Below are 144,179 nucleotides of genomic sequence, written 5' to 3'. Positions count from 1 at the left end.
TTGTAAACTAGTTCAAGTTGCACAGGTGGTGAATGCATTAAGAGGATTTCCCTATGGAAATTTCACAATTCCTTGGTGTGAAATTCCTAAATAATAGGGGAAATTTCCCAAGGGAACAGTGCAAGGAAATAGGAGCTTGGAGGCTCGAAATTTTGGCTAAGTATTGGCCAAGGTCAGTCAGTCAGGCAGAGGATAGAAGATACAGGTGCAGGTTGAGCTCAAGCTTGAGCAGAGCATATTGTATTCATCCAGATTCTTTGATTAATGCAATACAGATAGTAAGGGGTTTTGAGAAGTTTCTTTCCCCTAGATAAATATTTGTGTATATGTGTTGAATCTTGATGCATGTTAATGATTTGTGTTCTTGATCATGAATTTACTTCCACAGATCAGTAGAGTAGCTTCTAGTCTTGTGATTTAGAAAATTTCATGAGCAGTTTAGAATCTACACATTAATTTCTACAGTTATAGTGATTTGGACCTTATATTTGATATGGATTAGAAGTTATAATGGTTTTAAATGTATGTGTATGGGTGTGGGTGTGTGTGCACGCATGTGTTAAGTGTTATATGGGTCCATTGTTAAGTTTAATAGTTGGGGTTTGACAAGGATATTAGCAAGCCATGTTAATGATTATAGAATTATTTGCAAAAGTGTTATTAGTTAAGGGTTATAGTGGTATTGGGTTATTATAATTAATGGTTATAGTGGTTATGGGTTATATGATATAGGTAATGGGTGATAGAGGTAAGTACTTATGGATTCTAAGGATTAATAATTGTAGGGTTTCATGTTTAATGGTTAGTGGTTAGGGTTTAAGGTTAAAGGGAGTTAGGAATGACACAAGTTATTAGGATTTAAAGGCTATGAATACTAATGATTAGGAGGGTTGAAAGTTGGGGGTTATGAAGTAGGGTTTTAGGGTAGAGGAGTTTAAAGGTTATATGAATTTAAGTGGTTAAGGGTGATAGGGGTTGGAATTTTATATAAATTATTTGTTATGGTATATAATGGTTGTTTGGGTTATTGTTTACTGTTTATAATAGCTAGGCAAAGTGAATTATGGATTATATGGTTTAGGGTTTATATTGGTTAGGGGTCATATTTGGCAAGGTTTAGAAGGGTTATGAGTCGTGGGTGATATGGGTTAGGAACTAAGTGTGATATGAGTTTAACATTATATGGATTAAGGGTTATAATTGTTGATACTTATGAATTTCTTATAATGGTGAAGAAGTAGGTCAAAGTAATTAAGTTGTGTAAAAAAACATACTTCAAAGCAAAATGCACCTAAATTGAAGGTATGTGCTCAAGTGGTGCAATGAAAGTTTTATAGGTTTGCTTGAATAATGCGCAACAATGTAAATCTATGATGTGAAACCTCTTGTTTTATAGTTTTCAAAAAAAAAAGTAATACCGAGGCTCTAAATAATGAACTTCCTCTCAAATCGTGTATGGTAATTGGGCCTTCCAATCACTCCAAGAAATGGGGATGAAATCCACTAAAGGAATGAATGTAGGTATGATATAGATAATCATAGTGAGGGGAATTAGGGGTAACTCTTGATGAACAATATATATATATATATATATATATATATATATATATATATATATATATATGAGATTCCTCCTCGATCCTATAAAATCCATCTCATAGGAACCTATGGCTAGCCACTAAGACACCTCATCGTAGATGTGTGCAAGGAGTTTTGCCTCTAACAATCAAGGGGTTGAACCATAGGTTAAAAGAGTTTGGTTGGCTCTATTAGATTGTTACTCTTGACCTCAACATTGAATCTCATGAATGTGCTCCATTACTGAACTAGACTTGATCACAAAATCCCCTTAAAGGACAACAACTATGTTATAGTGTATGTAATTATGGTGAATTATTTGGATGTCTATCTCCTAATGCTAACCTAAATACAATATTGTTTTCTCCTCAAGTGAGGAATTTCGTTAATTTTTAGTTAAGTTGTTGATTTTAGAAGCATGAAATCGGGGTCAATGATCCAAAGATATATAACCATGATGTGAAGTATGTGCACATGGTGTGAATAATTGATCCAGGTGGATATTGGTGGCCACCTGCCAAGTCCACCTGGACCCCCACCATTGTCTTTCTCTGCATTTTCAGTTTCCTTAATTGTAGCACAACTTACTATTTTTAGCAGTTTTTCGGGTCCTGAACTTCCGGAGCCGTTTTGAGGCCCTAAACGACGTTTTTTGGGGAATCCGAGGGCAACATGGGTCCATGGAATGGACCGATGTTGCCCGTTCCAACAATGATAGTGCTCGGATAGATATTTCTAATGAGCTATTGTACACGTCAAACGGAGATCATATGCCAAAGTTACGACCCCGGGAAGTTGATGTACCAATTTACCCCAAACGGGGCCCACAGTTTGGCGTTTCATCTCCTAGGGTTAGGTTTTGGAATGTTAAGGGTTTTTCCATTATTTCTCAACAATAAATAGGCCTTCGAGCCTCATTGTAATATAGTTCAGAGGCATGTAGCCATCACATCTCTTCTCAGAGATAAGCTACCATCACCCTAGCTAGTTTATTTCCATTTCTGGTTGTAAGCATATTTCAGGATTTTCCATTAATGAAATGAAGTATTATTTCCGCTGCCTCTTTGTGTATATGGTTATCTCTGTAATTTGTTGCGTTCCTGTTTAAATCCGGATCAGTGGTATCAGAGCGGTCTGCTTTTTCTCTGTTTTTCTTTGCATGTCCCCAACAAGGTCGGGATATAAGGAGTTAGGGCTTGAACTGGTTGAACCTTTGCAAGACCAGCCTCGCAAATCCCGACGGCCTCCCATGGCGGACGAGAAGAAAGACGAGGGGGCAGGAGATCCCATCAAAATCTTGCTCGAAGAAGCCCTCGGGCGACAACGGAACGCGATGATGGACATCTTTGCCCAGATCCTTCAGCGGCTACCCAGAAGCGGCGCATCGGCTTCCAGCAGCTCCTCTGGAAACGCCACACCCTTTAAGGTACAAGTTAATTTTGAAATCCCCATATTCGAGGGTCAGATAGACGCTGATGCCGTAGATAAATGGTTAAATCTGCTAGAGGGTTATTTTTCTGTTCATGAATTTTCGAGTCGGGAAAAGATTGTTTTTGCTCTTCTCAAAGCAGCCCCTCACGTCAAGGACTGGTGGGAAACCTACTGCGAACAGAAGGATGAAAGTACTGGCTCACTATTTTCAGCCGCACCCACCTGGGATTCATTCCGGGATGCCATCAAGGAGCAGTACTACCCTGTCGGAAGCTATGAGGATGAATACATAAAGTGGACCACGTTGCGGCAGGGAAGGGACCAAGACGTGCCGGAGTTCACCAATATTTTCCATACCCTTCGCACAAAGTTGGGTATCAAGGATTCGGAGCAACATTTGATACTCAAATACCGTGGTTGCCTGCACAAGTACATCCATGAAGAAATACAATTCCTAAACATCCCCTCGCTCGACGCGGCATACCGATATGCCGTCAAGGTCGAGCAGAAGTTTAAACAAAAGAAGCGAGACTTTGGATCTGCGAATTCAAAGCAGGGGAAAGGTGCCCCTAAACCACAGAACAAAGGACAGAGCCAAGGCGGGACAGCCCAAGACAACCAGCCGAAGCTGCAAGCAAAGAACAGCGCCGCGAAGCCGAGAAAGGACACTGGAAAATGGTGCGAGTTCCATAAGAGCTCCACTCACAACACAAGTGAGTGTCGGGCCAAGCAGTCACTGGTGGCTGAGCTAAAGGTTTCAGAATCAGATGCATGTTCCGACTCTGAGTCAGAACCCGATAAGGGGTATGAAAAAGGGAAGAAGATCAACGATGTGGATCCCAGCGCCACTGTTGCTACCGCAAAGATCCAGAAAAATGAACCCGAAGATCCAGAGGAGGAGGAGCGTCTCTTCCACTCCCAGATGTGGGTAAAGGGCTCCCCGATACAGTTCATTGTTGATAGCGGGAGTCAAAAGAACCTCATTTCGGCAGAGGTCGTGAAGCGGTTGGGCTTACCGACCACAGCACATCCACAACCATACACCATTGGGTGGCTTCACCAAGGGCGAGATCTTCGCGTGAGCCAGCAGTGTCGCCTTCCATACAACATCAAGCCCTTCACGGATGAGGTATTGTGTGACATTGCTCCCCTTGAAGTTTGTGATGTATTACTAGGACAACCATACTTGTGGAAGCGACATGCTGTGTATGAATCAAGGCCCCGTGTTGTTATTATTACATTGGGAAAAAAGTTGTTCAGGATACCAGAGGTAGCACCACCTGCCGCCATCTCTTTGATTACTACAAAACAATGCAGTAAGATCATTTCCAAAACCAGGAAATTTGTTTTCCTGATGATACGCCCTCAAGGAAAGAAGAAGACAGTGGCCGCGGCCTCCAAACGGGGTCCCTCTGCACGACAGCTACAAATGGACAAGATTGTGGAGGAGTACGAAGACATCTTCACCTCCCCGGCAGGGGTTCCTCTGCACTGTCAAGTCAAGCACTCCATCAATCTGACCCCAGGTGCGCCGCTACCCAATGGACCAATTTATCAGCGCTCCGTTCTAGAGAACAATGAAATCAAGAGGCAGATTCAGGAGCTCCTGCAGAAAGGTCACATCCGTCCGAGTTCATCACCCTGTGGGAGTCCGATCGTGCTGGTACAGAAGAAGGACGGGACGTGGAGACTCTGTATTGACTATCGGGTGCTGAACAAGATCACTGTCCGTAATAGGTACCCGATCCCGCGGATTGATGACCTCCTAGACCAACTAAAGGGGGTGAAATATTTCAGCAAGATCGATCTGAAGTCAGGATATCACCAGGTACCAATCGAACCCTCAGATGTGTGGAAGACTGCCTTCAAATCCAAGGAGGGCCTCTTCGAATGGTTGGTCATGCCTTTCGGATTGACGAATGCTCCTGCAACCTTTATGAGGCTAATGGATGACATCTTGCGGCCATTCACCAACTCTTTTGTAGTAGTATACTTGGATGACATTCTGATCTTCAGCCAGAGTTGGGAAGAGCACCTCCACCACATCCGACAGGTTCTCCAAACACTGCGGCAACACAAGCTATGTGCCAATTTGGAGAAATGCACTTTTGGCATGACCGAGGTTCAGTATCTGGGATACATCATTGATGAACAGGGGGTGCATGTCGATCCAGCCAAGGTCCAAGTCATTCGGGATTGGCCCTCTCCAACCACTCTAACAGAGCTCCGCAGCTTTCTAGGTCTTGCCAACTTCTACCGCAAGTTTGTGCTGGGGTTTTCTCATATTTCTTGGCCCTTGAGTCAAGTCACCAAGGGAGGGGCGAAAGCCAAATTCTTTTGGTCTGAATCTCAACAGAAGGAATTCAGGGAGTTGAAGGATCGCCTCTGCACGGCACCAGTTCTCGCGTTACCAGATTTACAACAACCATTTGAGGTCGAGACAGATGCCTCTGACTATGCTATTGGGGCAGTCCTTACTCAACATGGACATCCAGTGGCATATCACAGTGAAACACTTTCAGACACAGTCCGGAAGTACCCCACTTATGATAAATAGATGTATTCCATTGTACAGGCCTACCGACAATGGAAGCATTACATTTTGGGGAAGGAAACGGTCATCCACACAGACCACCGACCCCTGCAGTTCATACAGACCCAAGGGAAATTCCAGAATGATCGCCATCAGAAGTGGTCTACATACCTGCAACAGTTTCACTTGAATATCAAGTATAAAAAGGGCAGCACCAATAATGTTGCAGATTGCCTCAGTCGACCACCGATCGTGGTGCTGACCACCGTGCTCAACTCTTGTGGGCACGAGACTTCTGATTGGCCACTTCTCTACAAAAGCGACCCAGAATTCGGCCACACATACCAGACACTCTTGGAGGGTCGACATGTTGCAGATTTTCACCTCCAGGGTGCCCTATTATGCCACCTCAGTCACCTTTGTGTTCCTTCAAGCGAGCGTGCCAAGATGATTTGGGAAGCACACTACAGTTGCGCTGCTGGGCATTTCGGGGTCGAGAAAACAGTGGCAGTACTGCAAAATTATTTCTATTGGCCGAATCTTCGACAGGATGTTGGGAAGTACATCCGATCATGTACTGCCTGTGCCATTGCCAAACCGACCATTAAGAAGCAAGGCCTCTATACCCCGTTGCCTACCCCTAGTCGACCTTGGGAATCCATCTCCATGGATTACATGTCAGGCCTTCCTTCCACTAAGCATGGAAATGACTGTGTTTTTGTGGTCGTCGACAGGTTCTCGAAGATGGCCATTATGGTGGCCTGCAAGAAGAATATCACAGCAGAAGCCACTGCTAAACTCTTCTTTGAACGAGTGTGGGTGCACTTTGGGATCCCACAGTCTATCATCTCAGATCGGGATAGTCGGTTTCTCAGCACATTTTGGTCCAGTCTCTGGTCAATGCTGGACACCAAACTCACGAAGTCCACAGCCTTCCATCCTCAAACTGATGGCCAAACAGAGGTTGTCAATAGGATGATTGTGCACATCCTGCGCATGTATAACTCAAAGCATCCACGCACATGGGACGAGAGCCTCCCCTATGTTCAGCACAGCTACAACCGAGCTCTTCACAGCTCCACTGGCCATAGCCCTTTTCAGGTGGGTTTGGGATTACAGCCACTATGCCCCATTGATGTGGCCATGCCACTTGCAGCTACTCACATGAATTCAGCTCATGTCCAGTCCGAAACAGATAAGGCCACCAGCTTCATTGAGCGCATCCAACATATTCGCCAGCAGGTCCATGACATTCTTGAGAAATCAAATGCCAAGTACAAGCAGCGACATGATCAACATCGGGTGCCACACAAGTTTCAGGTGGGCGACAAAGTCTGGTTGCATTTGCAAAAGAAATGCCTTACTGGAGCCTATCGGAAATTGAGACCACTCCGATATGGTCCTTACACCATTACTAAGGCCATGGGAGACAATGCATTTGAGCTCAGCATTCCCCCATTCCTTGGCCTGCACCCAGTGTTCAATGTGGACCGCCTTCAGCCATACTTTCCACCATTGCTAGACACATCCGACATTGCAGAACAGCTCAAACCCACAGAATTAAACCCAGATTGCATGGAACAAGCTGCAACTGATCAAATCATGGACACACATATCAAGAACACTCGCCAACAGAATATCCAACTGTATCGAGTTGTCAAAGCAGGCCAACTCCTTCAGCAGGGCAAGTGGCTCACCAGGGAACAAGTTCAGCAGAAGTTCCCTCATCTCATGGAGGAGCTCAACGCAATGGGGACCATTGCTTCCTAAGGGGGGAGGAATGATCCAGGTGGATATTGGTGGCCACCTGCCAAGTCCACCTGGACCCCCACCATTGTCTTTCTCTGCATTTTTAGTTTCCTTAATTGTAGCACAACTTACTATTTTTAGCAGTTTTTCGGGTCCTGAACTTCCAGAGCCGTTTTGAGGCCCTAAACGACGTTTTTTGGGGAATCCGGGGGCAACATGGGTCCATGGAATGGACCGATGTTGCCCATTCCAATAATGATAGTGCTCGGATAGATCTTTCTAATGAGCTATTGTACGCGTCAAACGGAGATCATATGCCAAAGTTACGACCCCGGGAAGTTGATGTACCAATTTACCCCAAACGGGGCCCACAGTTTGGTGTTTCATCTCCTAGGGTTAGGTTTTGGAATGTTAAGGGTTTTTCCATTGTTTCTCAACAATAAATAGGCCTTCGAGCCTCATTGTAATACAGTTCAGAGGCATGTAGCCATCACATCTCTTCTCAGAGATAAGCTACCATCGCCCTAGCTGGTTTATTTCCATTTCTGGTTGTAAGCATATTTCAGGATTTTCCATTAATGAAATGAAGTATTATTTCCGCTGCCTCTTTGTGTATATGGTTATCTCTTTAATTTGTTGCGTTCCTGTTTAAATCCGAATCAATAATGTGAAATGTAATCCTTGAAATTTAAGAAATACAATTGGAAAAAAATGTCAATTGAAATTTTCAAAAATGAAATAAATGAATTTAACAAATATTGACTCAATTTTAATTGCAATTATTATATAATTATAATTATTTAAAAAATAATTGAATTTAATTATAATAATTATTATAGCAACAATAATATTTTTTAATGATTATGGTAAATTATAAAATTTTAAATGTAGTTTATCATAAATAATTATGATAATAATAGTCCATAATTAATATTAATAATTGATTGTGTCATATTATATGATGCTAAGATGACACTAATACAATGCTAAACAATGCTTTAGTGATGCAGATTGCATTACTATCATTACAATCAATACAGGTCCAAAGCAATCATGATGCTACATGTAAAACAAGGGGTCCTTCGTTTCATTCACTTTAAGATATTGGGAAAAGCTTCTGGGAGGTGAAAGGGATTTATAGGGGTACTTAAAAAGAGAAGTGAAGGAAGATATGTGAGGCATCATTGAATCGATGGGTTTTTGAGCAAGTTTCTTTCGTATGGTCCTTTTTTTAAATTTGTCAATTTTTTATCAATATAGGATTTGAGTTTTGAGGATGAGATTTAAGTCAAAAGGGATAATGGGTTATGGATATGGGTTTTTTAAATAAGATTTATAAAAAAAAAAAATTAGTTTAAAATGTATTTTTTTTCTTTTATTTAATCTTTTCCTTATTCTTCCCCTCCCATGTCTCTTTCCTTTTCTCCTTATGTTTTTCTATTTCCATTTTTTTTTAAATTAGAAAATTACAATTTATAAATAATCAATTTTTCCTTTTCTCTTTATGTTTTTCTATTTCCATTTTTTCTTTAAATTAGAAAATTACAATTGGTAAATAATCAATTTTTCATCTTTTTGAACTTTATAGGAATAAAAATAAAAAAAATAAATTATTTTCATTCATAGAAAAGGAAATGAATATTAACCATTTCCAAACCCAGTATATGTCGAGTATAATTAAAATTGGGTGAAGGCCCAAAATACCTTGGGATATTTCGGAACATATTCATCTTAAGATCATAATTTTAAATCATCACTTGGTTTGGAATACACTTCGTGGTTTAGAAGTAATGTTCTATGATGTCAATTATTTTATTTGTACACCCCAAATTGATTAATAATTCTTGTTCCATGAAGTCCATTCTCTTCTACATGGACACCTTTAATATATCCTTCATTTTTCAAATAAATATTAATATTTTGTTTTATTTTTCTAATTTTAGTATTACTTAGAATTTGTAAAATTGTTGGAGTAAGAAGTTTAAATATTTCCCATTTATCAAAATATTAATTAAGAAATGTTGTATATTTATGCATTTACTTTGGTAGAATTTATTGAACAAAAGTAATCGTACTAGATTCAATACAATTTTGTCAATTGGGGTTATCATAGGTGGTGGGGTGGAATGGCTTTTATCTTCCCCACCCAAGTTCAAATCCCTAATAGTGACATGATGAGATTATAATGTCTTGATAAATATTATTGTAATGCCTCCATGCCTATGAATATTATTGTATTAGCTTCGAGCCTTGTGAACTCTTAAGTGAGTATACTTGTGAGTTGGCCCGGTACTAACAACCTCGCTCTAGCCCTTGGGCTGAGAGGGAGGTTGATTTCTTTCCTTGGGAAAAAAAGGTTCACTATAATTTTCTCTCAGATATGCTAAATGGAAAGTAGAGCATTAAAATAACGCATGATGCATTTGAACATTCATTTTTTATAGAACATGTATTTATCTATACCTACTCCCTAATTTCAATTATTGAATCACTTATTGTTATAGCCAAATCAATTTTAAGATATGTTTTTCTGATGACTTTCTCAATAAGTAAAAGAATCATGTTAGGGATGTAATAATTGAATATTTGCAACATTATGTTTAAATATTTTTTCTTTTCTTTTTATGTGATAGCATATTAGACATTTTCTCAAGTTAAAACAAAATGTTTAAGAGGGGCATCACATCATCACAACTATGTCATCTCATATTTCAGGTTGAAATTGAAGACAAGTGAGAATGTAGTAATTTCATATTTCTAATCCACTCCCAATAACAGAATATGTAATGAATGAATTGATATCTCTCTATTTGAACCTTCTGCTTTATCCCTTTATGCATCTCAATTTTCTCCTACTCTTAAAAGTGTATGTTGACAATGATTTGTTTTCCTTTTTCTTCTTTTTTAACAGTGAATTATATGTCTTCCCAAAAACTCTATATCTTATTCAAAATCATATCAAAATCGAAGGAACACAAGGACTTGTTAGAGTTGATTATTAGAGGGCTTGTGAATTCCATTAATCATGTGTGAATGATTCTAGATGCAAGGTGGCCATGCATTGGCTATCTTTTTGTTGGTCAAAACCATTCATTAGGTCTCTCATAGCGCCACAAATTATGTTGGTTATGCCATGTTTTTAACATGTATCGCATCATAAACATTACAAAAGGATGTCATCCAGGCTACCTATCTTTCATATCACTTATTTATTGTCTAGAATAACTCTACTAAGAGAGATAAGAGAAAAGAGTTCTTGATCTCAAACCTATAGAATTTCTTTAATTGAGCTTTATGGGATCCCAGTGGGAAACTAATTCCTAAAAGAATGCCTTAAATTGACTTGGGCACCACTTCATACATAAACAAAACATCGTCATCAACACCATCATGGTCTGCTCTCATGCCATCATATCTAACAGATGTGTTTACTTGGATATTACATAAGTTGTGTTACTTGTATAACTCAAAATAACTTATTAGTTTTTGAAGGGCTTCTTTGCAAGGTGCTAGCAAGTCCTCTCTGAGAAGCTTGAATTATGTATCAAGATAAAAATGTGCATCTAAATAAGGTTCACCCACCTCGTTGATAAGAATGTAATCATTATTGCCTACTATCTCTTTGGGTTTCTCTAAATCATTTTCTTTACAACAAAATGATACTTAAACTTACACTCATGTCATCATATCTTTTTATATCCTTAAGATGACCATCTAATCTTACATGCTCTATAACCACACACATGTTAGGACTTGTTGCCCCCTATAAATTCCACTTTATCTTGTATTTAAAGCATCCTCTTCCAACCATTGGCCTCATGTATCCTCTCCCTATCCTTCCGTGGATGCACAATCTATACCACTTATCAACTCAGATAAAGGATCAATCATTCCAATGCATCTTAAGTTGTGTTCATCAAATATAGATGAGTGGCACACTAACACAACCTAAAATGTATTATAATACATAGAATTTTTAGCTTTTTGTTGTGTTTATTCCAAAATTGTCATCTTATTCTTCTTCCATCATTATGTAATATGAAATGTTTATAAAGAGATTAACATAATTTATTATTTTAACCTAGTTAACCACTCATCTATATTACTCATTGCCAATAATTCTATGCCAATAATTCTACTAAAGACATTCCACACCCCAAAAAAAATAGATACCACATTATGAATTAGTCATAATAAAATACAATTCACACAAATTAAGCTAACAAAAAGAAGGATCCAATGTTTATCTCTCCATATTTGTACGTGTTCACATTATAAATGTGTATTTTCATTATTCACGCACGTACTTTATTCCATGCATTTTACATTCTTAACTTAATTATATTTTAATTATGTTATTTTAACTTATTGTTTTATTTGATGTAATCTTTTAGTATTTTATTTGATGTAATCTTTTAGTACCATATTCCTACCTTCAAAGTCCATTAATGTTAGACATTGATAAGCATCATTGATATTAATTTATGTGCATCACAATTAGGTGTAAAGTAAATAATTACACATGGTTTTAGTCAAAGTGGGAGGTCCTTGATTATCGAATATTTTGTAAGTTTATCAAAACTCATTGATTATACTCATTTACTAACTTAATATATATCACTATTAAATATGGTTTTCTTTTTAGTGTATATAGTTAAATAATTATGATCACGAGTCCACTAATGAATAATTAAAGTATACGAGAGTGATTACAAGATAATGTTGGCAAATTGGCAGTCATGCCCTCAATAATTAATTATTACTTATTTGTTTTTTACCTATAAATAATTGAAATTATTCATTCATTGATTGAAATATATTATATTGTTCTATAATGATGATGATGAGGGTGACTCAAAGTGGTTAGAGGGTATTGACGACTATTTAATATATATGTTTTTTATTATATCTTTAAATTCACTAATGGTTTTTTTATTAAATTTGTGTTCATTTATTATCTTTAATACATAGTGGAGTGGAGAAGATGAGGGAACTGGTCACAATAATTTAATTAATTTTCAATGTCATTTCATTCCCTTATACGTGTATATTTTTCCATGCAATATTGTATGGAAAGTTGACAATTAATTTTTAGGGTGGTAGTGTACCATTTGTTTATGTGTGCATGTTTTTCTAATTCTATGTTTCTATAGAATGGAGAGATGAAGGGAGGACAAATCATAATATTTTAATTAATTTTTTATTTCATTTTTTGGTATGTGTTTATGTTTTTTTTAATGTAATGTTGTATAGAAAGTTGACATTTAATCCATAGGGCGGTAGTGTATCTTGTTTACAAGTACAAAAATTTACATGGTTATATTATGATTTAATTTAAAATCTCATTATTAATGTAAAAACATATACTTAATTTTTTATTTATATGAGGGTGAACTCATTAAATTAATGTGTTAAAATTTCATGATTGTATTTATGGATATGTGGTTTTTCTCATGGTGTGAAATTAATTAAAGGTAAATAAGGTATTATACATACATGTATACATATAGTTTCTTCTCTCATGATTGACACGTCATAAAATAGGCTTATATTAATCACTATACTTGTCAATATTTACATCTTATTAAAATAAAGATAAAATTTAGTAAGATTAGAATAATAATAGTAATACTAATAACGTGTAGTTTAGCTAATAGATGAAATAGAATTTTCACAATATTTTTTCTAGTTAATTTTAACCAAAATCCGATAGATATTTTTAAAAACTTGAGTTTAAGTTGTTTAATTTGTAGAATTCGAGTGCCCTAGGGGTTTTTCAAAAAGTGTTGAATCGATTTGTACATTCAAAAATGTACTTTAAAAAACAAAAAATCACAATCTTGCATGAAATTGTATTGTCGGATTCGGGTGAAAATGGGTCATTTCTTTTATAAGTTAGATTGTGCCATAGTTATATTTAAGAAGTTTTTTTTAACTTGGAATGAAAGCACGAGAAACCCCGAAGTACTTCCCCGCATTTCTTGGATGGTAAACTGAGTAAATAGTTGGCCCTGATTCTAGGGCCTCACCCCAAGATAATCAAAGAGAGTCAAACTTGTGACCAGCAACATCTAGCAACAATATCAAAGAACTTCACGTTTCGATCTAGACCACTGAAGCTAACCCTTGGGGCTATAATAATAATAAAGTTATTAACAAGAGTAATGATAATTATAAGTTTATTTAATCAAAAATATTAAATAGACAATAATAATTAAATTAATAAAAACTAATTAAATCAATACTAATAATAGCTTTCCAACTATGTCATTAAAATGATTAAACAAGATGTTATTACGATGCAAAATGAAAAGAAATGATGCAAAAATGACTCTAAAATGAGGCTAAACATGGTAAAAGATGACTTAAAAAATTTCAATATCAATGCACGTGTTGTAACTTAATTGTACCTGTGCATTTGAGTCTTTTTAAATGAATAGTTCTTTCAAAAATTTAGTTAAAATTTATTTTCTGCACTTTGTAATAAACAAGAAAGTCCAAATGTCGCTTTTAAATTTTGAATCGGCGTGAAAAAATGATTTAAATGGTTATTCTATGTAAATAATAAATTGTCGCCGAAGGAGTTAAATGGTGAGCACTTTTCAACGGTCAAGATTTTGCCCACCCGGATCAACGGCTATCAGGCAATTGCGGGACCCCCCGCACTCCCGACAGATAATGAAGGGGCGGGGGGTGGTGGTTTACAAAGTTATTTTCCCTTTACCACTCCTTTTGATGTGGTGCGCTCCCATTCATTTCAAGATCGCCCCCCATCCTAAACCACTTACCGCTTACCTACCCCCTCCCCACAAACCACTTCTGCTCGTTGTCAACACCTATGCCAATGCTCCCACTAATATAGCATGCCTCCATTTCCCCCACTAAAATAACCATCACCAAACCTTATGATAACTTAGCAGATTTATCCGTTAATCTATTTAATGCTCCTGCGAACTTTGCGATTAATAAATGTCGATGCACCAATAACGGTAATTTGAATTAAACCATTCAAAACTCATTCAAAATTTAAATCTTGGCTATCGCTCCATTTTTCATTCTTTCGCTCTTCTTGCCCAAAGAGCTCTAGTAGACCAAACAACGACTAGTTGCAGCAATCTTCTGTGTTATCATCCATCAATTTAATCGAGTAATTTCTTAAGTTATCCTTTGTTCTATTAATTTCTTGAAATGGCTAGTCAAAAGGGAAAATCCAAAATAGTTGTAGAGAGTCCAACCCTACCCCTTGTGATTAACCTGGATGAACTCCCTTTGATCGATACATAGTACAAAATTACTGAAACCCAATGTGAATTCGATCTCTACGAACTCCATAATTGGGCATATCAAAATTTGAGGATGCCAGTGATGAATTTTTCTTCTGGGAGTCAATGTTGCCCCAATTTTGTTTTCCCCAAACCTATCATTTTCCTAAATTCATCACCTGGTGCGAGAGTCGTTACTTACCAAGCCAAAGAGCCATAGTGGCCAGAAATAATGAAATTTTGTTCTCAATAACCCCTGAATCCATTTGTCAAGCATTGCAGATCAATCCCCAAGGCCCCCTTCATCCTTTTTCAATTGATTCCCTCATGGAAATTTACCAGAAGCTTACCTTTCAGCAGTGAGCCCACATTTTTTAGTCTTTTCTGCCTGAAAATTCAGAATTACCCAAAACCAATCCACCATATTCTTTTGCAATTTTCCCAAAGATGTCTAGGCAAGTAATTTCTATGGTTTCTTGTCTTTTAGGTATCAAACTAATCAGTGGATAGATGAATTCATCCTTATATTTATGTCAGTTTTTTCATCTGGAAATAAACCCTTGGTTCTTTTTTATTTTAGCCAATTTTATCAGGAATTATCCATGACCAATTCCTAAAATTTAGTGCTAAAGGATATTTCAAACATCAGTTTGTTCTAGTCTATCTATTTTTATATCATCAGTCAGAGAGGTTTAAATTTTTGTTGCAAAAGCTAGATTCATAGGACAAACCTCAATCACTCATCCACTAGACCTCTTTGGTTAGGAAAAACACGAAAGAATACTCTTTCAGTGATTTTGTTAATCAATTTTTTCATATGGCATTATGTCTTTTGAGCAGTGATGTAGTTCCTAGAGTCTCCACAGAAATCAAAAGAATTTTACATCTCAATGAACAATATAACCTTAGAGATTGGTATCTCTATCAAAATTTTACAGAAATCAGAGTTTATGGCTATGAACTTTCGCCGTATAAATTGCCAATTTTCCTACCTATGAGGATTTTTGCTTTAGAATTCTTTAGGCGAAGGATGAATATGGATGAAATCCATTTTGTGTCAAGGAAGCAGAAAGCTTAGTTAAAGTTAAAAGCACAGATTGGTCCATTTGTTGTTAACACTAGAGCAACAGAGAAGGAAGTGGACAGTCTACTCAAACAAATGAAATTCAAATTCAACTTCAGTTGGCCTTATGACCCACTGGGAATAATTTCAAAGATAATATCTGAGAAAAATTCAGCACCTTATGTTCATATAGAAAATCCAAAGATTGAGAAGTTTGCAAATCGAGAGGAATGGGAAGAAAACACATTGCAAGAAACTGAAGAATAGACTTCCACTCAGACAACACTGGAAACTCCAAGATTAAAGGAAAAGGAATTGAAAAGACCAAGAGAAAGTGTGTCACCTACAAGTTCAAGACTTAAAGCAGTTGGTTTCAAAGTTTTCAAAAGGAGGAAGTCAATGAATATAAAAGAGGAGTCATCAGAAGGAATAAATTCATAAGAACATACTACAGTAGTATTATCAGGCGAGCTTGTATTCTCATTTCAACAAACTGAAGAAACAACTCTTGATTCTCCTACTTCTCATGTTTCTCCATCTGCAGGACAACAAAATATATTTTCCATATTTAGAGAGATGAAGAAAAAGAATGAGGCATTGAAAACTTCCACCTATACTAAGTTTTGGAAACAATAATCTACCACTCAACATAGGCTCTTATCTGCACTAGACCCTGATAAAGGGAAATTTTAGTTGGCATTCCTTGAGCCAAAAGTACTAGTTCCTAAAAGTGCAGATGACTATAAGGATTCTGTGTTTTCTTTTGATACCAAGAAGATACACCCAATAGATCAGATCGATCTCCACAAACAGGCAAGTGAGATGATTTATTCCTCACTAACAAGTTCAGCTATGGCAGCTTCTAAATTACAAGCATCTTTAAATAATATTCATTCACAGCTCAAGTTAGAAAGAATGTCTTCCTTAGCCAAGGATACTAGAATAAAAGGGTTGGAAGATCTGGTGATAAAGCTAGGATTGGATCCTAATGATGTCAATGTTGCTGAAGAAATAATCAAGAGGATAAATTTAGATATACAAGCACTCAAAAAGCAGTTGAAATTACCTACAACAGAGCATCCACAAACTAAAGAAGTAGGGAAGCTTGAGAAAGAGAAAGAAAACATGTTGAAGATGATTATGGAGCAGAACATCCAAATACAGAAAATGGAGGCTAATATGGAAAGCATGTTAAAATAAAAAGAACAACAGACAAGTGCAGGGACCTCTACAGTACAAACAGAGACATCCAGTGAGGAAGCCACATAAAGATTATCAAAGGCCATGGGATATTTATCCCTCAGAAATGTGGAAATAGAAAAGTTGAAAGCAGCACTGCAGAGGATGGAAGAAAATAAAATCAAATCAGATAATGCATATATATATATGAAATACAACAACAACAACAACAAAATCAAGCTAACCAAGCATCTTGAAAAGTATGCAGATGAATCACTCATAGCACAGACATTATCTGAAGCAAAGGAAAAGATCTGGGTTGATATCAATTCAACCATTTCAGAGCTCTAGACATCTATTGAGATTATCTTTGAAAAAGAATAATTTGAAAGAAAAGAAAAGGCAGCCATATAAAAAATGAAAGAATACTTGGATCATAAGCCAGGGGAGGCAACAAAGATCATCAAAGTGTTGAATTCAAAGACCAAGGATGAATTGGGAGACTTAGGAATTGAAGATAGTGTTGGGTGTGTGCTATATTATTTCCACAAATATCCCCATGCACGAAGCTGGGTGGTTAGAGGGGGGGCAGCTAGAGTCCCCCCATGCACGAAGCCGGGGGGTTAGAGGGGGGGCAGTTAGAGTCCCCTTCGTTGCGTCGGGTGCACCGAAGGGGTCACAAGGGGGAGCGACAATCCCCCAATCGAGGGGTTTGAGGGGGGCAATAGCCCCTCTCTACGGGGTCCAAGGCAGTGCCTCGGAAAATCTTTTTTGGACCCTATATTAGGTGGGCGGACCTATCTATAGTTTTGTGCATGGGTTTTGCACATGGTTTTGGGCATGATGGTTTTATACCCATGGTATCTTGTAGATCCGGTCAAGGGAACTATGATTATGTTCTAATCTAGGGTTAAATGGATTGGGGTTTATGGATGATTCGGCATGTATATATATGTATTGTACATTGAAAGGAATATAATGAAAAATCAATTTGATAGTCCCGGTTTTGGGATCCAGGGGAAAATATCCGTGTATATATGTTTTATGTTTTATGATCTCGCCATTGTTTATTTTTTGATTTTAAGAATTCATTTGCAGGTGATTCTTGTACAGGGTTAAAACCTACAGATAGGACTAACACAGTCCTAGAAGTCAGAAAAGTTTTGACTAAAAGGAATTTAATGTTACAATCAGAAAATAAATGTCAAAACTTAGAAATCAAGATAAAGAAATTTCACAGAAAATTTTCCATCCTATAGCAAAAAGGACTTCCATCTCTAAGATATTCTAGTGGCCAATTGACTCCACTAGAAAATTACCAGCATAAATTGCATGACATAGCAGCAGACAGGTCAAAATTTGCTAAAGTAAAGGGAGTCATAAGTGGTAAGGATTTTCTAGAAGGTCTAGAATATGACTTATTTATCCAGCATGAAATTCAACATTTATTTATTACTAGGCCAACTTTTGAAAAGTACACAAAGGTGGATGAAGCATACAAAAGAGTGGTTAAATTCTCAATTCCAGATGATGAAATATGGGACAAGTTACTCGATCTTATTGAGTAAACTAAATGCAGCATTTCAAGGCAGAAGCATGGGAAAACAAGAGTTGAATACATATTTTCAGCTGCCAGTACAACAACAAAAGGAGCATGGAGAGTATAAACAGGTTTTTAGAGAGAATTAACAAACAACACCCTCGAATAGAGTGTTGATTATGCAAATCAGTTTCAGAAAGTCTATTTTTATATTGTATTAGTTTGATATATCCAAATCATTTTGGATAAGATTTTATTTTGTAAAGGATTGTATTAGATTAGATATTTTTGAATTACACTCTATAAATATTTTGTAATTCGAAGTAAGAAGGGTTGAACCCTTGTGATAATCTAAATACATTATTGTACTCTTTTGAAAGTTTTTGAAGATAATCAAAGGATTTTGACTTCAGTCTTAACAACATTTGTGTTCATGTGAGTTTTTCTGGTATATTCATCTTTGTTTTTCATCATATATTCAAGGTAACATAGGAGTTAGGGTAAGGCTAAGTTAAGTATTAACTTCCCTGACAGCCCACTGCAAAGTTATCATCATTATGGAGATTAGCTAATTGAACAATCTGTTTGAATTAGTTCCTCTACACCTTTAAATTGTTGCCTTTTGTCATCTCTTGAATATATATGTATATATATGTTTGGTTGTTTAATTATTTTGCACGCATCTACTATATCTAGTGAATTAAGTATTCAGTATGAATGTTTAATTGTCATATATCTTCTCCCTTTTCCACTTTCAAAATCAATTCAAATATTTTATGCTATTATGAATGAAAATCAGCCCTTTGAAATTCTCAGGAGTTTTTGGATTATACAAGTGTTAATGGTTTAATGCATTATTCATCCAATTCAATTAAAACCCTTATGTAGATGCTTTGGCATAGTTGCCAAGCATAGAACTGTAATCACATTGGTGTCGTTGTCGGGGAATGAAGTTTAAAGTTCATTTCCCTGGTACAATGATAAGACTTCCCTCTTAACGATGAATAAGAGGCTAGCAGGCTAAAATCTTTCGCCTGGAAACTCCACTAGTTAAATATGGCTTCACGCGGGCATATTAGATCTCATTCAGATCCTCAACTCTTATCTCCATTACCGGATCCAGAGACATGTGATAATTGCATCTCTTAGACGTAGACTAGAAGCTTCTACTTCTACTTTTGCCTCTCTTCCACATGAAGTAGTATCACAACTTGAGTCATTTCAACCAATACCTATTCCTGTTGAATTATCAGATTTACCACCTAAAGTTTTAGAACTCCTCTCTAAAGGAGTAGATCTTCAATCTACTTTATTAGTTCATCAGCTTGAATCCTTTGAGCTTCTTGCCTCCCTTTCAAAAGCATCTGATACAGAAGCAAATCTTGAAATTGAATTGCCTGAATTTAAACCTGTTGATTTTATTTCCTCTATTATACATACTTATCCTTCTACTTCTACCAAGCTTGAAGAAGGATTTAGTATTTATACTAATCCTTTAGCCTTTGAATATCAAGAAAAAATCATCCTTGAAGTCCAAAAGCTAGTTGTTCATCCTCAGTTTCTCAAAAAGCCTACAATTCCAAATCAGTCATCTTCTAGCAAAGTTGTATCTCCTAAACAAACAATTTTACCACAACATCAGATGGTTGGATTTAGGCCAATTGTGACAAATAGGGGTGATTTTAGGGGCGAATGTTCGCCCTTTGGCGAAATGAAGGGGTTTTAAATTTTTAGTGGGTGAATATTTTGTATCATAGTACATTTTTACAAATCACCTCAAATAGCCCACCTTATTTTAAGGGAGAGGGTAAAAAAGGTAAATTTAGCCCTTGAAATTAGGAGTTACAACCTTCCATTCACCCATTTTCAAGAATAGGTTTTATTTAAGTGAATCCTATGGGCCAAAGGCCCAAATACCATATTTATAAAAGAGGTATGTTAAATTAATAAAAATATAAATAAATGAGAGGTATGGTAAATAAATAAAGCATTTTTTATATTTACTCCATAAGTCACCTTATATACATGCAAGGGTGTAAACAAATAAAAATATAAGTAAAGTGGAGGTATGGTAAATAAATAAAACGTCTTTTTATACTTATTCAAAAGGTATGGTAAATAAATAAAAATATAAATAAACTAGACGCATGGTAAATAAATAAAACCTCTTTTTATATTTATTCCATAACCCTCATTCTATTTATGAAGGCTCAAGAAAGAGGTTTTATTTAAGTGAATCCTATGGGCCAAATACCATATTTGTAAAAGAGATATGGTAAATTAATAAAAATATAAATAAGTGAGAGGTATGGTAAACAAATAAAACATTTTTTTATATTTACTCCATAAGTCACCTTGTATTTATGAATGGTATGGTAAATTAATAAAGATATAAATAAACGAGAGGTATGGTAAACAAATAAAACATTTTTTTATATTTACTCCATAAGTCACCTTATATTTATACTATGGGACAAATACCATGGACTAGATTGTTATTAATACCATGCAAAAAAACGTTATTAACCCTAATATTAGTATTAATAAAAATAAAAATGGCACATGGTATTGACCCATGGTATTCACCAAAATGGCACATGGTATTGACCCATAGTATTCACCAAAATGGCACATGGTATTGACCCATGGTATTCACTTGGAATGTAGCCTATTTAAATGGGGGAATTAAACCAGCATAGATCCATCTTTACTCTGGATCTACTAACCCCCGACAGGTATCAAATATCGTGATATGCAAACTAGCATAGAGTGAAAAAATATTTGATCCGATCAAGAGTAAAAATGGATGTTGTAATTTAATGTATCTTAAACATTTTAGCTTGGTTAAAATAAAAAATAAAATAAAAATCAACTATTAATTTTATTAATTTTTATAAATTACTAATAGTAATTTTTAAGCTCTAGGTTTATGATAACCCATGGTTTTGACCCATGGTATTCATGTGAGCATAGACTATTTAAAGGGGAAATTTTATCTTAGATCCATCTTAATTCTGGGTCTACCAAGTGCTCAGAGGGATAAATAGATTTCATCCCCCTAAGAGTGGTAGATGTGGAGTTAAGATGGATATAGGTTGGTTTTTATGATAATGAAGATATTAAATAGACTTAGGAAATTATATTGTAAAAACATCTTAAGGTGAATGGTTAAAGCATAGACATTGGACAAGTATATTTGTATACTTCTGTTTTAAACTGAAACAAATCCAGGGCTAAAAGGAATGGATTGATTGCACTAGTCATCCTTCTATAACTTTCCAACATATGTTGGAGTAAACAGATTGTAATTTGGGTAATTTTTCTAATTGCAAATGGGAACATACATGTGTATTGGCAAGGTGGTTACGAGGTCCCTAGAAGTGGAGTAAACAGATTGCAATTTGGGTAATTTTTCTAATTGCAAACAGGAACATACTTGTGTATTGGCAGGGTGGTTACGAGGTCCCTAGAAGTGATGAATTTGAATTTTTCTTGGTTTTATATATATTATTAGGTGTTTTCTCATGCTTTCTGTGAATGGCACGGGTGAATTTTATCCAACACCCACTAGGTTATCGATATGTAATTTCAGTAATTTTGATTTCAAAAGATATTTTAAAGAAATGCAATGATTTCATTTGTGTATTCAATAAACACAAGATTTTATAATTGAGTAAAATATTCGTCATGCCTCGTGAGAGATTCACCAAAAAATTATGTATACATATCATATTATTGATAAAATCGCCTTCCATTTTTCCTATATACCATGGAGATTCACCCATTTATTATACATGTAAATTTGGGGGGGTTCTTAAAATTTTCCCTGGTGACAAATTGGTATGTAGCATTAGTACTTCCACCAGAAAATCAACTTCATGATTTTCCTGAAGGATATTTGAAACATTTGCCCAGTTTTAATGAAGAAACAGGACCATCTGCAGAATATCATTTGGCTGCATTTCTATATTTTGCAGACAATATGAACATTGAACATGAATATGTCTATACGAGCCTATTTATCCAATCATTAGAGGGAAATGTCAAAGTATGGTTCAGGCAGTTACAAGAAAATTCTATAAATATTGTAGAAATTCTCACTGAAAAGATCACCTGATAATGCAATATACTAAAGAAAAATACTTGATCTACTTCTACAAACAAACTTGCAGAAGCTTAATTGATTTTGAGCAAGATCAAATAGAACACATATAACAGATGAAGAAGAAATCAATCACACATGAACACAGAAGAATACTGTTAGACCAGGAGGTAACTCCTCAAATCAGAACTCTATATTATTCATTCAGGTTGTTCATTATTATATACAAGAGGGAGCGATTGTTCGGTTCATCTCCCGATGACTCTCTATCTTCTCTATTATTTATTTACATTAATTACAGTTGTTCACCCAATCCCTATGATTAGGTTTCAACATTCCCCCCCTTAATCCGAAGGGATGTTGGTGAGCCCAAGCATCGTTCTGAATCTTTCAAGATTTTCTCTTCCAAGTGCTTTGGTGAAGATGTCTGCAATTTGCTCATTAGTGGAACAATGGTGGAGATGGATTGTTTTGTCTGCAACATGATGTCGAATCAAATGATATTTAGTATTGATGTGCTTTGTTCGATCATGGAACTTTGGGTTCTTGGCCAACTTTATTGCAGAGGTATTATCAATCATGAGTGGAGTCGATTGCATTTGTTTTACCTGCAAATCTTCAAGAATTTTCCTGAGCCACACAATTTCTTTTGTTGCCTCAGTTGCTACCACATATTCTGCCTCTATTGTGGAATCTATTGGAATTGATTGTTTGTGTGATCTCCAGGAGACAGCTCCTGATCCAAGACTCATGGCATAACCTGAAGTAGATACCCTAGTTTCTTTGTCTCCATCGAAGTCTAAATAAGAGTATCCAATCAAGCTGAAGTCACCCACCTGTGTAAACTTGATTCCAAAGTCTTGAGCTCCCTTCAAGTACTTTAGAACTCTTTTTGCAGCAGACCCATGTCCCTCACAAGGCTTTTGCATAAATCTGGAGAGGAATCTAACAGCAAACGAAATGTCTGGTCTGGTAGTAGTTAGGTAGTTGATACTTCCCACAAGCTGTCTATACTTTGTTGCATCCTCAAATTTTTTTCCTTCAATGGATGTGAGCTTTAAGTTTTATTCCATTGGAGTAGTCATAGGATCGCATTCAGTCATGCCAAACCTATTCAACAGATCTCCAATGTAATTCTTTTGAGAAAGGAATATGGACTTCGAATGTTGAGTTACTTCAATACCAAGATAGTAATGAACATACCCAAATCAATCATTTCAAAACCTTTCTTCATTTCCTTCTTTATGGATGCAATGTAGTTTTCATTGTTCCCTGTTATCAAAAGATCATCTACATATAAAACAAGATATACAACTGTTTTTCCAACCTTCTTGACAAACAAAGTTGCATCATCAAGATCATAATGTCTGAAATTGAGTTTCAGAAGATGCTCAGTTAGTTTTTCATACTAGGCTCATGGTGCTTGTTTGAGGCCATACAAGGATTTCACAAGTTTGCATACTTTATGTTCATGTCCTTTCACAGCAAATCCTTCAGGCTGGGACATAAAAACATTTTCTTTTAGATCTCCATTCAAGAAAGCAGTTTTTACATCCATTTGATGGACTTTCCAACTGTTCTGAACTGCTAGGGCAAAGAGTGTCTGGATGGTAGCCCATTTTGCTGTGGGGGAAAAAGCCTCCTCATAATCGACCCCTTCCTTCTGTGCAAAACCTTTTGCCACAAGCCTGGCTTTGTGCTTGTCAAGTGCGCCGTCAGCTTTATACTTGTTCTTGTAGACCCACTTGCAGCCAATTGGTTTGGTTCCCAATGGAGGATCAACTAGCTTCCAAGTGCCATTCTTTATCAGGGCATCATACTCCTTTTGCATTGCTTCTTTCCATTCATCATGAGAAGCAGCTTCTTTGAAGGAATTTGGTTCAAAATCTGTAGACAAATTGAATTCACAATCATAAGAAACATCCATATCAACAGGTGAATCAAAGTCATCTACATCACCTCCATTTTTCTGGTTTGAATTTCTAGTTCCTGTCTTTCCAACCTCATCAAGATGAACACTTTCAAGTGTCTTTGTCAGCCACTTTGGGGGACCTTTCTCAGATGGTCCAATTTGCTCCATTGATTAAGTTGGGACTGAATCAAGATTGAGTCTCCCAATTCTGTCAATCACATCACTCAAAGTATCATCCGTTGTTGGAGTTTCATGTAGGGGAGAGAGTGCTTCAGAAGAAGATTCCACAGGTTGATCTAGTATAGGAATCCCCCCTTCAAGATGTGGAATCTGATTATCAAATTCTTGAAATGATTTTTCATTTGTGAATCTATCCAAGCGATCAAGTTGCCACTCAACAACATTGTCAGTTTTGGATGATTCAATAAAGATTACATCTCTAGATACAACAAACTTTTTGTTAACTTCATCATAGAGACGGTATGCTTTAGAGGTGTTTGAATACCCCAGGAAGATACACTTACGACTTCTTGCACCAAGTTTGTTTCTATGTACCTTTGGTATCAAGGCATAACAGGTGGAACCAAAGACCCTGAGATGCTTTACCAAAGGAATGTGCCCATACCACATTTCATAAGGAGTCTTGTTTCTAATAGCATTAGATGGACATCTATTCTTTATCTATACAACACATAGAACTGCATCAGCCCAAAACGTCATTTTTACATTTTTGAAGAACAGCATGAAGCGGAACATATTTAAGATTGTCCTATTCATTCTTTCGGCTACTCTGTTCTATTGGGGATTATAAGGCACAGTTGTTTGATGTTTGATCCCATGTAGGCGAAAATATTTTTCAAATTCATTTGAAGTGTATTCTTTTCCATTATCAGTGCGAATAGAGCCAATATGAGATTGTGCATCATTTTCAACCCATGTATGAAAGTTCTTGAATGTTTGAAAAGCATCATATTTGTTCTTCAATAAATAAACCCAACACATTCTAGTGTAGTCATCAATAAATGTCATCAGATATTTATTTCTATTTGCAGAAGAGACAGGCATTGGACCACATAAATCTGAATGAATGAGTTCAAGTTTTCTATGTGCTTTGGAGTGTGAATCATGAAAGGACTGTTTGCTATGCTTTCCTAGAATGCAAGCATCACATTGCTTAAGTTTCCTAGGAATTGTAGGAAAACCAGTAACACCATTTTTCTTCAACAAGCAGAGGCTGTCATAGTTCAAATGTCCAAATCTAGCATGCCATATTAAACTTGATGGAAGTGTACCTTCTTTATAATGAGAATTGTATGAGAAATTTTGTGCACGAGCAGAGGTACCCCTCAGCTTGAGAATCCTTTCTTCTTCTATCCCTATCATGACAAGTGAGTGGTCAAATGCTTTTCTCACCTCAAGCTTGCCATCAAACATATGAATGGAGTGACCTTGCTGGCAGATGTGTACCGAGGACAGCAAGTTTCTCCTCAGCTGTGGGAGATATAGAAAATGATGCAGAAGAAAGTCTGAAAGACCAAGCAATTTAAGCTTGATTGTGCCAAGCCCTGATGGCTTGAATTTTTATTGGTCTGCAAAGTACACTGCTCCATCAAAATTGTCAGTAAATTCTTCAAAAAAATCATTTCTATGAGTCATGTGGCAAGTTGCTCCTGAATCAAGCAACCAATCATTTTTCGAAGAAGCAAGTGAAGCATTAAATAAGTCTTCATTTACTCCAATATTACATTGTGCCACAACATAGTGAGTGGATTCAGGTGCTTTACCTTTGTCTTTGTCATTAGTTTTACCTTTGGGTTCGTTTCTTTGCCACTCAATTTTGTCCCAAGGTAACTTGCATGTGGAGGCATCATGTGATCCATCTCTTTTGCAGCGTATGCAATGAAAATCTGACTTTTCTCCTTGAGAGTGTCTGCCCCCCCTGCCTCTAAAATATCTTCCTCTACCTCTTTGACCACCTCTTCCTCTAGAAGAATCTTGGGCAAGATTCTTTTCTTTATGAGCAAGGCACACAGCCTCTTTAGAAGATTCAGGGGCTGTCTTTTTCCCAAAAGCTTTCTCTCTTTCAGCAAATTTTTTCACAAGGGAGTCAAAGGTAATATCTTTGAGATTTCCAGTTGCTTGCAATGACTCAAGATAATTGGAGTAAGTATGATAAAGTGCCTTGAGAAAAGCGATCAGAGGAATATCCAATTCAACATTAGCGACTTTGATATCATGCATTATGGATTTTACTTCGGATGCAGGAGCAAGAGGATCATTATCTTGTAATTCAAGGGTGAAGAGTTTAATCATGAGTTGAACAACTTCAAGTGCAGAGTGTGAGTCATAGAGTTCCTTCAGCTTTTGTAAGGCTTCGAAAGCATTTGAAAATGGCGAAATATGTCGACTCACCTCTTCACTTATGGATGTTGCAATCAATGCATAGGCCTTGTTGTTCTTATTTTCCCAAATTGCGAGCTCCTTGTCTGAGGTAGGTTGTTCTGGCGCTTTGTCTCCTTCTCCAACACACACTCCTTTCCACAGCTCATTAAAAATGAGAGTGTGTTTTATCTTCCGAGACCACTCAGGATAGTTCTCCTTGCCAGTGAGAACTATTCCCACAACAGATATGATTGAATGCATATCATTATACCAACAGTGTTCAACCTGGTATCGCCTTCTTTCACCTGAATACTAGAGTTTGACGTTAAGAGATGAACGGCGGAGAGATGAACGGCATTAAGAGATGAACAGCAGAGATGAGCTTTTGTTCAAGAGGAAAGGAATCAGGAGGAGAGTCGTGGAGCCGTCGATGGTAGAAGATCAACGGTCATCGAAAGCGAATCAAGTCGGGGCGTTAACCAAGACGAAGGGCAGTTTTAAAGCGATAAGCGGGATTTCAGGCGGATGCAAAATGGTAAGTGGTATTTAGAGGAGAGCACCCGATTCCATTGAATGGATGACACATAGCAACTAGCGGAGAGAGAAAAACTGCTCATTTTAGGTGGGTAACTCTCGTGCATGTAGGCCACCCGAAATAGTTGTAGACTGTGGGATTGTGGGAGTGTTGATCAACGGTGGAGAGAGAAAACACTTTTCGGGCAGGTAACCCCCGTGCATGTAGGCCACCCGAAATCAATGTCAGCCATCGGATCCTGGGATGGAAATCAATGGTTGAGAGTGAACCCAATAAAGTTAAACCTTGGGAACTGTGTCCGAGCGGGTTACGACATCACCATGTGAATACAAAAAAAGATATACGATGAAGAAGAAGAAAAAGGGTATGCGATTCTTTAATGTGAAAAAGTCTCGATGTGAAAATTTTAATGAAGGGTATGATCACATCGCAAACATGCAACGGTATTGATCGGGGCAAAGAGACTTGCGATATGCAATTAAAAGCAGACCTGACAATATTTATATATGCGGGTTTATAACATTTGAGATCCAGCCCAAGGGAGGAAATCCAAGTCACTACAGCACCTTCGACTTCAATGCACCATTCGACGCAACAACAATGAATGAGATTTTGCAAGGTTTTGATAGAGATGTTACCCTGCAAAAGATGCAAAACAAATGCAAAATAGAATAGGAGTTACAAATTAAAAGGGAAGCCAAAAAATGGCGCCTGCTCTGATACCATGTCAAACCAGGAGGTAACTCCTCAAATCAGAACTCTATATTAGTCATTCAGGTTGTTCATTATTATATACAAGAGGGAGTGGCTATTCAGTTCATCTCCCGATGACTCTCTATCTTCTCTATTATTTATTTACATTAATTTTAGTTGTTCACCCAATCCCTATGATTAGGTGTCAACAAATACTCTAGGGAAAGCCTCAGCTAAAAACCTCGATCTTTGTATTATCATACAAGTGGAAATATCTCAGGATTACACAAAGCTTTAGTTCACAAGCTATCCAGCTCTCAGTACAATCCCTCACTGCTACTCATAGACAGAATATAAAACACATATGCCTTCCTTCGGTCCTCCAAGCCTCCTATTTCCTTACGCAGTTTCTCCTAGGTCCTCAAGCTGCCACCCGTGTGTAATGATTCCTCACACACTGTTTAGACCTCTGAAATAATTGTGCAATCCTCAAGGAATGAATTCCTTCTGCATGCAAGAGATATCATCATGGGAATATTCCTGCAACTGATAGTACATTGTCCCATCCTTTGATCTCAACTGGGTCTTTGTCTAAACTGACATGCATGAGTTATTTATGAGAGAATATTCAGTTATCTGAAGTAGACTAGTTGCATGCATGCATGCATTAACTAACTAAACTCACAATCAATTCCACAAACTTGTTGGAACTAATCTAACTGGACTTAACTTAGTTAACTGAGCTAACTAATTACAACTCAAAGTACAACTCATCTTGATCTCCTTAATTAAAGGATGACTTCCTCAATCAAAGGGATAACTGTTACATGTCTTCACATAGACTTCATGTTTGATTTTCTCCAACTAATTAACTCAAGAAGAATTAATTAATTATTTTACAAACAACTGCTGAGATCAAATTCGAATTTTAATTCCCAATTTTTATTTAGGGACTAATTAAAATTGGAATGTATCCTGAAATGCTATCTATAACAATGCTATTTTTAGCATTTCTATTTTTAGCATTTCTTGTTGCTATTTTCAACACATACATGGACTGAATTAACAAATATCTTCAAAAATCAACAGGGAATTAAAAAATATCATGTATATTACTTAACAAAATTTGAAGATTTGAAGAGGAATCCTCGTAAACCTATTGTTGAATTTATCAAAAAGTCTAATAAGATTTACAATAAGATGCCACCAAAATGTAAACCACCAGTCACTGCAACTAAAGTTAGATTTTCTAAATATTTTGATGATCACTTTGCTTTGATGCTCATAGAAATAAAATCTAAAACCTTAGCAGATATGCAGACCAATGCAATTGAGGTAGAAGCTAATAGGTCAACATCTGGTAAATTGAAAGCCAAGGCAAAAAAAGTTGAAAGGAAAATGAAAGCTAAAGAAGAAAGTAGTTCATCATCAAAGAATAAAGAAGGGGAACACAAAATTGATGAGATAACTTCATTACTAAGAAATTTGTCTAATCGAATTTCAAGAATGGAAACTCAACCGAGAATGGCTCAACAGAATGTAAATAGACCTCAAACACAATACAAGAGACCTTTTCAGCCACAAATTTTGCAAAGAGAAAGACCAAATAATGACTAGAAAATTCAACCTCCATTAATGATTGATGATCAAGACCCTGAAGAAATTATACCAGTTGTGACCAATGATATCAATTATTTTGATGACCAACCTTCTAAAAATGTTATTGTTCCTCTCAATCAAATTCCTCATCCTGCTCAAAATAAACCATCTACTAAAATGTCCAAATACCAAGCTTTTTCCGAATTTCTGATTGTTGAGTTAAATAAAAGATATGATTTGAGACCTAGACAAGGCCCTGGTAGACCTACAAAAAATGTTACTTTTGATACCCCACCAGATAAAACTTCATCTGTTCCACTCCAAATTCATCCACGGGATCAATCTACTACAGAAAAGGTTGTCCCTACTGTTTTCAATGTAGAAAGAGAATTAGAAAGGGTAAAAAATCCAATTCCCTTATCTGAACTTTCAAGGAATCTAGGTTATAAGCATCAAGTTTCTAAATGGATACAGTCTTCAAGTGTAGATGTTGAAGGAGATGTGATTAGCCTACAGGATGAGAAGCCTTCAGTAGTTTTTGGGCCTAGTTCAGACATGATAGATGAAAGTGTGCCACCTTTCTATGTTACATTAAAAGTTCATGATTTTTTGTTGTACAATTGTATGCTATATTCTAGTGCTTCCCATAATGTGATGCCTACAGTTATTACGCATCAACTTCAGTTGCAAATTACTAGGCATTATCATGACATATACATTTGATTCAAATAAAGTACCATGCTTAGGGTCCATCAAAGACCTATTGTTACCCTTGCTCGAATTCATGTCAAAAGCATAGCAATGGATACAATAGTCACAAACATCCCTCCTATGTTTGGTATGTTACTATCAAGATCTTGTTGTGCTAAGCTTGGAGGAAGATTACAAATGGATATGTCCTATGCTACCATTCTTGTGTATGGAGGTGAACATTTCAGGTTGTATAGTGTTGGCAATTTGGCACAGGTATGGCGCTATGGTACAGGTGTTGTCCTTGTTGGCAAGTCACTTTGGTGACAGATGGTACAGGTGTTGTCCTTGATGGCAACTCACTTTGGTGACAGATCTCAGTTCAGGTGCTCAGATTGAAGGAAATCTTGTATATGCAGGTACACCTTGCCGAAGAGGCCTATACACGCGGTTTATACGTTTCGAAGTCGCGTATGCGTATACACGCACTTTTATGCACATAAAAGCGCATACATGATGGGAAACTTATTTTTGGTCCTTGGTTGTTAGTCCTTGGAATTTGAACCTATGGTTGTGGACCATGGTGTCTCATCAGAAGAGTTGACCCCAGGTTTTTGGCCCTTGGTATTGGTTTATTATGGTTTTGGACCGTGGTATTGAGGAAGGCCTAAAACTATAAAAGAGGAAGGAGATCATGTGGCAAGGAATCATCTGAATTATTGAATATCTGATATGGTGATAGATCTAGAATACTGGTGATTGGGTTATGGTGTAGATCTAGATCTGAATAAAGGAGGAACCTGAGCGCAAGAAGGATAAGGACTATTGATGGATCTAAATCTCAAGGCTTGAACATTGGTATCTCTGTATGATTTTGATCTGTTATATGTGGCGCACTCTTGATCTATAAATCTGGGCTAACTAATGTCTGAATACTTAAAAGAATAAATTATCCTTTATAGATCTGTACGCAGGTTCAGTGAATTGAAGGTGCGTATACACGCGTTTTCTGTGAATGAAATACGCGTATACGCAGGTTTGTTGTGATACAGAAGCGTATACTCGCAGGTTGATGAACAGTGAAGTAGCGTATATATCTTGACTTATGTTCTAGCTGCTTCTGTTTTATTGCTGCAGTGCTCTGGGTTCAGAATTGGTGTTTGATTACAGTTATTGTGTTATGGGTTCAATGGTCAGAGAAGTGCTTATTTGTTTCAGCTTTTGATTGGTGAAAAGGAGTTTGGGTTATGCAAAAATTCTTGATGTTTGATTGATGTTACTTGTGGATCCAGTCTGAAAATTAATGAAACGAGGTCCCTGAAAGCAAAGAGAAGGTTGCAGCCTTCTGCAGGTAGGAGCCTGCGTACTAGTATCTCAAGCTAGTACAAGAACTAAGGGGGTTGGAGCTCCCTTCCAGGAAAGCTGGAAAACGAGAGAGAGCTATAGCTCTCTGCAGGTTGCAGCCTGCGTACTGGTAAAGTCTGCTCCAGTACAAGACATTGTAAGAGAAGTTTCTAATTAAAAAGAAGATAGAGACGAATTGCAGCAGGGGGTTTTCACCCACATTGGGTTTCCTCCTTATATCTTGTGTTCTTGTGTGTGACTGTCTTCTGCTCTGTTTCACTGTTTCTGATACTGTTTATGTGCATCTGAATCACAGATTAATAACTGACATCTGAAAGATAATTCAAATTATAAGTCTATTTGATATACGCGGGTTTCTTTATCTGTAGTTGCGTATATACGCGGTTTTTATTAACTGAAGTAGCATATATCTTCTGGAATTTAAAAAGGAAATATTTGGCTTGATAATACTGATTCACCCCCCCTCTCAGTATTATTTCCAACAATTGGTATCAGAGCAGGTCCTTCTGAAACAGCTTGATCGCTTGAAGGAAGATCATTCATCATGAGCAACTACGAGAGGGAAGCATCAATCAGGCCACCAATTTTTGATGGGACAAACTTCAATTATTGGAAGGTAAGAGTTACAACCTATCTTCAATCTCTTGGTACAGAAGTTTGGGATATCATAGATACAGGCTACGCTTTTCCTTCAGCTACTCCTCCAGATCCGGCCGAGAAGAAGAAATATGAAACAAATGCTAAAGCAGTCAATACTCTGCTGGGATGCTTATCTCAAACAGAATTCGTGAAGGTTATGCAATATAAATACGCAAAAGAAATATGGGACAAGATTGTCTTGAGCTACGAAGGAGATGAACAAGTAAAGCGTGCTAAACTTCAAACCCTCAGGATTCAGTATGAGAATCTCAGAATGTATAATGATGAAAGTGTGGCTAACTATTTCCTTCGGGTAGATGAGATTGTTAATTGCATGAAAAACTTGGGTGAAGAAATAAAAGAGGCTATTGTGGTTGAAAAAGTTCTAAGATCATTGTCCCCAAGTTTGAATCTAAAGTGTCTGTAATAGAAGAAAAGGAAAATCTACGAACTCTTACTATGTCTCAGCTACACAAAATTCTAACTACTTATGAAATGAGAAAAGGAGGTCCATCAGACAGGAGAGAAGCTGCTTTCAAGGCTTCAGGCAAAGGAGACTACTATGAAGCAAGTCACATGCCAGAAGAAGAAGAAGAATCAAATTTTGTCAGAAATCTTCAACGGGGTACCGGAAGGTTCAGAGGTAAGTTACCTTTTAAATGTTTTGCTTGTGGAAGAGTAGGTCATTATGCTGCAAAATGTCCTCATAAGGATAAGATTGACAAAGGAAAGGAACCTGCTAGATGGAACAAGAAACAAAATAAGAAAAGCTACTACACTCATGAAGACAGTGATGGTCTATCAAATAGTGATGAAGATGAACGAGGTAATGACTATAAACTTTTAATGGCATTTGAAGATGATGATTACATGGATGCTATAGATGTGGATAGCTTTTATGAAGAGATTTCTAGACTCAAGACATGTATAGAAGAAAAGAATGTGATCATTGATACTCTACAATTTCAAATTGATGAAAAAGAAAAATTTCTTGAAAAGTTAGAATGTGAAATTGTTGGCCTTAGAAAAGAAATTGAGAAAACAAAGGCTATTAATCTTAAGTTTGTCAAAGGATCTGAAACTCTGGATGAGATCATCAATATACAGCGTTCTCCACTAAACAAGACAGGTCTGGGGTATAATGGAGAAACATCTCAAGCATCCACCTCAAAGAATTATCTTGATGCAACAAGAAGGAATGAGCAAAAGCACAATGGAGATCTCCATGTAAAGCAGGGATGAATTATATCAAGAACAAACGAGGACTATCAGGTAAACCAGGGGCAATCCGTCTTAAGGAACAAAAGCTACAACCAGCCACAGGTAAAATCTTCTCAATTTGCTTCAAGAATGGATGACAATAGAAATTACAATCATTTGGCCGGTAGATTTGATAATCGCAGAAGTTTCTTCAATGGACAATGTTTCCCTTGCCATAACTTTGGTCACAAAGCAGCTCAATGTGTTGCATATAAAACAATCATGACTAGAGAAGCTCACAAACAAAGCAGTATGACCGGGATTACAGAAAGGACCTATAACAAATTTTCAGCTCTTGAAAATGAAGTTGAATGTTCTATTTGCAATAAATTTGGTCATGAAGATTCTGAATGCAGGAGCAGGTTTCAGCAGGCAAAGGAACAAGCCTCAAGCACCAGAACATGGAGAATAAAGGAACCACAAATAGAAAGATGTGGGATAGCATTTTATGCAGAGGGACAGGAAAATCTATGGTACATCGACAGTGGATGTTCTAAGCATATGACAGGTGATAAAGAAAAACTTGAATCATATTCTGCTTTAGAAAAGGGAAAGAAAGTTTCTTTTGGAAATGATACTCCTGCAGCTATAAAAGGAAAAGGCACTGCTCAGTTAAAGGAAAAGGTCAAAGCTGGAAATGTTTTGTATGTTGATGGATTGAAGCACAATCTTCTGAGTGTCAGCCAGATGTGTGATCAAGGAACCGAGGTAATATTTAGATCAAATGGATGTTGTGTTCGTGATCTTAATACAGGTGAAACAGTAATCAAAGGTAGAAGAACTCCAAATAATCTATACATATTTGAAGAAGGACAACAACAATGCTATTTGAGCAAGGATGATGAACACTGGTTATGGCACCGGAGGTTGGGGCATCTAAGCTTTTCACAAATAAGGAAAGCATGCAAATATCGGGCAATTCGTGGTCTTCCAGATATCAAAATTCCAGACAACACCATATGCAAATCATGTCAGTTTGGAAAGCAAACCAGAACTAACTTCCCAGAGAAGGAAGGATCAGCTAGCATGCCTCTTGAGCTAGTCCATACAGATGTATGTGGTCCATTTAGGAAAAGGACACCTCGAGGAGAAGAATACTTGATATTATTCATTGACGATTTCTCCAGGTTTGTTTGGTTAGGACTTATGAAGCACAAAGACGAAGCATTCGAAAAATTCAAATCCTTCAAAGCCTTGGTTGAAAATGAATCAGGTTACAAAATTAAGTGCCTCAGGTCCGACAGAGGTGGGGAGTTTACCTCAAATGAATTTTTCGATTTCTATGAAGAACATGGAATAAGAAGGGAATTCTCTACAGCTAGGACTCCTCAACAAAATGGAGTGGTGGAGAACAGTCCAACAAATGGCTCGTGCTATGCTTGATGAGTCTAGAACTCCCGCAACTTTCTGGGGTGAAGCTGCATATGCTGCGGTTGTTATTCTTAACAAAACAAATGTCCAAGTGAACAGCACTCAAACTCCTCATGAGCTCTGGTGTGGTGAGACTCCTTCGGTAAAGCATTTCAAAATTTTTGAGAGCAAATACTATATTAAGAATACTGATGAGCAGCTTGGAAAACTTGAACCTAGAGCAGATGAAGGCATTCTTCTTGGTTATTCTCCTTTCAGCAAAGCATATAAGTGTTATAATAAAAGACTTGGAAGAATTGTTGACAGTATTGATGTAGTGGTTGATGAAAAAGGATACATCCCCAGGCAAGTAAATCATGAAAATATCAATGAGGATGAAGACTACTCTCCAAATCAGGCAGATGATGAAGAAGAACCCCAAGAGGCACCAGAGGAACAGATAAGGATAGAAGAGAAGACTCCATCCAGATATGTTCAAAAGAATCATCCAGAATCTCAAATTTTGGGGCAGAAAGAGGCAGGTATACAAACAAGAAGAACAATAGCAGAAGCTTCAAGCTATTTGGCATTGCTCTCTTCCACTGAGCCGCAAAATGTAAAAGAAGCATGCAAAGATGAGTGTTGGGTTAAGGCAATGGATGAAGAGATTGAGCAGATCGAAAAGAACAACACTTGGGAGTTGGTTCCTAGACCAAAAGACAAGAATGTCATAGGAACAAAATGGACTTTCAAGAACAAGTTGAATGAAAATGGGGAAGTTATTAGAAACAAGGCCAGGCTTGTTTGCAAAGGGTATGCTCAACAGGAAGGAATAGACTATCAAGAAACTTTTGCTCCCGTTGCTAGACTTGAGGCCATCACAATGTTCCTAGCCCTCTCTAGCTTTCAAAAATTCAAAGTATTTCAAATGGACGTGAAGTTAGCCTTTTTGAATGGAGACTTAGAAGAAGAAGTGTACATTGAGCAACCATATGGATTTATCCTTGGAAATGATCCAAATCTTGTATGCAGACTTAAAAAGGCTCTCTATGGGCTTAAACAAGCTCCAAGGGCTTGGTACTATCGGTTGGACAAATACCTTCATCAACAAGGTTTTTCAAAAGGATCAGCAGATAGCAATCTATATATAAAAATTGAAAATAACAAATTGCTAATACTTTTTGTGTATGTAGATGATATTATCTTTGGGAGCAATGAAGAAGCTATGAGTCAAATCTTTGCCTTGGTGATGCAGAAAGAATTCGAAATGTCATTACTTGGAGAATTGACATATTTTCTTGGATTGCAAATCCAACAAAATGAAGGCAGTATTTTCTTGTCTCAAACCAAGTACCTCAAGCAGATCTTGAAGAAGTATGGCATGGAAGATTCGAAACCAGTATGTACCCCCATGGTTACAGGATGCAGCCTTAGTGCAAATGATGAATCAGCAACTATGCATCAACCAACCTATAGATCCATGATTGGGAGTTTGCTTTATTTAACAGGTACCCGACCAGATATTATGCATGCAGTGGGAATAGTTGGAAGGTTTCAGGAAAATCCAAAAGAAACTCATCTTCAGGCAGTGAAGAGAATCTTCAAGTACCTTCAGGGAACTCAAAACTATGGCTTATGGTATCCTAGAGAGACAGATCTCACTCTTCATGCTTACACAGATGCAGATTGGGTCGGAAGCGTGGATGACAGGAAGAGCACAAGTGGCGGTGCATTCTTTATGGGTTCCAGATTAGTAACTTGGTTCAGCAAGAAACAGAGTTCGATTGCTTTATCTACAGATGAAGCGGAATATGTGGCTGCTGCATCTTGTTGCACACAACTCCTTTGGATGATGCAAACCTTGTAGGATTTTCAAATCACTTGTACTCCACCTGTCTCTATCTTATGTGATAATACAAGTGCAATAAGCATTTCAAAGAACCCAGTCATGCATTCAAATACCAAACACATATCGATCAAGTATCACTTTCTCCGGGAACAAGTGTTGGAACAAAAGGTAAAATTGGCGTATGTTCCTTCTAAGGAACAAGTTGCTGATATTCTCACCAAACCACTGCCTAGGGAAACTTTTGAATATCTCAGACAGAAGCTGGGAGTAGTTGATGCTTCATCCTGCTGTTGAAGCTTGTCTGTTTCAAAGAAAAGTTTGTGTACGCGTGTTGGTTGAGGGGAATCCGCGTACATACGCCGATTTATGCAGGTGCAGTCGCGTATATTGAGTTCTGAAGAAAATCAGCAAGGACAGACTCTGGTTGCAGTAAATCTGATATGGGTCTGTCAGAGACCATCAGGCACAGGTTCAGGGGGAGCAAATAATCTTCTAATAATGCATTGTTGGCACTACCTTAGAAGTTCTTGGTTCGAGTACTCAAGCTGTTTTTGGTTCAGATGGATCAGCTGCAGAAAGAAGATCAGAAGGAGAACATGATTGCTGATAAATACAGTGATTATCAGATGCTGCTGATAGTAGTTATTGGTGATTTGCATAGTCTTGACATTTCGTCTCTATATCAAGGTCATGTAACGATGATTGATGTGATTGGTTGTCATATGTAATTTTCTGATGTATCCCCACTTGGTTGGGTGGATGATCCCCACTTGGTTGGGTGATGGTTGTATGTATTAAGTCTTTTGGTGATAGGAAGGTCTTTTATGATATGGTTCTTCTTGAAGAACATCTTTTTGTAGATCTTGGAGGAGCATGTTCAGCACAGCAGAGCAGAGAGATCAGCATGTACTCAGGGGGAGCACAGCCCTTTGCCCTTGATGACAAAGGGGGAGAATGACTTTGAGGATCTTGGGGTTGCCATCAAGTCCAAAGGGGGAGATTGTTGGCAATTTGGCACAGGTATGGCGCTATGGTACAGGTGTTGTCCTTGTTGGCAACTCACTTTGGTGACAGATGGTACAGGTGTTGTCCTTGATGGCAACTCACTTTGGTGACAGATCTCAATTCAGGTGCTCAAATTGAAGGAAATCTTGTATACGCAGGTACACCTTGCCGAAGACACGTATACACGCGGTTTATACATTCCGAAGTCGCGTATGCGTCTACACGCACTTTTATGCACATAAAAGCGCGTACATGATGGGAAACTTATTTTTGGTCCTTGGTTGTTAGTCCTTGGAATTTGAACCTATGGTTGTGGACCATGGTGTCTCGTCAGAAGAGTTGACCCTAGGTTTTTGGCCCTTTCTATTGGTTTATTATGGTTTTGGACCGTGGTATTGAGGAAGGCCTAAAACTATAAAAGAGGAAGGAGATCATGTGGCAAGGAATCATCTGAATTATTGAATATCTGATATGGTGATAGATCTGGAATACTGGTGATTGGGTTATGGTGCAGATCTAGATCTGAATAAAGGAGGAACCTGAGCGCAAGAAGGATAAGGACTATTGATGGATCTAAATCTCAAGGCTTGAACATTGGTATCTCTGTATGATTTTGATCTGTTATATGTGGCGCACTCTTGATCTATAAATCTGGGCTAACTAATGTCTGAATACTTAAAAGAATAAATTATCCTTTATAGATCTGTACGCAGGTTCAGTGAATTGAAGGTGCGTATACACGCGTTTTCTGTGAATGAAATACGCGTATACGCAGGTTTGTTGTGATACAGAAGCGTATACTCGCAGGTTGATGAACAGTGAAGTAGCGTATATATCTTGACTTATGTTCTAGCTGCTTCTGTTTTATTGCTGCAGTGCTCTGGGTTCAGAATTGGTGTTTGATTACAGTTACTGTGTTCTGGGTTCAGTGGTCAGAGAAGTGCTTATTTGTTTCAGCTTTTGATTGGTGAAAAGGAGTTTGGGTTATGCAGAAATTCTTGATGTTTGATTGATGCTACTTGTGGATCCAGTCTAAAAATTAATGAAACGAGGTCCCTGAAAGCAAAGAGAAGGTTGCAGCATTCTGCAGGTAGGAGCCTGCGTACTAGTATCTCAAGCTAGTACAAGAACTAAGGGGGTTGGAGCTCCCTTCCAGGAAATCTGGAAAACGAGAGAGAGCTATAGCTCTCTGCAGGTTGCAGCCTGCGTACTGGTAAAGTCTGCTCCAGTACAAGACATTGTAAGAGAAGTTTCTAATTAAAAAGAAGATAGAGACGAATTGCAGCAGGGGGTTTTCACCCACATTGGGTTTCCTCCTTATATCTTGTGTTCTTGTGTGTGACTGTCTTCTGCTCTGTTTCACTGTTTCTGATACTGTTTATGTGCATCTGAATCACAGATTAATAACTGACATCTGAAAGATAATTCAAATTATAAGTCTGTTTGATATACGCGGGTTTCTTTATCTGTAGTTGCGTATACACGTGGTTTTTATTAACTGAAGTAGCGTATATCTTCTGGAATTTAAAAAGGAAATATTTGGCTTGATAATACCGATTCACCCCCCCTCTCAGTATTATTTCCAACATATAGGGAAGTCATATTTATAAACATTGTCTGCAAAGCTAATCAAGCAATAAATCATCCTATATATGTTATTGATCAAGATCTAGGGTGTTTTATTTTGGCTACAAATGATCAGTGTAATCCACAAAACAGAATTGAAGACACCATAAATGTTCCTCAAGCCTCAGACAGTGATGTTTGGAAAATGTATTTTGATGGAGATTTTTCTAAAGATGGAGTTGGGGCAAGAATTGTTTTGATTTCACCAGAAAAGAAAAACATTACTCAATCCTTTAAGTTAGATTTTGAAGTCACTAATAATGTGGCAGAATATGAGGCTTTAATTTTGGGATTAGAGTTGGCTAAAAATTTGAAAGTGAAAAATCTAGCAGTATTTGGTGATTCAGAATTGATAGTGAAACAGGTCATAAATATCTATCAAACAAAACATCCTAGACTCAAAGATTACATAAATGAAGTATGGGATTGTATGGAAAATTATTTTCAAGCTTTTAATATTTCAGCTATCCCAAGAGAAGATAATATTCATGCAGATTCCTTGGCAGTTTCTGCAAGTACTTTCAAAATTCTAGATTCTTTACAGTTACAGTATCAGATTGAAGTGAAGTATAGGCCTTCTATTCCAGATAATTTAAGACACTAGAAAGTCTTTGAATATGATGAACAATTGAAGAATTTTTTGCAGGCCATTGATGAATTTTCTGCCTTACATGTTGAAGAAGAAAACAGTGATGAAGTAAAAGAAAATGTTGATGAGTTAGATATGAATTTTAAACAGAAAATAGTTGATCATGATATCATCCAGTTACCTAAAAATCATATTCCAAAGGGATTAGTCCCTCTTGAAAAATTGTTTGATCAAAATGAAGTACCAAAATCTACATTGTTAAATTCACAACAAGAATATATATAGGATTGCAATATTGGCGCTGCAGAAGAAATAAAGAATGTTAAAATCTCATTGATTTTGCCTCATGATATTAAAGGAAAATGTGTCAACTTGTTCAAAGAATACAAAAAAGTATTTGCATGGTCTTATGAAGATCATAAACTTATGATACAGTCATCATTGAACACAAAATTCCTTTGAGACCAAGAGCTAAGCCATTTCAGCAAAAATTAAACCAAGAGTTAAGCCATTTCAGCGAAAATTGAGAAGGATTGATCTAGTTTTGTTGCCCATTATTGAGAAAGAAGTAAGGAAGTTTTTAGATGCAAAAATTATTGTTCCTTTAAGATATTTTGAATGGATAGCTAACATGGTGCCTGTTAGAAAAAAGAATGGAGAAATAAGACTGTGTGTTGATTTTAGAAACTTGAATAAATTGTCATTGAAAGATAATTATCCACTACCAAAGATGGATAAATTGCTTCAAAGAGTAAGAGGTTTCGACAAGATTGAAATGTTGGATGGTTTTTTTGCATACAATCAGATTTTGGTCAGCCAAGAAGACAGAAAAGATAGCTTTCACAACCCCATGGGGGACTTTCATGTATGCCAAAATGCCTTTTGGTTTGATTAATGATGGTGCAAAATTTCAGAGAGCCATGGATTTAGCATTTGTAGGTAAGGTAAACAAATTCATAGCTATTTACCTTGACGATTTGATAGTATTTTCAAAGTCTGATGTAAAACATATCAAACATTTAATGAAATTCTTTCAAAGATGTAGAAAATTTGGGATTTCTCTTAAGCCAAAAATACTATTGTTTGCCATGAGGGAAGGGAAATTGTTAGGACATGTCATTTCAAAAGGAGTTACAATTTACCCTAAAAGAGTTTTAGCAATTCAAGTAATTATTCTTCCCAGAAATAAGAAAGAAATTCAGTCAAAATTCCAGATTCTTTACAGTTACAGTATCCTATTGGAGTCAATTATACACCTTCTATTCCAAATAATTTAAGACAGTGGAAAGTATTTGAAGATGATGAAAAATTGAATAATTTTTTGCATACCATTAATGAATTATTCTCCTTACATGTTGAAGAAGAAAACAGTGATGAAGCAAAAGAAAATGTTAATGAGTTAGATATGAATTTTAAACAGTAAATAGTTGATCATGATATCATCCAGTTACCTAACACTTATATTCCAAAGGGATTAGTCCCTCTTGAAAAATTGTTTGATAAAAATGAAGTACCAAAATCTACAGTGTTAAATTCACAACAAGAAGATATATAGGATTGCAATATTGGCGTTGCAGAAGAAATAAAGAATGTTAAAATCTCAGAGATTTTGCGTCATGATATTAAAGAAAAATATGTCAACTTGTTCAAAGAAAAAAAAAATGTATTTGCATGGTCTTATGAAGATCAGAAACTTATGATACAGTCATCATTGAACACAAAATTCCTTTGAAACCAAGAGCTAAGCCATTTCAGCAAAAATTGAGAAGGATTAATCTAGTTTTGTTGCCTATTATTGAGAAAAAAGTAAGAAAGTTGTTAGATGCAAAAATTATTGTTCCTTTAATATATTTTGAATGGATAGATAACCTGGTTCCTGCTAGAAAAAATAATGGAGAAATAAGAGTGTGTGCTGATTTTAGAAACTTGAATAAATTGTCATTGAAAGATAATTATCCACAACGAAAGATGGATAAATTTCTTCAAATAGTAACATGTTCTGACAAGATTTAAATGTTGGATGGTTTTTCTGGACACAATCATATTTTGGTCAGCCAAGAAAACAGAGAAAGGACAACTTTCACAACACCATGGGGGACTTTCATGTATGCCAAAATGCCTTTTGGGTTGATTAATGATGGTCAAAAATTTCAGAGAGCCATGGATTTAGAATTTGTTGGTAAGGTAAACAAATTTATAGTTATTTTCCTTGACGATTTGACAGTATTTTAAAAGTTTGATGTAAAACATATCAAACTTTTAAGGAAAGTCTTTCAAAGATGTTGAAATTTTGGGATTTCTCTTAATTCAAAAAAACCATTGCTTTCCATTAGTGAAGGGAAATTTTTAGGACATTTCATTTCAAAAGAAGGAGTTACAATTGACCCTAAAAGAGTTTCAGCAATTCAGGTAATTAGTCTTCCCAAAAAGAAGAAAGAAAATCAGTCAAAATTCCAAATTCTTTACAGTTATAGTATCAGATTGGAGTGAAGTATAGGCCTTCTATTCTAGATAATCTAAGACACTAGAAAGTCTTTGAATATGATGAAAAATTGAAGAATTTTTTGCATACTATTGATGAATTTTTCTCCTTACATGGTGAAGAAGAAAACAATGATGAAGCAAAAGAAAATGTTAATGAGTTAGATATGAATTTTAAACAGTACATAGTGATCATGATATCATCCAGTTACCTAACACTCATATTCCAAAGGGAGTAGTCCCTCTTGAAAAATTGTTTGATCAAAATGAAGTACCAAAATCTACATTGTTAAAATCACACCAAGAAGATATATAGGATTGCAATATTGGCGCTGCAGAAGAAATAAAGAATGTTAAAATCTCAATGATTTTGCCTCATCATATTAAAGAAAAATATGTCAACTTGTTCAAAGAATAAAAAAAATGTATTTGCATGGTCTTATGAAGATCAGAAACTTATGATACAGTCATCATTGAACGCAAAATTCCTTTTAAACTAAGAGCTAAGCCATTTCAGCAAAAATTGAGAAGGATTAATCTAGTTTTGTTGCCTGTTATTGAGAAAGAAGTAAGGAAGTTGTTAGATGCAAAAATTATTGTTCTTTTAAGATATTCTAAATGGATAGCTAACCTGGTGCCTGCTAGAAAAAGGAATGGAGAAATAAGACTGTGCATTGATTTTAGAAACTTGAATAAATTGACATTAAAAGATAACTATCCACTACCAAAGATGGATAAATTTCTTCAAAGAGTAAGAGGTTCTGACAAGATTTCAATGTTGGATGGTTTTTCTGGATACAATCAGATTTTGGTCAGCCAAGAAGACAGAGAAAAGACATCTTTCACAACCCCATGGGGGAATTTTATGTATGCCAAAATTCCTTTTGGTTTGATTAATGATGGTGAAAAATTTCAGAGAACCATGGATTTAGCATTTGTTGATGAGGTAAACAAATTCATAGTTATTTACCTTGACGATTTGACATTATTTTCAAAGTTTGATGCAGAACATATCAAACATTTAAGGAAAGTCTTTCAGAGATGTAGAAATTTTGGGATTTCTCTTAATCCAAAAAAACCATTGTTTTCCATGAGGGAAGGGAAATTATTAGGACATATCATTTCAAAAGGAGTTACAATTTTTATTTTATTTTTTCTGTGTAAAGACTAAACTATTGTATTAAAAAGTGGAAAAATATTTACAAAGAGGACTTAACCTCTGAGGATGCATGAGCCCACCCTCTATCAGAAAAGCAGAGCAGGTGCAAGTGGCCACCTGAATTACAAAAAGAGATCCCATCTAAATGAACATAAGCAGAGCAGGTGCAAGTTTCCCCCTGAATTACAAAAAGAGACCCCATCAAAATGAACAGCAGCAAGCAGAATTGTGAATCCAGAAACTCATAAGCTTGTGGCTTGTGGCTTTCTGCTTGATAGTAGTGTTACAGAGAAGAGTAAGGAGACCGTCAGATTCCAAAGTTCTGGAGACACCACGAGCTCTGAAAGATCCCAAACCCACTGACAAAACTAGGCGCCACGCATATAGTAGAACCACCACAAAAGGGTCCCAAAACATGAAAATCGATCAAAAGATGCAACAAATACTAAGCCTTCGGAGGCTCACCTTGTACGCTATCATTGGCCTCGTGCGGGAGAGGAAGCCAATCGAGCATAATTCCATCTCCCATATCTTCCAGACGAACTTCCAGTGGAGGAATCAGATGCGAATGAGTAGCCAATCTATCAGCAAGAGCAACTGGAATAATGTCATCCGGAGGAGGGGCTTCTTCATTACCGTCCTCGTCATTCATCTGGGCGTTCTGGGTTCGAACTTGCTCCCCATGGTCCGCCTCCGGGCTGTCTGTTTCCTCATCTTCCTCAAAAACTATCACCGTTACAATGAATGAAATAAGCGGTTGATTACGCCTGCACTTAAAGGTGAATCTGGAGGTGTGTACATGGTTGTTCTCAGAGGGGTCAGACTCCTCTGAGGGGGAAGAGGGTGGCGCAACTATAGCTAGCGGGGGAACCGCTCTGGCCCGAGCTTCCTGCCCTCTTCTTACACCCCAAACACCCCCCCTTCTCGGAACACCTCGCTGACGGGGGGCCATGAGCAGGGGAGACCACAAACGATTAACACAGAGAGACTTAATGCCAAAGCTGGCCACAGAAACAGTGATTCCTGAATTGAGAGACAATTCAGTGACCTTATCTCTCAGTAAATCCAAAAAAGAGCCCGAGACAGGATTTTTGCACCGCACCTTCCCTTGCACAACCAAGAGCGAAGAATTTCCCACCCTAAAAATGACAGAGGGTGCGCGCTGGTCGGAAGTGAGACCTCTGAGACTCCTCACAGAGCTAGAATTGGGCGACTTCCTACCATTGGCACTTGAACTCAAAACAACATATCCTGAATTGCAAACCTGGAGCCAATACTCCATTAAATAGACTTCCGCATGGAATAATCTGGAGCGAGACAGGGCATCGCCAGCCGGATCAGAGGACAGAGCGATTAAATTCACCATACTTGAAACCATTACGCATCTTCCTTTCAATCTCATCAGCATTTATGATCCTTAATGTGAAACCAGAGCCGTCCAGTCGTGACGTGATCCAATGCCCTCTGCCTTCTGTGCATGATTTACTCGCTCCTCAGGCTGACACCCGCATCCGGGTAAAAGGAGTTACAATTGACCCTAAAAGAGTTTCAGCAATTCAGGTAATCAATATTCCCATAAATAAGAAAGAAATTCAGTCATTCCTAGGGAAGATAATTTTTTTAAGAAGGTTCATACCTAATTATGTTGAAATTGTTAAAGACATTACTGATATGCTCAATAAAGATAATGAAGTCAAATGGACCTCACAAAATAAATTATCTTTTTCCCAGATCAAAAAAGAAATTTTTGAAGCACCAGTGCTTGCTAGTCCTAATTATTCAAAACTTTTTAGTATTTTTTCCTTTGCTTCAGATACCACAATAGCAACAGTTTTATTGCAGAGAAATGAATATCAACATGAGCAACCAATTGTGTTATTTCGCAAAGTCATGAGGGATGCATAGTTGAAATATGACATAATAGAAAAACAAGCGTATGCTTTAGTACAAGCTATGAAAGATTTTAATTTATGTCCTGTGTTCCCCCATAATTCCTTATGTGCCTAATAATGCAGTAAAGACAATGTTGACTCATCCTGATACAGATGGAAAGAGGGGGAGATGGATTGCTAAGATCCTAGAATTTGATTTAGATATCAAACCTACAAATCTGGTGAAAGGACAGGGTCTAGCTAAGTTGTTGGCAAAATCAAACTGCAAAATTTTGGGCATCAATTCAATAATGCAGGTTTCAGAGGAGAAGAATCCACAAGAACCTTCTTTTGTTTCAGAGGAGAAGAATCCACAAGAACCTTCTCCCAGTTTAGTGCCACTTCCTTTGCATATTGATGAAAATTTTTTATTGTCATATTGGTATAAAAATATTGTACATTTTCTATGTGATTTTGAATACCCTATTCAATTCACGAGGAACCAATGTAGATCTCTCAAACTTAGAGCCATGAAATATTGTATAGTCAATGCAAACCTATATTGGAAAGATCCATTAAATATTATCTTATTATGTTTAACTGAAAGTGAAATAGAAGGGGTGATTGAACAGTTTCATGAAGGAGTATGTGGAGGTCATTATGCTTGGAAAGAAATAACACATAAAATAATTAGAGCAGGATTCTACTGGCCAAAGTTGTTTGCATAGGTTGGATCAAAGGTGAGAATTTGTATTCCTTGTCATATTTTGGCAAGAAAATGGAGGTTAGCAACACTCCCTCTTGTTCCAGTTTTAGTGGAAGTTCCTTTCTTGCATTAGGGATTAGATTTCATCAGTGAAATAGTTCCTTCTTCAAGTAAGCAACACAAATGGCTACTTACGCCAACTGATTGCTTCACAAAGTGGGTAGAAGTTATTCATGTAAAGAATACAATAGATACAGTATTTAAGAAATTTATTGAAGAAAACATTTTGTCTAGTTTTGGTTGTCTAAGACAAATAGTTACAAATAGTGCTCAAGCTTTTAGTAGCATTAGGATGATTGAATTTTGTCAAAAATATCGTACTTCTTTACATCACTCTACACCTTATTATCCACAAGGGAATGGGCTCGCAAAATCATCAAACAAAAGTTTAATTAAAGTCGTCAAGAAGGCGTTAGCAGATTATAAAATAAATTGGGACAGTCATTTGAAATATGCAATATAGGCAAACAAAGTTTCACCTAAAATGTCTACTGGTAAATCTCTTTTTCAACTTGTTTATGGAATAGAAGTTATTTTCCCTACTCAATTAGCATTTCTAATCATGAAATTTTTGCAGGATTCTTACAAAAAGGCTGGTGATTTTTCAAGAAGGATAAATCAAATTATTGAGTTGAATCAACACAAGGAAGAAGTCCAACACAAACTCCTACAATATCAAGACAAGATAAAAAGTTTGTTTTACATAAAAGCTAGAGAGAGGGATTTCAGACAAGGTGTCTTAGTTCTCATATGGGATGCAAGAAGAGAAGAAAAAGGAAAGCATGGAAAATTAGACAACCTTTGGTTGGGACCTTTCAGCATTGCAGAAGTCAAAGTCAATAATACCTTCATTCTTGGGCATTTGAAAGGAGAATATTTATCATTGCCAGTGAATGGGAAATATTTAAAACATTACATCCAGTAATAAGTAAGTTTTCATCACCATATATCCGGTTTTGTTTAAATTTCCAGAGCAAGTGTGATTTTTTCCCAGGAAATACTCCATAGCCCAAGGAGAAAGCACATGGATCTGCATGTTCTCTGCATCCCGCAAGGGGAAGCAGTCCCCAAATTGAGCCGATGTTGTAACTTAATTTTACCTATTCATTTGATTCTTTTTAAATGCATAGTTCTTTCAAAATTTTAGTTAAAATTTATTTTCTGCACTTTGTAATAATTGAGCAAGTCCAAATGTCACTTTTAAAATTTGAATCGGCACGAAAAAAAAAGATTTAGATGGTTATTCTATGTAAATAATAAATTGTCACCAAATGATTTAAATGGTGAGCACTTTTCAATGGTCAAGATTCTGCTTGCTCGGATCAACGACTATTAGGCGATTGTGGGACCCCCCACAATCCTGACAGATAACGAAGCAGGGGGTCCACAAAGTTGTTTTCCATTTACCACTTCTTTTGATGTGGCACACTCCCATTCATTGCAAGAAAACCCCCATCCTAAATCACTTACCACTTACCTAACCCCTCCCCCCCCCCCCCCCCCCCCCGGAAACCGTTTACGCTCGCTACCAACACCTCCGCCAACGCTCCCATTAATCTAGCACGCCGCTATCCCCCCACTAAAATAACCATTGCCAAACCTTCCAATAACTTAGCAGATTTATCTGTTAAGCTATTTATTGCTCCCGCCAATGTTCAGATTAATAAATGTTGATGCACTAATAACAGTAATTTGAATTAAACCGTTGAAAACTCAATCCAAATTTAAATTTTGTTTATCATTCCATTTCTCATTCTTTCACTCTTCTTTCCCAAAGAGCTCTGACTGACCAAACAACGACCAGTTGCAGCAATCTTCTGAGTTATCAGCCATCAATTCCACTGTGTAATTTCTTAAGGTATTCTTTGTTCTATTAATTTCTTGAAATGGCTAGTCAAAAGGGAAAATCTAAAATAGTTGTAGAGAGTCCAACCCTACCCCCTGTGATTAACCTGGATGAACTCCCTTTGATCGATGCACAGTATAGAATTACATAAACCTAATGTAAATTCAATCTCTACGAACTCCCATATTCAAAATCCAAATTTCATCCCCCAACACCAAAATCCAAATCCCATATCCGAAAACTAAATCTCATCCCCCAAATTGAAAACCAAAATACGATATCCAAAATCCAAAATCCAAATCTCAACCCTCAACTCTAAAACCTAAATCCCATTTTGTTTTAATTTGCAAATTAAAAAAAAAAGGGTGATGTGGGAGGGGGTGCGGAGGAGAAGGTGTAGGAATGAGAAAAAAAACTACGTTTAATCTAATGATTCCCCATGAATCTCCTTACATTTCTCTTGTCAAGTGCCCCCACAAATCCATTTTGTAGAAAAAACTCGAAATTTGCAGTTGTTAATGAATTCAGAATGAAAACAATAGACACAAATTTCTTCTACATAATTCTTCGGAAGGGAAAACATACAATAGAAACACATGCAATAACATGCAACCATTAAAACATAATGAACACAATGATTTTACAAGGGAACCTAACTGGGAAAAACCCCTCCTCTGTTTGTATTATATCATATGAGAACAATGATCTATGTGGCAATGACATCTTCAACGCTTGAAGCTCAACCTACACTGTAATATTGATCCCCTCCTTTGCCTGCACTCGAAAATACTTAGCTTGAACTCACTCTACTTGCACTCGCTCTTCCTACATTTGCACTGCCTGCACTCACTATGCCTGCATTCGCTCTGCTTGCACTCGCTCTACCTACACCCATGCTGCCTACACTCACACTGCCTGCACTCGCTCTTATTTCCTTGTGAAATTCTAAGGATATTATCTCATCTTATACATCCAAAATTTTTACACTCAACAGTATACAATAATAAATACAATTGTGCCTTTTCCCTCCACTCAACTAAGCAATCCGAATTGCATGCATGACTAGGTTTTTTTTAGTAAATTGACTAGTTAATTGAGAGACCAGTGAGTTAACAACAATTACAACTACTCAAATGAACTCATGCAAACTCTATTCTAGACTAGAGCTCAAATAACTGAGTTTCACTAAATATAAATCCACTAGATTGTTGGATCTTAGCAATCAACCCATGCACAACTCTACTTCTTGCCCACACACTCAAATTGACTGACTTAACTAAGTGACTTGGCCATGCCACTCCTGCTAACTGCAACTCAAGTCATCCTGCTAAAGTGGAAATTTGAATTTCTCCATTTGACTAAGGCACAAGTCAAATGAAGCCTTTTCTTGCTACATTTTAACACTTTTAGTTCCAAGAATATTTGACCCAAATTCTTAGGTGAAATTGAATGAACCGTGGCCTATTTTTTTCACTTAATAGGCTTTTGTGAATTTCGAGGAGAAGAAAAAGGGCATGCATATAAAAATAATCATGTTGGCATTGTGAAGGGGAATATTTATCCATTCTTGTAGATAAGTGTGAATTCGGTCATCCATGGAAGCATGGAAACAGTTATGGAATGAGAGCTTGTAAGGTTACCTAGAAGACCCGTGAGGGCAATGGAACTCCTAAAAGTCGCAGGACTAGAACATACTTATTCACCCGAGTAAGGCGCCCTGGAAGGTGATGGCATAACCTAAGGGACTGCAATTGTAGAGAGGGGTGTGCATCATTTAGGTGTAGGTTGATGGGGAATGTGATCTTATTACTTAAATGCTCCTAGGTTTGGTACTTTGGTTGTTTAAGGTCCTGAAGGAGCACTTGGAAGTCTCGTGAGAGCATTGGAATTCTTGGAGTTGTAGGACTGTAGAACGTCCTTGGTCAGCCAAGATAGGGGTTGATGGGGGTTGTGAGCCTACTAGTTGGAAACAGTTGGGTTTGGTACCTTAGCTGATTGACGATATTGAGCATGTGCCAAGATTTGGGCGAGCTTATGCCTGTGGAGTCAAATCCCCATCTCAAGGATAACCCGTTGTTGAGAGAAAATGAATAGTGTGGTCTATGGTTCGGTGGAACATCGAAGGTCTGCAACAAGTCGACAAAAATATAAGTATTATAACATTCATGTGTATTTATTTTCCACTACAATAATTTATATATTGTTGTTTAATGCAATGAATCTTAATTTATATACATTTTTTCATATGCATTGCATATTAACATGCATTTAGGCATGTATGGAAACATGCCATAATTCCTAGAATAAGGGGGGATTTTTCAAACACAGGTTACCAGGGGTAACTGGCATAAGATTAGGCTTTAACGAGAGGCAAAAATGAACCCACGGTGGATCGGGAACGTTGCAGGTAGTATCAAAGCCATAGTTGCAACACTAAGCTTGTATGGATCAAGTGTAGATATGGTTGTATGAAGTTTGCAAGTGAAGTGTTTGAAAAAATGTTGGTATGAGGATTTTTGCTAAGTGTTTATCAAAACTCCCCAAGTGGAATTGGGGAAAATTCTTATAGATTTGAGGAAATTGATGACAAGGGTTAAAAAATTTCAATTTTAACCTTTGTTTAAATGACTTCAAGCTTGGAATTGGCTTAATTTATGAATTATAGAGCGTAGATGGAAGGAATTTAGGTTAGGAAATTGTATTTCATTGAATTAAGGAAGTTGTGGAGCTCAAAATACAACACTAGGAATACATAGGACAAAGATAGAGCACATGGTGAAACTATTAACAAGTTCAAGGAACATATTTCATACAGGGTATAGTGTATGGAATATGCACAACAATTATTTGACAAAATACGTAGCGAAAGTCAGACCAATTTTCCTATGGTAAATGGTAAAAAAAGGCAAATAATTGTTGATTCATAGTGACGCTAGATCTAACAGTGCCTACGGATTACAAGGCCCCTCTCGTGGTCAAAGTTTAACAGGTAGGGAGTGCAGTGAGAAGTAGTGCCCCCACTAACCATTCCAAACCAATGAACGATCGTTGCATATCAATGGTCAAGAGTGATAGCAAGGTCCCCCTCATGGTTGGTGTTTAATGAGAGGGAGGAGGGGGGCCCAATTGTGTTCTGTTAGTGTCATTCTTTGTAACCTTCCTCCAATGATCAAACATGCTCTTACAAAGTGATTTTAAGGTGTCAAGGTCAAATTTTGTCATTTCAGTGAATCTTCAAGCAAAATTTGGGCACTAGGTATTAGGTCTAGGGTTTGTTTTCACTCCTTTCAAATTTGTCCAAATTTCGGTCAATGTCACCATTCAGCTTAGTGTACCATCATTCAGAGGGCTCTCATTATCATGTCAGGTTCCAATGGGTCATTTTACACCTTGTTCATGCTTTAGTTGTGCCTAGGTAAGGTTCATTTACCTCTCCTAGGGTTTTGACGGTAATTTCTCTTGGATGGTCAAATCATCAGCAAAACTTATATTCTAATGTTCATACACCTCCCCCTATCCTTAATTTACTTTATTAAACACTTCCCATCACTGATATCCCTCAAATTCCTCATTTTCGCACAAACCCTAGTTTCTTGCTACAATTTGACAATTTTCTAGGCTAGGCCTGTGTTTTGCCCTTTTGGACCCCTTCCCCTCACTCAATATTTGAAATTCCACTTTCCCCTGCTTCCTAACATCCCTCCCTACTTTCCAAAATTTTCTCAAGAATTTAGAAGCCCCTTATCCCCTTCATTTCACTTCATTTCGACAAATCCCCTGTTCCACACATCGGGATAGGTTTTACTCCAATGATGTTCTGAGCAAGAAAAGATGAATTTCGAAAAAATGACAAAGGTTTTGTCCAAAATAGGCCAAGGAAGAAAAACCTCCTTCACTTTTTACACAGGTGTCATGGTTTTAGAGAAATGTCACAAATACAGTTGCCTCAGGAGAATTGATGCACCTCTGAAGTGACCTTGGGAAAATCAAGATTTTTCCTAGCTTGGTTGGCCAAATTGTAGAAATTTTGAATAATATGACACTTATTCAATAGAGATTATCCCGATTATACACTATTGCGGAAAACATGCATAATACATAACCCCCTCTACATTGATCATCAATTTACAGAAGCAGAAACAATAACATGCGCACATAGAAGCATCAATCGCACATATCAACATAGTATTTTCTCGGGGAAAGCATCTCGCTAAAAACCCCAACTATCTGTATATTATATTGATTGAGAACATGTAAAAAACATAGTACAATACTCCTCACAAGTATCCAGCACTATCTCCACCTGTTACACACAATACAGCTCGGATATGATCTCCAAATCTCCTCTGCTGCTTGCCTGCTTCCACTGCACAATACCTGTTGAGAATGAATGAGAATGGTTTACCAAACTCGTATTTAACCTCCAAATAATCACTCACACTGGGAAAGACGTGAGCAGAGGCTATAATACTTGGTATTGGCGATGGCATACTCAATCGCTTTGATTGTGCAAATCATCATGCACAACTATAGTCACAACTGATAGCAATCTGATCCTCTAACACCTGTCCCTCCTGAACTGAACATGCACTGACATGCAACTGAGTTAACTGATGTATTCTATAGTTGCATTATGAGTTAATAATTAGTTTAACAACTCATCATTAGTCTATTTTCAGCTAGACTAATTACAACTAGTTTAACCAAGTCAAACTGAACACAACTTCATTAACTCTACAATCAACTCCACCAAACTCAACTGATTGAGTTCTAACTGAAGTCATGCATGCAACAACTCAACTGACCCACAAAGAAAACATACTTCCTTCTGATAGCTGCATGTGCCACATCTGTAGCTCAAACTGAAGTACTCCAAGAGAATAAGATCAAGTTTATAGTCCAAATATTATTATGAGACAATAATATTTGACTTTTCTATTTTTGACAGCCAGTCTAAAAATAGACTTTGATCACTCCTATTGTGATCACTCCTACTATGATCACTCCTGTTGTGGTCACTCCTGCTGTGATCATCCCTGCTGTGGTCACTCCTGCTATGATCATCCCTGCTAAGATCCAAAAATAGAACTTGCGCCATAATTTGCCTGTGGACCCACTTAGTGAAGGCGACTCTTTTCACTAAGCTCCATCATCTTGTTGCATTCTCAACAAGAATTTCTTGTTGCACACTTTTCAACACAAATTACTTGCTTGATGAGTCAAATGATAACTAGAAACAAAGAGCTTTCCAATGAGCTATCATTAGCTCAATTTGGGGTTGAGAAAGACCTTCAAAAGTTGACTGCAACAACACTCTACCTTTAGGCAGCCTCATTTTGCACATTTTGATCAGTCTTAGGAGATTTGACTTTTGATAGGGCAAATGAACTCCAAATTGAAAAATTAAAGTTGTGTTTGAAACTAGACTCAATAAGCTTTCCAACAAGCTATCCCATACCCAATTTGGACACCAGGAATGCCTCCAAAAGTGTCTTTCAAAAAGTGCTACGCACCTATCAGCTGACGCGGTGCACCTATTGAGTGCGGCGCACCTGGTGCAGGTTTTACATTGCAATCTGAACAGGCGCGGCGCACCTGAGTAGTGGTGCAACGCACCTGCATTCTTAGCCCAAATTTCACTAAAATCATTTTTCCAAGCTTCAAATTTGTGCAATCTTCATTCAACAAGTAAGTGAAGCATTCCATAGTGCCATTGCAAAAATTTTGATCATCATTCATGGTGTGTAAATAGGTGAAAAGGAAAACCCTAGTTTGTTGCACATTCACATTCAAAAAATTGTCTAGGGTTTCAAAGTTTTCATTGTTGTTGTTTTCTCCCCTTGCATTAGTTACATTCCCCTCCACTACATTTCCCAAGTCTCATTTCCCTTTCCCTCTCTCATTTCCACTCATCCTACCCCCCTATCCCTAAAACCCTAATACCTAACAAATTTCCACTATTCCCAAACCCTAATTTGCATCTCTAAACCCTATCACTCCCTAAAAACCCTACATCTATCATCAAATCCTCCCCTCATCAGTCCCACTCATCCATGGAGCTGCAAAACATAAGAGAAAACTGGCAAGCATCCAAGAGGAGGAAAATCAAGTTGACACCACTAGAGAAAGAGATTGAAGCTGATCGAGAATCTTGGCTAGAGAGGGAAAACATGCACTTGGAGAAGATGCTGGAGAAATCCAACAAAGAGAAAAAGATGTTGAGGCACATGGCCTATCACTATTTGGCAAGAAACAAAGTTTGCAAAGCGAGAATAAGGACCTTGAATGCCAAGTTGAGGAAAGCTTTGAGGAAGAGAAAAGAGCAAGACAAGCTCAAGATTTTGGCTAAGGCTTCCTTAGCCCAACATAGCACTTGATGCAGGAGACTCAGCCCAAATTTCGAGAAATTTGGGATACTTTTTGTCAATTTTGAATTTTTGGAACCAAACACAGGTTTTTCTGCCTGGTGCGCTATGCCACCTGGCGCGCACTTTTTCTAGGGAAATCCTTTGGAGGAAAACTCAGAATTTTTGGATTCCTCAGGAAAAAATATGAATGCCCACAAATTACCAAAAAAAATTGTCAAGTTTTGAGCTTCCAAAAGGGTCAAAAACACCTCAAAAATGCCCTTTCTGCCCCTTTTTGGCCACACAGGAAGCAATGTTCGGAGAACTCACTTTTATAGGGGAAAATGGACACCAAATTCATAAATTCCACTTGTTCTGGAAAGTAGACAGATATACCTTTCCAAAAAGCCCACTTGGAGAAAATTTGGTGCACGGGAAGGCCTCCAAAATCAGCTGCAAAAAGGCGCGACGCACAGGATGGAAAATTGACCTTTTGTGCCCAAAAAACTCTATTTTTTCGCCTAGTTTTTTCTCAGTTTGACTTTTATCTCTCTCATGGTCAAACTCATGATGTAATTTGATGTAACTTGATGGAATTTGATGTAAATATGCTAAACTTTCACTCATGGAGGTAGATACATCATGAAAAGTAGTTTGAAACTGAATGAATCAGTTTCCTAGGTTTTAGAGGCAAGTTGTTCCACTGCCTAATTTTCAGTTCGTAGTTTAGATCTTGTTGAAACAGCTCCTAAATTCATGAATTCGGCCCCTAAAGCCTAGCATGATTTGTTTGTTGCCTATATCTAGTAGTTTTTCAATCATTTGTAAAGGTTGTACTCTTGTGAATGCTTTGAGCATTATTGTACATTCATATCTACAGTTTGGCAAAGGAATAGACCATGGTTTGCAGCACTTTATGGAATTCTTGTGGCAACTTGATTTGGTATTGTTTTTCCTTCTGTAATTTCAATTTTATATGTGTTTACGTATGCCATCATCTCTTTCTATTCATCTTAACTAAATGAATCAAGGATAAAGGTAGAGTTCATTGATGTTGCAATGCTCTACCTAGGGTTTGTTTAGTTTTCTATGTTTTCAGCAGTTTGAAGAAGATCCCTAAAACTTTCATGCCCTCTCCAACTCCTCACCGGTCTAAAAACTCTCCATATCACTCAATTTGAACTACTAAACCATTTGCCTACGTCTCCCCATAGAGATCTCTGCAAGACTGTGTCCATTCCCCGGACCCAAATCTGTCTTTCACATTTGAGCCAGCAAACCCATATTAAATTCATTCAAACTTCTCAGAGCACATACCTAGCCTAAAATTAGTCTTTACATTAGTCATCTCAAGTCTTATTGACCATATTATTCAGAAATTGACAAGGAGAGAGCCCTCTCCCGACCTGGTAGGGCTAGCTACCAGGTTAAGCGTGGTTTGATGTTACCCTAGATCCTACCTTTCTCAGCTTGAGGTAGATTTCGGCTCTAACATGTTCAACACCAAACCACCCACCCCAAATCAATGATGAATATTAGTTACGGGGCCCCCCTTGCCCGAATTTAAAAACCAGTATCGGGGGCTCCGCATTTAACGATGATTTTGGTTAAGGTGGTTTCCCAAGACCATGTGGTGCATAGTAGGATAGGTAGGTAGCCTATGTGGATAATTGATGTGGGATTCCATGTCATCATGACATCATGATAGCATCATCAGTGACATCACCAATAAAAGGACTCAGAGGGGATTTTTTTAAATTATTCCCAAAAAGAGACAAAGGGCCTTGACAAATGTAAAGTGGGCATCCACATGCATGTCAGGTGTCAAGGGAGGTGACACAGGTCAGTTCAAGCCTAATGAAAACTGAAAATTAAAAAATTACAAGAAATTAATTATTTTTTCAGAGAATCAAGAGGTGCACAAAGGGGTTATGTATGTTTGAAGAAAATCACAGAATACAGTTACAGGAAAATATGACTGGTTGAGGGGATTAAATCAACCAAATTTTAGCAAATCCTTGTGAAATTTTGCTAATTTTACAAGTCATACACTTGCAGGGTATTTTTTAGGTCCTAAATGACGTTTTCAGATAGCAAAAAACCATGAAAATTTCTTATATCAGTAGTACATGCAGTGTTTGTAGCTCAAATAAAAGACCTCAGGGACAACTTTCCAATGACATGCTATAATCGTGAAATAGAGTTAATATGAAGGAGTTATGACTCAAACAATACAAAGGAAAAATAGGGCATATAGTCACTTCACAAGGGTGTAAATTTGCAACCAGAGCTAAGATTGGGGTGTCGAAGTAGTAAATGGAAACCTAAGGGACTATAGAACCCAACCATGAACCTAGATTTGAAATTTCGAAAGCATAATTGTTTACAAATTTGGAAATAGTGTGTTGTGATAGAATAGGGAAATTGAGGTAAATAGCCTAAAAATTTCAAAGGGCATAAATTGCAGCGCAGGACTCGTATTTGGGAAAATAGATAGGCGATACAAATTTATCGAAAAGGAGAATATGCCTATCAACCCAAAATTTTGGATCAAGGTAGGAAATATTCTGAAAAAATCAAAAGAAGATAACAAGTAGGCTATAAGGTAGGACTAACATGAGTACCAGGAGCATGGGGGATACTCAGGAGTCCTACAATCATTAAGAAGAGGTTTGTCACATGAAAATTAGTATGGGTAATGTTAGAATAGATTCAAATGGTCATGGAAGGGATAGGCCAGAGGATAAAGGCCTGGAAGATAACATGAGGAGTCTCCAAATGGAGGTGCTCAGCTATAAAGTTGATAATGAGATATTGATAAGAGAATAGAAACAAATCAATACTCATGTTTTACAGAGCTTGAATAAATTACATATGATAATAGGCCTAGGTTTTGATTTTATAAAGGCAAAGGAACATGACTCAAGAGTTAAGGGGAGAGATACTGAAGGTTCAAGAAACCTAGGGAGTGTTGTTGGGGGCCTCATCATGCATTAAGGAAATCTACCAAGAGATTCCATGTTTTCGAACACTACAATGAAAATACCTTTTATAGGAGGTTATAACAGATGCTTTTAGTGTTATAAAATTGGAAAAAATTGTCAAAAAAACATCCACTAAAACATATGTTTGTGGGAATGAATGTTTTAGCAGATCATGTAATGGAACTTCATCACAACTAAAACAATATGGGCTGCCAAAGGCTTTAGTGAATGCTTTTTTTTCAGTGTGGTTTATGAAACGATCAGCCCCGGGGTGCTACTTATAAAAATGCACTAATCTTCATACATAATTAAAATCACCGAGGTGTTTAATTGAAAGAGCATCGGAATTTGAAATGTATACCACCCCCGTGCTTACAACAACAAAAAATCCCAGTGTGTTCAACTCAAAGAGCACCAAACCTTGAAATGTATACCGCGTCGGTGCTTATATAAAAAAATCTTTGTTCATTCTTTGATGAAGGAACGGTTCCAGGGCATGCAAAAATAATTGTAGTTCCAGTGCTTTCTCTTAAAATGCAGCACCGGCACGTCTTGCTTACATAAACGTGTATTTGTTATATACAAGGTCTAGTGTTTTTAATTTTAATAGTGCACCGATAATGGAAATAATATTTTTTAGAACTGGGGGGTGTTAGTCCTATGAAAGCACTGGTGCGTTAAGAGTTATAATGCACTAGGTGATTAATTAAAAACAATATCGATGCTTGCAACCCTGAAAGCCCTAGTGTTGTCATTTTCCGAAAAGGCACAAGTTATGCTAAAATATGATTTCGCGGTGCCTTTATTTAAAGTAAAGCACTAGTGTGTTTTTATGTTATGGACAAACCTATGTTTTTGTATGAGATTTTCTTTTTTTTTTTAGACATCGACCTGTGACAGTGCAATTATTGTAATTTTTTTAATTTGTTATTCATTGAGAAATCAACATATATCTTATAAAAGTATTCACATAAATTAATATTTGATTAGTGCATTTGTATATTATGTTTGGATTAATTTGTTATATTATAATATTTTGCATCTTTTCATTATAATATTTAATCAGTGGTGTGACATTTCACATTGACATTGGATAACACAATAGAATAAATAAAAATGTATTTTATAATATATCAATAAGAGGCTCTTTGTCATACAAAATGGGATTATTATTGGTAACCCCTTGTCTTTCAATTGGGACACTATGTCCATGATTACATTAAACAAAATGTCTAATTTTCACATACAATTATTTCCAAAAATACAATAGGTTGCATTGATCTGAAAAGAGATCATCATTCTTTGTTGGAACCACTATCAATGCTTGCACTACGTCCATGACTTGGGTTATTTGAAGGAATGTTTGGTTGATTGCATCTATTGTTTTCATCTTCTTGATCTTGTTCCATCTGCAAACATAAAAATAAAGTGTAGTGAGTTTATCTACATTTGTGAGAATAATTAAAATTGAAATAAATAACATGCATCAGTGTAAATTGAAAAGCAATGTACCATAGCAAGAAGTGACTCGTGAATTATACACATTCTTTCATAACCAAAGCACATGCCTTCTTTCAACAATTGTTATGTTGGCGTAGTTCCATACTTTGTTTCCTACAAGTTCTATACCCCATAATAAATCATATATTTAATATAAAGGATTTTTTTGTTCTATCAATTATAAACTCAGAGAAGTAAAACAACATAGACACTTACAAAGTCCACAATTAATTTTTGATATGCCAACATATACTCACAATCATTATTTAACCCAATGTCAATCAATTCTTTTGATGGCTCTTCTTTGTATGTTAGCACCTATTTGAAGGCATTCAAGGATGGTTGTTGTAAAACAACTTAAAATATACAAAAATGAAACCTTGAGTTGTTATAAGGAAATGTTAACAATTACTAACAAACTTTGAAATGAACCTGTTTCTTCCTTGTCATCATGTTTTATGTGTTGAATGAGTTCAATCTTGTTTTCTTTTCTGCAAGAAAATACTTGAAAATTAATATTTAAAGCTAAATTATTTTTTTATATGTACAAATTCAATCATGACTACAGCACGTTGTTATTTAAAAAGGCTCCTCTTGTGATGCAATTATGTCCATTTCTTTGACCACCTCCTTATACACTTTTTTGGACATTCCTAATGGCATGTTTCGTATATCAGCGCATTTATCATTTGGGAATTTCATAATCTTCCTGAAAAAAAAAAAAAAAAAAAAAAAAAAAAAAAAAAAAAAGACATAAAGAGAGTAATAAACATTTTTATAATGATATATGAAAACTAAATATAACAAAATCGATATTAATAAATTAATGGTTTGTAGTAATATATACATATAATTCTATAAAATCATTTTATTCAATTAGGAATATTACATTTTGAATGATTCTTTCTTGTTGTTGTATGTTTTTTCTATTGCAAGGCTAACATGTCTTATTGACCATTGCTCTGGAAACACTTCATATAGTTTAGATATAATTTCGTTCTTAAAATCATTGCATTTTTACGTTCATTCCACTAAATTCCTCATGGTTTTGTAAAAAAAAATCCCCCCTTTCATTAACCTCCAGCACCACTCCAGATGAGCTAAGGACCAATTCATCGTCATTTACATGTTCCATAATTTTTCTTTTCTTAGAACGACATTGATCTTTTCCTTCATTGTTGCTCTCTATAGAACATTAAACATATATGAATTAATATATTGTTTGAAACATGTTATCTAATATTCTTAATTATATTATTAGTGAAAACTCAAAAAAAAACCTCATATTGAATAGTATTTTTTCATTCACCTCATTCATCATTCTGCAATTTTTTTATCAGGATTTTACACTCTTTTGGACTTAGATTATAAATAATCTTATCAGCCTTCTTCATTTTGTGGCTCTACATGACACACACCAACTAATACATATTAGTTAAACTTACATATAGTTCAAAAATATTAATTTTGTAAAGAATTTACAAAAAAATTGCCTTCTTTGAATTTTTTGATGTTTTGTCATTGTGTCGATCAGTATTTTTGTTACTTGAGACTTTCTGAGACATATTTTAAAAATATACAACATGTACCATTCAATATAGTAGCCATTAGATATATTTTACAAATAAATCGAATAATTTTCAGCCAAAAAAAACTCTGGTAACCGGTGCGTTTATCTAAATAATGCACAGGTGCGTTTATAAAATTAAATGCACCAACCTTTTGATTGTTCAGCACCGTCATGGAAAATTAATTTTTTAAACAATTTTAAATTAGGACGGTGCGATTTGTAAGGCTAAATACACTGCACTGATTTAACGGTGCTATTAGTAACATATGCGTTGGTGCGTTATATTACACCGAGAGCAACGAGGAATAGACTTGACAAAATCAAAAGTGTTATAATATACCAGTGCGTTGAAGTACTCTGGTAGCCCTGATGCGTTATATTATAGAGGGCACACCGTGTAACATATAGTCATTTTTTTTTTTGAAGGAGAGGGTTGACGGTGTGATTTGTAAGGCTAAACGCAGTGGAACGATTTAGCGGTGCTATTAGGAACAGGCATGTCGATATGTTATATTACACCAGGAGCAACAATGAAAATACTGGACAAAATCCAAAGTGTTATAATATACCGATGTGTTATGTTACTCAGGTAGCCCTAATGTGTTATGTTACATAGGGCGCACCGCAAAACATATAGTCGTTTCTTAAAAATAGGAGAGGATTGATGGTGCAATTTATAAGGCTCAACGCACCGCAATGATTTAACCGTGCTATTAGGAATAGGCACATCGGTGTGTTATATTACACTGGGAGCAACGATGAAAAAACTAGATAGAATCAAAAGTGTTATAATTTATTGGTGCATTGTATTACTCAGGTAGCACCACTGTGTTATGTTACAGATGGTGCACAGCGCAACATATCATCGTTTTTTTTTAAATGGAGGGCCGAGAAGGTTTAGATCTAATTCAATAAGTGATTCTCCTACTTTATATGTCAAACACCCTATATGTTACAGATGGTGCACAGCACAACATATCATCGTTTTTTTTTAAATGGAGGGCCGAGAAGGTTTAGATCTAATTCAATAAGTGATTCCCCTACTTTATATGTCAAACGCCCTATATATAGTAATTACACAAACTCATTAAATCTAAAATGTCAAAATTGAAAAACCCTAATTGTGAAATGGTAGAGAAAGTTAAACCCTAATGTGAAATTTTGCAAGAAGGAGCAAGGGTTTAAGGTAAGTATTGATTTATTTTTTTTAATTAAATTTAATTAGGAACAGAGATCGTAAAAAAATTTACTAGTAAAATCTGTAGTAAATTTTTTATTATACAGGGTTTTTAACTTTTTTTCTGAATTATGAATATATCTAACAAAAATTGCAAAATATTTTAACAGTAAAATTTAAGATTCTTATTATCCAGGGTTTTAAGTAAATCACCATGCCTTTCAACTTCTAATCTTTCACCGGATTCAAAGTATTGTGTAGCTATGATATGATCATCTCTTGCAAATGATCTCTCTTTTAATTAAACCCTAACAGAAATTGTAATTTTTTTTATTAGTAAATTAAACAATAAAATTTAAAATTTACTATGCAGGTTTTTGAGTGAATCACCATACCTTTTAGCTTCTAATATTCTGAATAGTTCTACTACTCCAAAGTATTTTGTTGTTGTTGCATCGTGCTCCTAGTATATCTCTTTTGCAAATCACTCCCTTGAAATTTTTGGTAAAATGATGAAATGGTAAATAACTTTTTACTAGTTTAAAGACTTTATGAAAATACATTTCAAAAAATCAATTGTCGCTTGTTTTTTTTTAATCGCACATTTTTTTATTCAATTTCTCTGCACATCAATGTGTTCGATAGTCAAGCGCATCGGTGCGTTTATATAAAAAGGGCACCGACCTTTCTAGGGTGTCATATTCTTTCAACGCACCAACATGATTCAATTTTTTTTCATTTTCGAAATCTCGAAACAATGCGATTATTTTTTTAATGCAACAGTGTGGTTTAAATTTAAAAGAGCACCGAGACGGTTGAATTCATTTTTATTTTCCAAATTCGGGAAACAATTGTGCATCGGTGTTGTTTTTTATATAAATGTATCGGTGTATTTTTATGTGAAAGAGCACTGATATGATAACTTATTTTTTATTTGTTCGGAATGTCAGGAACAGGTGTAGGTATTATTTTAATAACTCGGTGCTCTTATTATTTAAACGGACCGGTGCGATTTATTCTAACTAGCACATCAGTTAGGTTTAAAATTTATCTAAAAAATTATTTTCACATAAAATGGCATATTAATCTCAAATTATCCTTTATGACACATCCACATGAATTACAGTAGTTCATATTATACATTTTCCGCTTAAAGTGGCCTTGTTCTTGAAAAATGGTTTCAATACTATATTGAAATCCAGATTGTGGTTATATGGTTCTCGAGATTAACTTTAGATATTCACACAAAATTTATTTCTGATTTTTCTCAAATACAGGTAAAAAATCTCAATAATATCAAATGGTCAATTCTTCAAATTCCAGCTCATTCCATATTGTTGATCAAAGTCCTTCACGGAGTTCTCCCTTTCCATCTCGAGTAAGTTCAGATTTTATTTATATTTTGATTATCTAATTGAATTTACTTTTTTTAATCCATGTCAATTTGAATAAAAATGTATGCAAATTATTTGTAGGATCCAGATTCAGAATCGAGTTCAAATGCAGAAAATATTACTCCATATTATTTTCAAAAATGTCAAAAGCTCTTATCAAGAGCAACATATCGCAAGCAATTGGTAGATGAAAATGGACAGCCTCTTCACCCTGCCAATTAGAACATGGCATCTTCTAGCCACAATCCTGGATCAACGATGGTAATAATTGTTTGGTATACTGAAATTTCAACAAACCAATTGCATTGTTGTGCTTACTAATATCATTGATATTGTACTAATAACATTCAATATTTTTTTAAATTAGGATTCTAGTGATGATGAGTGACCCACCTACCATATTTTGGTGCACCCCACTACAACGTCAAATTGAGAGAAGGTTGCATTAAAAGCAAGACTCGGAGAGGAAGAATACAAAGAATGGTTGAATCAACCACCTATTCAATTCCCACTATGTCTAGATTCACCAATTAGGAATGACTATAGCAATAGTAGTTCTTCATCATAAGTTTGAAATGGAGGCAATCAAATGGAGGTTGGCATGGATGATTACTTATGGGATACAACTGCCATGGATGCAATGTTGTTAGATGCATTTCAGAACGATGAGCTAGGGGATAATGCTCATATCACTGATACCTTATTTGAAATCCTGAAATCTACTTCCACCACCCCTCTCTTTGGACCTGGTGGCAAGTCAAAGTCTACCTAGTTGGGGACAATGATGTTATTGTACAACATGAAAGAAAAGATTGGCATGTTGAATGCATGTTTCTCGACAATATTGAGGTAATTAACTTGCATGATCAATCAAGTTCCTTATATTTTGTCTCACAATCAAATTTAAAAATGGTTAATTTCATGAATGCTAAATATTGACATTTTACAATTATATTCCCTACCAACTGCAGGATATTCAAAGATAAGGTTCTTCTAAGTGAAAATGTCTTACTAGGTAGTTGTGAAGAGGCAAAGTAGTTGTTGAAAATTTTGGGTGTTGAGTACATATCATATCATGCATGTATGAATGATTGTATTCTATATAGAGGAGAATATGAAGACAAAGAGATATGTCTGAAATGTGAGGATGACAGGTATTGTAATTCAAAAAAAAATGAGTATATCACATGGTCCTCCTCATAAGATATTGAGGAACATGCCTATAATCCCAAGGATTCAAAGACACTTTCGTTGCAAAGAATTAGCTATGTTGTAGGGATGGGATGCCTCACACAGAAGTGATTCAGGAGTTATGCAAATCCCAATAGATTCAATAGCCATGAAGCATATAGAGGATACATGGCCTAAAAAATTCAAGGATGAAGTACAAAGTCTACAACTCAGAATAGCCATGGATGGTGTCAACCCATATTCCCTCCAAAACACCAACTATTATGTTTGGCCTATAGTAGTGATCAATAACAATATCCCCCCATGGTTGTCCATGAAGAATGAACATCTTATGTTCACTCTCATAGTCCTTGGTAGAAGACAAGTGAAGAATATGGATGTCTACTTACAACCATTGGTAGATGAATTTAAGGAATTATGGGAAGGGATACATGTGTATGATGTATCAAGACCCATCACAATATAGAGGAGTCACTTGAATGATCTCTTGTATCTTTCCAACATAACCTAATGACCCCTACATTAGGTTTTGATCACAGTGGCTAGCACAATTAGATTGGTCAAAATGTACTTCCACTCCATAGTCTTGTGTCATGCATCCATCATCGACATCCTATGTGCAAAAATGATGTCCATATGTCCACATAAATGGGAAAAAATGCACCTATAAAATAGTGAAAAAATCACAGTGTTATGTGTCTGATAACTGAAACATAATTAAAAATATAAAATATATATACATGTTACAATTCAAACGTGTATTATGAAGTTCAAGATGTACAAAAAGAGATTATAGTTACTGAGTTGTTGCACCCAATCCCTATGTTTAGCGCATCCTCTTTAGCATGCAGGTAACAACCAAATGCATCATATTTATCTCTGACTTGATCAACAACCCAACTGTTAGGGCATGTCATTGGCATATTTTATTTTAAATGATTCAGATAAGACACACTTCTACCACTCAATCGTTTGAATTCTTGCCTGTCACTACCCCATTTCCTCCTCTTCTCTTCATACAATGTGACCCACAATTGTGTCACTTTCAAATTACTACACAATAACTATTCACACAGAACTTCATATTAATGCATATTATTGGTGCATCAAAAACAAAGTCATGCACCATCTTCCATGCTTTGTAAAACACAACCGCACCATAGATGATGCGCACATACCTATGATGCACCGTTGTAAACTAAAAAGAGGTCTTATGCATGTATAAAATGTTGATTACATATTTTTATGGACTATAAGATAAACAAATGGACTTACATGGATGCATGAGAATTTTTAATTTTTTCTTCATGGATAATGGAACAATTTTGACTTTTCTTTTCAATGGTAATTATAAATAAAAGTTGAATTAATAAATGTTTTATGCTACAAATTAAATGATAAATAATGTGATGGTGATTAAGAAGCATTTGTTTGAATTTCAAATAAACTTAGTGATGTGTTTTTATTTCCTATTTAGATTATGTAAATTAAATATCTATTTTTATCTATTTATAAGTAAATTATTTAAAGTAGACATGTCTTTATAAATTCGGTAATAATAAGTGATAAGGTTACATAATAAGGTGTTGCATGTGATATATTATTAAAATATATCTTGCCCAAAATGATCATTGAATGTCACGAGCCCAAGCCATATACATCATGTCATTGAAAGTCATGAGCCTAAGCCATATACATCACATCGTCAATTTGAAGGACATCAACTATACGATATGGCAATGGCGTGAAAGGAATACCTACAAGTTTTCAAGGTGTTTGGTGTGTGACTGATAGGACCCATGAAACCCTAATCTGATATCTTTTCTTTGCACCACTGCCTTCTAATTTCACTCTTATTTTACCATTTGAACCAGTGAAGTATAACAAAGTATAAACTTTTCATAGTTCTATTTTTGAAATCCATGGCGCCATGGTTGTTTTTAGCAGGGACCTCTGAGATCCAGGTAAGACACCTGGAGTGTGTGTTGTAGGACAACAATTAGGTGTTCTCCCTCTCTCTGGACTCCTATGGTTGAACCATATTGTATGGGTCCGCCTTTTCTCCTGCTCATGTTGATGCTCCCTCTACTGACATCTCTACTACATGATTGACATATAAAATACATCAGCCTCATACATAAAATGATTTTTTTTATTAAATGAAAAATGTATTTATTAATATGGAAACATAATTTTCAATTAAAAAAAAAATTCATCGGTGCACCAAAAACACAACCATGCACTGGATCTAGTGCACTGTCAAACACAACCGCACTGGAAACGGTGCACACATATGTATGATGCACATTGTCGGTTCACAAATTTAAATTTTCATTGCAATGCATCACACTTATGCACTAGTGTGCACATATAACATTTTCGCACCAAGACGGAAAGTTCACTTTATCAAAGGAGACGAGATATAGATATATCTTTAAATAGTGTTTAGGTGGTGAGTTGGGTAAATATGATAGCACCGCTGCGAGCAGAACATACCAAGCGTGCCACATTTGTGATGGTGATTAAGAGGCATTTGTTTGAGTTTCAATAGACTTGGTGATGCATTTTTGTTTCTTGTTTAGATTATGTAAAATAAATATCTATTTTTTATGTATTTGTAACTAAATTATTTAAAGTAGGCGTGCATTTATCTTTGTGGACATGATGTAATATTAGCTAGGAGAAATGTGAAAAACATGAATTTTAGTGAATATCTCATGATAATTTAAATTTTATTATTTAACTCATATTTATTATTAAAAAGAGTTAAATTTAAACCAGTACAATAGCAAATAAAGAACCAAAATAGCATCAAAATGTTATATCTTTATTACTAGAAAAAAAAGTTCACTTGCCTCTTTAAGGGAGAACTTCCAATAGAGCAAATCCCCAACTACAAGTAACTTGATCACAAGCCTTATTTTACATTTCTTTATCCTCATCTTTAGAGAGAGAAAATTTTAATTTAAATTGGTAAGAGTTGCTATAAAGATTAAATTTAAATTGCTTGAAAATCTCATAACTTTAGTAATAAAATAAATTTTATAAAAATAGAATTTCTTAAGTTGTATTAAATCTAAATCAATTTCCCAAGAGGCACTCTACAACTCAATATGGAAGACATGTTGCATTTAAAAATATAATAAAAAAAATTTAAATTAACAAATTAAAAATATTAATAAGAAGAAAAAAAGGCTCACTATAGGAGAGATGTTGCATTTAAAAATATAATAAAAAGGTTGAAATTAACAAATTAAAAATAGTAATAAGAAAAGAAATTAATGTCAACCATAATTACAATACTTCAATTCACACCTTAATCTTATATAACTTTATATAGAGATATAATGTAAAAAAAAAAAAACACTAAAAAACTTTTATTACGAGGAAGAAATGTAATGAGTAAAAACATAGAATTAATTTTTGCTAAAGGGAAAAATGTAATTTTTTCACATGACAAGAAATAGTATTATTGATACTACATTATGTGTAATTCATTTTATGTTCCATTTACATGTAATATTTAAAACAAAAATATATCTATAATAAAATATATTTTACTAACAACTATAAGTAAAATATTTCAATGTCCACATTAAATAACATAATTTTATAGATACTTTATATAAAGAAAAATAAAGTAATTTAAATTGAAAATTTTCTTATATTTTCACTTTAGTGAGAAAGATTAAGAGAATTCTTATTCCATTAATAGTTGCTTTCTAATTCAATGTACGAGGGATATTTGTAAAATTTTCAATGTTTAATATGGATTTGATAAGTAAAATTTTAGAAAATATTAATAATAAAAATAATTAAATGTATACATACACAATAAAAATATGAGGGGGCATATTTTAACATTTTAATACGGAGAAGTTGAATTATAAATAAAATATTTCATTGTCAACTACATACATATTAATATACCAGCTGCCTAAATCCACCAAGCACCTAGAGGGATCAAATCAATGATGTTTGCATCTGAAGAGATTGATCCCTCTCAACGCTTGGTAGATCCAGAGTTAAGATGGATCTAGACTGAGAGTTGTAAAAAAAAATTGGCTTAAGTTTCTTAAATTAACAATAGATTGAATTTTATAAACTAATATTGAGTTAGTTAAATTGTATTTTTAATAACTTATTATTAATAATATTTTATATTAAAAATTTAATGAGTTACACATTTTCGTCTTTTTAAGAACTAACTAAATTATTTTACCCTTAATTATTTTATCGTTTTGAGTATTGAAATATTTTACTAACTAAGTTAAATTGAACATCAATGAACTATATAAGCAATAGAAAAAAATTATTACAATCATAGTTTCAACCATACTAAACTTTGTAATTTATAAAATTATATTTGCTTTTTTTTTTTAAGTAAGTTGATTTTACATGCAATTTCATATATAAAAGTTTGATATAAATTCACCAATGTTTAATCTATAGTAAACATTATTTCATACAAATAAACATCATGACAATAATCATGTAACAAACATAAACATCATCTAAGATACACATTCAAATTCACTACCATCATATAATTATATACACCTTTAGTATAACATATAAATGTCATTAGCTAGCACACAAATTTAATAATCTAACAGGGTTCATCATCATGATCACATCCAACAAAACACAAAGATTGTAATCTAACATCATCACCACACACATCCTCAAATTAATATAAATCTCATGTCAAATAATTGTTATCACGTACACGTCTATCTCCAAGCACATTAAATGAACATACCTAACATGACCTAACAATATATACATCAACACCAGCATATAATTAAGTACATAAACATGAACAAAAAATTCACCATATATATAGAGAGAGAGATATACAAAGAAGTCAAATAACTACATCATGAAGATAGCCCCAAGGGTCAACTCAATTGGTCAAGTTCTTGTTGCTAAGTGCCTCGCCGATCGGGAGGTCACAGGGTCAATTCTCCTTGACTCCCATGGGGTTAAGCCCTGATAGTCTGGTCGGCGGGGTTTGGTTCCCTTCGGGGTTGATCTACCCAGATTTTCCTATGTGAAAAAGAAAACTACATCATGAAGTCAAATAAGTGTAATCAAATATTTGATACAACAAACGCAATTGCAACCTGGTTTGCAGCAGAAGAAGATGGATCGTCAACTACTTCCTGATCAAGTACGTTTGTCGAACTCAGTTGAGGTGGAGGACTAAGAGGTTTTTGGTCTGCAGTAGAAGGACGTGGTTGGTCTGTAGGAGAAGGTGGTCGGTCTGCTCTGTCAAGAGAAACATACGGCACATCCTCTAGCTCTAGCATCTCGACATCATCAGGTGATTGACGAGCAGGTGTACTACTAGAAGGATCACTAACACCCTGACGGCCATGACTCAATGGGGTGGCACCACTAGAAGCATCATCATCACCATCCTCATCATCATGATCATGATCATCACCATCACTGTCATCATCATCATGACCACCCTCATCTGATGGATGTGTTGTTGCATGATGCCCTGTAGCCCTCATCGTTGCCAATAAAGTACTAGCTTTGATGACATGCCACATAAGAGACATCAAATCCCAAGGACATGTCTTGTAGAGATCCATGAACATTAGATCTATGTTGATATCTCAAGGCCTCTCAAGGCAAACTCCCTGCCGAACCAAAACTCTCGCCAATCTATCACAATAGTCCATCTGAAATCGCTTAGCAGTCCTCTGCCCCCGAATGCCCACGACCCCCTAAGGATGTGCCTCGCCCTCACTCTATTAGGCATCACCCATCTCCTCATCTCATCCATCTAATGTTGGGGGAGGAGGCATGTCCCCATCATATGAGTCGATGTCTACAAAATATATAGTACACAAAAATAATTAGACAATTTCATTAAAAAAGTTCAAGAAATTGCTAGAATAAATTGCATTATAATTCATTGAAATAACCAAATGAAACTATATTAATTTAAAGAAAACACTAATATTACCTATATCATCTTGAGGCTCAATCGTTGTGAAGAAGATGTTGGGACACCCTCTCCAATCAATCCACACGTACCCCTCTTAGGAATCATCTGCCACCACATGCGCATCTGGGCCTCAATGATCAGCCTAGGAGGGTGATGATAAAATGTAAGCCTCATCTCCGGAAACCTCTCAAAAAATAAACAAAAAATCTCGAAAGCAAAAGGGAAGGTCTCCCTCCCCTATCTCGACAACGCACGACATCTATCTAAAGTCGTGCAAAACTGCCTCAAAAAAATGGCAAACAATCTTATGCAACGCGGCACCTGAATCAAAGAATCAACTTAATACAAAAGATGGAAACTAATGCGTTGCCCATCACCACAAGAATGTGTAATGATGCTGACTAATAATGAGAGGCACCTAACCTCCTTTGTAGCAAAAGAAGAAATATGTAGATGTCCACCAAGAATTTGAAAATAAGATGGATGGACCACATGAGGCCCAACATATCTCTAAGTGTATGCAAACTCTCTCAGCTACAACACCATGGGGGACATTAGGGAACTAGGGAAAATCGTCCTCTCTTCTAGATAGGTCAGTGATAAAGTATATGTCCTCCTCAGTGGGCCTATACCACAACTCGGAACTGACACAGAAAGCCTATTTCTCGACATTCCATCAGTGGGTTAGATGTGCCAATATGACTGAATGCGCCTTCAAGGATGTACCCTTCTCATAGTACTTGAAAAGGCCTACATTCCCCAAGAGCACTCGGGTCGCTATAGTAATAGAGCGAGGGTATAAATCCCTCTCCCTCTCTTTGCCCTGCCATGTCCAAACCATATTGTATGGATCCTCCTGCTGTTGCTCCCTCTATTGACACCTCTACTACATGATTGACATATAAAATACATCAGTCTCATACATAAATTACATTTTTTAATTAAATGAAACATGTATTTATAACTATGGAAACATACAGCCGATAATGGCTTAGACAATCGGCACCGGAAGTCTGAGGAAAACGGTAAAAGGTTTAATCATTACCGAAGTAACGGCATGACAGGACTCATAGGAAGGTGGTGCTATAGGCGGCGGCAGGCCAGCCCAACTAGCGATCATTACAGATCGAGACATAGATTTCAGGGCATCAGCAAAATTAAAAATAGGACACTTGGGAGAGAGCCGTATAGGAAGATATCAATAACATTTATGTGGACTGCAAAACAGGCAGGGAGGATCAAGGCCCAGCGTATGGAGAATCGGAATGAAAGCAAGCAGGGTATGTCCGACACCATTCTCATACACAGCAACCGTTTAAACGTACAGAACACCTGGCAAATTGATAAATGGATCATGAGCAGCCACACTCATTCCAATTCGACCTGCATCTGCTTCGAATGTGTGAACCTCAATCAAATTGATTACAGCAGTACTCCTACCTACAGCGGGTTTAAGACCGAATACAGAAGGCTCCACATTCGAAAACACTATAAAGCTGCGGGCATTCGCCTTGTTTCCCTCACAATTTCTTTTCACAGTGAAGAGCAAGCTCCCGTGAGTGATAGTTGCCTCTGCTGCAAGAAGCACAGAAAGTTAAGGATGGAGGAGGTAGGTTGTCGTTGTGCTGCTGCGAAGCAGGACCTGCTTGAGGCAGAGAGAGGATATGAAACCCGTGCTGCAGCTAGGAACAAACGTAAGGTGGAAGAGCTGGAGGCCAAGGTCAAGCTAGCAGAAGAAGGGCGCATGGAGGAGGAGATTGTAGAGAAGGTTGATTGGCTGAAGGACCCGGGCACCCCATCGAAAAGAGCTACTCAATAAGGCCGAAAGCTGGCGCACCAAGATGCTCTTAGCCAAAGCCCTGGAATCGATTGAGAATGAGAAGCAGCCCATTGTCACTGAAGTGAACCTCATGGAGGCTCAGATGGAGAAAATTATCAACTACAACAACTCTCTGGAAGGACGGATCAACACGGTGCATGAAGCAGTTCAAGTGGTCAATAGGAAGCTGACCCTACTCATCAGGATTCTGAGAGATACGGCCAACCCAGCTCCCGGCACTCCGCAGCCTACCACTACTGAGGTTCAGGATAATGAATCTATGGCGGCAGTGCAAGCCAGGATGGACACTCATATGAGGCAAATGGGTCTGGATACCATAAGTCAAATGGGCAAGTACATTTAGGGCTTTCCTCTGTTCTGTTTTCTCCGGCTTTATCTATGCTTCTGTCTATGTCTGGTTATGTAGATGTTATGATATGTAAGGTCTGGACTATGTCGGCTTATAGGAACAAGCTCAGGTCGAGCCACCCTGCGAGGTGTGCTTTTTGCAGTCTCTTTTTTAGGAACTCTCTGAGCAGGTGTTTAGATATGGTTCATTGTTATTCCCTGCTTTCCATCTGCCACGGCGGATTTTTTGTACTATATTTTGTTATATAATATAAAAACCTCTGACTTACACAAAAAAAAAACTATGGAAACATAATATTTAATATAAAAAAAAATTATTGGTGCTCTTTCAACTATAACCGCATCAGTAATGATGCGCACATAAGTATGACGCACCGTGGGTGTTTCAGAAATTTAACTTTTCACAGCAGTGTGGCATACTTGTGCACAGGGGCGCATGTATAACCTATTGGCACTGGTACGGTACGTTCAGGTTATCGAACACATCGAGCTATAAGAATATTTTTAAATATTTATTAGCGGTGCGTTTGGTAAATATAAACACACCGGGAGTGACGCACTGACGCATAATCTATTGCATCTTTCCCGATGCATTTATATTTACAAAATACACCGCCACAATGGCGGTGTGTTCTGTTCATGCACCAAAACGTGGTGCACCCTGTAAATGTGCGGGACACACCGCTCCCAATGTGACCTGAACGTATCAAGTGCACCACACGTTGAAAAAAAAATTGCAAAAAATAATGAGAAATTCAACCTAATTTGAAATTCTTATCCACTAAAAACTTAAATTATAAAGAAACATAGAGATTACCTCGACATTTGGTCGTCGAGGAGGCATTTTGGACATGAAATGGAGAAAAGCAAATTTTCACATCGTTTGAAAAAATTGGAAACTCAAATAGTGAGCACGGTACTGAAAGGTGGTGAGCAAGAGAAGCATCGACATTAGAGTTCTTGCACATGGCAAGAGTGGCACTGGTGCTTTAGATCTCTCCCGCATTGTAGATGGTAAAAATGAAAATTATAGTCAGGAGGTATTTTTTATGTAACCCTCCTTTGTTGCATTTCATGAAGCGCACCGAGGCGGGATATATCCAAAGGCATCATGTTTTTTTTTAAATTAAAATTATCACAGTGGTTTATCGAGATGCCTCGGGGCTTTACGTTATTGGTAACACACCAGTGCTATGGTTTTACAATAGCACCGATCTTTTTTTAGAAATTAGAAACAGTTTATTCATACGCTTTATTAGATGCATCGGGGCATTCTTATACGTTTACCGCACTAGGAAATCATTGTCGAATAGCACTGGTACATTTTACTATATGAAATAGTCCAGTGTTAGCGAATATTTAGGAACTATTGCGTTTTGGTATTTAGCGAACCGTGGTTTTTTATTTTATTTTTATTTTTTAAATCCACAACGCACCATGTTCTATACATCTCTAATGCATTTATATATGGTAAAGCACCGGTGCGCTTGAATAATTTAGATGCACCATCAAAGAAACATCTGCCCGCCCACCTCTGCTAGTGACCTCCACTACAAATGGATTTTTGGGCTATTTTTATAAGGGCCTCCGCAAAAACCTCCGCTAGAAGGTCTTTTCCTTGTAGTGGAAGGATCAAAAAGAAATTCAAGCATGTCATCAGTAAGGTGGCTAAGAAGGATACCAAACTTGGACAGTTTACAAGGGGAAATCATAAATATCAAGGTGTTTAAATTCAACGGTCAGCATAAGAAGAAAGACGAGAATAAAGCTTGGTTGTTAGAAGTGAGAAAGTACCTTCAGCTACATGATTATTCCTCCAATTTAGAGGCATGAATTTCCATCTATGACTTGAAGGGAAAAGAAAATCTATGGTGAGAGCAACTCAAAGAAGTAAAACATTTGGAAGAAAAGAATATTTCACGAAGGAATTTTGATGCAATAGCATCTAACCTCGGGTCTGGTCATTATATTGTAAATACAATTTGAAAAACCTCTTTCCACAATTGTAGATTGCAACAGTTGCAGGTGATTGGAAAATAAATTGTAGCAGCAACAAGATAGCAATAGAACCTTGTAGTTAAGAAAAGGACAAGAATAAGTTCTTAGTCAATGAATTAAGGAGGTGCAACAGCCAGAGGAGCAAGGAGTGCTCAGAAAAAAGGTTCAAGTGGAATGAACCATTGGCCAAGTTTAGAGGAAGTAACATGGCAAGGTGATAGTTCGATTGCAGTTTATAGTGAATGGGGTGAAGTTTGCAAAAGAAGAAGGAGGTGAAGGTGACTATGGATTGTCATTTGCAGAATTCAGAGAAAATCCATATTGATGCCATAGCAGTTGGCGTAAATGATGAAGAATTTGAGAAAGATATTGTTGAGTTGAAGGCACAACTTGACATATTGATGGAGCTACTACAAAATCATAAACATGGATGGATAATGAAGAGGATGGCTAGATGGTCAATCAAGCAATTGAATGCAAGAAGAAAGAAGCACAAGTTGAATTTTTGGTTAAGGGAAGCAGAAAAATTCCATATAATTGAGATGAATTTATGCTTTTGTGAACCAATTAAAGGACCAATGCTTGGAGAGGATGATGAGGAAGCAATTTGTATTTGTGAACCTGGACAAGGGTCGATATTTGAAGAATAAAATGACTTGGAAGATTAGCATAAATACTTGAGAACAGAATCATTTGTTGAGACTATAAAGCCTTATGTTTTTTAATCTAACAATAGGTATGTGGATACAAATGATGGACATGAAATTAATTTTTTTCATGCAAGGATGAAGACCAATCTATTGAAATGATTTCTGAAAATGACCATAAAATGCTAATGAAATGTGAAGAAGAATTAAAATTGCTAGAGAAGATGTTGATGGAGCCTGAATCTAATCAAGTTGCAGATAAGGAAGAGAAATATTCAAATAGTGAAAATGTGGAACCTGAGATAAAATGTAATTTTCAATTTAATGTTAAAGATGATTAATTGATTTTCCAAACTAGTAACAGTCAAATTCAATCAGAAACTAGGTTGGATGTTGAAATTGAAGAATTAAGGAAACTAATGGAAAAAGTACATAAACCAAAATATTGCATGATGAGGTAGAAGGACAACAACAGGGTACATTTGACTGCTAAAGTGTACATCATCAAAATCAATGGAAGACTACAAAACAAAATTTTGAAACCTTGGGAACTAAAAGTAACAACAATGGATGCAGAACAACAAAGAATGGATGATCAATTACAGACTGAAGTATGGGATCCAGGAGGAATTTTGATTAACTTATGAATGCATATGGTCGGGAGACCATGAATTTCTTTTACCTGGGAAGTCTGATGCAAGAGCATCTAACCTAGGGTTACATGTTTACCAAGGGAGTTGGTTCCCTAAGTTAAGATTTTATTATTTAATGTGTTTTCCTATAGTTTTAGGAGAGAATGAGAATTATTGTAAATAGAAGAGAGTTTGAGAATATTTGGAAGAGTTAGAGAGATTTGAGGATTAGTTAGATCTCATCTAGAGATAAGGGATTAGGTGAGATTTGTATGGATCATGGAAGGATCCAGAGAGAAATTGTAGGAGTTTTTTTAGGATCTAGAACCAACTTTATGTTCAGATCTATTTGTATAAATCAATGAAGCATGAGAGGAGTGAAGTGTGTAGGAATGAGAGTGAAGAGTGAGTGCCCAATTATTAGACCACTATTTCTCTTGTAAATATTTTATTTATTAATGAATTATTTCTCAGATTTTATATGCATACGTGTTGTGTGGATTTCAATTTTGTGTTGTGTGTTAATTTTTAATTTGCAGGCCCCCTAGCCTGCAACATCAAAATTTAAAAAGAATTTCCAAAGTAAATACCTATCTCAACATTATTATGAAAGGAAAATGCAATATTTCTTTTAATTCAAGTTGGAGAACATGACAATGGAAGAATATGGCAATAAATTCACTAAGTCACCAAGGTATGTATATTTTATCATAGATGAAAATCTGAAGATACAAAGATATGTGAGTGGATTCCCATCATTCCATGCTGACATAATTAAATTTAACAAACCAAATACTTTGGATGAAGCTATGAGGAAGTAGAATACCTCTATGAACATGGTAAAAACAAGCTATTTTTCCAATGGAATTGGGATGATAGGAAAAGAAGAAAGATGGAACAAAGGAAGATGGGGTTCAAACACTCATCTTACAAAAATGATTCTCAGGAAAAAAAGCAAACACAACCAACTCATAATGAACCAAAGGGGGTTGATTCATTGAGAAAGAAAGAAATATTTCAGCCCATTAAGTGTTCGGGTTATGGTGGAGGGCATAGGTATAGGGATTTCCCATAAAGAAGGAAAATGAGGATTGTACATAACATTCAAGGAGTTGATATAATGGAGAATGTGCATAGAAGCATGTCTAGGATCTATGCAACATTGCATAGTAGGAAAGCTTAGCATCAGGCACACATGATCAAAGTGGAAGTTAAGTTAAATAATCATCCCATTTCCATTTTAATTGATTTTGGAGCTAGTCAGAGTTATCTTGATCCTAAGTAAGTTGAAAATTTTAACTTGAATGAAACCAAGCATGGTAGATCTTGGTTAGCTCAATTAGCTACATGATCTAAAAGAAGAATAACCAAAATAATGAAGGAATGTTCCATAAATATGAATGGGTTAGATACAAATGCATATTTAAAAAAAATAACACTGAGATCATACGATTTCCTAATTGGCATGGATTGGTTGGAAAAGCATCATGCAATACTAGATATTTACAGCAAAAAATTTACTTGCCTTGATGAATAAGTGTAGCAAAGGAAACCACATGGAATACAAAGGCCAATTTTCGTTAGGAAAATATCAGCCATGTGACTAAAAAGTAATTTCAAAAAAGGGTGTTAAGATTATGTAGTCCGCATGGAGGAGATGGTTCAACACGAAGTCTGGAGGACCACCCAGTACTTAAGGAATATGAATATGAGTTTGCTAAAATTTCAGGGTTTTCGCCTAAAAGAGATGTTAACTTCTCTATAGACTTGGTACCTAGAGTTGAATCGGTGTCTAAAACACCATACAAGATGAGCACACCATAACTAAAATAATTATAAATGCAACTAGAAGAGATCTTAAGGAAATGGTACATATTCCCAAGTGTATCGCCCTGGAGTGCCACTGTCTTATTTATTAAAAATAAGGATGATACACTAAGATTGTGCATCAACTTTCGTTAGTTGAACAAGGTCATAGTGAAGAATAAGTACCCATAGCCCAAAATAGATGATTTGGTTGACCAACTCAAGGGAGCTAAGGTATTTTCTAAAATTGATTTAAGGTCAGGGTATCATCAAGTAAGGATTAAGGAAGAGGACATCAGTAAGATAAAATTTCAAACTCAATATGGGAACAAAGAATTTGTAGTGGTGCCATTCGAGTTATCTAATGCATTATGTGTTTTCATGTGCCTCATGAATGGTATCTTCCTGAATTATTTAGATAAGTTTGTTATTGTGCTTCTGGATGATATCCTTATATATTCCAAATCTAAGAAAGAGCATGAACAACATTTAAGGATGGTGTTATAGCTACTCAAAGGGCATCAGTTATAAGCCAAGTTGAGTAAGTGTTCATTCTATCATAGAAAAATTCAGTATTTGGGACACATTATTTTTAGAGAATAGCAGTAGACCTAAAAAAGATTAAAGCAATCAAAGAGTGGTCAAGACCCAAAAATGTGACAGAGGTAAGGTCTTTCATGGATTTATCAAGCTTTACAAAATATTTATTGGATTGTTCTCGAGGATAGCCCATCCTATTACTTCTTTGAAAAATAAACACATGAAGTTGGAATGGTCCCATCAATATGAAGATTCTTTTCAGCGTTTAAAGAGGTTGCTAACAAGTGCATATATATTGAGGATAGTGTATCCAAACGAAGACTTCCTTGTGTGCATAGATGCATGTAAAGAACTAGGAGGATTTTTCATGCAAAATGGGCATGTGATATTTTATGATTTCAGGAAACTAAAAGAGCATGAAAGGAACTATGCCACTCGTGATTTGGAGTTGTCATCCATTATACATGCCTTGAAGATGTGGAGGCATTACCTCATGGAAAAGAGGTTTTAATTGTGATCTAAACACAATGGCTTGAAGCATTTGTTTGGAAAGCCACATTTAAATGTCAGACAAATTAGGTAGCTGGAATTTTTGGTTGATTATTATTTGAAATTAAGCACATAAAGGGTAATGGGAATAAAGTGGTTGATGAACTTAGTAAAAGGATGCATGCTACAACCATAAGAACATGTAAATCTGATTTAAAAATTATAATTTTAGAGGCTAGAAATTCAAATCAAAATACATGGAAATAAAAAGCAGCGTACATCAAGGTAAAGTGCATTCTCAGTACAAGGATTACAAAATAGGAGAAGATGGAGTCATTTTGTATAAAGGTAGGATTTATATGCTAAATTCTCAAGGGCTGAAAAAATTAGTTCTAATTCAGATGCATATGATACCTTATGTTGGGCACCTAGGGTGCCAAAAGACAATCTTGATAGTCAAGAAATAATACTTTTCACCAAGTATGAAGAAAGAAGTGGTTGATTATATAGCGAGGTGTTTAGAATGCCAAAAAGTTAAAACCAAACATAGACACTCAGCATGGTTGCTACAACCAATACCCATTCTTGAGTGGAAATGGGAAATTGTTTCCATTGATTTCATTACCAATTTGCCCAGAACAATGAAGCAACATGATTCCATCATGGTTGTGGATAAACTCACCAAGGTTGCCCACTTTATTCCAATGAATAAGGCATTCAATTTTGCTAAGATTATATAAGGGAAATTTCCAAGCTACATGTTGTGCCCAAGGCAATTATTTCATATAGAGATCCCAAATTTAAGTCCAATTTTTGGACAGGTTTGTTTAAGAGATTTGGAATTGATTTAAATTTTAGAACAGCATACCCTCCATAGATAGATGGTCAAATGGAAAGATTCAATCAAACTATTGAAGACATGTTGAGGATGTATGTGATGTACAAACCATTGAAATGGGAGGAATATTTGCACTTGGTGGATTTTGCTTATAATAATGGGTACCAAGCATCTTTGAAGATGAGCTCATTTGAAGCCTTGTATGGTAGGAAATGAAACATATTAATGAGTTGGGACAGTCCAGTCGACAAAGCTATTATTGGTCAAGACATGCTCGGGGAAAAGGAAGAGCAATTAATTAAAAATTAAACAGAGCTTGAAGGTTGCCTAGACAGAAATGTTATGCAGATAAGAATAGGTTAAACATGCAATTCTAAATTGGTGACCATGTCTTCTTAATAGTGAAGGCAAGGAAAAGTTCCTTGAGGTTGGGAAATTGTGCGAAGTTGGAAGCTAGATATTGTGGACCATTTGAAATATTGGATAAGATTAGTTCCATGTCCTATAGGATTGCATTGCCAACAGTCATGCACATTCATAATGTTTTTCATGTTTCATTACTTAAAAAGTATGTTCCTAGTGCTAATCATGTAATAATTGGAATATGGTTCAAGTGGAGTCTGAGGGAGACTTTCAAATTTAGCTAGTTGAAATTTTGGATGAAAAATTTAAGGTACTCTAGAATAGATATGTCGCCTTGGTAAAGGTGCAATCATTTCAGTCTTGAAGATCATACATGTGAGCATGGGGATGTAATGAGGGAAGAATACCCTCATCTTTTTGGATAAACTTATTGTATACATGTATATATAATGCACTGAGGACAATGCCTAAATAAGGGGGAGGGGAATGTAACACCCCTACTCGACCCCTAGAATGTAAATAGCATGTATATGCAGTGACTAGGTTGGTGACCCTGAACATGCTAAATAGGTTGGTGCTTTGAGGGTTCTGTTGAGGGTCATTGTGTCCGTGTGTATGAGTGTTTTGTGTTTTAGGGTTGGTATTCCCATATTCCCATGTTTTATTGCGTCGAGAGGTGCTCTACATCCCAATACTGTAGATATGTTGTAATGTCATGTCCTATTTAACATTCTGACTAGGTCAAATTACATAAAAATTAAAATTAAAATTAGTTAAAGTAAAATAGTTTATTTATCGTTGGCAAATTTTGGATTCTAGAATTTGAATATAATATTTTTATTTTTTAAATAAAATTACTCATTTTTTATTGTGTCATCGCTCTCCATCCAAGTATGGAAGAGATGTAAATTGTCCTATAAACAATAAAAATAGTGATACGTTAAAATAAAATAAAAATAACTTTTTGAGTCTTTGTATTCACCCATGGTTTTTACTGTAGTATTCTTAACCCATCGTTTTCCCATGGCATTATTCTCTAATGTAGGCTATTTTAAAGCATGAACTTGTTTCTCCAAATAGAAGCTTTGAGTGGTCTATATGTTGTATCCCAACACATTATAATAGCCATTCTCAGTTGATGTTTCATGGTTAAATATTGAATCCGAACAATAATGAGGATGAGAGTCATAATTATAATGGTTTTCATTTGTTCACTTGATTTAGGCTCAATTTTGTGAAATTCATTAGTTTCAGCATTTCTAATGAAAAATTGGTATAATTTACTGTTTAAATTACTTGGTTGCAGAGGTTTTATTTAATAGGAAATGATAAGCATAAAAGACATTTCAAATTGGACATTTCAAATTGTTGAAGATCTATCGGTCAGAACCTTTGGAACTAAATATTAGCAAAGACCCCATTGTTTACACACTGCAAGAGGTCAATAATTTGTTGTTGAAAATAGTGTGCTTTTAAGATTTTCCCGTTATTTTCGTTCTCGTTATTGGGTCGAGAGGCACTCTACAACCCATTGTAGGACATATGTGTAGACGTTAGATGTTAGATGTTATATGTTAGATATAAATATTTTTAAATTCAATTATTATTATATTGTAATTTTGTTTTTATTAATAAATTTACCAACAATATTTTAAATAAAATACAGTCATAATATACATATCACATTAAAATATATAACATATAAACAGTACTTATAAATTAACATCAATTTTACCATATAAAAAAATAATGATTATGTAACATATTTAAATTCAATTACTAAGCTCATAAAAATTTAATATTTACAATATAACAAGATTCTTAACCATGAATATTCACCCCATTTTACCATGGATATTATTAACTTCTAAATAGGCTTTTTTACAATACCATGGCTTATCAATACCACATACCCAAAAACCATAACTCAATTTAAAAAAACAAAAACTATAAATATTTTATTTTAATTTAATTTTATAACATTTTTTTTAAATTAAAACTTAATACTTACAATAAACATACAATATAACAAGATTCTTAACCATGGATATTTACCCCATTTTACCATGGATATTATTAACTTGTAAATAGGCTTTGTTACAATACCATGGACCAATACTATGGCTTATCAATATCACTTGCCCAAAAACCATAACTCATTTCAAAATATAAATATTCTATTTTAATTTTATTGAATGGAGGCCCCATCCACCCCACTATGGTAGAGATGTTGTAACCCAATGTCATGTTTAACATTTTGACTAAGTCAAATTACATAAAAATAAAAATTAAATTAAATTAAATAAAAAATTGATTTGATCCAAATAAAATAAAATAATAAAATAAAAATAACCCTATAAAAATAAAAGAATAATAAAAAATAAAAATGGCCTATGGTAATGAGAACCCATGATACTCATGTATAATATAGCCTATTTAAAGGGGGGAATTAAACCAGCCTGGATCCATCTTAACTTTGGATCTACCAAGCTCTAAGAGGGATCAAATCTCTTTTCATTCTAAAAGAGATTTGATCCTGAAAAGAGATTTGATCCCTCTTGTAACACACCTTAATACATTTTTTTTTCTCTTTTCCATTTTAAACTTGACAACACCATGTCATATATCTACAGTTGGGATTTGGCACCTAAATCTATAAAAAAAATAATCATAAGTTTGAACCCCAATCATTGTATAGAATTGTTCCTTTATCATATCTTATTAATTAACTATTGAGAACAAATATGTATATATAAAGTTCGTAGTTTGTAAATATGGAAAAGTGCCACATTAATACATTATATTATTGATATTCATATTCCATTAATAAATCCCAAGCTCAGTGTATATATGTGAACCCCCTCTGTAACGATTATCATAATATTCGAACCTTCGCGATGCTTTCACCGAAGCTTGCCACCTGTCACTATTAATTGAAGTTCTTTGATCTATGGTTCTACTTGATTAGGTTTGCAATCAACTGTCAAGATTTGGGAAGTTGGTTAGGGTGTAACCACCCCCTTAGCACGTAGCACCACACCAAAATTAATTCGTCCAACTTGCTCAGCAAAAAATGGTTCTGCAACGACACTGGAACACTTGCCCTGTGGTGTAGACACTTAAAATCGAACAATAGTAAGGAACTCTCATTATTATATTGATACAGAGATCTTATTTAACTAGATAAAGGGTTTTTACTTTTTCGGTTGTATCATTTACTTACATTCCTTTTATGCTAACTCTACGGGGAGAATTTCGTGGCATTGAGATATTGATGGGAGGTCCAACCCTTCTCGGGTTGTTTTCTATCCTTTTCAAGATTCAAAAGGTAGTAATTTATCCTCTGCAATTGATATCGTCCCCCTGATTTCCTTTCTCTTAACTAGGTGAAAATTTCATAAGGGATCTGAGATATGGGTACCAACTCTAGGTGTGCGAAAATAATTATGACAAAAAGAGTCTCCTCTCAGGTATATTTTGATTAATATTTCTTTCTTCCAAAATGTTTTATGCATTGGTATTAATTATAATAACATTCTTATTCGAATTATTAACAAGTAGGGTTTTCTCACGGCAATCATCACCAAGAGGATTTCTTGCCAGGGTTCATGAGATTTTCTCCAGATTACCCCACTAATCACTGTCCTCTTGTCTCTCAAGGTTATAGCTTGGACCCAGTTGAGGTTTTTCTAACTTGTATGATATAGAATGTTCAAATAGAGGTATTTTACAATGTACTAAAATACCCTAGGGCTTAGGTTTTCACCATTATGATGATGATAACTTGTATTGTACTTATTATTATTTTTTAACGAAAGGCCTATGGCCATTTCTCCCAAGGGTTGAGACAGTCTTGACATTTATTTTTTAGTTAGCTTACAGTCTCTCGACTAGTTTATTAAAAACTTATACTAAATTAATTGTTAGACTGGCATTGGGAAATGAACCTTCGTGACCTCGAGTGTAAATTTATTTTTTGTTAATACATTAGCCCTCTTTTTCTTCTTTTGTTATATTAATTACCGGCACCCTCATCGGTTATAGGTTTTCCTTATGGAATAGTTCTTATTGTTGTTCAATTTCCTTTATAGGTTGTAATGTGCAATGGTAGTCATGTATTCAATATTTTTCGAACAGTAGTTTCTAGGTCCTTTCCAATACTAGGAATTTGTGACAGCATAACTCTTATTGTAAATTTTTATGTTGATACTCTGTTACTTATCATTACTTGTTAACATCCAAGTGGATTATCATCATGCATACAAGGTCTATGATGGTATTGAGAAATTGATACTCTCTATAGGGCTCTACAAGTTCTCAGTTGTTGTATCTTGTCAACAAAAACTATGAATAATTAACTTGAAGTCTTATGAAACACCGTTCGTGTTTCCCTTAACAGTGTTATACTATATGTCTCTATGTAAGACCGGGTTTATTACCGTATCATTAATGGGAACGATGGGACTAATCCTAGGCAATTGATTCCTACATCTTTGCCTGGGAACTAACCCATTCCTCACCCTAGGTTATAACTTAATTCTCTGTGTCCCATTGGTCTAAGCATAGAATAATAGTCGTTGAGTATTTTGACAAACGAAATAGTTTAATAAATACTTTATCGGTTCTAGGTTTCTTTTCAGATTTTCCTATTTTTGAAAATATTAATTGGAACTTCTATCGTAAATCACCAACCCTTAGGAATTAATGTTTATAGGGTATTCTTCTTCTAACATTTTTCTTTATCAAACCTTGTTCTGCTCAACCTTGTTCAGTGTTAGCCTTGAATTCTGGATTGTTCATGAGCTACCAGTTAATCATCTTAGCCTAGAACTAACCAAAACTAATGTTTTCAAATTAGCTTAAATAAACATACAACAGAATTTCAACAGAGTTCACCTTTATCATATGAATAACACACCTTTGTACTGACTCATCGTCTTCTCATCAGATAGAAAAAAATACCACACTATATACAACGAGTCCAAATTACTTATATGAACTATCTTGAGCAGCCATAAAACCACCAGGGAATAGAGTGCTCCACCCAACCTATGAGTATTGTGTCTGCACAACAGGACTCCCCCCAAGTCAGTTTCTTCCCAGAACAGTTAATTTACAGTGACCCAGTAAGGTCCTTCCAAAGGCATCAAGACATTTACAGTCCAACCCAGGAACTCAAACTCCCAATTTTGTCTCAATGATCCCACTGGCCACCCATGAGGTCAAGGATACCTTAACTGGTAGCATCCTATCAACCTTCAACAACGTCTTGTTTTAGATTCCAAAGCTTGAAGCTTCGATTACACTCTTGGACCTCCTTCCACCAGGCACCACGTCTCCAAGGTCACCTCAGGTTTTCTTGCCTCTCCCCTCTTGTCTCCCTTGTCCCCATTTGAGATTATTTATCTCTAGGGAGATGAATAACTGTCTTAACTGTCTGTTAAATGAAACTCTCTTGTAGCACTTCTCTCCCATGATTTGATGGTTGTCCATAGCTTGATTATTTAGAAAACAAAAAATCAATTAAATAAAGCAACATTTATATTTTACCACCCACCTAGGCCTTTACCTGGACCACAATTTTACCAAGTCTTTTTTCCGTAAAACAAAACATTTACAATTTTTACCGAGGGGTGTTACATCTTCCACCCCTTGAGTGAAACATTGTCCTCGGTGTTTTCTTATCCCTTCACATAGGCTAGGATATGTCTTGCACATACGACCTGTTAGTTTCAGTCTTTCCAGCCTTCCTACAGTGATCAAATATGCTCTTACAAAGTGATTTTGAAGTGTCAAGGTCAAATTTTGTCATTTCAGTGAGTCTTCAAGCAAAATTTGGTCACTAGGCATTAGGTCTAGGGTTTGCCCAAATGTCAGTCCATGTCATCATTCAGTTGAGCCTATCATCATTCAGAGGGTTTTCATTATCATGTCAGTGTCGAACGAGTCATTTTACACCTTATTCATGCTTCAGTTGTGCTTAGGCAAGCTCATTTCCCTCTCCTAGGGTTTTGAAGGCAATTTCTCTTGGACGGTCAAATCATCAGCAAAACTTGTTTCCAGATGTTCATACACCTTCCCCTATCCTTCATATACCTTATCAAACACTTCTCATCCCTTAGATCCGCCAAATTCCTCATTTTTGCACAAACCCTAGTTTCTAGCTACAACCTGGCAATTTTCTAGGTTTGGCCTGTGTTTTGCCCTTTTCGACCCCTTCCCCTCACTCAATCTCAGAGATTCCACTTTCCCCTGCTTCCTAACATCCCTCCCCACTCCCAAAAATTTCCCCAAGAATTTAGAAGCCCCCTATCCCCTTCATTTCGCTTCATTTCGACAAAATCCCTTGTTTCACACATCGGGACAAGTTGCACTCAAATGATGTTTCAGAGCAATAAAAGATGAATTTTGGAAAACTGAGAGAGGTTTTTGTCCATAACATGCCAAAGAAGAAAAACCTCCTTCACTTTTTGCACAGGTGTCATGGTTTTAGAGAAATTCCAAAATTACAATCGTCGGATCCAAGGAGTTTGGCCAAGGCACAAAAACAGAGAAAGAAGCCAAATCCCCTCCGTATCTTGGCTGAGGCTTCACTCAAGGATCATGGCACTCAATAGCCTAGCCATAGCTCAAATCCCAAGAAATTTTGAGAATTTTGGGTAATTTTGGCAATTTTTGGAAATTTACAGGTTTTGGCTTCTCAACAGGTCTCACCCCCGGTGAGACCCTTTGTCATCGTAGCTCCGTTTTGCAAAAACTCAACATTTTTGGATTTTTCATGCAAATTTACACATGCCTATGGATGGACTTGAGTTTTCATGGAGTTTTGGGCCTCCAAAAGGTCAAAATACAGCCAAATTTTGACTTTCTGCCCCTTTTTTGAGCTGCAGAAGTAGTCTTGGGAGAATTGAATTTTGACTGGGAAAATGACCTCCAAATCCAAAAATTATAGTTGGGTTGGAAATTAGACTCAGAGACCTTTCCAACGAGCTATCCTGCACCTCATTCTAACACTGGGAAGGCCTCCAAATAGGGCTCCAAAGTGCGCGACCCGTTGAGGAAGATGTGCGCGACCCGTTGAGGGAACTTTGCCAGATTTGACCAGTTCAGCTCAGAAATTGCAGTTTAGCTCCAGTTTGACTTTCTGAGGTCGATGGTGGTCCTCTTGACTGTAATTATGACACTTTTTGGATACTTTTACTCTTGTTTAACTCTTCTAGAAGATTCTTGCATGTAAAGGGTAAAAATTGAATGTATGAACTGGTTTCCAAGTTTATAGAGGCAAGTTGTTTTGACTGCCTATTTTCTAGTGCTTAGTTTAAAAGTGGTTCAAACAGCTCCTAGGATAGTGAGCTCGACCCATGGAGGCAGGGAAAGAGGTTAGATCATCTATATTATGTACTTTCTTGCTCATTTTCATGGTTGGACTCTTGAGGGAGAAGCTATCACTGTATTATTCACTTGTATCTCTGCAATTTTTGGCTAAGGAAGACCAGGGTTTTGCAGACATCATTGGGATTCTTGTGGACTCTTGTGTTGATGGTGTGTTCTCTTATTGTAATTGTAAGTGTGTTTATGTGTTCCATCTCTTTCTTTACTGCAGCTTATTAAACAAATGAAGTGATAAAGTTTGAATTCATGCTTGCCATGCTCAGCTTTCAAATTTGTTTAATGTTTATGTTTTCCACTGTCTAGAGAGGATTCAAAGTCATTGTTTTCCCTCTTTAGCTTCTCTTTTTTCTTCCTTGATCATCCATCTCAGTTAAAGGCATCAGCACAAACTCCTACCTTGCCCCAAAGACCCACCTACAAAACCTGAGCTCAATCCCCGCACCCTGAATTGCACTCCCTCCAATTGCCACCAAAAACCCCAAAAACTTTAAATCAACCCTCCTTATCAGTTTACTAGCCTAATATCAGTGTTTCTAATTGGTCAGCTCATCCTATTGAAAAATCCATCGATTTTGACCGGAGAGAGCCTTCTCCTGCCTCGTAGGGCTAGCTACGAGGCTGAATGGTTTGATGTAGCTTTGAGATTTGCCTTCTCAGCCTGAGGTGAAATTTCAAGAGCTAACACGACCTTCATCTCCCAGGTAGTTTATCACAGGTAGCTTATCCCAGGTAGCTTCTCCCAGCTAGAGTGCTTCCATTGCACTTAATTTGAAGAATTTCTCATCTCTATAGCATGATTTTATTTTGTCCGATAATGAATAAATGGAGGTCTTATCAAGAAATTTTCATCTAATTTGACCTACATTCACAATCATTTTGGTCATTAGTTTTCCATCAATTGAGAATACACACACACACACATATATTTTAATCTCTACTACAACTCCGTCAGTTATTGTTTATATACCCAACAAGGGTCATCTGCATGCATCATAACCCAACAAGGATAAGTAACCTACGCTCAATAAGAGTTAGCAACTTCATTATAAAATCATCAATGTAAACTCTTTTACTTACCCAATGGCTATAGCAATAGATGAAGACCCCACAAAGTGGCTCCATTATAAGTTTTTTAGATTATGGAGGTGGTATATCAAAAACCATTTACAGTTTTTTTTTTGTCTTTTATAACAGATTGCAACTAGTGTGTTTTGTACTAAATAGCACTACTATACTTTTATCCTAGCTCAAATGTTACATACATATTAGCCATGCATAAGTAGAGTTTAAGGTACTCCCCTTTTCTTGCCATATTCCATATGGCCATGTTGCCATCTATTTTTCTCAGTAAACTTACTCATGCCCGTCATGTGCTGCTTTGCAATTTTTTTAGCACCAACTAAGGGTACACTTTGCAGTGGTTTCAATTTTTGTCATTTTGTCATCCTATTTTGCAAGTTACTAATGTAAATCATATGCAATTTTTGCTTCCATGTATAGTCATGAGGTTTCCCCCTCTAGTGCTGGTATGATATTGACTGGTCATACTTGCCATGTTACCCCCTCTCTATTTTCTACAAGTCGGACACGGCCTGTTATCCGCTTCATTCAGCGATAAATTATTTAATTACATTTGACATATAAGATCTAGTGGAATAGTAATAGAAAATAGTTTTATTCCAATCTAAAAATAAGTAGTTATCTTATTATACTCTCACATAAGAACCATACTTGTTATTGTCTCAAGGAAGGGTTCTTCACCTTGATCCTATGAGGGCTTGCAAGTAATGGTTTATTCCTTAGGTACTACCAAACTTCCATGATACCATACCTGTCGCAACAAAACATTACCAATTTCTAGAGTAATCGGTTAAACTCACAACTTCCATGGTAAATATTATCTTGTCCCTCCTATTTCTTTCATGGGTTGTTTCACGCAAAAAAAAAATCAAGGTTTTTACCCCAACGTGGGAATTAGCTAATTATCCTATCAAACTGCCCCCACAGTAAACATATTTATTATCATCTTTATTTTTAATTTTAAGTTCAAGGAATATTTCTTATTTAAATCATTTCCTCCTTTTTCTTTCTATAAATCTTCCAATAGACCATCAAAGCTTAAAGTACAAGGTAATATTCAAAGAGACCGCTATGACAATTCAAGGGCACAGTCTAGAGTATTACTTGCATGCTTGCAATCATTACAACAAATTACATTACCAAATTTAACATTGTACTACTTCAGAACGCATTACCTATAGGTTTTCACAACCCTCAGCTTAGGTTTACATGCCCTCCTGATACTACAATTCATTGATTAAGGTGTCTGGGGTCACATGTGTCATGACTATGATGCCTTTCCCTTTGAATCATCGATGTCTACCAACTATCTCAATACATCATGTTAGTGTGATTGTCTTGACATATTTCTTTTTTTATTGTTTCTTTTCCCAATATATGTTCATTTTGTTCAGTCACTCGACCAACTCTACTTGTGTTTAAAAAGTCATGCTAAAGTTCCTGAAGGTACTTATCTGGGTAACATGGTCTGGTGTCATGTTGCAACTTTCATGCCAGCACATCATCTGACAACAAGCATAGGTAACGATTGCCCTGATGTGCTCCCAACATCTTCTTTACCATAGCCTGGTTACCTTACCCGGCTACTTGTCAATTACTACCCACACTCTATCTATATCTACTTTCTACTCTTCAAGTCACCTTCAGATGACGAATTCTTACAAATATTTAATATTCTTATTCGTTGATGTGTGTCTTATTTATTTTTAAAGCATCAAACTAGCAAGGATTTGGTTACAATTTTTTTTCCCATTGCAGTCGTATCATTGGGTCTTTATATATATATATATATATATATATATATATATATATATATATATATATATATATATATATATATATGACGAGATCTCCCTGCTCTGCATCTGCGAGAAGTTTTCTCGATCTGCTTGCATCACGGAGCGCTAGTCTCATATCTGGATTATGTAATTATCTGAGAAGCAAATATATCATTGCACATCTTTACTGCACATTTGGTTCTTTGTATTTATGGTATCAGGCTAGTGATCCACATAATGTTGCCTATCTGAGATATTACATCCAGTCTATGCCTGGTAAAATTCCTGATCTAATTAACCAGTACATAGCAGATCATAAAGTAAATTTGGAAGGACAATCATTTGCAGCTATTCACCAATTGATTGTCACAATATTGCAGAAAGAATGTGCAGAGAGCAAAGCCAAGAAGAATTTTTCAAAACAGATGCACTTTAGCACAAAGCTTTGCAATAATTTCAAAGAAACCTATAATTTTGGTTGTCACAAGTGAAAGAAAGGTTTCTAAAAAGGCAAAGTTTGATAACTCTTGCTCCTGCAAGGTTGATAAATACTTTCCTAAAAAGAAAAAATACTTTCCTTCCAAAAGATCATTTAAAGGACGAAGGGTAGTATTTAGGAAAAGATCAAAACCTTCTAAAAAAGGTGTGTGTTTTATTTGTGGTAAAGAAGGTCATTATGCTAACGCTTGCAGAGAAAGAAAAGATAAAAAGCAGATGAAGATAATGAATATCTTTTATACAATACATGATCCACAAGATTGGGATCTCATATCCCACTCTGATGGAGAATATTTTGAAGTTTCAAGTTCTTCTTCAGAATCTTCAGATAGTGAAATTCCTGAAATCAGGAAATTAACAATTGATTCAGAATCATCTGATTCTGATGAAACATTCATTCCTGATATTAAAATGTTCAGTTTGAATTCCTCAGGAGAGATACAAGCAAAGATTACAGCAGTCAAAGCCGATCTAGCACAGTTAGATCCAGTTCAGTTTACAGCAAGAAGAAGATTGACTGAAAAACTTAAGAATCTTGAGAAACAACTGCCATCCAAAAGGAAAGAAAGATTTTCAGAGGAAGAAAGAGATGATGATGACTTCATCGAGAAAGAGTTCGATTCAATGTTCAGACCTTTGCAGATTTCAGTATCTCCAGGTATGAATCAAATTGATGCTCTTAAAAAGAAGATCACAGATTTGGAATCTTCAATTCATCATACAAGGTCAGAAATGATACAGTTGTCTTCCAAACTTCAAATACTTATTTTTGATTATGATGATTGTAATTCCAAATTAACCAGCCTACTGATGAAAAATGTGCCAGTTATTGAAGAGATATCCCCAAAGAAAAATGTTGAGCTTTTTAATGTTATGGGCATCGGAGATAGAGTAGTTATTCCAATAAGAATTAAAGTCCCTAACATTAAACTGTATACTTTGGATGCTCAAATAGATTCTAGTGCTATGAGTAGCTGCTGCAAATATAAAGCCATTCCTCATTATTATTGACAGCCTACTAAACTCCAATTCAGGGCTATCACTGGTGATTTAATGGAAATAAGTCACATAGCTCCTGAATTTCCTATTCTTTTGAATGATGTCCAGGTTTTTGTCACTTTGTATAGTTTTGATACTGGTGCTGATGTTCTGTTAGGACAAGATTTTCTGAAGAAATATTTGCCAGTCACTTTTGGACAAGATTATGTTATATTCTCCACCACTGCTGGTCCTATCATAGTCCCTGCTTCTAGTGATTACAAAATTAATGTGCAGCCTGAAGATCAGGATCCTCTCCAGTATAGTCTGCAAGATCTGACCAAGATTAATAAGATCGTAAAAAATGCAGAGTTACATGGTCCCAAAACTTTGCAACAAATTTCTGATAAACTTCATGCAGATTGTACTTCGAGTAGGCCAGATGCCTTTTGGGAAAGAGAAAAGTATTTTGTTGCACTACCTTACCGAGAAGGATATATTCCTAGGCCACAAAAAGCCAGTGCAAATCATATGAGTCCAAAAGAGCAAGAATTATGCAAAGCAGAAATTGAACAATTGTTAGAACAAAAGCTTATTGAATCCTGTAAGAGCCCTTGGGCCTGCCCGACTTTTTATGTCAATAAGCATAGTGAGCAGAAAAGAGGCAAGAAAAGGCTTGTGATTAATTATAAGGCTTTGAATGATGCTCTCCTTCCTATTCGATATCCTCTGCCTAACAAAGAATTGTTACTTGCTAAGATTGCTAATGCTAATGTGTTTAGCAAGTTTGATCTTAAAAGTGGATTTTGGCAGATTGGTATTATTCCTGCTGACAGATATAAAACAGCCTTCACTGTTCCTCATGGCCAATATCAATGGACTGTGATGCCCTTTGGTTTGAAAAATGCTCCATCTGAATTCCAAAAAAGGATGGAAGACATTTTTGGTGGGGTAGAGTACATTATTGTATATATTGATGATTTGCTTGTATTTAGCAGAGATGTAAATATGCACAAGATCCATTTAGAACAATTCTACCAACTTTTATATAAGCATGGATTAGTACTTTCAGATTCAGAAGAGAAGTTTCAGATTGGAAAAGTCAAGATTGATTACTTGGGTTTACACATAGAAAAAGGACATGTAGAACTTCAGCCACATGTGCTAACCCATCTATTAAAGTTTCCTGATATAATTGCCGATGTAAAGACCCTGCAGAGATTTCTTGGATGTCTGAATTATATAAGAAAATTTTATGCTAAACAATCAGAGGATACAAATATACTACAGAACAGACTGAAAAAGAAAGGTGTCAGTTGGACAGATGAAATGACAGCAGCAGTAATTAGTATTAAGAGTAAGCTTAATGATTTGCCAAAACTCAAGCTTCCTGATACTAATCTTCCTTTTATACTTGAAACAGATGCTTCTTATCACACTTGGGTTGTAGTTTTGTTACAAAAGCATGGAAGAAAAGAATTGGTTTGTGCCTATTCCTCAGGATCTTTTGATGATACAGAGAAAAAGTATCCTTCTTCCCATAAAGAAATACTTGCAGTAAAAAGAGGAATAAAGAGATTTCACTTGTTCTTGAAAAGTGTTAAATTTGTTGTCAGAACAGATCTAAAGCATATGAAACAGATGTTGGCAAACAAAAGATTGTTAGAACAAGGTAGTACCAGAGTACTAAGATGGGCACTATGGCTAGAAGGTTTTGATTTTGATATTGTTTACAAATCTGGTGCAGGAAAATATCTTGTTGACATGCTTACCAGAGAAGGTGCTCAAGAAACCAGGGAGATCAAGATGTTCAGACCACTTAATCAGCATGAAGCTTCTACAAGTCAGTCCAGTCATGTCAAGTCTAAAAGAGTTAAGTATGTTACAGTCTGTAGTAACTGTCATTATGAGTTTTGTCTAGAATGTCTATCAAAATAGGTCCAAGTCTTGCCATTATGCTTAAGACAAATCATTCTGCAAAAATGGTTTGATTCCGAGGAGTCTAGATGGTCATATACAAAAGAGTTACCATATAGGATTAGGCCATGGCGTGTTTATTATGCATTGTCTAGGGAACCAAATCCTGTTTATTTTGGGTGTATTCAAAATACTGACTGGACATGGTCAGACTACTTTTCTATTCACCAAAGAGCTAGGATACATGGTTCGGTTAAGGTCATATTTTATGCTCACGCTATAGATCCCTCTAATAATTGGTGGAGTCCATGGTTTAAGCTATTCATGTTTAGATATTTGCCTAGAGCTAAAAGCATTTTTGATAGGACTTTTGCTGAGTTTGTCAGAATCTTCCATTGGGAAATGCATGTAGCTGTCCAGAATGATTATGTCTTAGAGTTCGAATTCATCCACAAACACACAATTGTCATTCCTAATGAAGAAGATGAGTCCTTTAAGCTTTCTGTCAGATTCAGAGGATTGATATCAGTGGACCCACATGACAGGCCAACATTCATGTTCACATTCCCATTCTTTTGTTGTACCAGAGATGCAGCACCATATTGGCTAGATGAATCTGTCCCATACGAAGTGCTGGCTCCAAACAATGAAGAACTAATTGAGGAATTGATAGAACAAGACCAAATCAGACTTGGCCATAATAATCCAGCTGTTCCAGATACTCATGCACATGATTATGACGACAGGGCTAACAGCGACTGATTGAAAGGATCAATCAAATGAAATCCTTTCATATCCTGCTTTATTTGTACATATACTACTCTTTGGTTTCCGTGGGATTTAGTCCGAATAAAATCTCCACTGTGTAATTACTTTATCCTGTTGTTCTTTGGTTTCCGTGGGATTTAGTCCGAATAAAATCTCCACTGTGTAATTACTTTTGTATAAGAGCCGATGTCCTAGATTCCGGCCATCTTTTCACTCCAGAGATGTCATGATTCGGTCCCCATATGGCTGAGCCTCCAAGGGACGAGATAACAAGTGGTTGTCCCCACTTGCCCGAATCTTTAGAACTATTCATTACTTTTGTACAAAGTTCTTTCGTGATAGACATCTTGCATGATGTTCTAGCGAAAGTTTGATTCTTTTGGTTTCAAGTTCCCGGTAAAACCTTTCACCAGATGACCTGCTAGGATATTATAAATACCAGCATTGTAAGCTCATTAAGGCATTAGAGTCTTGAGAGTTTTGAGAGAGTCTGAGTAGTGTTGTAGTCTGAGTGAAGTCTCCCTGCTCTGCATCTGCGAGAAGTTTTCTCGATCTGCTTGCATCACGGAGCGCTAGTCTCATATCTGGATTATGTAATTATCTGAGAAGCAAATATATCATTGCACATCTTTACTGCACATGTGGTTCTTTATATATATATATATATATATATATATATATACAATTTTCTGCAGTTCTAATAACTATCTATGGAATTTAGCATGCATCTATTTCTGTTGATCCTATTGTATCCACTTATCTCACATATTTAGATATTAGATTTACAACTAACATCCATTTCAATCAATCATAATTCTCTTGTCATTTTGTTTCGTCCTATTTAACTTTCTTTTTGTGAGATGAGTACAATATAAACCATTTAAAGAATCATTCTATGATTCAGTATTGTGAGTCTATAACTCACAAATTCTTGAGCCTCTATGTCTACGAGGTGTAAGAATTTCAAGAACCATCTCAATATATATTTTAAGGTCATTGTACTCCTTAAGAAGATTCCTTACTCTGGAAAAGGACTCTAATCTTTCTCACTTTATACTTACTAATTTGGATGTAAAGTGGATATCCTTTAGAATCCAACAACACTCTTCTGATGTGCTCCATATCTATTTGTTCTCTTGGATTAGGCCATGTTACTTTCACTCAAAACCCTCAATTATGTTTGAAACGAATCTTCTTTCATCACAAATTATCCAAAATGTTTTATCACAACTTACCCCCATTTCACTGGTTTTTAGACAGGAATTTTATCAAGAAATTCAATTATAGTTCTCTATTGCTTGACTATTTTATTTATTTATATCATTTTGATTGTTTGAAGAGAATCTATTGACCTTGATCCGAGCCCCAGTTTCTTAAAACTTTCCAATTTTATTCTTATGATTTTCCTTTTACTCGAAGAGGTCAGAAATATTTCTCTTTGAAAATCTAACAATTGTAATATACCATAATACCTAACTTACACAAGAAACATTGGAACATATTCAATGATATAAATTTTGGTATATTTCCCTATGTTGATGATGTATACCAATAATTCTACTATAGTATCCAGACTTCGGTGGCTCCCCTTATTAAAAGACTTTTTCGTGTGTAAGCTAATTAATTTTCTTATCAATTTAGAATTATTTCCATCCATCGTGATTCATGTACCAGCCGGTTAATATTACACACGATTTATTTATACTCGAGTTATATAGTTGGCATATAGGTTTGTATTTTTATTATCATTAATATCGCTACTTACCATTTTACTTTCTAGAGCTTAATTTTGTGAAAATGAATCCTCCCATTCCTATCAATCACCCCAACTACCTCAATGGATCGTAGTTATATATATATATATATATATATATATATATATATATATAGATATAATCATAAGAGTTCTTAGTCAACATCCAACTTGTGTGCCAGGAGGTAGTTATACCAATCAAGTGATTATCTTTCTGACTGTATCTAATGTAACAATTAGGTATTACTAACTTTGAACCAATAGTACCTTTTACCCTTTCTGTACTTGCCTCCTTCTCAACAACCTATATTAGATGTTTAATCTAAAACATATTTATTATTCACCTTATAAATTGTGGTTACCAAAAAGGTCTAGCAACCAGAAGTACGTAATCATTATACAAATAATCATGAACCTTTCAAGGTGCAATACCCTGCCTTCCTTGTTAACATAGCCATTTGATGTTTTATTATTGTTTAATAGTATCTGGCTTGATACTTTACTCAATTTACACACATATATGTCTCATGCTTTGTTTTACCCATATACATCATTATGGTTACAAACCATAAATTTCTTCTCGATCTATTATCCCTCAGCCATGGAATGTGATTTACTATTTACAATTGTCTTCTCTCCTAGGCACTCAATATTTTTGTCTATAGTTAAGGTTACCCCAACGAAATTAGTATTCCTTTAACTTATTTTTCGTAACGATTTTTTTTTAATCAGGACAAGATTCTTCACTCTTCATTACCATGGCTCTTGATACAAAATTTATTTGATTTCTTATTATAGTTTGTTTCCAGCTCTTAATCATTAATTTTAGCCTTAGAGTATGTATTAAACGGTAAGGGTACAAAATTTTGTCACATCTCCAATTCTTTTCTTCATGGATCATAACATAATTTATTAACATTTTCCCTTAATCGAGCCATAGCACTGAACCCTTCAGCTCTTATACCACTTGTAACACACCTTAATATAATTTTTTTCACTTTTACCATTTTAAACTTGACAAAACCCTATCATATACCTACAGTTGGGGTTTAGCACCTAAATCAACAAAAAACTAATCATAAGTTCGAACCCCAACGATTGTATAGAATTGTTCCTTTATCATATCTTATAAATTAAGTATTGAGAACAAATATGTACATATAAAGTTTGCCATTTGTAAATATGGCACAATGCCACATTGATGCATTGGCTTATTGATATTCATATTGCATTAATAAATCCCAAGCTTAGCGTATATATGTGAACCCCCTCTAAAAAAATGATCATAATATTCAAACCTTCATGATGCTTTCACCAAAGCTTGCCACCTATCACTAGTAAATGAATTTCTTTGATCTTTGATTCTACTTGATTAGGTTTCCAATCAACGGTCAAGATTTGGGAAGTTGGCTGGGGTGTAACCAGCCCCTTAGCCCCCAGCACCACACCAGAATTCATTCATCCAACTTGCTCATCCAAGAATGGATCTGCAACGACGCCAGAATTGTTGCCTGTGGTGTAGACGGTTAAACTCAAACCTCAGTAAGGAACACCCATTATTATACTAATACAAAGATCTCATTTAACTAGATGCAGGGTTTTTAATATTTCTGTTGTATCATTTACTTACATTCCTTTTATGATAACTTCATAGGGAAAATTTTGTGGCATTGAGATATCGATGGGAGGTACAACCCTTCCCGGGTTTTTCTCTCTCCTTTCCAAGATTCAGCAGGTAGTGGTTTCTCCTTTGCGACTGATATTGTCCCCCTGATTTCCTTTCTCTTAATTAGCTCAAAATTTCATAAGGGGTATGAGATATGGGTACCAATTCAAGGTGTGTGAAAATAAGTCTAACAAAAGGATTCTCCTCTTAGGTATATTTCAATTAATATTTCTTTATTCCAAAGTGTTTTATGCATTGGCATTAATTATAATAACATTCTTATTTGAATTCCTAACAGGTGGGGTTTTTTCGTAGCAGTCATCAGCAAGAGGATTTCTTGTTAGGGTTCGTGGGCATTTTCTCTATATTACCCCAATAATCACTGCCCTCTTATCTCTCCAAGTTACGGCATGGACCTAGTTGAGATTTTTCTAACTTGTATGATACATAATGTTCAAATAGAGGGATTTTTACTATGTACTGAAATACCTTAGGGCTTAGGGTTTCACCGTTATGATGATGATAACTCGTATTGTACTTATTATTATTTTTAACTTCTTCTTTTTTTTAATGAAAGGCCTATGGCCATGTCTCCCAAGGGTTGAGACAATCTTGACATTTCTTTGTTAATTACCTTATAGTCTTTTGGCTAGTTTATTAAAAACTTATACAAAATTATTTGTTAGACTGGCATTGGGAAACAAACCTTCATGACCTGGAGAGTAATTCTCTTTTTTGTTAATATAGTAACCCTTTTTTCTTCTTTTGTTTTATTACTTACTAGCACCCTCATCGGTTACAAGTTTTTCTTATGCAATCGTTCTTATTGTTGTTTAGTCTTCTTTATGGGTTGTAATGTGCAATGGTAGTCATGTATTCAATATTATTGGGAAAATAATTTATGGGTCCCTTCCAATAATAAGAGTTTGTCATGGTGTAACTCTTATTGTAAATTATTTTTCTGGGACTCTCTTACTTATCATTACCTGTTAACATCTAAGCAGATTACCATCTTGCATACAAGGTCTATGATGGTATTGACTAACTGATACTCTCTATGGGGTTCTACAAGTTCTCAGTTGTTGTATCTTTTCAAAAAAAACTATGAATAATTAACTTGAAGTCTTATGGAACATTTGTTGTGTTTCCCTTGATAGTGTTATACTATATGTCTCTATGTAAGTCTAGGTTGCTTACCGTATCATTAATGGGCAAGATGAGATTGATTCTGGGCGTCTGATTCCTATAGCTTGGCCTAGGAGCTAACCTAGTCCTCAACCTAGGTTGTAACTTAATTATTTTTGTCCCATTGGTCTAAGCATAGAATCATATTCATTGAGCATTCTGACTAATGAAATGGTTTAATAAAGACTTTATTAGTCCTAGGTTTCTTTCTAGATTTTCCTATTTTTGAAAAGATTAATCAGAACTCCTACCGTAAATCACCAACCCTCAGGAATTAATGTCTATATGGTATTCTTCTTCTAACATTTTTTTAATCAGACCTGGGATCTGCTCAATCTCGTTCAATCTTAGCCTTGAATTCTGGATTTTTCTTGAGCTTCTAGTTAATCACCTTGGCCTAGAACTAACCAGAATTCTTATTTTCAAATTAGCTTAAATAAAATTACAACAAAATTTCAACGGAGTTCACCTTTATCAGATGAATAACACACCATTGCACCGACTCAATGTCTACTCGTCAAATAGAAAAAACAAAAAACTATAGACAACGATTCCAAATTACTTATCTAAACTATCTGGAGCAGCCATAAAACCACCAGGGAAGAGAGTGCTCAACCCAACCGATGAGTATTGTGTCTGCACAACAGGACTCCCCCCGAGCCAGTTTCTCCCTAGAACAGTTAATTGAAAATGACCCAATCAGGTCCTTCCAAAGGCATCAAGACTTTTCCAGTCCAGCTGAGGAACTTAGACTCCCAATTTTGTCTCAAGGATCCCACTGGCCACCCACTAGCTCAAGGATACCTTAACTGGCAGCGTCCTATCAACCTTCAACAATGTCATGTTTAAAGATCCAAATCTTGAAGCTTCGACTCCTCTCTTGGACCTCCTTCCACCATGTACAAAGTCTCCAAGGTCACCTCATTTTTTCTTCCCTCTCCCCTCTTGGCTCCCTTGTCCCCAACTGGGATTATTTATCTCTAAGCAGCGATAAATTCTCTTAACTATTTGGTAAATGAAACTCTCTTTTAGCACTTCTCTCTCATAATTTTATGCTTTTCCATAGCTTGTATTATTTCTTTTAAATCAATTAAATAAAGTAACATTTATGTTTTACCACCCTCCTAGGCCTTTACCTGGCACACAGTTTTAACAAGTCTTTTTGCAGTAAAACGAAACATTTATAGTTGTTACCAAGGGGTGTTACATCTTCCCCCCCTTGAGTGAAACATTGTCCACAGTGTTTTCTTATCCCTTCACATATGCTAGGATATGCGTAATTCATATGATCTTCATCTCCCAAGTAAATTCTCCCAGCTGGAGTGCTTCCACTGCACTTAATCTGAGGAATTGCTCATCTCTGCAACATGATTTTCTTTTGTCCGCTAATGAATACATGGAGGTATGAACAGGAACTTTTCATCCGATTTGACCTACATTCACAATAATTTTGGTCATTATTTTTCCTTCAATTGAGAATACACACACACACACATATTATAATCTCTACTACAACTCCATTAGTTGTTGTTTATATACCCAACAAGGGTCATCAGTATGTATCATAACCCGGCAAGGGTCAATAACCTGCGCTCAATAAGAGTAAGCAACATAATTATAAATTATTTTACTTACCCAATGGCTACGCTAATAGATGAAGACCCCACAAAGTGGTTCCATTATAAGTTTTTCAAATTATGGAGGTGGTATGTAAAAAACCATTTACAGTTTTTTTTTGTCTTTGATAACAGATTGCAACTAGTGTAATTTGTACTAAATAGCACTACTATACCTTAATCCTAGCTCAAATCTTACATACATATTATCCATGCATAGGTAGATTTTAAGGTACTCCCCTTTTATTTCCATATTCCAGATGGCCATGTTGTTATCTTATTTGTCGAGTAAAATTACTCATGCCTGTCATGCAATGATTTGTAATTGTGTTTAGTACCAACCAAGGGTCCACTTTATAGTAGTTTCAATTTTGGTCCTTTTGTCATCCTATTTTGCAAGTCACTGATGTAAATCATAGCAATTTTTGCTTCCATGTACAGTCATGAGGTTTCCCCCTCTAGTGATGGTATGCATATTGACTGTTCACTCTCACCAAGTTACCTCCTCTCTTTTTTTCTATAAGTCAGATATGGCCTATTATCCACTTCATTCAGCAACAAATTATTTAATTACATTTGAAATATAAGATCTGGTGGAATATTAATAGATAATAGTTCTATTCTAATCTGAAAATAATTGGTTATCTTATTATACTCTCACATAGGAACCATACTTGTTATCGTCTCGAGGAAGGGTTCTTCACATTGTTCCCATGATAGCTTGCAAGTAATGGTCTATTCCTTAGGTACTACCATACTTCCATGATACCACACCTATCGCAACAAAAATTTACCAATTTCCAGAGTAATCACTTCAACTCACCACTTCCATGGTAATTATTATCTTCTCCCTGTTATTTATTTCGTGGGTTGTTTCACGCGAAAGCAATCAAGGTTTTACCCTAACATGGGAATTAGCTAATTATCCTATCCTGCTTTATTTATTATCATCTTTATTTTTATTTAAGTTCAAGGAATATTTCTTATTTAATTCCTTTCCTCCTTTTTCTTTCTATAAATATTCCAATAGACCATCAAAGCTTAAAGTACAAGGTAATATTCAAAGAGGTCGCTATGACAATTCAAGGGAAAAATCTAGAGTATTGCTTATATGCTTGCAATCATTACAACAAATTACATTATCAAATTTACCATTGTACTACTCCGACATACATTACCTACAGGTTTTCACAACCCTCAATATAGGTTTACATTCCCTCCTGGTACTACAATTCACTGATTAAGGTGTCTGGGGACACATGTGCCACGACTACAGGGCATTTCCCTTTGCATCATCCATGTTTGCCAACGGTATCAATACATCATGTTAGTGTGATTGTCTTGATATTTTTTTTTCTTTTTGTTTCTTTTTCCAATATATGTTCATTTTGTTCAGTCACTCGATCAACTCTATTTGTGTTTACAAAGTCATGCTAAAGTTCCTGAAGGTACTTATCTTGGTAACATGGTCTGGTGTCATGTTGCATCTTTCATGTTAGCACATCATCTGACAACAAGCATAGGTAACACTTGCCCCGATGTGCTCCCAACATCTTCTTTACCACAACCTAGTTACCTTACTCGACTACCTGTCAAGTCTTGCCCACACTCTATCTGTATCTACTTTCCACTCTTCAAATCACCTTAAGACAACAAATTCTTAGAAGTATTTAATATTCTTGTTCGTTGAAGTGTGTGTTATTTCCTTTTAAAGCATCAGACTAGCGAGGATTTGGTTACGAGGTTTTTTTCCCATTGCAGTCGTATCATTGGGTCTTATTATTATTATTATTATTATTATTATTATTATTATTGGGTCTTATTATTATTATTATTATTATTATTATATATGTAATTTTATGTAGTTCTACTAATTTTCCATGGAATTTAGCATGCACCTAGTCCTATTGATCCTATTGTATCCATTTATCTCACATATTTACATATTAGATTTACAACTAAAGTTGTTTCAATCAATCACAATTCTCTTGTCATCTTGTTTTGATCCTATTTAACTTTCCATTTGCAAGATAGGTATAATATAAACCATTTAGTGAATCATTCTATGATTCAGTATTGTGAGTCTATAACTCACAAATTACTTAGCCTTTGTGTCCGTAAGGTGCAGGAATTTCAATAACCATCTGGATCGATATTTTAAGGTCATTGTACTCCTCAAGAAGATTCCATACTCTAGAAAAGGACTCTAATATTACTCACTTTATACTTACTAATTTGGATGTGAGTGGGTATCTTTCTGAATCCAACAGCACTCTTCTAATGTGCTTTGTATCTATTTGTTCTCTTGAAGTACGCCATGTCACTTTCACTCAAAACCCTCAATTATGTTTCCTCATTATGTCTAAAATGAAGCTTCTTTTATCACAAACTATCCCAAATGTTTTATCTCAACTACCTCCATTTCACTGGTTTTTAGATAGGAATTTTACCAAGCAATTCTACTATGGTTCTCTATTGCTTGACTATTTTATTTATTTATATCATTTTGATTTTTGAAGAGAACTTATTGTCCTTGATCCAGGCCCAAATTTCTTAAACATTTCCAACGTAATTCTTATGATTTTTGTTTTACTCGAAGAGGTCAGAAAGATTTATTTTTGAAAATATAACAACTGTAATATGCCATAATACCTATCTTACACAAGAAACATTGGCACATTTTCAATGATATAAACTTTGGTATATTCCCCATGCTAATGGTGTATACCAATCATTCTACTATAGTATCCAGTCTTCGGTGGCTCCCTTTATTAAAAGACTTTTTCATGTGTAAGCTCATTAATTTTCTTATCAGTTTAGAATTTATTTCCATACATCATAATTCATGTACATGTTGGTTAATATTGCATAGGATTTATTTATACTCGAGTTATATAGTTGCCATATAGGTTTGTATTTTTATTATCATTACTATCTCTACTTACCATTTTACTTTCTAGATTTTAATTCGGTGAAAAGTAATCCTCACATTCCTATCAATCACCCCAGATACCTCAATGGCTTATATATATATATATATATATATATAGATATATATATATATAAGAGTTCTTAGTCAACATCCAACATTTGTGTTAGGAGGTAGTTATACCAATCAAATGATTATCTTTCTGGTTGTATCTAACTCAACAATTAGGTATTACTAACTTTAAACCAATAGTACCTTTTACTCTTTTTGTACTTGTCTCCTTCTTCAACAACCTATATTAGATGTTTAATCTAAAACATCTTATAAATTGTGAATAACAAAAAGGGTCTAGCAATGAGAAGTAGGTAATCATTAAACAAATAATCATGAACCTTTCAAGGTGCAATACCCTGCCTTCCCTATTAATATAACCATTTGATGTTGTATTATTGTTTAACATTATAGGGCTTGATACTTTACTCAATTTATGCACACATATGTCTCCTGCTTTGTTTTACCCATATACGTCCTTATGGTTACAAACCATAAATTTCTTTTATATCCATTATCCATCAACCATGGAATGTGATTTACTATTTACAGCTATCTGCTCTCCTAGGCACCCAATATGTTTGTGTATAGTTAAGGGTACCCCAAAGAAATTAGTATTCCTTTAACTTAACTTTCGTAACGAAATTTTTTTTTTTGTGAGGACAAGATTCTTCACTCGTCATTTCCATGGCTCTTGACACAAAAATTATTTGATTTCTTATTATAGTTCATTTCTAGCTCTTAATCATTGATTTTTACCTTAGAGTTTGTATTATTTAAATGGTAAGGATAAAAAATTTGTCACATCTCCAATTCTTTTCTTCATGGGTCACAACATAATTGATTAATATTTTCCCTTAATCAGGGCACAGTGTTGAACCCTTCAGCTCTGATACCACTTGTAACACACTTTAATACATTTTTTTTTCTCTTTTTCCATTTTAAACTTGACAACACCCTAACATATACCTACAGTTGGGGTTTGACACCTAAATCTACAAAAAACTAATCATAAGTTCAAACTCAGATCATTGTATAAACTTGTTCCTTTATCATATCTTTATAATTAAGTATTGAGAACAAATATGTATATATAAAGTTTGTCATTTGTAAATATGGCACAACACCACATTTATGCATTAGCTTATTGATATTCCTATTGCATTAATAAAGCCCAAGCTCAGTGTAATGTGAACCCCCTCTACAACGATTATCATAATATTCAAACCTCTGTGATTCTTTCACCAAAGCTTGCCATCTGTCATTAGTAATTGAAGTTCTTTGATCTACAGTTCTACTTGATTAGGTTTCCAATCAATGATCAAGGTTTGGGAAGTTGGTTAGGGTATAACCACCCCCTCAGCCCCCAGTACCACACTTGAATTCATTCCTCCAACCTTCTCAGCCAAAAACAGCTTCGCAATGATGTCGTAACTCTTGCCCTGTGGTGTAGACGGTTAAACTCAAACCTCGTTAAGGAACTCCAATTATTATACTGATACAGAGATCTCATTTAACTAGATAAGGGGTTTTACTGTTTCGGTTGTATCATTTACTTACATTCCTTTTATGTTAACTCTGCAGGGAGAATTTCATGGCATTGACATATCGATGGGACATCTAACCCTTCTTGAGTTGTTTTCTTTCCTTTTCAAGATTCAACATGTAGTAATTTCTCCTTTGCGACTAATATAGTCCCATTGATTTCCTATCTCTTAATTAGGTGAAATTTTCATAAGGGGTATGAGATATGGGTACCGACTCCAAGTGTACGAAAAGAAGTCTAACAAGAGGAGTCTCCTCTCAGGTATATTTCGGTTAATATATATTTCTTTAAAGTATTTTATGCATTGGTATTAATTATAACAACATTCGTATTTGAATTCTTAACATGTAGGGTTTTCTCGTGGCAATCATAAGCAAGAGTCTTCTCGCTAGGGTTCGTGGGAATTTTCTCCAAATTACCCCACTAATCACTGCCCTCTTGTCGCTCCAGGTTACGGCACGGACCCAGTTGAGGTTTTTCTAACTTGTATGATACAAAATGCTCAAATAAAGGGATTTTTACAATGTATTGAAATACCCTAGGGCTTAGGGTTTCACCGTGATGATGATGATAACTTGTATTGTACATATTATTTTTTTAACCTTTTTTTTTAATGAAAGGCCTATGGCCATGTCTGCCAAGGGTTGAGATAGTATTGACATTTCTTTGATATTTACAGTTTTTACCCAAAGGTGTTACACCTCGCAACGCTTGGTAGACCTAGAGTTAAGATGGATCTAGATTGGTTATTTACATTTGTGTGATATTTCACTATGTTTATGGTCGACCTATTTGATTCATTAAGATTGATATTAACTTCTTCTTCTTCTTCTTCTTCTCTCTCTCTCTCTCTCTCTCTCTCTCTTGGCCTTTTTTTAGATTATGAGATCAATATTTATTTAGATTGATAAAATTAAAAGTTTGACAATCATTTCGAGATTTATTTTAGTTGATGAAATAAGAAGGTTATGAAAGAGGATATTGGTTTTGTTATAATTATTATTAATTAAAAATATATTTTTCAAGTTTATGTAAAGATTTCAAATTATTTTAAATTTGTTAAGAGTTCATGTTCTTTAGAAATAAGTAAATAAGTTAAATCTTTAAGAGTGAAAATATATTTTTATAAATTACTAATAAATTAATTTGACTATTTTTCGTGGAATAATAGTGATGAGTTAATTTACATTATCAATAGTAATAAAAAATTATAATTATTTTTATCCATTAACAAATGAATTATGATAGGTTTTACCACATTCTTAAAAAAAAAAATGTACTAAATTACTTTTAAAATATAAATAAAAGTAGTTGTTTGTGTTTTCGAGATTCATTTTAATTGTTGAAATGAAAGGGGTGATGAGGTTGTTTTAATGAATAAAGGGGATATTGGCTTTGTTATAATTATTGTTAATTAAAAATTACAATTTTATTTGATAGATATATTTGAAATTATTTTTAATTTGTTAAGAGTCTATATTTATTGGAAATAATTAAATAAGTTAACCCTTTAAGAGTGAAATTGTACCTTTTGTAAATTATTAGTAAATTATTTTAATTGATGTGGTTTTCTTGAACAATAGTGATGAGTTAGTTTACATTACCAAGAGAAATAACAATAATAATTATTTTTACCCATTAACAAATGAGCTATGATAAATTTTACCACCTTTTTGAAAAAAGAGAAATTAAAGTTGTAATAAATTAATTTACAAATATAAAGAAAAGTAGTTATTTCTATTTTATTAATTAAAAATTAATATTTAATAGCCTAGATACATCTTAACTCTGGATCTATCAAGCGTCGTGAGGGGTCAAATCTCTTGACGTACAAATCTCTTTTAAAGTGAAAAAGAGATATGATCCCTCTTAGCGCTTGATAGATCTGAAGTTAAGATGGATCTAGGCTAGTATTTATGAATGTTTTATGGCTAGAAAGCCCATAAATGTAATTATGATAACACATGAATGTTAACAAAAATATAATGGTTGCAAAGCTAGAAGACATAAATAGTTAGGGGGGATGAGACTCCATGGGTGATTAAAAAGGGCTCATATGATTTATTAATCAATAAAAAAGAGCACATGCATATAACCAAGGTCTATTAAGTAGCTTGGGTGAATGCCATGTGGCAGAAAAATGGAAAGCATATAAAAAGAAGCATGTTAGCATTGTGAAGGGGGAATATTCATCCATTCTTACATACAGACGTGAATTCCATCAGTCATGGAAGCATGGAGAAAGTTATGGAATGAGAGGTAAGGGTACCTGGAAGATCCGTGAGGGAAATAGAATTCATGGAAGTTGCGGGACTCTGGAACATACCTTTCTGACCGAGTAAGGCATCATAGAAGGTGGCAACATAGCCCAAGGGACTGCAGGTGCAGAGAAGGGTGTGCTCTACTTGGGTGTAGGTTGATGGGGAATGTGAGCTTGTTGGTTGGAGGTTGTCAAGTTTGGTACTTTGGTTATGTGAGGGAATAAAAGGGTACTTGGAAGACCCATAAGAGTAGTGGAATTGTTGGAGTTGCATGACTCTAAGACATCCATAACCGACGAATAGAGGGGTTGATGGGGGATGTGAGCTTACTTCTTGGAGACTAACATGTTTGGTACCTTGGCTAGTTGACGGTTTCGAGCATGCACCAATATTTGGGCGAGCTGATGCGCATGGAGTCAAAGCCCCAGCTCAAGGGTAACCTATTGTTGGTAAAAAAATGAACAACGTGGTTTATGGCTACGTGGAACATCGAAGGTCTATAGCCAATCGACAGAAAAATAAGTATTATAACTTTTTTGTGTATTTTTTTCCACTACAACAATTCATATATTATTGTGAAATGTATATTAATCTTAATTTAAATATATTTGTGCATATGTATTGCATATTAGCATCCATTTATACACATATGGAAACATGCCATAATATTTGGAACAAGGGGGAATTTTTCAAATACGGGTTACCATGGATAACTGGCATAGGATTAGGCCTTAACAGGAGGTATAAATGAGCCAACAATGGGTTAGGGAACATTACAAAGCTTGATATTGATGACACTATTACCTTGTTGATCCTATGTGGATTATGATTGGCACCTCTCCTTGGGTTGCCTTGGGTTAGGCTAGAGCCATGTAAGGAGAAATATAGGGACAAGTTTCCCTGTTGTGAGGCCTATAGGTTTCCTATAGAAGCTATGAGACTCCCTTGCTATCGTGTTCTAGAGCCCTCAAAGGGTAGTGACATAGCCCAAGGGATACTTGTTGGAAAGAAAGGGGTGCACTACCTTGGGTTGTGTAGATTGATAAGGGATGAGTGACTATACGTTGGAGTTTACTGGAGTTTGGTACCTTGGCCTACTATCTTATTGGTGTGATTTTGGGACCGTTTGGTTTTAGGAAGTATTTTTTCCTTGGTGGATTCATAGCCTTAGCTTGGGGGTGACCTGCCAGTAAGAAGTTACAAGCAATTTGGTTTATGGCTAGGAGGATGTTGGCATTATGATTCAAGTATTGTCCTTGATGGCAACTCACTCAGAGGTTGGTACAGATGCTCAGAAGTTGGTACAGGTAATGGCAACTTAATCAGAAGACAGATCCTAGTACAAGGAAGTTCATACACGCAGGTTTGTTAAGCCCAAGTCGCGTGTACACGCAGGTTGGCTTCAGAAAAAGCGCGTGTATGTGGAAAAGTACCTTTGGTCCATGGCGGTTAGTCCTTGGAAGTTGTGCCTATGGTTTCGGACCATTGTGTCTCGACGGGCGTGTCGATCCCTAGTTTTGAAGTTGATGGTATTGTGTTTCTATGGTTTTGGCTCTTGGTATTGAACAAGGCCTAAGGCTATATAAGGAGAAGATCACTAGGCAAAGATAGGGGTGTGGGTGTCTGACGCAGTGAGAGGATCTGGTATTGCTGGTTATCTGTTCGGGACGCTTGGCAAGGGTCGGATCTGACAGCAAAGGCAGAAGTAATCATTTCTAGATCTGCACGCGGGTTGCCTTTGGAGAAAGCGCGTATACACGCAGTTTTGGTACAGTGAAGTAGCGTATGCATGATAACGGTTGATATTTCAGGTTGTTGCTGATTCTGGTGGTTGTTGCAGAGTTCTAGATTCTGGTTTGGGTTCTGTGTTCTTGATGACAGGGTTTCAGTGATTCGGTATTGGGTTGTTTAATGAATTATGATGCAAGTATAAGTTGATGATTGTATTGCGGTAATGTTTGCTTTGTACTCTTGGATCCAGTCTGAAAATTGATGAAACGTGGTCCCTGAAGGTTGTAGGGTCAGCACCTACGTACTAGTAAATGGATCAGCTAGTACAAGAGCTGAGGAGGTTGTAGCTCCCTTCCAGAAGTAGTTGGAAAACGAAAGAGAGGGTTGTAGCCCTCTGCAGGTTGTAGCCTGCATACTGGTAAAGGACTGCACCAGTATATTGTAAAAGAAGTTTCTCATTAAAGAAGAAAGAGACGAATTGCAGCAGGTGGTTTTCACCCACATTGGGTTTCCACCTTATATCATGGTGTTCATGTGTGTGGCTCTTGTGTGATGTTCTGTTCTGTTATACTGCACCTGTTTACTGTTAAATTGCTTAATAATGTTCTGATGCATTTACTGAAGATAAGATTAACTGAATCATAAGATATCTGCATATACGCTAGTTTATTTAGACACAGTCGCGTGTACACGCGGATTCACTTAACTGAAGTCGCGTATATGTTTCTGAGTATGAAATTGAAAAGGTTTTATTGATCTGATAATACTGATTCACCCCCCCTCTCAGTATTATTTCCAACAATTGGTATCAGAGCAGGTCCTTCAGAGGAAGCTTGATCGCTTGAAGGAAAAGATCCATCAAAATGGCTAATCCAGAAAGAGAGGCACACATCAGGCCACCAGTCTTTGACGGGAACAATTTTACTCACTGGAAGATAAGAACCACTGCATATCTACAGTCTCTTGGAGCAGAAGTTTGGGGACTCGTAGAAGGAGGATACAAATTCCCATCAGCAACTCCTACAGATCCAGCAGAGAAAAAGCAATATGAGCTCAATGCCAAAGTAGTTAATGTCCTATTGAGTACTTTGACTCAATCAGAATTTATGAAGATCATGCATCTCAAATCAGCTAAGGAAATATGGGACAAAATCGTTACAAGCTACGAAGGAGATGATCAGGTAAAAATAGCGAAGCTTCAAACTCTCAGAATCCGGTATGAAACTCTTAAAATGCGAAGTAATGAAAGCGTAGCTAATTATTTCCTGCGTATGGATGAGATTGTGAATTGTATGAGGGATCTGGGTGAAGAATTTGAGGAAGTTGTCTTAGTTCAAAAGGTTTTGAGATCTCTGTCTACTAAATTTGATTCTAAAGTATCTGCCATAGAAGAAAAGGAGAATGTGCGGAAAATTACCATGTCACAGCTTCACGGGATCTTAACTGCTTTTGAAATGCGACAAGAGGTACCACCAGAGGCCGCATTCGAAGTGTCAGAGGAAGAAGATGAGGTAAATTTTGTCAAGAATCTTGAACGGGGAACTGGACGGTTCAAAGATAAGCTGCCTTTCAAATGTTTTCTATGTGGTAGAGTTGGTCACTATGCTGCTAGATGTCCTCATAACAAAGAAAGGATATATGAAGAAGATGGTAGAAGCTATTATTCCCATATTAAAAGTTCATTAAATGATAGTGAAGATATTAGAAGTCTCATGGCGCACAAGAAGAAGAATGCTTCATCCAATAATAGCAAGGATATTAAAAGTCTCATGGCACATGAAGAGAAGAATGCAGAAACTGAAGAAGCTGCCAAATTAAAAGAACTATTGGAAACAGAAACCAGGGTAAGGGAGAGATTGCAGGATATAGCAAAAGATCAGAGCACAACTATTCAGAGACTTGAATCAAAGATCCTCTCTCTAAAAGAAGATCTTGAAGATCAAGAACATGAAGTGATCAAACTAAAGCGACAAGTGGAAGAAGGGAGAAAAGTTGAAGAAGACCTAAGGAAGCAGTATCTGAAAAAGGAAGAACAACATCAGGTTGAGGTAAATATCTTGAAAGGTAAACTAGAAGAAAAGGATAAGCTCTTACGATTTCAAGATAGTTCTAAAGTCTTGGATGATATTCTTAATAGTCAAAGATCTCCTGCTATCAAGACTGGTCTTGGTTTTCATGAATATGGTGAAGGTGAATCTAGTTCACAAGGTGAGGCAAGAAACTCTAATGAGAAATTTGAAATGCTCAAGGAACAACCAAGGAAAGAAATTCCTCAAGGAAGATCCTTTACTCCTAACTATGGACGTGATAGACGATTATTTCCTCCGCTGAATAATGTTGAATGTTATGTATGTCATAATCTTGGACATGTTGCAGCCAGATGCAGAAGTAGAATGGTTCAAGAAAGATCATCGCATCCCAAGTATTTCAGAGGGTATTGCTTTGCCTGCAATGCATATGGACACAAAGCAATTGATTGTGATAGAAGGAACATGAAAAATATAAGGTGTTATACATGCAACAACTATGGGCATAAAGCAAGGGAATGCAGGAGCAGATTTCAAAATTCAAGACAAGGGGACCATACATCATCACAGTTGCAGGAATTGAAGAAGACAGAGACAGAAAGGTGTGGGACAACTCAGTCAGCTGACATAACAGACACAGGGGAATCTGAAAGTGATGAGATTCAGTATTCCATCCTGCATACGCTGAGATAATGAAGACAAGTCGCGTATATACGCGAGTTACAGGCTGCAAAGTCGCGTATATGGAGAAAGGGCAGCAGAACAGACCCAGGTTCAGTCATGGTTGGCTCAGGCTCAGGGGGAGCAGAACAGACTCAGGAAATGGTTCAGACATGGTTGGCTCACACTCAGGGGGAGAATATTCTTCAAATAATGCATTGTTGGCATTATGGTTAGAAGTTGTTGATAAAGTCTATGAAGCTAAATGATACATCTTACTGTTTAGGAATGGGATTGCAGGCTGATGTCTTTTGGTACAGATCATGATGCTGTTGGTGGCTTTCATAAGTCTTGGTCTAGATATTTCGTCTCTATGTCATGTATCTCTTGTGATATCTCTTTTTATGGTGTCAAGGTCATGTAACGGCCTATGTTGGTTTCCCCACTATGCCTGGGATGAATGATGAATGTATGTTGAGTCTTTTGGTGATAGGAAGGTCTTCTATGATGTATAAGTCCTTGTTCTTCTTGAAGAACATCTTTTGCAGATCTTGCCTACAGTCAAGGGGAGCATGAACAGCACAATTCAGCAAGAGCAGGATGGATAGATTGGTACACTTTGGCATACACAAAGGGGGAGCACAGTTGGAGATTTCAGCAAGTACTCAGGGGGAGTATGGACAGCAGAAGGTATACCAAAGAAGAGAATATCTTGGTCTGCCCTTTGCCCTTGATGTCAAAGGGGGAGAGTGACTTGGTGTAGTGGTTGCCATCAAGTCCAAAGGGGGAGATTGTTGGCATTATGATTCAAGTATTGTCCTTGATGGCAACTCACTCAGAGGTTGGTACAGATGCTCAGAAGTTGGTACAGGTAATGGCAACTTAATCAGAAGACAGATCCTAGTACAAGGAAGTTCATACACGCAGGTTTGTTAAGCCCAAGTCGCGTGTACACGCAGGTTGGCTTCAGAAAAAGCGCGTGTATGTGGAAAAGTACCTTTGGTCCATGGCGGTTAGTCCTTGGAAGTTGTGCCTATGGTTTCGGACCATTGTGTCTCGACGGGCGTGTCGATCCCTAGTTTTGAAGTTGATGGTATTGTGTTTCTATGGTTTTGGCTCTTGGTATTGAACAAGGCCTAAGGCTATATAAGGAGAAGATCACTAGGCAAAGATAGGGGTGTGGGTGTCTGACGCAGTGAGAGGATCTGGTATTGCTGGTTATCTGTTCGGGACGCTTGGCAAGGGTCGGATCTGACAGCAAAGGCAGAAGTAATCATTTCTAGATCTGCACGCGGGTTGCCTTTGGAGAAAGCGCGTATACACGCGGTTTTGGTACAGTGAAGTAGCGTATGCATGATAACGGTTGATATTTCAGGTTGTTGCTGATTCTGGTGGTTGTTGCAGAGTTCTAGATTCTGGTTTGGGTTCTGTGTTCTTGATGACAGGGTTTCAGTGATTCGGTATTGGGTTGTTTAATGAATTATGATGCAAGTATAAGTTGATGATTGTATTGCAGTAATGTTTGCTTTGTACTCTTGGATCCAGTCTGAAAATTGATGAAACGTGGTCCCTGAAGGTTGTAGGGTCAGCACCTACGTACTAGTAAATGGATCAGCTAGTACAAGAGCTGAGGAGGTTGTAGCTCCCTTCCAGAAGTAGTTGGAAAACGAAAGAGAGGGTTGTAGCCCTCTGCAGGTTGTAGCCTGCATACTGGTAAAGGACTGCACCAGTATATTGTAAAAGAAGTTTCTCATTAAAGAAGAAAGAGACGAATTGCAGCAGGTGGTTTTCACCCACATTGGGTTTCCACCTTATATCATGGTGTTCATGTGTGTGGCTCTTGTGTGATGTTCTGTTCTGTTATACTGCACCTGTTTACTGTTAAATTGCTTAATAATGTTCTGATGCATTTACTGAAGATAAGATTAACTGAATCATAAGATATCTGCATATACGCTAGTTTCTTTAGACACAGTCGCGTGTACACGCGGATTCACTTAACTGAAGTCGCGTATATGTTTCTGAGTATGAAATTGAAAAGGTTTTATTGATCTGATAATACTGATTCACCCCCCCTCTCAGTATTATTTCCAACAGAGGAACATTTAAGGTCTACAACTAGTGGGTGCTTCGTGTAAAATATAAGTGTTTCTTGTTATGTGTTATATGTTTGATATGTCATTTCATATGTTTACATGGTGTTGAAATTTATATGTGTGCCTGCATATTTGATTATTTTATTATGGTTGAGCATATGTTGCATTGCATGGTATAATGCATAAGACATGCATAATAGAGATTAAATAACATACCATGGGTATAAATATGAGAAAACCAAGATAAATATAGTCACCAGGTATATAGAGCTATTTATCATCTAGAGCCTTCCAATTACCTTTTCAATTGTTCCAAAAGAAAATCAAAAGACTATACATTTAATTGCCAACCAAGGTTCATATGGAACTTGCAAATTGTCGTGCATTGTTTATGCTATTACAGTCTGTAGTAGTAGTATTCTAAATGCATGTTACAGGGAAAGATATTAAGATGTTTTGTAAATCACAGAGGAATCAAAATTGACTTGCTCTAATATAAATATGATCTTGGTTGTTGTAAAAAAAATGCAGTTGCACATGCAATGTAATGCAGTAAATCACAAACCATCAAACTACGCTTTTTTTCAAGAACGAAATGGGACCAAGATTCAGAAACTATAAATAGAATAATCAAATCAAACCAAATCGGACACAAAGCAATCAAAATTCTAGAAAACAAAGTATTCTAGCAGTCGTGCGAAGCTGCAATAATGACCTAAGTCGTGAAATACTGTATAAATATCACTACAATGATTAGTTATTAATTATTAACAACATTAATTACTAATTTGTTGTAATAATCCATTGATACGAAGTTGCAGAAATATGAAATATTAGAGTTGCAACAATCAGAATTCATAGTTGCAGCAATAGGAACAAATGGAGTAATTACATAAATAAACTACATTGTAAATAATGCTACAGCTACAATTATATGAGTACAAACAATATTTGTCTAGGGGGGTAGCCTACCTCCTTAGACGAGGTATTGTTTTCGAAAGCAATAGAATGATAGACACTCAATGAACCATTGATTTAACGGGAATGGAAAGGAACTTTATATTATAGGAAACTAGAAATAAAATAAGAGGCTAGTTCTTATTCTCTTATAATTATGATCTTGGCTAATTTGAATTACCTATATCAAGGAGAGTAGGGTTTTTTATACATGATGTTTTCTATCTAAGTTAATCAAAGAAGTTGATGGACAATCATGAAAATCAAGGTGTTCCATCTTGTTACTACAAGAAGCAAAAATTGTGCATAAGCTAACTTAATCAGTTGCATGACAAGGGTTGACTAAGTCATCATCCTTTCCTAAGTGCCTATTTTCCCTTATCACTTTTCTTTGTGAGAAAACCCAGTTGTTGACTACCTAGCCAATTCATTTGTGATAATTGTTCGGTTGACTGATGCATTGGCACAATGGCAGAGAGTTGCAGCTTCATTCTACAAAGTTTCAATAATGGGCCTGAATGAGAGCTATTGCAATAGCCTTGGTGATATTTGTAGCACGATGAGGTGAGATTGACAGCATGGTGAGGTAAGAGTTGCATCATATAAAGTTGTAGCAATAGTAGTAGCAACTTAGAGTTTAAGCACTTGCCACTGCATCTCAAAGTTGCAGCACCTGTGCTCATGAAAAGTTACAACAACTACACTCATGAATTGTAGCAACTATCAAGAGACTTGTAGAAGTTGTCAAGAGAATTTTAGATCCTGCACTTGGAAGGTACTCATGCAGTCTTCTTTCCTGTATACCATTGTCAATACGAAAAGGTGATAATTTCTTGAAAATGCATAAGAATAAGCTTTGAAATGGCATATTAAGAGGATAATCGTATCTTGGCCAGAAATGCATCATTATGGATGAAAAGGGTATTAATATGAGATGGAAATAGGAAAAATATGGAAAAAAAAAAAGTATCAAATGAGTGCTAAAAATATGCCAATTTGGGCACTCGTCATCTCCCCCAACCGAATCTGTTGCATGTCCATATGCAACCAATAGTAAATTTGATTCAAAGAAGGTGAGATTCCCATGGAGGTGATTTTCTTTCATGGGCATATGATGATATCAGTTTATTCCACCCATCTTCTTTTACTTTCATCCATCTATCAAGAATTCTACTTGTATGGATTTTTTTTCCCCAGTTTTATCCTTAGTCTGAGTATATATCTCAATCAAGGTAGTTCTATTATCTTTTGTTTGCACAACCATTTCTTGACTTTCTCTTTTGTGGGTTTGGAATGTCTCTCTTACTTCATGGAGAGGTTCCCTTGTGGCAAGGGAACCTGTTTTCTTGGAAAGGCAGTATAGTTTCTCTAAATAACTGCCCCCCGAAGTTCATTTCTCTACAATTTAATGGTGGTTTAAAGTTCCATGTTTTTCTTATCTAAGCTATTATTCTTCCTTAAAAGGGATGCATACAAATCCATAAGACAAGGATTACTTACTACTCTATTCTTGTTGATTTTGGATGTCTTCATCAATTATGGGGAAGTAGTGACCCCTTATGATGGCATGCTGAGAGTGGTAGCTTCTTCTTCTTCATATTCTTCTTGTAACAGCCCTAGTCAAAAATCCATTAATAAAGTTAGTAAAGGCAAAGTAATAACTAATGTCATGGGACACGTATTCCAAGATGAATGTTGGGCAAAAACATAAGTGATGGGGATCACTTGTGATTAATTAATGTCTATGGAAACTGGCAAAGGCAATGGCAAAGGAAAAGTGGCATTAATTGGAATTTTATTTATGAAAATAATAGAAATTAGGAGAAAAGGGAGGTGAAAGGTAAGAGGTTGCACTTGAGGAGAAAAATGAAGGAAAATAATGGAAAATTGAAGAAAATAGAGGCCTCATTAATAAAAAGGCTTCTGAAGATTAGTTTGTAGCTTTTTGTCGGTTCAGTTTTGGAGCTCTCATTTTCTACTCTCTCTCTCTTTCATACTCTTGGACACTTAGAGTTTCTTGGAACACTCTTGGAGGAGTGTGGCATACTTGGGATTTGGATCAAGAAGTAAAAAGAAGAGCAGGAAAGCGTAAGAGGACATCAGGATCAACAACTACAACAGGTTTTTCTTGCAGGTACCGAGTTGCATGTATGATTTACTTGCTAGTTTTGGCATGCATGTCACATGCATGTGGTTTCTTGGTCATGATCTATCATTGGCATGGAGGATTTCCTGGATTGGCAGTGGTTTTGCCTAGCCTTGCCATTTCTTGGATAGTCATGGTGTTGTGGGTTTCTTTCCTTTTGTTTTCAGGTTGGTTCTCATGTTCCCTTGGTTGTGGATTGAGTTACTATTTCTTGGAGCCTTGGTTGGATAAATTCCGTGGAAGCCCTGTAACAACTTGCGTTGAGTTACTAGTCCTGGAATCCTTGGTTGGAAAAATGCTCTGGAGCCCTTGGTGGGTTGAGTTACTAGTCCTAGAAGCCTTGGTTGGAACAAACGCTCTTAGCCCTGGATAGCTTGGGTAGAGACCGATTTGGTGATGGTTAGTGATGTCCAACCATGAGGTGGAAGCACTAGTTGAGGGTTGAGGTGGTTTGGCCTCTGGAAGCCCTGGTTTGGTTTTGTTTGATTTGTTTCATTAGATGCCACATTCATGCTTGGAATATGGTGTGGGGGTGAATAGCTGAAAGAGAGATTTGGTTCAACCCAATCTATGGTCGGGTGGTACATGGAAGTCCCTGGCTTGGTTGGATTTGCATATGTTAATAAAAGCTCCTTTTCCTTGGTACTTTCATGAGTAAATGTGCTTGATATTATGTGGCTTTAATGGTTGTTTCCTCATTGATATATCTTTGGTTATTTGTTGGTTATAAGTATGTTTTATGACAGTTATGATGTATGGATCTTATCATGTTTTGGTTAGTATATGAAATGATAATGAATGAATGACTTAATACATAACAATGCAGCTATTGTGAGGATATATAAGTCACCTTTAATGATTCTCAGATAAGTATGAGACCCATATGCTCATATTTGTTGTTGTGACCTATAGATTACATGTTTGTGATATGTTTGACGAAATGTATGTCATGGATAGTAGGGGTCAGGTCAATTCCTTGTTCAAGTGTTTGCATTAGTACCCTTGTTTCTATGTTATTTATCATTTCTGGAAGTTTCATGAAGTTCTGGGCAGTGACCTGAGTCCTGGCCCTGAAAAAGTGGCACAGAATCTGGGGTTGCTAGCACAAAATTGCCTGAAAAAAGACCACAGTCGCATGGATGCCCTATGCTTGGAGCGAATGGAGGGTCCCAGTTGCATGCATGCCTTGTCATGGGAGAAACTAAGGCTCTAGGGCAGTGAAAAAGTAAGTTGCCTCAGGGCTTGGTCACCTAGAAGGGTTGGTTAGCTCCTAAAGGTTTTGTAGCATGATTGGAAGGTCATATTGGTTTTTTCATGTCGGTTCCACTCCTTTATTGTACTTGGGGAGTTGAATCATATCATATTAACTCTTCATCACATGTTTACCCCAGTGGACCGATTAGCTTGGTTAAATGTGGGAGGAGGGTGTTACAGAGTTGTATCAGAGCATGGTTCCATTCTCCTTGGGTGATTTCTGGTTTCCATTCTCCTTGGGTGATGTATGGTTTCCATTCTCCTTGGATGAATGTGTTCAATAATATGTACATTTTGGTTGCATATGTGTCCTTATGCTTGTGGTCTATGTGTTTGTTGTGTATGCATGGTTGTGGTCATGGTTGTCATTGTGATGTCATGCAGAAGTTGATGGTGTTGTTGTCGGAATGTGTTCGTCATGAATGCATGTTATTGTTTGTATGTATTGTGTATGCATGTGTGTCGTACACATATTGTTATGCATGCATTGTGTCTGGTTGATGTTGTAGTTGTGGCACCATGCATGGTAATTGAATGTTGATTGAGATGATGTCTATATACTGTGATGATTATGATTATACATGTATTGTGCTAATCTGGTTAATCTTGCAGACGAGATATCCTCCCCTAAACTACATTGAGGTACATTGGTTTGCTTATAATTTGGTTTAGATGACATGATATACCTTGCAGGAAGAGAAGATCAAAGATGACTAGCAAGATGGTAGACTACAACTCACGAGATTCTCCCTATAGATCAGATGAACAGCATGGTGAGGGATATTCTCCTGACATAGTAAACACTCTGAGAAGTTTGAAGGCAGAAATAAGGAGTTGCAAAGAAGATAATGACTGAATCATTCAATCACAAGAGAGACTTGCTAGGGCACATGAGAAACAAGCAGAGGTCAATGCAGTGATTCTTTAGAGCTTGTCAGACTTGCAGAGGTAGGGACCGCTTAGAATTAGTCATGGACAGGAGGATAGGACTAATGCAGCATATGGTAGCAGGTCACATGATGGGCACAGGTTGAATAGAGATGACACAGTCAGAGATGGCAGATTCTTGGATACACTTGATAGACGATGTAGTGAACATGGGCTTTACTCTAGTTCTAGTTCAGACATGTATCATAGTCATCATCATTATCATCCTTATAGGAGAAGTGATAGAGGATATTTGTCAGATTATTTCAAGAAATAAAAGCCACCTACATTTGACGGGGAAATGAAGAAGTCACAGGATGTAGAACTGTAGTTTCTTGGGATGAACATGAAATACAGGATAGCGACTTTCAGTCTTAAAGGTAAAGAAAACATTTGGTGGGAAGATGTAAAGAATGTCAGGGGAATTCGGGAAGAGGAGTTGACTTGGAGTGAGTTTGAGAGACTATTCAGGAATAAGTATCTATGTTAGGTCCCTATAATACTAGTGTATCCCCTTATTGTTATTATTGCAACCCCCTTATTGTATTTTTGTACCCATGTAGTCCTCATATTGTTATTATTGTGCCCCATAGAATCCCACTATTGTTATTGTTGCGCCCTTACAATATTATTGTTATGTAGGCTCTGATTATATTGTGGCCCCTTAGATTCCTATATATAGAAAGGAAGCCTTGTGATTTGTATCATCCAATAATTGTTCATTTGTGTAATGTAAAAGAGGTTTCCCCCTCAAAGAGGATAATTTTTAAGTCTTTGATCTATCTCTTCTTCTATTTTGTGAGCTAGTTGCATAACATTTGGTATCAGAGCTTTGGATTCTAGGGTTTTGCTGCTTCAAACAGGTCATTGTGGAATTTTCGCTATAAATTTTTTTATATGAAGCTTCAGAATCTGAAATTAAAACCCTATGGCGTGAAATCATGATGAACCTCATCTATGAATTTTAGATATTCTCTCGCTATATTTTCGGAGGTATGATCCATGGAAGTTAGGGTTTTGGTAGGCTCCATAATTCAATCTCAAATAGGTGACCTTGGGAAAATCACCGTAAGTTTTTCTCAGAGCATCGGATTTAAATTTTGTAAAAAGTGACAGAAATAGGACAGACTATAGTTTTTTGGGTATCATTTTCAGGGCTAAAGGTCGAAACAGTGACACATGGAATTTCGTACAAGTTCTCTCTACTGAACCAGTCTATAATCCGGTCATCATAGTAGATTGGGCATAACTCTTTCTTGAATAATCCAATCTCGATCAGACCTATGGGGTTTGAAACAAGACTTAGAGGGCTACCAGAGGACGAAATATCAAAACTTGGAGATCCAAAATTACAGAGTTACAATCGTTGTAAGATCAATCTCCTAAAAGAAAGAAAAAGGTGTGTATTTTTTTTTTTAATTGCATAGCTTTTGTTTGAAAAATTAGTTTGAAGTGATTCAAAGGGAATAGTGAAGCATAGATATCATTGTTTGATTTCAAAATGACTCGAAGCAAGAAAATGGAAGCACCTAGTAAGCAACCTGAAATCTCTACCATGACACATGAAGAAGAGAAAGAAATGCAACATGATATATCAAAATTACGAGACCAAGTGCAACAAATTTCGCTCTCACAAAAAGTAACAGAAGCTAAGATGCATGGTTTGAGAATCGAAGCTATTATCAATGGTTTTAAGAATGGCATGGAAGCTAAGATCAATGGTATAGAAGAAAAATTGAAAGGCAACATGGAATATTTGAAGAAATACATGGAAGGTTTGAAGGAAGTTGGGACAAAGTTTCTACAAGAAAGGCTTCCTAATGGGGAAAAGGTAGTAGAGGAAACTCATGATGAGAACAGAAGAAATGTTAATCATGATTTCATAGAATCTAACATTGGATTGAAGACCTGCCATATTCCAAAGATCGATATGAGTAAGTTTGATAGCAAGGATCCCATAACATGGATACTACAGATGGAGCAATATTTAGATATGCATAATGTGTAAAACACACAAAAGGTACGTATTGAAACTTTATATTTAGAACCCAGTTAGTTTGTATGGTATCGATGGCTTTGCTCTCGTAAAAAAATTGTCACTTGATCAATTTTTATGGAGGAAGTGATAGCACATTATGAGGATACAAAGAGAAACACCTTCTTTAGCCAATTGGTAAATCTCAAACAAAAGGGTTCAATGGTAGAGCACATTGAGGACTTCCAAAAATTGAATATCAGGGTAAATGATATTCGAGAGGAACATAGGATTTATGTATTCATAGGGACTTTAAAGGATAACATCCAACATGACGTTCGCCTTTGGGAACCTGATTCATTGGAGAAGACATTCATGGTGGCCAGAAAAGTGGAAAGTAAAATTATGGCAACAAGGAAGTCTACCACTTACAACTATAAAGACAGAAGTATTGCTGCACCTAGCCTTCCACAACCTACAAGGGTGACACCATAACATTTGGAGGAAAAAAGAGAAAAGGGGCTTTGTTACAGTTGTTATATCAAATACACTAAAGGTCATAAGTGTACTGAGAAGAAATTATTTTACACAGATTGTGAAGAGGAATAAAAGGATCAATAAATGTCAAAAGAAGAGGATATACACCAAGGACATACCCCAGATAAATAAGAAATGAATCCAGCCATATCTTGTAATGCATTGGCAGGAGTTACCACTCCTCAAACTCTCAAGATAGAAGGACATATCAAGAAGAAAAAGGTAATAGTATGGATTGATAAGGGTAGTGACAGAGATCCCATTTTCACTAGAAATTTTTTGACGGAATTATTTTCTTGTCTTGGTACTCAATTAGCTCATAGCTCGTCTTATCATCTTCAATCTGATGGAAAAATAGAGATAGTGAAAAAATGTTTGGAAGAATATCTTCCTTGCTTTGTATCTGATAAACAAACACAATGGGTCTAGTGGTTACCTCTAGTTGAATGGTGGTATAACACTTCCTTCCATACGGTAGCAAAAATGACCCCATTTATGGCACTTTATGGATATCATCCACCATCCATCACATCATCTTTAAGAGAAAATTCTAAGGTTCAAGCAGTGGAATATCACATCGAACATCAACAACAAGTTCTCCAACTCTTAAAGGATAACCTCACTTTGGCACAAAATCGAATGAAACAACAAGGAGATCAACATCACAACGAAAGAATTTTTTATGCAGGTGACTGGCTATTTTTATGGCTACAACCATACAAACAAATGTCCCTCAAAAAAGCTAAGAAGGATTTTAAATTATCACCAAAGTATTATGGTCCTTACAAGGTGTTGCAAAGAAGGTTATAGGCGACAAGCTCCCAGTTCAAACAATATTGTCGGAACTTGATGAGGAAGGAAAAATCATATTGGAACCTGAAGCAGTCACAAAAAAAGAACTTGATAGCTACGAAATCGATCAATTTCAGAGTATCTCATCAAGTGAAAGAACTTACCCGCTAAAGATTCCACATGGGAGGATGAGAATTTTATACAGAAGCATCCAAAACTACTCAAGCATTGAGGAAAACACTTTTTTGAAGGAGAGGGGCATGTTAGGTCCCTATACTACTAGTCTATCCCCTTATTGTTATTAGTGCAACCCCCTTATTGTATTATTTTACCCATGTAGTCTCCATATTTTTACTATTGTGCCTCATAGAAGCCCACTATTGTTATTGTTGTGCCCTTACAATATTATTGTTATGTAGGCTCTGATTATATTGTGACCCCTTAGACTCCTATATATAGAAAGGAGGTCTTATCATTTGTATCATCCAAGAATTGTTAATTTGTGTAATGTAAAGGAGGTTTCCCCCTCGAAGAGGCTAATTTTGAAGTCTTTGATCTATCTCATCTTCTATTTTGTGAGTTGGTTGAAGAAGTCACGGGATGCAGAAGCATGGTTGCTTGAGATGAACATGAAAGCCAGGATAGCGACTTTCAGTCTTAAAGGTAAAGCAAAAATTTGGTGGGAAGATGTAAAGAATGTCATGGGGCATTCAGGAAGAGGAGTTAGCTTGGACTGAGTTCGAGATACTATTCAGGAAGAAGTATCTATCAAAGAGATACTATGATGACAGGGCTAAGGAATTCTATGAGTTGAATATGGGATTTATGACCGATGAGGAGTACATTAGCAGATTTTTTGAGTTATTGAGACATGTACCTTACCTCAAGGAGGAGAAGGCCAAGATTCAAATATTGATCAGTGGGTTGTCAATAACATTCAAATACAAGATTGAGTTTGATGATCCTAGACCATTGGAGGAGGTCATTTGGAAGTTAAAGCATTGTTATGAGAAATCAAAGCGCAAATCTAAGACTAAGAAGGATTGTAAAGGTAATGATAAGAATAAAGGGAAATGGGATAAAAGGCAAATAATAACTTAGGGCATAGATAAAAAATAGAATGCAGCACCACCTAAGAAGTTCAATGCATCTAACAGAGGTCAGGGATTTTGGTATGAGGAGCAGAACAAGGGTGATGATAGGAAACCTTTACAGTGTTGGACTTGTGGTGGAGAGCATCATAGGAGATATTGTTCATAGCATCAGGGTGGTAGACCACAGATCTACAGTGCGCAAGAGGCATAGACAGTGGGGGATGTTGGACAAAGTATTCCACGGATCTATGTAGCATTGGAGAATAGGCAGGAAGATCACCACGCGTCTATTATCGAGATGGATGGTAAGCTTCGCGATCAAGTTGTTTTTATGTTGATTGACCCTGGATCTAATTATAATTATGTTAATCCTAACCTGGTATATAAGTGTGGTTTGAACAAAGAAGTGCATGCAGAATCTTGGTTAGTGCATAGATACAAAGAAGAGAGTTAATCATTTGGTAGGATCTCGTGCATTTGATTTGAATGGTATGCCTACTTCAGCACATTTGAATGTACTTCCATTAGGATCATATAGTATGTTGTTGGGTATGGACTGTGTAACAGCCCTGGTTAAAAATCCATGTAAAAATATATTTAAGACCACGGTCATGGGAAACGTATTCCAAGCTAAGCGTTGGGAAAAACATCCTAGTGGGTGTTCATTTTAGTTATTATGGCTAAGGAAATTAGAAAAGGCAATGGAAAAGGATTTGGAAAGGAAAAATGGCATTTTTTGCACATTAATTTATGAAAATAATGGAAATTAAGAGAAAATGAAGGTGAAAGTTCACACGTTGCATGTGAGGAGGAAAATGAAGGAAAATAATAGAAAATGAAGAAAATAGAGGCCTCGTTGATAAAAAGGTTTCTGAGGATCAGTGGGAAGGCTTGGCTAGTGTAAGCTTTTTGTCAGTTCAGTTTTGGAGCTCTCATTCTATTCTCTCTCTTGTACACTTGGACACTTAGAGTTTTCTTGGAGCACTCTTGGAGAGTGTGGCACACTTGGATGCTTGGATAAAGAAGGCAAAGGAAGAGCAAGAAAGTGCAAGAGGACATCGGGATCAATAGCTACAACGGGTTTTTCTTGCAGGTATTGAGTTGCATGTATGTTTTCCTCACTAGTTTTAGCATGTGTGGCATATGCATGTGGTTTATTGGTCATGATCTGCCATTGCAATGGAGGATTGCCTGGATTGATAGTGGATTTTCCTAGACTTTCCATTTCTGGGATAGCCATGGTGTTGTGGGTTCATTTCTTTGTTTTTCTAGTTGGTTCTCATGTTTCCTTTAGCTTGGGTTGAGTTAATAGTTCCTGGAAACTTGGTTGGACAAATGCTCTTGAATCCCTATAACGGATTGGGTTGAGTTACTAGTCTTGGATCCTTGGTTGGACAAATGTTCTTGAGCCTTGTAACAGCTTGGGTTGAGTTATTAGTTTTGTATCCTTGGTTGGACAAACGCTCTGGAGCCCATGGTGGGCTAAGTTACTAGTCCTGGAGCCTTGGTTGGACAAACACTCTGGAGCCCTACAGCATTTGTGGGTTGAGTTAATAGTCTTGGAGCCTTGGTTGGACAAATTCTCTGGAGCCCGACAGCAACTATGGGTTGAGTTACTAGTCCTGGAGTCGGGTTGGAACAAACACTCTGAAGCCCTGGATAGCTTGGGTAGAGACTGATTTGGTGATGGTTTGTGATGTCTGACAGTGAGGTGGAATCATTGTTTGATGGGTTGAGGTGGTTTAGACTCTAGAAGCCCTGGTTCGGTTTTGATGAATTGTTCCATGAGACCCTTGTCCATATAAAGGGAGCGCCCAGGGGTTTGATGCACTAAAACTTTAGTTGGTCTCAAGGGTTGGTTACCTGAGTGGTTGGGATGGCTTCTGGGAGTTATGTTGTTGTTGTGGAAGGTCTGTGTGATGTGTTTCGCAGGTTCCATTTCCCTAACTGACACATAGGGAGTTGAATCATCTCATAGTAACCTCTCGTCACATGTTTACCCCGATTGGTCAGTTACTTGGGTAGATGTGGGAGGAGGGTGTTACAAACTGGTTGTATCTTCATAGAACCAAGGTGGATTTTTGTGACAAGGCTATTGAGTGCCTGGATGGAAATGGGGTAAAAATAGTCTTACATGGTAAGAAGAAGGAAACATCAGTTAGAATGGTGATAGCTATGCAGGTGAAGCACAGTCGCAAGAATGGGTGTGTGTTATTCGCAGTGAATATTTCTAGTGAAAAAGGTAACGAAGTTGAGGATGAGGATGTCTTGAGAAGGTACCTGGTTTTACACTAGTTTCAAGATGTGTTTCTAGTAAATATTTCAGAGTCACCACCTCACAAGGAAGTGGAATTTTCTATTGAGTTCGTTCCAAGGACAGCACCAACATCAAAGGCACCTTATAGGATGAACACACCGAAGTTGGTGGAGTTGAAGTTGCAATTGAAGGAAATGCTTGACAAGGGATACATTAAGCCAAGTGTGTCACCTTGGGTGCACCAGTGTTGTTTGTGAAGAAGAAGGATGGTACTCTCAAGTTATGCATTAATTACACGCAGTTGAACAAGGTGACCATCAAGAACAGGTATCTGTTGCCAAGGATTGATGACTTGTTTGATCAGTTGAAGGGAGCAGCAGTATTCTCAAAGATTGATCTAAGGTCAAGATACCATCTGGTACATATTAAGGAAGAAGAAATCTACAAGACTTCTTTTCAGACCATGTATGGGCATTATGACTTTGTTGTAGTTCCATTTGGTTTGACTAATTCTCCAACTACATTGATGTGTTTGATGAATAGTGTATTAAGTCCTTATCTGGAAAAGTTTGTTATTGTATTCATTGATGAAATCTTGATATATTATAAGAATGAGGAAGAACATGTCGAACATTTAGCATCAGTATTGAGATTGCTAAGAGAGCCTTAGTCATATTCTAAGCTTAGTAAATGTAGTTTCTTTCAGACATATGTGCATTACTTGGGACATGTTTCCAAGGAACACATAGCAGCGAACCCAGAGAAGATAAGGGTTATCATGGAGTGGGCATCTCTTAGAAATATGGATGAGGTAATATCATTTATGTGGCTAGTAGGTTATTATAGGAGGTTCATCAGGAACTTAGCTCGCATTGCATATCCTATTACATCATTGCAGAGGAAAGGTAATAAATTTGAATGGACAGAGGAATGTGCAGCCAGTTTTGAGCAGTTGAAGCGGTTATTGACAAATGCTCCAGTTCTAAAGATTGCAGATCCAAAAAAAGACTTTTTGGTATGTACAGATGCTTGCAAGAGAGGACTTGGTGGAGTCCTTGCGCAGGAAGGACGGGTAGTATGTTATGAATCAAGGAAACTAAATGAGCATGAGAAGAATTATCTAAGACATGCTCTTGAGTTGGTAGTGATTATCCATGCTTTGAAGATGTGGAGACACTATCTTCTTGGTAGGTGGTTCATCTTGATGAGTGATCACAGTGGATTGAGATACTTGTTTGACCAATTGAATTTGAATTCCAAGCAAGCTAGATGGTTGGCCACAATTAGTGAGTTTGACTTTGATATCAGGTACATTAAAGGTAAAGAGAATATGGTTGAAGATGCTCTTAGCAGGAGGATACAGGTGAATCACATAACAGTTAAGAGTTCTTATGGGACAGACTTACAGGATGAGATCTTACAGGAAGGATAGCATGATGGCAGGTACATGGAGCTTATGCACAGGTTACAGTAGGGTACAAGTGGTCAAGATGTGGACTACCGTCTTACATGTAATGGTTTGGTCAGATTTAGGGACAAGATATATGCGTCAGACGACAGTGAGATCAAGAAGATTATCTTAAGGGAATTTCAGACTAAGTCATATTCAGGTCACCCAGGATATCCGAAGACATTGACAGTAGTGAAGAAGTTATACTATTGGCCAAATTTGAAGAAGGAAGTGGCAGAGTCTGTGGCTAGGTGTTTGGATTCTCAACAGGTGAAAGCAGAGTGTAAGCATCCAGGTGGTCTACTAAAATTGATTCCTATTCCATAGTGGAAATGGGAAGCCATTTCAATAGATTTCATTACAGGCTTACCGAGGACATCTAGACAGCATGATTCTATCGTGGTCGTGGTTGACAGGTTGAAAAAGGTAGCACACTTCATTCCAGTAAAGTCTACATATTCAATTAATGATGTAGCACAAGTCTTCATCAGAGATGTAGCGAGGTCGCATGGTGTACCGAAGAATATTGTGTCAAGCAAGCATGCCAAGTTCACTTCTAGATGCTGGAAAGAGTTATTTGTTTACTTGGGTATAGAGTTGGACTTCAGTATAGATTATAATCTGCAGATAGATGGACAGACAGAGAGGGTCAACAAAATATTGGAGGACATGTTGAGGATGTATGTGATGCATCAGCAATGCAGGTGCGAAGAGTATGTTCCACCGGTTGAGTTTTCTTACAACAATGGGTACCAACAATATTTGAGGATGAGTCTGTTTGAGGTATTGTATGGGCAGAGTTGTAATACTCCCATCAGTTGGAGTGATCTAGTGAACAAGGTGTTGATTAGACCAGACATGTTGGCAGAGATGGAGCAAGAAATGCAAGTAATAAAGAAGAATATGAAGGCAACACAAGACAGATAAAAACGTTATGTAGATCAAAACAGGATGTTTAAGGAATTTTGGGTTGGGGAATATGATCTGATTTAGAATATTAGTTTGCAGTGCTAATATATTCCTCAGATTATAAACAAAATGCTTCCATTGTGCTTAAGGATTCATCAATTTTTGCAAGTGAAATGAAGAGTTTTTTTTATAATTTTATGAGCAATTTAACATAAATCAGAAACTAAACAGCAACATAAACATGCACATAACAACATCCAAAACACATTACTATAAGCACATGATAAAGGAGTTCACCCCTCCTGGGCTACGCCTCCTTGGTCTAGCTTCCAATGGCTTGGGCCTCTCTATTATGCTCAAAAGTGTAAAAAAAAATGTGTTTATAGTGCTCAAATGCTTCCGAAACCTGCTCCAATGAGTCCAGAATGTCCAAAAATGGCCATCTATCCTCTTTTTGCATCCAATTTGGTGAAAAACTAAATAAGTTATTACTTCCCCTTGTTTTCCCATTATTCGCTCCACAAATTGCTCCACATCTTACAGGAACCCACAATTTCGTTCCAAAAATCCACTAACCGAGCAAGAATTTTTCCGCGTGACGGGCCATAATCTGTCGACACCGATTGTCTTATCACAAATCACAATCCGCAGAGTCCTATGGGCTTACAGTCTGTGAACAAGGCGGGCGATGTGCGATTACGATATCGGGGGACCCGACGACACATTAAATTGTAGCCTATAAACCTATCGCATCTGAGATATCGGAATTGGCAGAAAACCAGTGGTCTTCTACATATCCGTGACTTGTCATGTTGTGTTACGCGATTTCGATATTGCATCGCAACCCTGATCTTTCCAAGTCCAATTATGTAGTGCCTCCCTTCGCCGATGTGTGATTGTGATCCTTCGCATCGTGCCTCCGACCGATTCTTGAATGCCTTCCCGCCTGCCTTATCGCATCGCAACCTTTCCCTGCTCAAGGGCCGATTTTTAACACCGACCTGCCTACGATTGAGATTTGCAACATGTGGGGGCCAATGGCAGCTTGCCACTTGGCGCCTCCTCATTCACTGAAGGACCTTGCCACATCATCCAATCCTACCATGTGTCCAAGTCAAACCTGAACTTTTACTTGCTCTAACTTCTGCATATGAGATCAGATTTTAGTGGTGTTCACACCGTTAGAATCAGAATGATTAGCTCTTCGATATGAAGTTAAGTTTATCAAGATTCTGACACTTTGATTTTTGAGCCTAATTTTGAGCACCCAATCACTACTCCCCACTGGAAGCCTTTTGGACCCCAAAAGGATCACTTTCAATTGTTTAGTAGGTGAGGGTATATTTCCCTCACCTTTCCAAACTCTATCCATTTTGTCTTTTGAAGGAATTATACCTTTGAACCCCACTCGAAGATAATCGATACTTCCCCTTTTTGTTGTCCTTGTTCTTCTGACAAGTATAGTGTCTTGCTGAAGCACATCAAGGAATTCTAGAGAAAAGTCTTCAATAGATGGAATTTGAATGTTCCCTCCTTGATCTTCAACCAAAGGAGGCTCATACAACCTTAAATTCTCAATATTAACAACAACATAAATTTGCATATATGAAGGTAAATCCAACATGAAGGCATTGTTACCAATCTTTTCCAAAATTCTGAATGGACCATATCTAATTGGTTTGAGATTTTTACCTTCTCCTTGGAGCCTCTCTTTGTTAATGTGAATCCAAACTTCATCACCAACTTGGAACTTGTGATCTTGACGATGCTTGTTGTGCCTTGCTCTATACATGCCTTGGCTTTTCTCAAGTTGTTATGGAACCTTTGGTGTACTAATTGTATTTTCTCAATGAACTTTCTTGCTTTGTCTATGTCACTATGACCTTCAATAGCAACATCTTTGTTGAAAATAAAATCCAAAGTAGATTTAGGCCAGTATCCCATGCATGCCTTGAATGCACGAAGTTTGAGTGGAAGAGTGCTTGGCTAGATTGTAAGCATGATTAATATAATGCAACTGTTCATCCACAACTTAGGATGCTTGTTGCAATACCCACGCAGAAGATGTATCATTGTTATGTTCACTACCTCTGTTTGACCATCTGTTTTTGGATGAAAGGATGTACTCTTTTTCAATTTGGTGTCCATGAATCCCCACGAGTTTGACCAAAAATCCCCACAAATCGAGAATCTCAACCACTAACAATGGATGTGGGCAATCCAAAATGCACCCAAACATTCTGAAAGAATAACTGAGCAATTTGTTTAGCTGTAACTTGCTTTCTACATGGCATAAAAATACACATTTTGATGAACCTATCCACAACTACATACAAATAATCATGACCTCTTTTTTACAATGGAAGACCTCCTACAAAATCCATAGAAACACTATCCCATGGTCGTGAAGGAACCAAAAGCGGTGTGTACAATCCTAACTTCCTATTGCTAGGCTTATTGATTGCACATAATGAGCATCCTTTAATAAAACGAGACACACTTTCAAGCGTACAAGGCCAATAACAATACCTCTGTAGATGTTCCACCGTCTTACTTACACCGAAATGACCATCAATAAGAGAAGTATGTGCCTCTCTTATGATGTTAACTCTTTCTCCCTACAGAATACAAAGCTTGCTAAGATGGTACAACAAGTTATCATGCAAATGATAATCTAATTCCTCTACTTGGTTACCTTGACTCAAGCTTGCATAAACATCTTGAAAGTCATTATCTAATGCATATTTCTCAATATAACTTTCATGTAAAACAGAATTATGCTTGAGTCAAGTAGACGCACTAATAATCGGCCTAGAAACCATATCAGCAACTTTATTGTAGATACCTTTCTTATACCTGATTACGAAGTGGAATTGTTGAAGGAAATCCATCCATCGGAAGTGCCTTGATTGCTGCAACTTTGATTGAGATTGCAATTATTGCAATGGTTGATGATCAGTGTGAATGATTGTTTCCTTACCCATCAGTTAGTGTTTCCATCTTTTTACACATTGCACCAATGCATACAATTCCTTGTCATATGTAGGATAGTTAATCACTGCACCATTAAAATTTTTTGAATGAAAATAGATAGGCTTCTCATGTTGCATGAGGACTGCACCCATAGCGTAGTCACTAGCATCTGTCTGAATCTCAAATGACTATCTCAAGTCTAGAAGTGTGAGTACAGGATTTGTATAAATCTTTTCCTTCAATGCATCAAACGCATTTCGTTGTTTGCCTCCCCAGTGAAAAGCCTTTTTCATGTTGGTCAACACATGCAAAGGAGTTGCTATAAGAGAAAATATAGCAATGAATTTCCTCCAATATTGGGTTTCTCCCAGAAAACTTCTTACCTCGGTAAATGTCTTGGGCCTTGGCCAATTTATAATGACATCAACCTTGGAGGGATCTATTTTCAACTCACCTCCTCCAATAATATGACCCAAGTAAACTAAAGAAGTTTTTTCCAAACTCGCACTTTGACATCTTCAGATACAACTGTTCTTTTTTCAAGACATCAAGTACTTTTCTTACATGCATGGCATGTTCAACACGGGATTTACTGAAAATTAAGATGTCATCTAAGTAGACTATGACAAATTCATCAATAAATGGCCTCAACACATCATTCATCTCACACATGAATGTAGCAGGAGCACTACATAAACCAAACAACACAATAGCCATTCAAACAAACCCAATGTTTTGAATGATGTCTTCCAAATGTCTCCTTTAACTATTCTAATTTGATGGTAGCCACTTCTTAAGTCCAGTTGAGTAAAATACTTTTCATATTTCAATTAATCCAGTAAATCATCTATTTGAGGCAGTGGGTAACAGTTCTTTACCGTAATTTTGTTTAGTGCACAAAAGTCCACACACATGTGCCATGTTCCATCCTTTTTTGGCACCAAGACAATAGGTGAACCACAAGGTGAGGAATATGATCTGATGATCCCTTTATTCAACAAAACTTGGATTTGCGTCTTAATTTCTGCACTTTCCATCACTGACATCATGTACATTCCAATGTTAGGAAGAGGACAATCTTGCTGCAACTATATCTCGTGTTGGATTCCTCTCTTGAGAGGTAATCCCTTTGGTTCCTGAAACATTTCGTCATATTGGTTAACTACGTCAGCCAACTCAAATTTCAAATTTGAATCACAACCTTTAAAAGCTTCATTATCAACATCATTTTTGGGTTTGATCATGAGAAGCACAAATTCTTGCTCGAATTCACCAATCTTTTCATCTGCTCTGCATTAACAAGCAAAAGATTTGTTTTCTTGCTGTGAGCTCTCACAATATATTCTACTCCATTTTTGAATAAATGATATTTATTTTCATGTCGATGGAAGATAGATTTCCTGTCATAAAGATACGGGTTTCCCAAAACAATGACACGGATATCTAACGGCACAACGTCAAGCTCCACTTCATCTATGAAATTTTTAGTAATAGTGAATCTCAGTTTACACTTTCTAGTAACTTGTAACTGCGCATTGTCACATACCCATCCAAGTGGATACAGTTTATGATGTGGAACAGTTTCTAGATTAAACTCTTTGCAATGTTTTCAGAGATAATATTGGCTTCAGAACCATTATCGAACAACGTATTAATCTTGTTATGTTTTGAGATCACACTTATGTGAAACAGTTCTATTCTCCTCTTTTCGTTTGGAGTTACATTTTGTGAGTTTGAAGAACTAGTGCCGGTAATGGATTCTTTTCCTTTTAACCCCATGGTTGTGATTTTATTTTCATCACCTGAATCGAATCCCAAATCCTGTTGAGTGGTTGCAGTTGTCTTCTATTTTCCCTTGTTGTTGTTTCTATTTGGTCTCATTTCGGGATGAAGCTTCCAATAGTGAGCTTCATCGTGACCCTCTCTGGAACAATGTTTGCATGTAATTTTCTCTCCTTATTTTTTGATAGACATGTTTTTCTTTGCCTTTCCTTTGAAAGCCTTTTATTTTCCCTTACTCTTAAATGGCTTTTTACTACCTTCTTCTCGGGTGTTTTTCCCTCTTGCCTCAAGATGAGTGGCTTGCACACACACATCATCTAGATTATTGGGATCAAAACATTAATATAGTATGCCTAAGGTAACTCTGCAAACCCCCTATGTACTTCAGCAAAGTGTCCTGTGATTGCAAATCTACACCTAACATCAAAGACCTTTTTCTAAATTATTGGGTGTAATCTTGCACATTTTGACTTTTAAGTTGTCTAAATTTATGCCAATTCATGATGGATTTTTGCATATGAGCTAGAGGGTAGAATTGTCTTTTAATTGTAGCAATGAAATCATTCCAAGAAATTGAGATTTTACCGTGTTTTTTAATCTCCTCTTGGGTCTTTTCTTCCCACCATACTAGTGTTGCAACCTCCTTTCTCAAGGAAGCTAACTGAATCTTTATGTCATCCTCTTAAAGGTTTTGAATCCTGCAATAGACCTCCAACTAACGAATCCAATTATCAAGCTTCTTTGCATTCACTTCACCATTATACATGGGCAACTTGAATTTAACATCAATTTTTAAAAAAGGTGATTTACCAGTCCCTTTTGAAGAATGATGATGAGTATGAGTAAGGGTTGTGTTAGTGGAAGAGGGTGAAGATGCTTGTGAAGAAGAAGATGAAGAAGATCATGGAGAGGGTGGAGATTTGTCTCCATTCCCATTACCTCCTTTTCCATTACCTCCTCCTAAATATCCTTCTCCTTTGGGAGGTTTAGAACATTCTCCTTGCAACCTACTATTCCTCTCTTCATAGAGGACCTTCACCATATTTTTCATATCAAAGAAAGCCTTTATGAGGGTCTTCTCCATCTTCTATCATGTTTTTAGGTTCTCTTTCATGAGACATGATCTCTGGAGTCTCAACTGCAACTTGAGGTTGAACTGGTGTTGGATATTGTGGCAACCTTCCTCTTCTTTCCCTTGACCCAACTTTAGGGCTTCCAACCAACTTTCCTTCACCTCTTTTGAGTTTTAACCTTGTAAGCATGACATAAACTTCCAAACAATTAAATCCTTCTTTCACAAAGCAAACCTAGCGCTCTGATACCAAATTGATCTGATTTAGAATATTAGTTCGCAGTGCTAAGATCTTCCTCGGATTATAAACAAAATGCTTCCATTGTGCTTAAGGATTCATCAATTTTTGCAAGTGAAATGAAGAGTTTTTATGTTAATTTTATGAGCAATTTAACATAAATCAAAAACTGAACAGCAGCATAAACATGTACATAACATCATCCAAAACAAATTACTACAAGCACATGATAAAGGAGTTCACCCCTCCTAGGCTACGTCTCATTGGTCCAGCTTCCAATGACTTGGGCCTCTCTATTATGCTCAAAAGTGTAAAAATATGTGTTTACAATGATCAAATGCTTCTGAAACCTACTCCAATGAGTCTAGAATGTCCAAAAATGGCCATCTAGCCTCTTTTGCATCCAATTTGGTGAATAACTAAAGAAGTTATGACTTCCCCTTGTTTTCCCATTATTTGCTCCACAGCTTGCTCCGCATCCGACTGGAACCCACAATTTCTCTCCAAAAATCCACTAACCAAGCGAAATTTTGTCGTGCGATGGGCCATAATCTGTCAGCACCGACTGCCTTATCAGAAATCACAATTGGCAGAGTCTTGCAGGCTTACGGTCTGTGAACAAGGCGGATGATGTGTGATTGCGATATCGGCGGACCCAACAGAACATTAAACTACAGCCTATAAATCTATCGCATCCAGTATGTTGCAATCGGTAGAAAATCAGTGGTATTATACATATGCGGGACTTGTCTTGTTGCGGTATGTGATTGTGATATCACATCGCAACCCTGATCTTGTCGGGGTTGATTCTGTAGTGCCTCCCTTCATCGATGTGCGATTGTGATCCTTCGTATCACGCCTCTAGCCGATTCTTGAATGCCTTCTCGCTTGCCTTATCGCAACCCTTCCCTGCTCGGGGGCTGATTTTTAATGCCGACCTAGCTGCGATTACAATTTACGACATGCGGGGGCCAATGGCGGCTTGCTACTTAGTGCCTCCTCATTCCCTAAAGGACCTATCCACATCATCCAATCCTACCATGTGTCCAAGTCAAACCTGAACTTTGACTTGCTATAACTTCTGCATATGAGCTTGGATTTGAGTGTCATTCGCACCATTGGAAATCAGAATGACAAGCTCTTTGATCTTAAGCTAAGTTTATCAAGACTCTGAAACTTTGATTTTTGAGCCTAATTTTGAGCACCTGATCAGAATAGGCATACTTTCGCATCAAGCACAAGAAGAGCTCCTTAAGGATTGGAACATGTGCTAAGTTAGCACCTCGGTATTGTATACCTTTCAAGATTATTGAGAGGATTGGACTAGTAGCTTGTCGACTTGCACTGCCTCTGATAGTGAAAGTCCATGATGTTTTCCATGTGTTAATGCTTAAGAAATATGTTAAAGATGTTGATCATGTGATTGATTGATTTGTAGTGCAGGTGGAACCAAAAGGATAATTCCATCCCAGAACCTCGGTGCATTTTGCAAAGAAATATGTTCATGCTCTGGAAGCAAGCAATCGAGCAAGTTAAAGTGCAATGGAAGCACTTTGGGCCAGATGAATCTATATGGGAGATGGCTAATCAGATGCAGGTTATGTATCCTTCTCTATTCGCTGGTTGATCGATTTTTTTTGGCATATGTTTTCGTGTGATGTTTTGGTATATGTATATATGTATATGGATATAAATATCACCATGAGTTATGTTATAAATATCCAATAAGCGATATGGATGTCATGTCATTATGGTTGTCATGTTGTTATGTTTCTCATGTTGGTTTGCTTCTCAGTGGGATAATCATTGTTAAAAAAAAACAAAAAAAACAAACAAACAAACAAACAAAACAAACAAACAAACAAAAAAACAAAAAAACTAAGTTATAAAGCTCCATGGGCAGTATGTTTTGCTTTTCAACAATCTTGTTGGTTGTAGGTGTCATTGAACACCGAGGACGATGTTCCCCCAAGGGGGAGGGTTTTGTAACAACCCTGGTCAGAAATCCATGTAATAAAGTTAATAAAGGAAAAATAATAACCAAATTCATGGGACACATATTCCAAGTTGAATGTTGGAAAAAAACGTAAGTGATGGGGATCACTTGTGATTAATTAATGGCTATGGAAATTGGCAAAGGAAATGGCAAATGCTTTGGAAAGGAAAAGTGGCATTAATTGGCATTTTATTTATGAAAATAATTGAAATTAGGAGAAAAGGGAGGTGAAAGGTCACAGGTTGCAGGTGAGGAAGAAAATAATGGAAAATTGAAGAAAATAGAGCCCTCATTAACAAAAAGGCTTCTGAGGATCAATTTGTAGCTTTTTGTTAGTTCAGTTTTAGAGCTCTCATTTTCTACTCTCTCTCATACTCTATTGGGACAGGGTCCCCTGGGGTCAATTTTGTAAAAGTTTTGTTATTATTTTAAAGTCTCTTCATTTTGAGGAGTGGAGCGCGCATGTCAATAGGAGTCAAAGGGGCTTTAGGAAGGTCAAAGCCCCTTAGTTTGTTAGGAGTTAAGTTGTTTTGTGACCCGCCCATGGTTCATGGACCATGGTATTGTAATATAGAATTTATAAAAAGGAGTCATAGAGAGTCATAAGAATTCAAGCAATCTATGAGGGAATGATCTAAGTAGGAGAAGTCTATTTTTTGTACTTAGGCAAAGGGGAAGGCTCTCGCAGTTGTGTTCGCGGAGACCTTGGTAAGTCCATAGCTGAGTGTGCGGGCTCCTGCAGTTGTGTTCGCAGGGAAGAAAGAGTCTATAATAAAAAATCTTAGCATAATAAAGACTACTTTGGAGCATTAACTAGGTATCTGTGTGTTATTATTTACGTCTGAAATTACTGTATATTCACTTTGTTTACTACATTTATCATGAAAAGTACTCAATAGATGCGCAAAAGTGGTAGATCTATTTAATTATATGATGTTATGAAAGTTTAGAATAGTTATCAAAGAGTTTGGATATGTTATCTGTTAGTTACTGTAATTTTCGGGTTCCAAGGGTTAGGGTTCGCAAAGGTCGAATATAGCCCTAAAGGTAACAAAGACACATCACATAGTCCTTTGAATGCATAAACCTAGTTCTAGCATCTCCTAATACTACCTCGGGTGAGGTTGTAGCATGCGCTACGTGGGTTGTTGCCGAAAGGGTCGGTAGTGTATGGTTTTTTTGGTTACCGCAGCTAACTCTGAACCTGGGTCCAAGCCCCCTCAAGCCAACAAATGGTTCTGTTGTTGGGACCGGGATCTATCTTAGGAATGTGTGATGTGGCATAAGTGGATATCGATGAAGAAGGAGATCGAGAAGTGGATAGATTGGCAGTCGCACGATTTGGTAGCCCAGGAAAACAAGAATTCACGCATGTCGAAGGAAGAGTGGTTGAATAGATACATGTGTACAGAAGAACACAAAATTTTCTTCTGCTCTTTTTCGGCAAGTTATATGAATGGCTGGCTAAATTAGTGGACGGTCAAGGTACGTGAAAATTGGATAACCATATTGTGTGGACTCCAGAACTAGTGAGGCGCCTAGAAGGTTCAGAAAACAAGATCGCGAGAGTTGTCAATTATTTGATCGATAGGATTTTGGGTGGATTCATTACTGAGTTTGCGATTGACACGTTTGTTAGTTATAGAGAAGCTGAACATCAATTTTTCAAAGGACGAAGAGGTAAGTATCTGAAGTCCGTGAAAAAATGGATTAAAATGCTATTGTGTGAGAAATGGGTTATGCCATTGAATTGATGTTTAGTTGAGACTTGACGGGAGCTACGCGAAGTGGAAAGCCATTCAGAAGAAATTTAGATTCAGGTGTTGATTAAAATCCCTTGTTGGGAGCATCTAATAGTGACGAAGAGAGTAGTAATCTGAAGACACCTCAAGGTGTTCCGTGGACAGTAAATTAGGGTATCACAGGAATACCACATCCATCCACTCCACCTCTGCCATCACCTCCACCTCACACACCTACACCTACACCTCCGCCTCCACCTCCACCTCCACTATTCAATATGACGATTGCTATGAAGATGCCCATATTCAAGGGTCTGGGGACAAAAGACCCTGAACAATTTTGGTTTGTAGCAAATGTTGTGTGGAATTCACAGTAGATAATGGATGATGACCTGAAGAAAGCAAAGTTGGTCACAGCATTGCAAGATAGAGTGTTGAGTTGGTATATCAAGTATTGTACAAATCATCCAGCTGCGACGCTGAAGAATATGAAGGATGTGTTAAATAATGAATTCAAGAAGCCTAATTCACAAGCCCAATCAACACCAGAAGTCAAAGAGATCAAGAAGAAGGTGAACGAGTTTGCATGGGATTTTGGTCAAAGGTTGAAATGTCTGTTATAGCAGCCTAATATGCAAATCACGGATGAACAACACAAGGATTGGTATATTGCATCGTTATTACCTCATTTAAGATTGCCACTGTCACAGCAGAAGATTGGAACACAGGCTGAGGCACTGAAGATTGTTATGAAGTTGAAGGCCTCACCTATTCAGGATACGAATCTGGGAGTACAATAGATTCAATCACAGTTGGCTAGCCTGCATATGGAATTGCAAAGTCTCAAAAAGGGAAAAGAAGTCTAGAGTGAGACCCGCGCGGAAGTATGGTGTTTAAAATGTAAAGATCATGGTCACGACAAGGATCATTTCCTGGTGTATCAGAATTATCTAGTTGGGGGAGGTATTGTCCCCCTAAATCCGGAGAGTACCACTAGGATGAGCACTGGTGTAGTGCCATGGTGTGCTATTTGTCAGATCACAAGAAAACACATGACGGAAAATTGTCATTTGTTGCAAAAGTTTGTACAAACTCCCTAGCAACTGTTTTACAATTTTTGTAATTATGTAGGTCATGATGAGTGCAATTATTGGAGTTATGAAATAACGATAGACAGAATACCAACATATAGAGTACAGATGAAGGCACATCCTTAGTAGGATCAAGGCGCAACTACAGTGTGAAGGATTCCAAGGATGAGGAAGAGGATGAGGGGGAGGAGCTAGAAGAGGTTGCAGCTAGATCATTTGTTACAATTGTGGAGAACCATGTCACTTTGCGTGAGATTTTCATAATCCAATGCACCCCTCTTGTTAATATTGTCGACAGTTTGATCATGTCATAGAAGATTGTCTCATGCTCATCATGAATATGCAAGAGAATAAGACCTAGACTCGGCAGCCTACTCAGAATATCCAGGTGATGAGTTCTAAACCTCATGAAGATGGACCCAATGTTAATATCGTTACGCAAAGCAGTATAGCTACCGGGGAGGATAAAGGGAAGAAACCATAGGGAAATGTATGGGTACGCAAGGCTGTTGACAAGGAGGTTTGATTTGATTTAAATAAAGAAAAGGAAACTTTTATGGAGGAAAAAATGAGCTTCGCAGACATAGGAGATTCTACATCAACGGCTTAGAGTATGCGCATGGAGAAGCCTCAAGGACTCAGTACTGTGCAATAAATAGATCCTTCATTGTTAACATCTTTCTTACAGACCTAGATGAAGCTCCTGAGGGACCAAAAAGCAGTAGAGGGATTGCAAGAGTTGATAGGTAACTGTGCTGGCAAGGGTAAGCCACTGCTTGAACAGCCCGTTGTACACAAAGTAGACAAGGGTAAGAAAAGGACTAGTTTCGACATGAGAATGACTGCCCAGATCAGAGAATTCGAAATGGACCAGGTGATCCTTGATTTGGGATCTGATGCCAATGTTTTGCCGAAGCAAACTTGGGAAAGAATGGGAAAACCAACACTATAGTGGTCCTCGATCCAGCTGTGAATGGCAAATCAGCAAAAGATTATTCCTATGGGGCGCCTACATGAGGTAACTGTGGATATTGAAGGGGTGTGCACCATAGCTGATTTTGAATTAATCGAAATAGTAGATGACAGTAATCCATCCTTGATGCTGCTTGGCATTGATTGGGAATTTGATATGAACGTAGTTATCAACCTTAAGAAGCGTAGCATGACATTTGAGAAGAATGAACTAAGGGTTATTGTTCCATTAGACCCAACCGAGGGTGCGCGATATATTGAACTAGTCCTAGACTATTATGAGGAGGATGATATTGAAAAAATCTATAAGATTACTATGTGGGATGAAGATTGGATCAACCCTATGGTGGATGGGCAAATTACTTGGGAGAAGTACAGCTCCTGCAATTCAGATTCAGATGAGGAGCTTGAGCACTGGCAGAACAAATTGCATGAGGTATCATCGTTGCGATGCAACAGGCGCAATAAGTGACACCGATGTATATCCACTGAGGTATGTAACTTACCGTATTATGATGGTTTAGAAGATGTAAATTTATTTCTGGATAAATTTGAAAGGGATGTACCTAATGAACATCAGTAACCAGCACTAGACATGTCGTTGAGGGCTACGCCTACCAGATGGTTGGGTACCCATAAGAACAACTTTGCAGACTGGAAGGAATATTGACGGATGATGAAGCTACAGTTTGGGTATGCCAATACCCGTATTACAGAGAAGTATACGGGGAATGATGATCCATGCGAACATATCGCTCGATGGATGAAGGCATGGGGAGAGGAACCACACCCAGAATGGGTTCATATATTCTACCACACTTTGGATATTATTCTGATGAACTGGTATCTAGAAATAAAGGTGCAACATGGAACCGTAGAGTGGGATGTTTTGAAGGAAAGTTTTATGTTAACTTTCAATTTTGAGGATGGATTTGAGTGCATTGATGAAGCGTTACAGGAGATCAAAGTTGCAATATTCAGAATTCCCTAAGAGACTATCTCATGGGTACAACCAGACTAGAACACACAGCTGCGCCATGCTCTGGAATGCTATAATGTGACCACAGAAGAAGGTGAGGAAGATCCTAGGAATATCAGTATTCCTGAGTCAGAAGGATAACGTGAAGTCGTGGGGCCTAAGGCGGAAGTCCCTGACATCTCAAAGCCCTTGAAAACTAAGCAGGTGAACATTGGGTCAGAAGCACAGCCGAAGTTCGCAAATATAGGTGATTACTGGGATGAGGACATAGTGGACAAAGTTGCGGAGTTATTACGGGAGTATCAGGACTTGTTTCCCACAAAGTTCTTTGATCTAAAGGGGATAGTAGGTGATTTAGGTGTCATGAAGATCACTTTGAAGCCAGATGCGAAGCCAGTAAAGCAGCGCCCATATCAGTTGAATACTAAGTACAAGGAAAAAGTGTGCGAAGAATTAGATAATATTCTTGCAGCAGGGATTATTGAGCCTGTTGAGGAATCTGACTAGGTTAGCCCTATGGTGGTTTAGGAAAAGAAGACAAAGGGAAAATTTTGTATCTACATAGAATTAAGGAAGTTGAATGATGTTTGTGTCCATGATCCGTTCCCTACACCATTCCTGGATGAAGTATTAGAGAATGTTGGAGGTCAGGGAGCCTATTCTTTTACCTATGGGTTATTTAGGTATCATCAAATAAAAATCATGTCGAAGGATCGGAGTAAGACTACCTTCACTATAGAATGGGGTTCTTTTCAATATATAGTCATGCCCTTTGGACTAAAGAATGCCCCTGCAATCTTTTCTAGGGTGGCAGTCGCAACTTTCAAAGAGTTTATTCATAAGTTTTTGGAGGTGTAATTTGATGATTGAACAGTGTTCGAATTAGTAAAGAAGCATGTTGTCAGTCTTTGCCTCATGTTGGATACTTATCGAAAGTATCACATCTCCCTTAATTTGAATAAGTGCATATTTTGTGTACCATATGGGATACTCTTGGGCCATGTTATCTATAAGCAAGGGTTGATGGTAGACCCTGCCAAAATTGCAGTAATTATCAATTTGGAGCTTGTAAGGAATGTCAAACAATTGCGCGCGACGTTGGGCCATACAGGATATTATAGAAAGTTCATCAAAGTATATGTGCATATCACTGCGCCCATGGAGAAATTACTGAAGAAGGATGCGATGTTTTTTTGTGATGATGATTTCCATAATATTTTGGATGTATTAAAGGAAAAAATGGTCACGACACCTATTCTAGTGTTCCCCGACTAGAAGAAGGAATTCCATGTGCATGTAGATGCATCCTGCATAGCATTAGGAGTTGTGCTAACCCAACTAGGCGTAGGTGATATTGACCACTCGATAGCGTTTGTGAGCATGAAGTTGTAAAAGGCAGAGAATAATTATTCAACAACGGAGTTTAAAGTATTAGCAATGTTATATGTGCTCCAAAACTTCAAGCACTATTTTTTGGGTGCACACTTCAAAATATACACAAACCATTCTGCTTTGAAATACCTGGTCAACAAGCCTGTGTTGGGGAGGGGAATTTATAGATGGTTGTTGTTATTTCAAGAATATGATTTTGAAGTTGTTGTGAAGCCAGGGCGATTAAAATGCTGGACCGGATCACCTCTTGCAGATTGAGAATGGAGACAAGCCTAAAAATCTGGAGGAAGGATTTCCTTATGTGCAACTTTTTGTTTTGCATGTCACAGATGAACACTTTGCAGACATAATCAAATCCTTGTCTATGGGTATAGCTCCTAAAGGGTATACACGCAGTAGAAGAAAGAATTGTTGGTCAAGGCAGCTGATTTTTTTGTTATTACAGGGCAGTTATATAAAATGGGATCAGATGAAGTACTACGTAGGTATGTCCCAGATTATGAAAGGCAAAGTATCCTCACTGAAGCACATGGAGGAGTTGCGGGAGGACATTATGCGAGAAGAGAAACTGCACAGAAGATCCTACAAGTAGGACTATGGTGGCCTATTATGCATAGGGATTCCAAGGATTACTGCAGGGCATTCAATGTCTGTCAGAGAACGGGGAGGTCGTTGTGAAGGGATGAATTGCCTCTATACCCGCAAGTGTCATTGCAGGCATTCAATAAGTGGGAAATAAACTTCGTGGGACCAATTCAAACACTAGGAAAGAAGACATGAGCAAGATACATCATTACAACAACCAAATATTTGAGCAGGTAGGCTGAGGCACAGCCCGTAAAGGATTGTAGTGCAGCTACAGCTGCGAAGTTCATTTTTTAATACATTCTGTCTCAGTTTGGCTGCCCTAAAATTTTGATGAGTGATAGGGGTTCACACTTCTTGAATGAAATCATTGCTACTTTGCTTGAAGAATTCCATATGTATCATCGTAAGAGTACGTTGTATCATCCTCAAGTGAATGGAACTGTGGAAGCCTTTAATAAAATCCTGGAGAATGCTTTAACGAAGATTTGTAATGCAAAAAGGAATGATTGGGATGTGCACATACCAGTTGTTCTATGGGCGTATAGAACCACCTGTAAAAATTTGACTAGACAAACACCATTTAGATTGGTCTATGGACAAGAAGCCATGATGTCAATGGAGTACATCATGCCAAGTTTGTGGATTGTTGCAGTTACAGATATGGTTGATCGGGATACCATGGAAGAATGCCTCATGCAGATAGTTGAGTTGGAGGAAGATCACTTCTTGGCTGGTTTTCATCAACAGGTGCAGAAGGCTCACGAAAAAGTGCGGCATGATTGCCATAATAAACAATGCACCTTTAAAATTGGGAATTTAGTGCTACTGTATGATTGTAAGTTCACGAAGTTACCAAGGAAGTTCTGGATGCATTGGTTGGGGCCATATATTGTCAAGGACATTACAGATGGAGGTGTAGTTCAGCTCGTGAAGCTGTACAAGGAATTATTTCCAGGAAAGGTCAATGGAAGTCGGTTAAAGTTGTATAGGGGCAATCCCACCCATGTGCAATGACTATATAGAGGTGGGATAGTCTTAGTACTCCAAGCAGTTGCAAGGGAGTACGGAACTATAAACTACACTGTCGGAAGGATAGCTTGGAAGTGAATGAGTTGTGTGATGAATCGAGGGAAGGTGCAGAGGAGAGCTATGATGGAGGAGTTGCACTAGAATGGTGGGTCCTACATAGCCTGGCTAAAAAGTGATCGTTGGAAGTAATGTAGATGACTGGATGGCAATTTTTCTGTTAAAGGGAGCGAGGGAGAGCATTTAAGGAGCATATCTTTGGAAATATATTGTCAAAACTGCATTAATGATAGGGATCTAGAGGGAATGGATGAATTTGAATTCAAAATGAGCTATAATTACAGCATCCCACTCCACATCCGAACACTTTGCTTCCTGAGAAATTTCCTTGGGCTTTTTCACTTTAGTTTGCACCAAG

This window comes from Pinus tabuliformis, chromosome 5_1 (assembly GCF_031772625.1).
Source record: "Pinus tabuliformis cultivar Carrire ecotype Pingquan chromosome 5_1, CPIR1, whole genome shotgun sequence".
Lineage (NCBI taxonomy): Eukaryota > Viridiplantae > Streptophyta > Pinopsida > Pinales > Pinaceae > Pinus > Pinus tabuliformis.
Note: the sequence above shows the minus strand (reverse complement) of the source record.